Source organism: Panthera pardus, unplaced genomic scaffold (assembly GCF_024362965.1).
Source record: "Panthera pardus isolate Hobbes unplaced genomic scaffold, ASM2436296v1 HiC_scaffold_2, whole genome shotgun sequence".
Taxonomy (NCBI): Eukaryota; Metazoa; Chordata; class Mammalia; order Carnivora; family Felidae; genus Panthera; species Panthera pardus.
The window spans coordinates 101,012,357-101,156,535 of record NW_026526765.1 but is presented as its reverse complement, the minus strand read 5'-3'; the positions used below and the strand labels follow the sequence as shown (position 1 = coordinate 101,156,535).

The 144,179-nt window shown below is 45.4% G+C and overlaps 1 protein-coding gene and 4 long non-coding RNA genes across 7 annotated transcripts; 2 read left to right on the top strand and 3 right to left on the bottom strand.

Annotated features, from left to right (window-relative positions):
* Positions 1–10,805: 10,805 nt before the first annotated feature.
* LOC109275018 (uncharacterized) lies at positions 10,806–12,339 on the bottom strand. Its single transcript, XR_008423965.1, has 2 exons — positions 12,274–12,339; positions 10,806–12,165 (listed from the first exon to the last, which is right to left on the bottom strand). It is a non-coding gene; the product is annotated as an uncharacterized LOC109275018 (long non-coding RNA).
* Positions 12,340–24,346: 12,007 nt separating this feature from the next.
* TMEM174 (transmembrane protein 174) lies at positions 24,347–26,027 on the top strand. Its single transcript, XM_019463034.2, has 2 exons — positions 24,347–25,084; positions 25,275–26,027. The coding sequence occupies exons 1-2, from the start codon at positions 24,450–24,452 to the stop codon at positions 25,378–25,380; spliced, it is 741 nt and encodes a 246-aa protein (XP_019318579.2). The 5' UTR covers positions 24,347–24,449; the 3' UTR covers positions 25,381–26,027.
* A 30,694-nt stretch (positions 26,028–56,721) lies between these two features.
* LOC109275015 (uncharacterized) lies at positions 56,722–112,031 on the bottom strand. 2 transcript variants are annotated; one of them, XR_002083941.2, is made up of 5 exons: positions 111,830–112,031; positions 103,561–103,666; positions 65,712–65,832; positions 59,050–59,176; positions 56,722–57,582 (listed from the first exon to the last, which is right to left on the bottom strand). It is a non-coding gene; the product is annotated as an uncharacterized LOC109275015 (long non-coding RNA). The 2 variants fall into 2 exon arrangements; XR_002083942.2 differs by lacking the exons at positions 103,561–103,666; positions 111,830–112,031 and adding an exon at positions 69,530–69,788.
* On the top strand, positions 100,612–113,516 carry LOC109275014 (uncharacterized). Of its 2 annotated transcripts, none has more exons than XR_002083940.2 (3): positions 100,612–100,752; positions 107,341–107,524; positions 113,328–113,516. It is a non-coding gene; the product is annotated as an uncharacterized LOC109275014 (long non-coding RNA). The 2 variants fall into 2 exon arrangements; XR_008423831.1 differs by having other exon boundaries at positions 100,615–100,752; positions 107,341–107,460.
* Positions 113,517–122,054: 8,538 nt separating this feature from the next.
* Positions 122,055–126,364, bottom strand: LOC109275091 (uncharacterized). Its single transcript, XR_002083973.2, has 3 exons — positions 126,269–126,364; positions 124,251–124,359; positions 122,055–122,164 (listed from the first exon to the last, which is right to left on the bottom strand). It is a non-coding gene; the product is annotated as an uncharacterized LOC109275091 (long non-coding RNA).
* Positions 126,365–144,179: the final 17,815 nt, after the last annotated feature.

Here is a 144,179-nt window from a genome sequence, read left to right as displayed (position 1 = left end):
GTTGCCACATAACAAATTACCCCAGGACAACAAGCTTACCATGACAATAAAAATATATTGTCTCTTGTGTTTCGGTGGGTCAGAAATTCAGGAGCAGTTCAGCTGAGTTGCTTGGGCCTATGGCCTCTCTTGAGGTTGCAGTCAAGATGTCAGCCGGGGTCACAGGCCTCTGGCATGACTTGACAGGGGCTGACGAGCCCAATTCTGAGATGGTCTCTCATAGGGCTGATGCTGGCTGTTGTCGAGAGGCCTCAGTTCCTCTCCACGGGGACAGCCACAGGGCTGCTGGAGTGTCTTTGCAATGTGATGCCTGCCTTCCCTCAGAGCAAGAGATTTCAGAGAAAGCCAGGAGGAAGCTTCAGTGCTTTTCAGGATCTCGTCTTGACTCCAAACGTCATCATGTCTGGCCCATTCTGTCTGTGAGAAGCAAGTCACTGGGGCCGGCCCACACTCAAGGAGAGAGGAATTAACTCCACCTTTTCAAGGGAGGTGTCTCAGAGAATTTGTGGACATATTTTTAAATTGCCACTGTCCCTGAGGCCAAGAGGCTTCTTCTCCCATACCTAAAGGGCTGCCTGACCCCTGGGCTGTAAGGCGTGTCTGCCTTTCTGGTAAGTCCTGGGAAATGCAGCCACCTCCCAGGTGGATGGCTCCCCACCCCTTAGGAAGGGACTTTCATCACATCTACTTTCCTTTGACCTATTTTTAACAATGGAACTGGTTAAAAATGCAGGTTGGACCTCACCAAGAGATTCTTTCTATTTCACTGAGTCTGAGGAGCTGGTGAATTTTTACAGCTACTTCCGATCAAGCAAGCCCTTTGGCCCTGGCCCAGAAAGACAGAGTGAGGCATTGGCTTTTCAGCACTGTGGTTTCTGTCACCCAACAGTCCTGTCCTGTCCTGCCCCACCCCACTGAGGGCAGGCTGGACCACCTCACTGGGCCTTTCAGGGCACTCAGAGATGCACATGGCAAAGGGTGAGCCCACGACGGATCCCCAATGGATGGAGGAGGAATGGGTGAGCGGAGGAATTCATCAGTCATCGAAGCACCGTTGTACTGATTTTGACGATGCTTTTTTAGAAGTGAATCTTCCCAATATTACCTAAGACAAATTCTTGCCAAAACACATTTACCCTTTCATGAAGCTTCTTGACCTAATTATTAACAATTTATTTAAAACACACACACACACACACACACACACACACACACACACACACCACACACAGGGGATGAAGGAACGTGTCACACAATACCTTGAGAAAATAACTACATGCACCCAGAATTGGGGGAATTCAATAAGATGACTGGCTTGGACACTTGAAAGAGTCTATGTCATGCAGGGAAAAACAGGCCAAGGTCCTGTTCTAGATCAAAGGCTGCCAAACTATGACCCACGGGTCAGCGGTCTATTTTTGTAAATAAAATTTTATTGGAACGCTGTCATGCTTATTCGCTTACGTAGTGTGTGTGGCTGCTTTTGTGCTAGTGACACAGTTGAGTGATTGCAACAGAAACAGTGTGGCCTACAAACCTGCAGTGTTTACTCTCCTGCCCTTTCAGAAAAAGTTAGCTGACCCCTGTTCTAAATTAAGAGACCAGTGACTCTTGTACTCCAACCAATGACAGAGTAAGTAGTCCTGGCTGGCCACTCTGTCACACACAATTAGAGCAGCAGATGAGACATATTAAATAATTGTTCTCAGACGTGAAATGATTGGCAGCACAGGGCTGGGCTTTCTGAGAGAAAGGAAACAAACAAAGTGAGTCTACAGTCATCCAGGCTTCCTACCAGAGGCATTTGCATTTCCCAACCCAGGGAGGGGGACACAAACAGAATACAGAGTTCTCACAGAGCTGACGAGACAGATCTTTGGAGAGTGGGAAGGCTGAGGCAGCTGGAATTTCCACCAGTGAATATTTTTTGAGGAAGAAACTAACCAAAGAAGGGGTTTCAGGCCACGGGATCCTCTCTGAGTCTTTGGCTAAATACCAGGTTGTGCATGTGTCTGGGGGAGACAGCACCAGCCTGGCTAAAAAACCACCATCCAGGAAAGAAAGGGTACCGTGGAGCCCATAACAACTCCTGGAGCTCACACACAGTTGGGAGATGATTGAGTTTTGACCAGCCAGAGGGGAAAGGCCTCACGGAACACCAAGGACTTTGAGTAGACTATCAAAAAGGCCACACCTCAGGATTAGGACTAACTAGCTACTCTAGATCTATCTCAACGAAGCTTAAAAGTAAGTCTTCTGGGCGCCTGGGTGGCTCAGTCGGTTGAGCGTCTGACTTGAGCCCAGGTCGTGATCTCACAGTGTTTGAGCCCCGCGTTGGGCTCTGTGCTGACAGCTCAGAGCCTGGAACCTGCTTTGGATTCTGTATCTCCCTCTATCTCTACCCCTCCCCTGCTTGCGGTCTGTCTCTGTCTGTCTCTCAAAAACTAAAGTAAAACATTAAAAAAAAAAAAAAAGTAGGTCTTCAAAGAATCAAGTTAATCCATGTATAAATTAACTATCCGTGAAAACAAAACTTAACCATATTTAAAGAGGACAACAAGGATAGATACCTTTGACTCTTTATTCCAAGTTTACCAAGAACTTTAATCATGAATGGATTTTTTGAGTTTTGTAAAATGATTTTTTCTGAATCCTTTTCTTTTTCTGTAATAAACTTTTTGGTAAATGACCAAATATTTCCCACCTAAGATCAGAAACAAGGAAGGAAGTTTTCTTTCACCATTTCTAGTGAACGTTCTGCTGTGGTCCTAGCCAGTGCAAACAGGCAAGGGAAGAAAGAGCCCACACATTGAAAAGGAAGAAGTAAAACATGGTTGTGAACATAGAAAACCCTCAGAATTTCACAGAAAAGCTACGGAAACCAAAAAGTGAATCTAGTAAGGACGGAAAACACAAGGTCAATATACAGTAAGCAACTGTATGTCTGTATTTCAGCACAAACAAGTGGGAAATGAAGTATTATTTACAATGTCAAAAAATGTTTCAGATAAATTTATATATAAATGTATATATGTGTACACACACATAGTGTACTGAAAACAACAAAACACTGTTGAAATTGAACAAGCTCTAAATGAATGGACAGATTTTCCATGTTCAGAGATTCAAAGAATCAATGTTGGCAAAATGTCAGTTTTCTCCAGTGATTTATAGATTCAAAGTAAACCCACTTACAATCTCAACAGGCATTTAAAAAAATAAAAACCAGGAAGCTTATTATAAAATTTATATGAAAATGTAAAGGACCAGAAGATTTAAAATAATTCTGGAAAAGAACAAATGTGGAAGGCTTACACGTTGATTTCAAGAGCTACTATAACACCTTGGTAATTGTTGTGATATTGGCATGGGATAGACAATGGGTTAGAGTCCAGAAGTAGATCCATATATCTATGATCAACTTATTTTGCATGTTATTTTTCTTCTTTTTGAGAGAGAGAGAGAGAGAGAGAGAGAGAGAGAGAGAGAGAGAGATAACATGAGTGGGGGAGAGGAGCAGAGGGAGGGATGGGGGGAGAGAGAGAGACAGAGAGAGAGAGACAGAGAGAGAGAGAGAGAGAGACAGAGAGAATCCCAAGCAGGCTCCATGCTTAGCATGGATCCTGATGTGGGACTCAATCCCATGACCCTTGGAGTATGACCAGAGCTGAAGCCAAGAGTAGGATGCTCAACAGACTACGCCACCCAGGTGTCGCCATTTTTTTAAGGTAATCCAATGGGAAAAATATATTCTTTTCAACAAATGGTGCTAGAAGATATGGATATATGTATGAAAAAATTCCTAACTCCTGTCTTACACTATATATAAAAATTAAATGGATTATAGGGCTACATGTAAAAGCTAAAACTACAATATTTCTAGAAAAAACAAAGAAGAAAATCGTTCTAATCTTGGGGTAGGCAAGGGTTTCATAGACAGGATATAAACAAAGTACCAATCTTAAAAGAAAATATTGATAAATTGGACTTTATCAAAAATAAAAACTTCTCCTCAAAACACACCATTAAGAAAATGAAAAGCCCAAGTCATTGGAGGAAAATATTAATCACACATAAAACTGGGGCGTTTATGGGGCAATAATGCATAAAACTGAGCCTGGGTGGCTCAGTCTGTTGAGTGTCTGATTCTTGATTATGCCTCAGGTTATGATCCCACAGTTGTGAGATCAAGCCCTGCAGTGGGCTCCATGCTGAGTATGGAGCCAGCTTGAGATTCTGTCTTAGTCTCTGCCCCTCTCCCTAGCTTGCACTCCCACTCTCTCTCTCAAACAAACAAACAAACAAACAAACAAACAATAATGAATAAACCTGGCAAAAATGCATAGGTACACATCAGTAACGAATAACCCAAGTTTTAAAGGGCAAATATTTTAACAGACGGTTGACCTTTGAACAACATGGGGGCTGAGACGCCATCCCCTGTGTGGTCAAAAATCTGTGTATAGCATTTGACTCCCCCAAAACTTAACTACGATAGCTTATTGTTGTTGACCCGAAGCTTTAACCCATAACATCAACAGCCAATTAACACATATTTTGTATGTTATATGTATTATGTACTGTATTCTAATAATACAGTAAGCTAGAGAAAAGAAAATGTTAGGAAAATCATACGGAAGAGAAAATGCATTTACTATATTGTAAGAAATCTGCATAAACGTGGACCTGCCCACTTCAAGCCCAAGTTGTTCAAGGGTCAGCTGTACTATATATATGAGCGATAGACACATGAGAAGATGTCCAGCTTCCCTAGCGATCTGAGATGTACAAATTAAACCGTGCTGATGTTTAAAAAAAAAGATTAAAGAAAAAAAAAAGGGGGCGCCTGGGTGGCTCAGTCGGTTGAGTGTCCGACTTCGGCTCAGGTCATGATCTCGCAGTCCGTGAGTTCGAGCCCTGTGTCAGGCTCTGGGCTGACAGCTCAGAGCCTGGAGCCTGCTTCGGATTCTGTGTCTCCCTCTCTCTCTGCCCCTCCCCTGCTCATGCTCTGTCTCTCTCACTCTCACAAATAAATAAATGTTAAAAAATTTTAAACCACCCTGAGATCACTACACACCCCATAAAATGCCAAAAAGCAAAAGATAGTATTAAGCACTGGTGAGGATGTAGAGAAACTAGAAGTCTCATATGTTCCCAGTAAGAGCGTAAAATGTTGAAACACTTTGGGAAACACTTCAGCAGTTTCTTATAAAGTTAAACGTTCATTAACTACATGATCCAGCAATCCTACCTCTAGATTTTTACCCAAGAGAAATGAAGACATAGGTCGACAAAAAGACTCATACATGGATGTTCATAGTAGCTAATCATAATAGCTTAAAACTGAAAATAATCCAGATGTTCAGCAATGGGTGGATGGATAAACAAACGGGTAATATTCATATAATGGAATATTACTCTGCAACAAAAAGGTACAAACTACTCCTATACCCCACAATATGGTGGATTTCAAAAATATTATGCTGAGCAAAAGAAGTCAGATACACAAGAATATAAGCTGTATTAGTGGACTTCTGAAGTTCTTGATCAGGCAGAGCTATCTACAGTAATAAAATTCAAATCAGTGGTTGCCTGGGCCAGGGTGGGAATGAGTGATTGGTTGCAAAGGTGGCATGAGGGAACATTTTCTTTTTTTTTTATTAAAAAAAATTTTTTAATCTTTATTTATTTTTGAGAGACAGAGAGAGACAGAGCATGAGCAGGGGAGGGGCAGAGAGAGAGGGAGACACAGAGTCTGAAGCAGGCTCCAGGCTCTGAGCTGTCAGCACAGAGCCCAACATAGGCTTGAACTCAGGAAACATGAGATCATGACCCGAGCTGAAGTCGGACGCTCAACTGACTGAGCCACCCAGGTGCCCCAGGGAACATTTTCTATATTTTGTTTGGAGTGGATGTTGTAAAGGTGTGTGTGTGTGTGTGTGTGTGTGTGTGTGTGTGTGTGTATGTATTTCTTTTAAAAAAATGTTTATTTATTTTGAGAGAGGGAGAGAGAGAGAACGCATGTGCATGCTCATGAACAGGGGAGGAGCAGAGAGGGAGGGAGACAAAGAATTTCAAGCGGGCTCTGTGCTAACAGCACAGAGCCCAATGTATGGCTGGATCTCATGAACTGTGAGATCATGACCTGAGCCGAAACCAAGAGTTGGATGCTTAACTGACTGAGCCACCCAGGCGCCCCATATATATTTCAAAAAAATATATATATTTTTTTTTCCAAAACTCATCAAACTGCACACTTAAAATGGATATGTTAAAATTACGTTAATTTTACATCAGTAAAAACTTTTAAAAAGTAGACTAAAAAGAAATAATGACAAACTGTAATGTGTCAATCTCAGCTGAATTCTAATTTAGTGAAAACAAAGCTATAAAAGATTCTTAGGATGATTGGGAAAATTTTAATAGGGCATGGCTCTTAGATAATATTACAGAATGATTGTTAATCTTCTTAGGTATGATCATGTTTTTGTGGTTGGAGAGAAGCATGTCCTTATTCTTAGGTATATTCTTAGCTGAAGTATTTAGGATCAAAATATCATGACGTCTACCACTTACTTTCCAATGGTTCAGTAAGAACAAAAACACGTACCCCTTTCTTACATAATACACAAAAATAAACTCAAAATGGATTAAAGACCCAAATGTAAGACCTGAAACCATAAAACCTCTAAAAGGAAACAGGCAGTAATCTCTCAGGTATCTGCTGAGCAACACCATCTCCTCAGGCAAGGGAAACAAAAGCAAGGTATTGGGACTACATCAAAATAAAAAACTTCTGTACGATGAAGGGAGCCATCACCAAAAAGAAAAGGCAATCTACTAAAGGGGAGAAGATATTTGCAGATGACATATCTGATAAGGTGTTAACATCTAAAATATATACAGAACTTACACAACTCAATACCAAAAACCCCCAAACAATCCAATGAAGAAATGAGCAGAGGATCTGAACAGGCATCTTTTCAAAGAAGATATCCAAACGGCCAACATACATATGAAAAGATGCTCAACATCACTCATCATCAGGGAAATACAAACCAAACCCACAATGAGATACTGGCTTCCATCTGTCAGAATAGCCAGTATAACAAAGTCAAGAAATAACAAGCACTGGTGAAGATGTAGAGAAAAAGGAAACCCGAGCACTGCTGGTGGGAATGTAAATTGATACAGCCACTCTGAAAAACTGTATGGAGTTTCCTCAAAAGATTCAACATAGAAATGCCATAGGATCCAGTAATTCCACCAGTGGCTATGTGCCCAAAGAAAACAGAAACGCTAATTTGAAAAGATATATACACCCAGATGCTTACTGTAGCATTAATTACAATAGCCAAGATATGGAAGCAGCCCAGTGTCCATTGACAGAGGAGTGGATAAACATGTGGTATACACACACAATGGAATATTATTCAGCCATTAGAAAGAATGAAATCTTGCCATTTGCAACAGGGATGGAACTTGAGGCTATAATGCTAAGTGAAAGCAGTCAGACAAAGACAAATATCATATGACTTCTATGTGGGCTCTAAAAAACAAAACAAAACCAGACAAAACATAGGAACAGACTAATAAATACAGAGACCAGAGGGGAGGTGGGGTGAGAGGGTGGGTGAAACAGGTGAAGGAGATTATAACTTCCACTCTAAAATAAATGAGGCACAGAGATGAAAAGTGCCACATAGGGAATATGGGAGTCAACAATCGTGTAATAAGGCTGTATGGTGACAGCTGGTGACTACACTTACCGTGGTGAGTGCTGAGTAATGCACAGAATTGTTTTTAAAAATGCACACAAAAACAGCGAGATGAAACAGACCTGGCAGATATTAATAATTGCTGAAGAAGGTGGGGGGGTGGTATATAGATTTTCACTGCAGTTTCCACGTTTCTGACTTTTCAGCATTACATAACAATAATCATAACAACAATAACAACAACCACTGGGGGTTGGGGGGGTGGGGAAGCTAATGTTGAGGTGTTATGGTTTCCTCTTAAGTCTACAAGTTTTTCTTAGACCCAGATAGATACTTATGAGGACAGGGCGAGACTCGTGATTTTCTCTGAATTCTTCTGCTTGTTTTTGAACAGAATCCCAGCAACAAAGAGCATTATGAATACCTGTTTGCCTTCTGGCTTCTTTGGCTGCTCGCTGGTGCAGGGAGAGTCTCAAAACGTGTGTCAGGAGCACCAGGGCTGGGGCCACCTCTCTGCTGGCCTTGGCAGGAGGGAGGTGAATGGTTAACCCACCCTGCATTGTTGAACCTTCTCTGAGCCTGCACGGGGCTCTCCCTGCAAGTCTTACAGCAAATGCAAATGCAAATGCATGGCGAGGGGAACAAGGCCCAGGTGACCCTGTTTGTTAAACAGCGAAAACCTGCTTTACACCGGCACCTTATATAAGGCTACACACGTCTTACAAAAGGCTACATTTCGGCATAAAAATGCCTCCCTAGGACCTACCCTGACACACTGCCCAGGGCTTTGGCAAGTGAGGTCCTGGAGATGGTGAGGGAAGGGTAAGAAATCTGGAAGCTCTTTCTCAGCAAAGCGTGCCTTTCACAAGTAGGGGGAGGAGCCAGCGAAGAGAGGAGAGCAGAGTCTCAAGGGGAGGAGTCTGTGCCTTCTCAGGTGCTGAGGTGCCATAGATGGTGTGAGATGTTACAGAACCGCCCCCGCCCCTCCCCCGCCCCGCGCCGGAAGTTAAGGGCTGTAGAAAGTTTCCTGGATCAGACTGTCCGGGCCAGAGAAATTTCCCCTGGAATGGTGGGGGTGGGGGTGGGGGAGGGAAGTGTAGGGATTATTCAGGAGGGAGGATATGGAGGCACACTGTGCCAACGATTTTTCGCGAAGTTTGGGGCAATAGTTGGATGGCTGTGGAAGACAGCATGAGGTAGGGAAGAAAGGAGAGGGTTTTAGTGTCTGGAGATCGGTGGGGAGAGGCTAGGTAGGGGGAGACAGGCTAGTTAAGGGAAGAGATAAGATTATAACCCAGGTGGAAAGGGGCTTAGCAAGAAGAGACTTCTCTGAGATAGAGGGAAGGCAACGGTGGGGGGTGGGGGAGCTGCCACAAAGATATGGGATGTTTTGAAATAGTGAGTAAGATACCAGCATCACTCAGCCAGTTGCCCACCACACATTGTACTTGCCCAGCTTTGGAGTTGAGTGACTTCTTTGGTAACATCGTACTGCATATTTGAAAGTTGCTAGGAGTAAATCCATCACAAGAAAAAAAATTGTAACGATGGATGGTGATGGATATTAAGGACACTTATTGTGGTGACCGTTTTGCAATGTACACAAATGTCTATCATTATGTGGCATGCCTGAAACGAATATAATGTAGTGGATCAGTTATACGTCAATAAAACAAGCAAAAAACCTAAACCTCATTTTCGCGTAGATGTGGATCTTGGCCTCCTTCTAGTCAGTTAATTCAGGAAGAAAGTCTGAAGGAAGAGGAGGGAATAAAGAAAAACATATGAGGAGTCTGAGATGGCGAATAAAGTTAAGCCGCGAAATGACTGAAAGGCATAGAAAAAGTAGCAAAGCAGAGAAAGATACCAAGGAAGATCACATGCAATCTCCCGGAGAGATGGACAGTTAGGTCGTCCACGCACACCGACCCTTCTGTGGCAAAGCAGACTGGGAGTGTGCCTCTGGGTGAATCGCCGACTTTCCTAGATAATACCCTCCTTTAGGGTCTTTTCAGTTTCTTGCTGTGGTCTCCTTGCAGGGCTGTGAAAAAGTCACAGGCCTGTAGCCATTGGAGCCAACTCATGTATTTTGGTCCTGAACACCTGCTTGAAAAGTTTCTAACTTGACTGGGATCCATTCTCGTTGGGAAGAGACTGGCAGAGCAGGAAGATAAAATTTTATTTTACAGCTTGACTTCCTTTGCGCAAAGCCCCAACTTGTGCATATGTGAAAATGAATAAGAAAGGCTCTGGGACAAAATGGTACTTGGATGCAGGCTGTAGCAGGGTCTTGCTCCCGTGGGGTATGGCCGACAGGCTCAAAGGCAGATGTCCAAATAGATTCGGTTTGGGGCTCAGAGGTAGTGATTGCCTGGAGGGAGGCGCTTTAGAGTAGACATCAGACTGGGCTTCTCCTGTCTATGGCTGATGCTAACTGAAGGGTAATGAGGCCAGCAGAAGGCTCTTGTCATTCCTGTAGAGCCATTTTTACCATTAGGAGGTCCCTCTGGTGGCTGCCGAAAGTAACACCTCATGGTTCGGTTATCAATATTTGGGGCTGTAATAGGGCTTCCTTCCAGAAACACACAAATAAGAGAAATAATATTGCCCTCTGAGAGTTAAACCTTAAAAAAAAAAAAAAATCGGCTCAACACTTATTGGACAGAACAGAGATAAGCAAATTTACTGTAGCAGACAGACTGCTTCTCCGGTGTGTAGAGAATACAGCATGCATCCCGGGAATATGTGCCTTTTACACACTGTTCCCACCTTTGGAATGTCCTTCCTTGTGTCTTCTGGCTACCAAAATGCTACCGCCTTTGGAGTCTCCGTTGAAATGCCACCTCCCCGTGTATATTTCTTTCCTGATTCTCCAAGTCAAAATCAAGCACCCCTTTCTCTACATTCCAGAATTAGGTTTTTAACTTTGTTGTCGTTCATATTGAATTCTATCTTCGAGTAGAGTTTGTGGTTACTTGTAAGTCCTCCCTACTACAATATAAATTCCTTGACTGTAAAAGCCAGGCCTTATTCCACACTTTCTGTGTATCATGGGTCGCCAATAAATGCTGTTAAATGAAGCTAATAGCCAATCACAAAAAAATCACACATAGATTTCAGTCGAAAGTGCACAATTGTTACTTTCCCCGGAAGCGTGTCCTGGGTTGGGATCTCCAGAAATACCGTTGAGTGGGGGATTCTTAGTTAAGGAAGTACTTACACGGGGAAAGGAGCGAGGAAAGAAAAAAGGGGTGCAAGGTGGGGGGGACGCTCAGCAAGGATGTGGCCTCAGCTGGAGACAAGAGACAGCCTGATCCCACCAAGTAGAGAAGCAAGAATCGTGCCACTGGATTGGTCCTCTGTGACGCAGTGAGGCTGGCCTTTTGTACCCCTGTGTCAGCTTGGCTTGGGCTGGGTGTTCCCTTGGGGGGGGGGGGGTCGGCATATTCCTCTGAGAGACAAGGCTCCCATGGGCCAAGGGCAAGTCTCTGGACTGGGATCAGCTGTGAGCCATCAGCAGCCAACATTCACAGTAGCCACAGGGTGTCAAATAAGACGGTGTTAAGAAGAGGATGAGAGATGGGAAATGTTGTCACGGCTCTCTTTGGGAAAAACAGTCTGCTACCTCAGCTTTGGCTGATTAAGGAGCTTCCTGAGCTCCAAAAATGTGAGGTGGGAGTCAGGAAGAGTCACTCTGGGGTTTCCCAACTTGAAATTGCTAAGTGTGCTGGATTTTGCTCATTTCGTTTCAATTCGGAAGATAAGCAGCATGATTTGGAGAGAACTTGCTTTAATACGGAAGAGTCTGCTGTAGCCCTTTCCTTGGCAATGAAAGCAGAAGCAGCAGCAGCAGCAAACAGAAGCATCTGGAAAGAGTCTCCACAAGGATCTGCAATTGGCCACGGTGGTTTTTAAGGAAGAAGCTACTGAAAGTCAGTTTTCCTAAAATACAGTCAGTGTCCTCTACTTGTTCACAGTTTCTGCTCGTAAGTTTTGTTTCCATGTGATCAACACGGCAGCTCTTCAACTCTCCTTGCCCTTTTTCCATATCATGGCCCTTCTATTTCAGGTGACAGGCCCAGTCTTTTAGTTTGCCCATTTCTGAGAACCTGATTGCCTATTCTGTGGTTTGGAACCCGAGCTCACAGGTCATAAGTCCCTTCCTGCCTGAGGGAACAACCTGTCCTAGTTGGCTCAGGACTTTTCTGGAATTAGCACTGAAAGTCCTGCCTTCTGGGAACCCCCCAGTCCAACACAAACCAGGATGGTTGGCCAGCCTTCCCCCTATCTGTGGAAAGGCTGCCCTTGCTTCAGATGCCCACCTCAAGAGGAGGAGGGCTAGGTCGTCTGGTGGCCAGCAGGGCTACTGTCTTGGCGCAGCGTGGGGTAGCTTCCAGGAGGAGAAGGTATGAGTTGGACCGGCGATGATCAACCTCTCTTGTTAAAACTATAACCGAATTAATTACTCATTAGAAGGGCAAGAATCAAGGTATTGTAAATACTTGTGCAGCAGTGTGACATAGTAGAAAGAGCAGTGAAGGGGGAGTCAAAATACCTGGTTTCTGCCCCTGATGGCCGTGAAACCTCAGAACCAAAGAATTCATGCTTCTGAGCCTTGGTTGTCTCCATCTGTAAAGTGAAATGACAAGTCGAGGGCTTGCTTCTTCTCTTTCCTTTTGTTTTGTAACTTCATTCTAGAGGATAGAGTTACTCATACTCCTTGAGACATAGTTGGCTATCATCATTACAAGTTTTTCCCCTCCCCTCCCCCGCCCCTTCCTCCTCTCTCCCCCCTTTCCCCCTCCCTTTTCCTCTTCCCTCCCTTGCACCCTCCTCCCCCACTCCCCTCCTCCCCGCTCCACCCCCTCTCCTCCCCTCTCCCTGCTTTCTCCATTCCTAGCGCTAATCTCTTTACTCCAAACAGGCAACCACATCAATGTGAAAAATATCATTGTAGTTTTAGGAGTATTGTTTTGTGTATGGATCTTTTATTTTCATATGTTATATTGTGCTACGGACTTCATTTTTTTTTTCTAACACTTTTTTACTCAGCACCAGTTAAAAAATATATCCTCAGGATGCTGGGTGTTGGTTTCCAAATTTTTTTTATAAACATTTTATAAACATTGTTTAGCGTTGCAGAATGTTCTGTTACCCAGGGTTCCAGCTAACTGGAATCAAATTATTGACGGGCTTTCTGGAGCAACAGAGGGGAGAAGGCAGTATCTGTAATCACTCCCCACACTGGTCAACGTTGGTCTGCATGAAGGGGACCAAGTGGATTAATATGCAGACACATTAACGAGGAATACGAGAAGTGTTGGATGGCAAGAACGGTTATGAGTGCACCTTTGGGCCTCTAACTGTGAATGGTGAGGCCTTCCAGGAACCTGGCCGGTCTGCAGTCCTAAGAGCTCTCACTGGGGGAGCTCACCTCCTGCATAAGACTGGTGGACATATGGCAGCCGCTTAAGACCTCAGCCAGAGACCCACCTCGAGTAGCACACATATCGGCAAGCTCTAACTCCTCTTCCTGGGGCTGAAGAGGACCAGGCCAGCATCCGCATCCCACCGGGAGAGTTCCTGTGGTTATTAGCGGTTGTTAGCAGAGCAGTGTCTCCCAGGCTGGGCCACTCTCTTGGTGGCATAGAAGCTTAAAGGAGCCATGTGGTGCCTGGGAACAGGCTGCGGGTGGGGAGCAGCTGTGGGGCTCAGCCCCTCATGTCACTGCCTGCCTACGCGTGGGAGAATGGCTTCCATTTCAGACAGCAGCAATTCACACTGGGTGGCCTCTGCGTTCCCTCCCACATCAGCGCACGGAGGATGACCCAGAGGGTTGAGGAGTGTGGAGCTCCCCTTGGAGGAAGCAGACCCTGCTGAGGGGCCTCTTCTCTCTCCCTGTGTCTGGCTCAACGAGGTCTTCATCTTTATTCAGGCCTCTTAGCGAGCTCTGGGGAGATCCCTCGAAGCCTGACTGGTGAGGCCCGTGAAGTCGGGGTGGGATGAGGGTCCCGTGAAGTCGGGGGGGGGGGGATGAGGGGTGTCCCACCTGACACGCTTCCTCACAGAGGCACATCCTGACCCTCTTCCAGGCCTTAATTATTTCTGCTCCTTTCAAGATGCAAAACAAAGAAAAGCAACAAGAAAGTTAAAAAACAAAAATAAACAAACATATAAACAGACACACACAGATAACAAAGGCCCACTGTTTGCAGCTTCTTTTCTCCACATTTCAGCTGATTCTATGTTGTGATCTCCTCAAGCTTCCCAGGGGAGGACACTGAGGCAGCCACAGGATTACGTACACACTCTACCTAAATGACTCCCTTTGTAGTGGGATGACTTAAACTGACCCTGAGAATCAGAGAAGTTTCATCTTGACCTTCAGCTAATCCTTAGTATCCGGGCAGTGGTTTCAGGGCCTCCTGACTTGGGCCTGGTACTCCAGCCCTACTAGGGACGCAGCTCCTCAAGAACCCAAGGGGGACACTTAAATGTAGCAAGATAAAATAACTACAGCTGACAGTCACTGAGCTACTAGGCTACGGACTCATTCCATGTCCTCTCACTCGATTCTTGTGCCCTTCCGAAGTAGGTACTATTAACAGCCTCTTTTATAAATGAGGAAACTGAGCCTCAGAGAATCTAAGCAGCCGCCCCAGCTACACAGCTAGTAATTAGTGAAGCCAGGATTTGACTGCTCTCAGCCACTGTGCGTATGTAAGCTCTCACACACACACACACACACACACACACACACACACACAGATGATGCACACATGTGCCTTTTGGTTTATACACTGTAATCATTTTAATAATATTCACAGAATCATAGATTGTTGAAAACAGAAGTCACTTTAGAGATGGCCTGATTTATGCACATGCACACATACACATGCAGAGAAATGAGAGGGAAGGAATGAAGGAACAAAGAAAGGATGAAGGAAGGAAGGAGGAAAGAAGGAAGGAAGGAAGGAGGAAAGAAGGAAGGAAGGAAGAAGGAAGAAGGAAGGAAGGAAGAAAGGAAGGAGGAAAGAAGAAGGAAGGAAGAAGGAAGGAAGGAAGGCAGGCAGGAAGGGAGGAAGGAAGGAAGGAAAGAAAGAAACTGGGGACTTACTTTAGAAAAATGGTTCTCAATTGGGGCGCCTGGGTGGCACAGTCGGTTAAGCGTCCGACTTCAGCCAGGTCACGATCTCGCACTCCGTGAGTTCGAGCCCCGCGTCAGGCTCTGGGCTGATGGCTCGGAGCCTGGAGCCTGTTTCCGATTCTGTGTCTCCCTCTCTCTCTGCCCCTCCCCCGTTCATGATCTGTCTCTCTCTGTCCCAAAAATAAATTTAAAAACGTTGAAAAAAAAAAATTAAAAAAAAAAAAAGAAAAATGGTTCTCAATTGAGTAGCATCAGAATCACCTGTTAATGACACACATCTCAGGACCACAAACCCAGAGCGTCTAATTGAGTAGGTTTGGGACGCGACCCCCAATTTGCATTTCTTTTTTTTTTTTTAACGTTTATTTATTTTTGACACAGAGAGAGACAGAGCATGAACCGGGGAGGGTCAGAGAGAGGGAGACACAGAATTGAAACAGGCTCCAGGCTCTGAGCTGTCAGCACAGAGCCCGACGCGGGGCTCGAACTCACAGACCGCGAGATCATGACCTGAGCCGAAGTCGGCCGCTTAACCAACTGAGCCACCCAGGCGCCCCCCCAATTTGCATTTCTGACAAGGTCCCAGATGATGCTGATGAGGCTGGTCCTGCGCCCACACTGTGAGAACCATGGCATGAGGGTAAATTGTACATGTTAAGGACCATAAGACCCACTGCAAATGTTACCTAAACCTACTTAGCAATTAATGCCAACGAAGCCTGGGAAAACATATCCCCAGGAGAGTCATTCTCATCTGATCACTTGTTCTTAAATGCTGTCTTGACTCCCAGCAGCAGAACCAGAATGTGGTAGGCAGGATTCTAAAAATGCCCTACCTGCTCCCACAAGAGATTCCATACCCTTTATCCCCCTGAACCTGTGAATGGGATATCATTCCTGTGACTACATTATGTTATATGACACAGTTGATGCAAAAAGGGATTATCCAGGTGAGTGTAATCTAATTACACGGCTCCCTTAAGAGCCCAGAACTTCTTATGGCTGTTAACACAAGTACCTAAATTTCCAAATTTGGAAGGGAGCTACTGCCTGATGCAGACCTACCCCATTCAGAAGATCCTCAGGCCTCGAGCTCCGCCCCTTATTATTGCCTGCTGGAAATGTCAGTGGCTGTGACTTACATTCTAGCACCACCAAGGTAACATTTAGTTCAGTCGAAAAAAGAAATGTAAAGGTTGTCGGAGAGAACATCCTAAGAACCGCCTGTCCCAGTGACCCTCAGCAGACGCAGCCTGGCTCAGGAACACAGAGGGATCGCTCGTCAGCAGGCGCGTGCCCTTCATGGAAGAGCGGTTTAAAAACAGTTTAGGAAAACAGATTGCCCTCCTGCCCTGCTGGTTGGTCAGATAACACCCTTTCCTGTGGCTGAGATTAATCACCTGTAAAACTGAGGCAGTGCCCCTCACATGGGTATTAGGAAACTCAAGCAAGAGGCTGGGATGAATGCTCAGAGTCCATACGACAGCGATCCTCACCCACCCCCCCCCAAAAATATTTGGTGATTCTTAAAGTAAAATACACAGGGACAATTTTGATTTTCTGCATGACTACTATATAGCTATGATTCATCCACCATGGTTTTTTTTTTTTTATTGTAAAAGAGGAATATAAACTGCGGTCACAGACATAATTCAAGTAAATGAAACAAGCTCGCTAGTAGATAATTCTTAATATTGAGATTTCCTTCAAATATCCACCTCCAACTGATTTATAGATACCTGACATTTATTTAAGTGCAGAGTCCTCTCTCTCGAGTGTGAGGTTCCAGGCATTTGATATCTCACGCGCGCGCACACACACACACACACACACACACACACACACAGGCTTCCACAAAGCAGTTTCCTTCCCACCACAATGTGCTGAAATCAAATGTTTTGGTAACAAATGCATGACCATGCTTAGTTTCACTTCCCACAAGAGTTCTCTGATAACTCTGTTTTTGTGGTTTCAGTGTCACTTTTCATTGATCTCTTTGAACTGTAATCATTTCAAAATTACAATTTTTAACTAAGACTGTGGGTTGGTGGTTAAAAACAGGAAGTTTGATGGGTAAGCCTGACAAGCAGTGAAAATGTGCAAGAAACTCAGGACAATTCAGAACTTGATGTTACTGAGGGCTGTGACAGTGTAACCCCCATGAGTCCCCCAGAGAACGTGTCTGTAAAGAAGGATGAGGTTACTAACCGACCATAAACAACTACAAATGCGGTTGATCTAAAATCTTGAAACACACTTGGATGTCCATGTGGACAGAAGTTCAAGAAGTATCACAGACTAAACGGTAAAAAAGTCAGTATCTCTCTATGGAAGATTGTATTTCCAGAGGATGGCAATATTATCTCCTAGTCCACATGCACTGTGTCCTTGACACTCTTCCCACAGAGAGGAAGAATCTAATTTCATTCCTTTTGTATCTGGCTTGGCTTAGTGGTCTGCTTGAGCAACAGAATGAAACGGAAGTGATAATTCTGAGACTTCCAAGCTAGGTCATGAGATCCTTGCAGCTTCCACCTGGGACCCATGGAATGCTCACTCTTAGGACACTCCCTCTTGAGAGCCAGGCACCGTGCTGGGAAAAAATCACATGGAAAGACCACAGGTAGGAGCTCTGGTGAACAACCTTGCTGAGCTTCTAACAACAGCCAGCAGAACTCCCAGCCGTGTGAGTGAACCATCTTGGATGTTGAGCTCAGTCTGTAAGTCTTGGGCTGACAGATGGCTGCATTCCTAGCAGACTGCCCAGCAAAACTCAGTCAGCCTATGGAATTGTGTTTCAAGCCACAAAGTTTGGGGGTGGCTTGTTATATAGAGCACTGTTTGTTATACATAGATAACTGGAACACCCAGCCACTTCTCTTTCCCAATTTATTGTGTATCCTTTCAGTGATATTTTAAGCACATACATTCAGTGACAAGCATATACCACTTTCCCCTTGCAAATGGTAGCATAGTAAATATACTATACAACAGTATACAACACATCTTAAAGATCATCTCATACCTGTTCTTATAGACCTGCTTGCTCTTTTGTGGGGAGGGGGACAGGCGGGGAGGGGCAGAGAGAGAGGGGAGAGAGAGAATACCAAGCAGGCTGTGCACTGACAGTGCAGACATTCATTGTCTATTCTGCTAAGACACTCTTTCGTGTAAAATATATATGTAGGTTACATTCCTAGAAGCAAATACTTGCATCTTCTTGAATTCAACTGTATGTGCATTTTCAATTGTAATAGATATTGCCAAATCACTCTGTTCCAAAAAAAAGACGTTGTGCCGAGTTAAGTTCTCACAATTTAAAGTTGTCTGTTTTCCCACACTCTTGCCACAACAGTGCCTATACCAAAGTTTAAATGTTTTTTTACCCTGGATTCTTATTCAGGTTATGGATTTTATTACTGTGGCAAAAAATGAGCTTAATCCTTGATCTCAATTTCATATCTTGATATATCTTGTTGGAGAAATGCTCAGCTGTAACTGTATCAAGCAGTCCTTTTCATCAGAATATTAAAAATAAATTGTATGGATTTGGGAAAGACGGTATGAGCTGCTAGGTAAAAAAAAGAGCCAAAGATTAACGTGATTCCATTTCTATAAAATCATAAACCACAACCAAACGAGCAAATAAAACACTACCTGAAATTTCCTGCAAGGTCAGTGTCATGATTGCCTCAGAAGAAGGTGGGTCTGCTCTATAGATGTGGCTGAAAAAAGTTTAGGTCGAAAGAGCCAAACCAAAAAGAGTGCTTTTATCAAAAGATACTTCTTTTTTTTGAAGTAGGCTTCATACCCAGCATGAAGCCCAGTTTGGGGCTGGCACTCACAACCCTGAGATCAAGACCTGAGCTGAGATCAAGAGTTGGAAGCTTAACCAACTGAGCCACTCAGGGGCCGCAAAAGATACATTTTAACGTGCTAAAAAGCCATATTTGAACATTAGTGAAAGACTGAGATCAACTTTTAGTGTTTTGACACAAGTATAGATGTCGATGATGTACCGAGTCTTTATTCTACATAGAGTCATGGATCTGGGTTGATCTCCCAAACAACTAATTTGCTAAATGGCAGATTCACTAACCTGAGTTGTTTCTTGGAAGTATGTAGTTTTAGTTGATTAGCTTTCCTTTGTCATTGTAACTGCATCTTCAAAAAAAATTTTTTTTAATGTTTATTTATTTTTGAGACAGAGAGAGACAAAGCATGTGCGGGGTGGGGGTAGAGAGAGAGAGAGGGAGACATAGAATCCGAAGCAGGCTCCAGGCTCCGAGCTGTCAGCACGGAGCCTGATGTGGGACTCGAACTCACGAACTGCGAGATCATGACCTGAGCGGAAGTTGGACACTCAACCGACTGAGCCACCCAGGTACCCCTTTTTACTTTTTTTTTGTTTTTTTAATTGTAACTGAGTCTTAAGGAAAGTCATTTTGCCTCTGGTTCGTTTAATCCCACAGCTGCTGCAAGTGGAGAGCAAGGGGAAGAGTGAGGGTAACCCATAGGGGGACAGCTTGGGTTTATAATGTTGTCTGTGAGGACATGTACCAGGTACTCGGATAATAACTGACACAGAAATTTTCCATAAGATGGGATCCTGGGTGGGGGGGCACCTGGGTGACTCAATCGGTTAAGCATCCGACTCCTGATTTCGGCTCAGGTCATGATCTCATGCTTGTGGGACAGAGCCCCAAGTCAGGCTCTGCACTAAGCATGGAGCCCGCTCAAGATTCTCTCCCTCTCCCTCTGCTCCTCTCCACTGCCTGTGCATTCTCTCCATCTCTCTTTCTCTCTCTCTGTCAAAAAAAAAAATAACTAAAATAAAAATTTAAAAAAAAGACCTGAGCTGAGATCAAGAGTCAGTTCCTAACCAACTGAGCCACCCAGGCACCCTCAAGAATTCACATTTCTAACAAGCTGCTAGATGCTGGTGATCTGGAGATCATGCTTTGAGAACCACTGCTTTATGAATTATTCTTATTTTTAGTCATTGAATAAGAAATATCCTACAAAGGGTCGAATTTTGTACAAAATGAATGAATGAATTGCTCACCTTAATGACAAAAGGCTCACAAAGTTGGCTTAGTCACCAAGTGTTTGTCAAGTTTCAATGCTAAATATTCTTGAACAGCTGCAAGGTGGAAGTTGGATGTTTTCATTGCACATAATGTCACTGCAATGAAAATCAAATTTTAAAATTGAAGGGAGAGACTTCCTCGATCACAGAGACTGTAAGATCTTTTCTCCTGTGTCAGAACCTTGTACCACTTCCCTAGAGTGTGCTGAAAACCGATCCATTATGTTCAGAGGCAACAAGGGGTGGTTAGCAGGAATTTTGAGGAAACGAGGCATCGTTTGCTACTTCAGTTGAGGTTACCATAGTGTCTCCAAAAAGAGTAAGAGGACATAGTTGCTTCTGCTAACAAGGATGGCTCAGAATGACTTGGGGGCTCAAGATTATCAACTTCATCTGAGTTTCCATGGGTGTCCTCCTTCTAAATCTCAGGAGCCCGATCCTTCACAAGCCCCCGAACTTGCATATGACATACTTGATGAGGCTTCAAATTAAACTTTTGTCGTAATTATGTAACCTGCATATTTGAGTTGTGTGTTTGATTTTTAGGGAGGTCAGCCCTGCAGGTACTAGAAAAAAAAAAAGACATTCTTTTAGGGCCACCGTAGAAGCTCTTTGGTTTCCTGACCATTACTTGAGCTGAGAGTTTAAAGCCTTGAGCTCGTTAATGTTCTTTTTAACTATTCTAGGGCACTCCAATGCAGCCACCCTACTCCCACAGACCTCATAGTCCATTGTTGCTACCACTGTGGTTAAATGTAGCAGCCACTTGGTCCTTACATCACTTCCTTCACCAGGAACTTCCTCACAGCCTACTACAAGTGATGCTTTGATTAGTTTTGATATTACTGCATGCCATAGGTTACTAACATCCCATTCTTCATTGACAAGGAGCTCAGCACTATCTTTGAGGCCAAGAAATGACCAAACCAACCCCATAATCCCATTTTTGTAGGTCTGTTTCCTAACCCCACTGTTAATATTATGTATCAGTCAGGATCCAGTTAGGGGAACAGAAACTTTACGAGCTATTTTAATAGAAAGATTTAATATAGGAAATTAAACAGATACTGGGGGACTGAAAAAGCAAAAAGTGAGCACTGAGGTAACTCAGGTAGTAGCAGGTTGGGGGGCAAAGGGAAGAGGCTGGAATTATATTACAACGTAGAAGCTTGGAGAAGAGACTCCATGGAATCGGGACCCAGCTTTCTGAGTAGAAAATGGCGCTTAGCTAGTGCTGGCATCTGAGGATCTTGGGCCAAGAACCTCTGGAGAGGTTCACATATCCAGGATTGTGAGCACATGGAGATTTGGAGGGAGAGAGCATGGAAGCTCCGCCCTTTCCCCATACCATCTGCCTGTTCCTGTGTTATATCCTTTCATAATAAACCAGTGATCTAGTAAACGAAACCAACAACCAAAAACCTCTGGGGAGGAAGCACCGCCTGGCTGGTGCTGGTCATTCTTTTTTAAATCAACATGCATTGTATTAGTTTCACGTATACCACATAGTTACTATCCATCACCATGGATAGTTACATAATTTTTCCTGTGATGAGAACTTTTAAGATGTACTCTCTTGGCACCTTGCAAATACACAATACATTGCTGGTATCTTTGAAGGGGCACCGTGAGGCTGGTCTGGGTGTGTTGCAGGGGGATGCCTAGAAATTGGAACTGTCACAGCCAGAATGATGAAATCTACTGACAGTAACAGCAAGCAAAACGGGAAATAGTAATTTCTTTCTCTTGCAGTCTCCCTCCAGTGCGCCCTATGGGCAGATCCTAACATGGAGCCACCTGGCAAAGGAAAAATCTCCTTGGTAGAGTCTTCGCTAAAGCAGAGTACCTAAGGATGGTTTGGAGCTTAATTACCAGCATAGGGTTCTTTTCTTTTCTTTTCTCCTCCTAAAATAATCTTATTGTTTTAAATGTCTCTTTCCATGCTGAAATACATTAATGGCTGAAATAACAGGCAATCTACTCAAATGTAAACGTAACACCGTACGTAATTCTAGACGTTATCTACATATGCAAATCATGTATACATAAGAATTAAATTAAGCACATCATTAATTAAGTAGGATCTAAACTAAGAAATGACTAAAGTCAAAATGACTTTAGAGGGAAAAGCAGAGTCAGATGTTATTTTGTGGTCGTGGGTGTCCAGGGCCCCGCTGCCATGAAGCTGCAGTGGTCAAATATACAAGTGACCCCAGGCCCTGGAGCTCAGCATCATTTTCTTGATTGACTATAACCTGGTTGTTAAAAGGATGAAATGATACCATGCATATTAAATATCCAGAATCATGCCTGGTCCGTAATATGTTCAATGAACCCTAACACTTTTTTTCGGATATAAGCACTGGGTTCCCTGCCTCCCCCTTCATTCTGTTCATGTTATTACACTGATTTGCTTTTGAATGTTGAACTATCCTTGCATTCCAAGAATAAATCCCACTTGGTTGTCATAGCACATAATCATTTTAATATGCTGTTGAATTCAGTTTGTTAGGGGTTTGTTTTGTTTTGTTTTTTAATTGTTATTTACCATATACACAGAGTTTGAGCTTTTGGAGGGAGAAGCTAAATCAAGGTGACCTTGAAAGTGTAACAAGAGAATTTCCTGGACTGTCTGCTGTGAAAGTCATTCCAGTTTTGCTGTCATGGGATATTTTCATAAAGGCGATCCCTCCGCCCTGCTCCTTCAGTGTTCCCAGTTACTCTCTTAGCTGCAAGTGGACATAGCTACAGACAAATGAAAAATATAAACTGAGTGGTTTAGAAGAAGAATTTTGAAAGCCTAGCTTTTTCTAAATGCCAAGGACTGTTTCAACTGTTAACTCAGGGATTAAGAGCATGAAAAGAATGTCAGGCTAGCTGATCAGAATTTTTATGATTAGAGAGAAAAGCTGGCTTCTCTGGGTCTTTGATCTAGCTCAGTGGGAAAAGCGGCAGACCGCTTCAAATGCACCACCAGCCCATCTGGCTGCTTAAGGACACATCTGGGACGATATCCGAGGGGGGTCACCTGCTTGCTTTCCCAGCTGGAAATGAAGTTAGAGATTACAGGCCTTGTCCTGTAGCAGAGGGGAGGCATTTTTGGTGGGAAACAAAGTCCACTGGTCTTCCAGCAGCACTTGGGATTAACTTGGAGTAGGTTAACAAAGATTCTGATGATAAAAGCCACTCGGGACATTCACACTTCCTTGGAAGTTTTGATTCTGTTGGTCTGAGTTAGGAACTTAGATTTTGCCTTTAAAGAAAGTGGCCCTGGTGATTTGTATCATTAGGAAAGTTTGGAAGCCTTGTCTAGGGCAAGAGGGCAACTCTTTTCCCAGACCTCTGCTTATTAATGGGAAAGGGAGCTAATATAATATTTAACCACTGAAGAGACACATCTGTTTGGGTAAGGCCTGTCCAGGAAAGGAAGGGGATTACAGTTACTATTCTGTGGAGGAACAAATTTATGGGGCCGCTTTCGAGTTCTGCAATCATGAATGACCGATAATGTCATTAAAGGTCAAGCTTTCTTCTCTGAATTAGCTTGAGTTTGGTTGCAAACACAGCAGGCTTAAAAAGCCACCGAAAATGGAGCCTGCTTGAGATTCTCTCTCTCCTTCTACCCCTCCCCTCAAAAAAATTAATAAAAAAAAAAAATGTTCCCTTTAAAAAAAGAGCCGGTGTTGACGTCACCTTGGAGACCAGGGACCGTGCTGCCACCACAGAGGGAGGGTCTGCAGTAGGTGTCCCCTAGATGCCAGGTCATACCTGACGCTCATTCAACTTTTGCCACTGATGTGGTGCATAGGAAGGTTTCCTACGGGGGTCCTTCCTCACCCCTGGTTGGAACTGTTCCCCAAGGCTGAAAGCAAAAGGCATATGGGCTGACCAGAAGACAGCTGCGCCTAAGAGCTCGGTGAGGGCTGTGGGTGGTTAAGGGTCATCACAGGTCGAGCCCCCTGATGTGGGAAGGATGACACAGTCAAGAAATGTGTGTCTGTTCCCTTCCAGTGAGTTGACCCAGCAGGAAAAGCGGGTTAGGTGTCTGAGCATGCGATGGGTACATCAAGGGCCCCTGCTCTGCCAGAGGCCCTGGAGGTCCCTCTGCCATTTCTAGAATCCTGGTTTTGGCAGGATGCAAACAGGGCCTGGGAGCGGTTCCTTTAGCATCTAGAAAAGCACCTCATGGCACAAAAGGACAGGCTCAAACACTTTTTGAATTCATGAATGAATGAATGAATGAATGTGAATGAGAAAGGGCTTGTCATTGAACTGTAAAACAGAGGCCGCCAATCGTAGACAATGTATAAGAAAACTTCAAGCTTCATTTCTCAGACCTTTACTCTTCTAAACAAAGTTCAGGCCTCTGCCTGTTATACTCTGTTAACCACAGAGGCCCAAAGTTCTTCCATAACTAATCGGAGCCTGTGATTGCTTTGCTGTGCTCTGAGGAGCTCTCATAATCCCTTTCCGCTCTGGGAAGCGGGGTGATTGCATGCGGATGATGGAGCAGGGCGGCAGCCGCTTGGACGACTTCCCTCTCAACGTGTTTTCGGTCACTCCTTACACACCCAGTACCGCTGACATCCAGGTGTCCGATGATGACAAGGCAGGGGCCACCTTGCTCTTCTCAGGCATCTTCCTGGGACTAGTGGGGATCACGTTCACCATCATGGGCTGGATCAAATACCAAGGTGTCTCTCACTTTGAATGGACCCAGCTCCTTGGGCCCATCCTGCTATCGGTTGGAGTGACATTCATCCTGATTGCTGTGTGCAAGTTCAAAATGCTCTCCTGCCAGGTGTGCAAAGAAAGTGAGGAAAGGGCTCTGGATTTGGAGCAGACGGCGGGAGGACAATCATTTGTTTTCACTGGTATCAACCAGCCCATCACCTTCCATGGGGCCACTGTGGTGCAATATATCCCTCCTCCCTATGGCTCTCAAGAACCCCTTGGGATCAATGCCGCCTACCTGCAGCCAGTGGTGAACCCCTGTGGTTTCATACCACCTGGAGGGGTGGTGACGGCCACGCCAAGTCCTCCTCAGTACTACACCATCTACCCTCCAGACAATGCCACATTTATTGGAGAGCAAGACTACTCTTCGATCGTGGCTGGTGGAAACGACAGGTACGTGGTGTGGAGGGGGGACGCTCCCCTTGCGGGTGTCACAGTCACAGCCCGTGGCTTTGTCCGGTCTAGAAGGAAGGTGTTGGGAGAATGTGAAGGTCTGTGTGGCCTCTTCCCAGGGTGGTGGCGTCAGCTCTGAGACACGCATCGTGGGCTGTAACGGGTCTGTGTTTTCTGCTCCCAATGTCAGGTCCGGCCCTGATGCTGACCAGCTGGAAGAGACAGAGCTGGGAGAAGAGGACTCCACCTGCTTCTCTCCTCCTCCCTATGAGGAAATATACTCCCTTCCTCGCTAGACCATGAGGCTGAGGGAACAGCATTTAAGTCATTGTTGCTGACGAATGAGGTGTCGGATGCGGTGACTTTCAGAGTCTAGACAGTAGGACAGCCTAGGCAGCCTGATGGAGACTGTTCAAGGGGGTGTGGTGGGAGGGGAAATGGGAACCAACATGTCTCAGATTGGTAAAAATTAGGCCTGGGGTGGGGGGATATTTCCTTCTGGTACAGCTGGACATCCCCGCATATGGTTGATGGGCAGAAATTTTTTTTCTTTGTCCACAACCCACCCCTTGCCAGGAAGGCACTGGTGTCTCAATTTTAGCTCCAGCAGCCAAGGGAAACATCATGGCTGCTGGGACTCTGGAAGTTTCCATGGAAGTGAGAGTGGGGGGTGGGCAGCAGGTGGGCAAGAGAAAATAGGCTCACCTGGAGATTTCCCAGTGCTGGTTCTGAGCCCCTCAAAGGGGGTTTGCAGATCCCCAAACAACTCAGTTGCCATCCAGTGTCCCCTGAGGGCTCTGGGTATCTTAACGGCTGCAAAACATTTTAACAGCTGAATAAAGTAAAATAACGTCTCCTGTTCAAAAAGTATTAGGTAGCTGGCTTCAAAATAAAATAATAACCATACAAAATAAATAATAATAGGATAATGATGTCAATAAATCCTTAAGTTATCACTGGGTCACAAGGACTACTGGCAAGGCTAAAGCTTGATGTGTCTACCCAGGCTAGGATCTCTGCTGGACACAAGCCACCTGGGCCCAGGGACCAACAGAACATGGGTGCTTCTATAAGCACCTGTTGATGAGTTCTGCTCAGTTAGACAAAATAGAGCCTCGTGTCCATACCCGGAAAATCATGGATCATGGAAACAATCTTTATGGTCAACAGAAGCTCATCTTCTATATAAAAGAAGTTGGTGGCCTTAATCTCCTTGAATCTGAACTGTGTAATAAACCACCACCACGGATCGAAGACTTTAGAAGAGACAGTTACGACCATTGAGTGTTAAAAGAAAATATTTTCCTGTCACTCGAGATAAGGGAGGCTCATCCCAGAGGAAGACAGGATTCAACAATTCCTTAAAGTTTTGGTACCATGTTCATATTCACATTTTGGTACCATGTTCATGATTTTTACTAATTTTTATCAAAAACATCTCATTTTCCAAGGATATGATTAAAATATGCTTAGTTTATTATTATTGTGATTTGTATTATATCTTAGGAACAAAACCTTTTTATATGAGAATTCGTTTTGATGTGTGATGATAGAAAGTAATGGAAAAATGTGATTCTGTTTACAGAAATAGTCATGAAATATTGGATTCCTAACTGAGAGCCACTGGTTCTGGGGAGGAAGTCTGGGGACAGGGACACAGCTGAGCATCACCTGTGGCATGCCTATTGGCAATGACACTTGGAGCCCTGCGTGCCTGCTTCCCTCACCCCTTGCTCTGCTCATCCTCCCCCATCCCACAACTCTATATTCCTGGATTTCAGTTATAATGAGCATCAAGGGAAGGTCAAATCACAAAAAGATGTTTGGAAAGGGTGCCCATGTGTAGAAGCGGGCCAGGCAGGAAAGCCAATTTATCTCAGTGATGCCACGAGTCCCACACGCAGGGAAGTGGCCTTGGGGAGTTTTTAGCTCCAGGCAACAAAATTACTCAGCACCATCCCTGTTCCAAGAAAGAGAAAAAGTGCCAACACAGAGGTCATCGATGCCTCCGAAGACTGTGCATCAGAGTGTCAGGAGCTCGAGGTGGGTGGCAGGCCTGGAATAGTCAGGGGGTGGGAAAATGAGAACTTGTTCATTCAACTTGTACTCCCTGGTAGGACATGGGCCAAGTGGCGATAGAACAGTGAGAAAGCCCACCAACAGAAGAGCAGAGCTTCTAGTCTAGGAGGGGAGACAGATCTGATCAACTACTCTCTGACATCCAGGAGGGGTCTCATAGCTCTGGACCGGTCAGGAGGATCATGAGGGCTTGCTTGAGGAAGTGAAGTCAAGGCCCCTGCCTTGCAGAACCCCAGGGAGCACTGTTCACACAGGAAAGCTTTGTGACTGATGTCTCTTGACCTCTGAGGACTGTCCTGGTAGCTGAGGGAACAGTAGCTGATACCCAGTCAAAGAGAAGGAGGGAGACGCCTGGCAATCTCCCTTAAGCGGGAGGCAGTATTAAGGGGGCACCTTACAGGCTGTGTAAACAGTATTCCTCTACTACTGCAGGGCACCAAATAGAGGGGCCTTCTGCTACCCGAGAATTACATCCACCTGCTCTCTTGCTTCATGACACCATGGTCTCTGTCTTCACTCGGGGGTTGCAGGTGCCAGCATGATAGAAAGCCCACTGAATGGCTTTTGGATTCCAACACTGAGTCTTTGCTCGGTCTCTTTGACTGGAAGAGTTTTTAGTTTGTCATCCAGATATTTGCCTTTTATCATTCTTTCTGTCAGTATCTTATGAGGAATGAATGGAGGACTGTGATGTGGGGCTAGTGAATCAGAGTCTGTCCGGCCCCTGCTATGCTATCCACCCTGAGATTATCAGTGTGCAAAGTGGCCCTGGCTTTGGGAACGTGCTCAAAGTTTCAGTGCCCAGGCCAGAACCTTTAGGGCCTTGTCAGCCTTGTCAGCCATTTTAGTCTGTGTCGGCAGAGCAATTGGAAAGCCATTGAATGCTCTTAATGAGGAGGGAGCTGTGATATGATTCTGAACACTTACTGGTTAAGGTAAACCCAGTGTCACATAGGGTGTAACACTGACTTTGCTGGCAAAGCTCAGATCTAGGTTACCACAACACCAGGAGACACTTCTCCACCCTCAGCCTTTAGCGGGACACCGTGTATGGGTGCATTCTGGCCATCTATATAGAATTCAAAAGAAAGCTAAAAGGTCTTGTTAATCAAAGGAGACAGGTTTCTGAAGAATGTAATGATGTGTGGAAACTTCTCCTGGGAGCCGACTTGGGCTGGGCCTTTTGGCTGGAGAGACTGATAACACCTCAGGATCTTGACAGGGCAGGAGAGGGATTATCTAGGCCTGTGAAGTGAGGCCCAGCCACCAAGGGGAAGAAGCTTTCACAGAGCTCCTGGGACTTCTTCTTGATCCATTTGGGCCAACCAAGGACTGGATCTCTTGTGCAATCTGGGTGTGTGTTTCCTCCCTTCTATAGAACTCCAGAGGGAGGGGTCCTGCAGAGGTGGAGGGCTTCCCAGAGCCTGCGATCAATCAATCCTTTCCCTTTGGCTCCACTGTGCCGGGCACTGATCTGAGTTTCAAGCTCTTTGCTACAAAACCAGCCATTTAAATAATGCTCTCCCCACTTTTTCTTTTTTTTTTTTTTTTTTGACAGAGGGCAGGGTACATCATAAAAATAAAGACTCTTGTTTGTGAAGAGCTGGCTGTGGGTGTCTGTTTTCAGCTTCTGACCTCTGGAGCGCCTCATGGGCCTTGTTTACTGTTGGATCCCTGGAGCAGGGCTGGCTGAAAACCTGCACCCCAGGCGGCTGGTGTTTCTCCCCCAAACAGAAGCTCCTGGTAGTAACCGTTGTCAGGTAGACTCCTTTTATCAACAAAGAAAGCTTCCCACCTAGTTCTCAGTAGTGTCCCTGCCCGTCGAGATAACCAGGGTGCTGTCTGCAGAATGCAACTCACACCACTTGGCATTCACCAAAGGCCTCATGCAGAGCCCTCTGCACAACCAACACCCGGCTCCTGTTGAGTAACAAATATGAAATAAATAAATGAAGAGCTTTCCAAATGGCTAATACATGACCACTTCAACTTAGCTGTTCTGCTGTTTTCTACATTGTGAAAAATGTCAAACAACTACAAGGGTAGAGAGAATAGTACATGAAACCCTGCGGGGTCATCCATTACCCAACCTCAAAACTCATGGCCGAGCTTGTTTCATTGACACCCCCACCCACGATCCCCCACCTGGATTTTTATTATTTTTTTTCAGGGTTTTTCATCTTTTTATTTTATTTTGCAAAGATTTTTTTTTTTAATTGAGGTATAACTGACATCTAACATTATGTTAGTTTCAGGTGTACAATATAATGATTTGGCAGTTGTATAACCCAACTGGATATTTTATTGATTGATTGATTGACTGATTGACAGAGGAAGAGTGTGAGGTGTGGAGGGGTAGAGGGAGAGGGAGAGAGAGAGAGAGAAAATCTTAAATAGGCTCCATGTTCAGTGCAGGGCTCGATCCCATGATCCTGGGACCATGACCTGAGCCAAAATCAAGAGTCCGATGCTTAACTGACTGAGCCACCCAGGCATCCCCAACTGGATTTTTAAAAAGTAAATCACGTCATCTTAAAAACATTTCATTGTGTACCTTTAAAAGGTAAAGACTCAAAAAAAGAGTCATGCCATGATTACACCTAAAAAATGTACACTTCCTTAAGGTCTTCAAATATCTAAATCACTGTTCAACTTACCCCCAATTTTCTCTATTTTTTTTTTTTACCTCTTCATTTTGCTTCATTCAAAAACCAAATGAGATTAGCTTTTTGCTAAATGCATCCTAAGTTTCTAGTTACCTTATACTGTATTTTGGGAGGCAGACAACCAGAAAATTGTTCATAGTAGCAGATTCATATTTATTAAATCTCACTTCCCAACCAAAAATGTTTTTCAAGATTTTTCACTTTATATCTCCTCCTTTGTCACTTCCCTGAAACTCTAAGACTTCCCTGGAAAAAGAAACTTATTTCTTCTAATTTTTGCACATTATTAGAGATTTTTTCTAAACATAGGCCTAGAAAAAATACATACACGAAAACACAAAGCGATCTTTAAGTGAATGTTTAGTTGATAATTATGAGTTGCTGAATATTTTCAAGAGTATCTGAAAATTCTGGCAACCTTTAGCGTTTTGACTTGTTAGGCAAAATTTTTTAGGAAAAAAAAGTTCTTCCCTTCAGAAATCATAAAAACTCCTTGGAACATTTCAGAAGTGGAAACCAGAGTCTCTCTTTAAGAAATAATTGGCAAAACCTCTTGCTGAACATTAAAATATTACCTGGTACAATTTAACTCGCAGAGGTCATTGATTGTGGACCTCTCACCAATGAGTTCCCAATTCTCCTCAAGTTAAAGATGAATATATTTTCTGGACATGCCTACAACTCTTCCTTTGAAGGTGGATAAGTGTGTGTGTGTGTGTGTGTGTGTGTGTGTGTGTGTGTTCACCTATACCCTCTTATAGAATGTGATTTATGGATTTCTTGCCCATTTACTACTAGTAAATCATCAAGAGTTTTATGTCCCAGGCAGTCAGCAGTTGGTTATAAAATCAACAGCGAGCCGTACTAAATAAACCGTTACTGGATTGCTCTTAAGAACTGATGACAAATCAGAAAGTGAAGACAACTCCATGGGAATGATTCTCACCTGCCTTTGGGATACCACAAAGGTCTCAGATAGGGGAATTTTATTTGCCTTGAGCTTTTAAGAAGATTAATAACCAGATGAACTGGGAAGGAAATCAGTTTTCTGGGTTCCAGAAGTTTTCTTCTGGAACAAAGAATTTGTCCTCCAGCACAAAACCTACACGTGTGTAAATCATAGACACAAATATGTCTACACACAATGGGCTGAAAGTGAAGCTTGTGTAAGAAGTCAGAGATTTTCCTCTTTGAATCTTCCAATCTATTAGTTTAAAAAAATAAATTTTTAAAAGATGGAATGTGTGTATGCGTACACTTTTAAAAATAGATTTAATATGTCTTAATGAATACATAAGGACTGGTAATAATCGTTTCTGGAGCAGAGGATGGGAAGGTCATTTTTCACTTTAGTCCATGCTAATCAATGGATTTTTTAAAAATGTTTATTTATTTTGAGAGAGAGAGAGAGAGACAGAGCACGAGCAGGGGAGGGGCAGAGAGAGAGAGGGAGACACAGAATCTGAAGCAGGTTCCAGACTCTGAGCTGTCAGCACAGAACCCACGAGCCGCGAGATCATGACCTGAGCCAAAGTTGGACGCTCAATTGACAAAGCCACCCAGGTGCCCCTGATGGATTTTTTTTTTTTTTACCATGCTCATTTACTATCTGTTCACAAAATTATTTTTAGAAAGAGGAAGAAGAGAAGGAAATGATCTTTCCCCATGTACTTGTACTGTTAACAGCATCTTCTTGAGTCCTAGAGTAAATAATTTTCATTGCCACTGCTGCTTATATATGCAACAGACATACACACAAGGCACATAGATGCAAATGTGGTATGTTTATACTGTGATATGAATAACACTTTTACATGGACATATACACATAAGGTCTCGGGAGAGAGAACAGAGTGTTCCATTGTCCGTCATTCACCCTGTGTGGGAAAGATTTTTCACACATATATGTTGTTGCTAAAGTCCTCTGCTGGCTAATGTTCAATGTTAGGTAAACAGTGACCAATGTCAATGGAACAACAGCACACAGAGAGTCATGAGTCAGATTCCACAGGTTCTTTCTTTGATAATTTTCTCAACCCAGCCTCTGCCTCCACACCTTGAAAAACTGCTCACCACAGCAGCAATTCACGTACCTTGGGACCTTTGGGGATGAAACTGAGAGTAACTCTAGCTACCCGATTTCCTCATCAGAAGGAGCTGTAGGATCAACTGTGCCCCCCTTCCTACTCTTTCCCACTCCGGATGGGTCCGTGCAAGGACATCAGCGCCTGCAGCAGCCACGGGCCCTTTCCCTCCTGGTCCCTCCTGCATTCCAGCTGAGGCTTTTCCTTCTGGGCCTCTGGGGCTGGTCTGATCGCCCCGTCAGCCAGGAAGGACTCCCTGATCCCTCAACAGTCTGAACAGGAGCCACGAAAACATGCTTGGAATTTTTCAGAAGGCAAAGAGACTGCAAAGGGAAAACAAAAATCTCTGTCTATAAAGCTCCAAAGAGAACAGGTTTAGACTAGAGCGTGTCTCTGCCTCATTTGGCCCCTCAGAGGTCACTGGGGACTCACCTTCAGGGGTCACCTTTCTGGTCCCTGTGCTTAAGTGACACCCTGGCTGACCTCCCAGCTTACTCTGTGGTTCTCAAAGGCCCGTGGCAGGAGGCACCATGGCTACTTAGACTTGTGTACCTGGCAGATATTCTTTCAAAACTGAACAAAGTCAGTTTGTCACTTCAAGGGAAATAACTGACAGCATTTAGTGCTAATGATAATATTGAACCTTTCAAGCGAAAATTAGTATTTCTGAAAATTTTATTTGTCATCACGAGTTTGACAACTTCCCTAAAACTGGACTTTATTTTTGAGATCAAAGTGGTATTTAAAAATGTCATTTTAAGGGCACCTGGGTGGCTCAGTCTGTTAAGCGTCCAACTCTTGGTTTCAGCTCAGGTCATGATCTCACAGTTCCTGAGTTCAAGCCCCATGTCGGGCTCTGCACTGACAGGGTGGAGCCTGCTTGGGATTCTCTCTCTCTCCCTCTCTCTCCCTCTGCCCCTCCCTGGCTGTTCTCTCTCTCTCTCTCTCAAAAAATAAACATAAAGAAGATTTAAAAGTGTGATTTTAAACACTATTATATAATGAAATGTTAACATTCGAAAGGTCGGCATAACTCAGTGAATGAATATTTTCCACATGAGCACTACATGATATTACAAAATCATGTGCGTGTAAAAAATACATTCAACATGCTAGATAGACCAATGGCTTTTCATGGAATAGACCACAAAATAATCATGGATATGATTTCAGATTCCATATTGCAATTAGCCTTTAAGAAACTGCCATGTGAGTTTTAGTGTCATGTCAAAGAATAATATCTACAATTATCTGAAAAGCTTTAGAAATATTTCTATATTTCCAACTTACACATCTGTGTGAAACCACATTCTCTTCATATAATTCAACCCAAACAGCACATTGCAACAGATTCAATGCAGAAATAGATACAAGAATCTGGCTGTCCTCTGTTCAGTTGGATACTTTTATAAAAATTTGCAAAATTGAAAAGAAATACCATTCTTCTCACCTTTCTTTTCCACTTTGGAAAAAATATGTTAGTTAACACATAAAGGGTATATAATTATAATTTTTATTTATTTTAATTTTAAAATTAAATTAAAAATTAAACTAATTTTTAATTTATTTTTAATTTTTTAAGAAGTTTATTTATTTATTTATTTATTTATTTAAGTAATCTCTACACCCAACATGGGGCTTGAACTCATGGTCCCAAGATTGAGTCACACACTCTTCTAACTGAGCCAGGCAGGTGCCCCTATAATTTTTATCTTTATGTTTTAAGTTTTTTGAAGATGCTGGAGCGCTTTTAATTTTTTTCTAGCATTATTGAGGTATAATTCACAAGTAAAATGATAAGATTTTAAAGTGTACAATGTGATGATTTGATATACAATATACTAATATATTAATATATTTGATATAAAATATACTAATTTTATAATGAATAAACAATATTTAATTTTATTTTAATTTCTAATATGGTAAATACTAATATATATCACATAATCAAAAATTCTTTGGGTTCCTCTGTATATTTTAAGGGTATAAAAGGTTTTCAAGAGCCTAAGTGTTGAGAACAGCTGGCCTAAACTACAGGGGTAGAAAAGAAGGACTGTTAATGTGTCTTCCTAAAACACTACATTTCCCAGCCTCTTTTGCAGCTAAGTATGAGCATATGATTAAGTTCTGGCTAACTGGATGTAAGCAGAAGTTTTGGGATAGGACTTCCAGAAAGACTATGTGGAAAATACACAGCTAGGGGAATTCCTTTTCTGACTTCCTGCTTTTTACTCATTCTGAAAGACTACAACTTACATGTGATCACAGAAGATGTAGCAGCCAGCTTGGACCATGAGGTGACCCTGAGAAAAGAAGCCACTTATTATAAAGATGGAGGAGAGGGGCGCCTGGGTGGCTCAGATGGTTGAGCATCCGACTTTGGCTCAGGCCAACGATCTCACGGTTTGTGAGTTCGAGCCCTGCGTTGGGCTCTGTGCTGACAGCTCAGAGCCTGGAGCCTGCTTTGGGTTCTGTGTCTCCCCCTCCCACTGCCCCTCTCCTGCTCATGCTGTCTCTCTCTGTCTCTTGATAATAAATAAATGTTAAAAAAAAAAAAAAAAGAGGAGAAAGATAGAAAAAAAAGTTGGGTCTTTAGTGACTATTATGATGCTGCCTGATTGTCTAGTCTAGACTTCTTTAAAATGAAAGAGTAATAAAGTTTTAAACTTGTTTAAGCCACTATTATTTTGACTTTACGGTTACATGTAGGGAAACCTAATTGGTTCCTTTCAGTGTGACAATGTGCTAAGATTAGCCACAAAGGACCCAGCTTTACATGGATTTTATAACTATTTCTCATCTATTTTTAAGATTGGGTTTCATCCGCATGACAACCATTGTATTAAGGTAACATTAGTCACGGTTAGCATTGTAGGCTCTCAGAAATTCATTCAACCCTTTAAGCAACAAACATTTGGAGGCTCATCGTATTGGCATGCAGTGAGCCAGGCACTGGGTGTACATGCCCTCAGAGCTCTTGTGGTCCAGGGAGGGAGCCGCCACCCTCCAGGAACTGGTGCTGCCCTCACAGCTCTGCTGTGGGTCCCATGTTAAGATAAGTTAAGACTATTCTCAGTATGAAGAGAGAAGCAGACAGCTTGTCACTTAATTGGTGTTTCCGGGGCAGGACTTAAAATTCTCATGAGTAAATTTCATTGCCACCCACACTCATTGAACCAGAATGGCCCAAATAAACAAAGAGGCTTCCTTCTCCCCTGTCCTTAATTTTGATGGGTTGACAAATCTCATTTCCAAGATTAGCCATGTCCGTTATTGAGTGCTCCCTCATGCTACACGGTCGATATATAAGTGGCTTGATTTGAAATACCGTTGTAGAAGGTCAACAAAGTTGGTCAAGGAACCACCTGTTACTAAACTCTTCTAAGCAAAGGTAACTTTTTGTGGAACCTCAAAGCAGTCTCTTCCCTCCAGTTGTACAAAGTCTATTACCATTTACTGGGAGCATTATAGAAGGGGACTGGGTAAAAAAGAGATATACAAAAGCCTTACTCATGAAGGCTGGAAGATTCCAGAGGAGACAGCATCTTCATGGTTACCAAAATTCTTCCAGGCTCCTTGGGTTTGGGGTGGATTCAGCCCAGACCTGACCATTGCACAGCCTGCTGAGTATTAAACACGATGATACTATTGATTAAAACAACAAAGTCCGCAGACTTGTAATTAGTAAGTCATGCTACCCTGATGGGGAAAACAGGGAAGAGTAAAAGCCTAGGTTGAACTAGAACGCTAGCTCTGCCACTTACTAGCTACTTTAGGCAAGTTGCTTAACCTCGCTGAGCGTGAGAAATACTTAGGCATGTGTTCTCAGACAATGCTGTTCATTCGAGGAGGTGGACAAACACAGACCAAAATGTGCTAACATAGCTGGAGAAATGACTTTTCTATTAATTTTTCCCTGCCATAATCTATCACTTTAGAATTAGATGTGTTTTCATATAACTAAATCCCCCAAATGACATTACTTTAAACAAGGTAAGTTTATTTCTCTCCTCCATGTGAAAAGCCCAAAGGTAGGTAGTATAGGGCAGATCCCTATCATCAGTGTCCCAGACTCCTATCTTTCTGTCATCTTTAGTCACCACCCAGCTTTCCTCTTCAGTCATCCCATAGTCCAAGATGGCTGCTGAAGCATGGCATTATGTCTACATCCTAGAAGGTAAAAGGAAGTAGAAAAAGACAAGAAAGGAGGGGGGGGCGGCGCCTGGGGGACTGAGTCAGTTGCATGTCTGACTTCAGCTCAGGTCATGATCTCACTGCTAGTGAGTCCGAGCTCCGCGTCGGGCTCTGTGCTGACGGCTCACAGCCTGGAGCCTGCTTCAGATTCTGTCTCTCCCTCTCTCTCTGCCCCTCCCCTGCTTGCGCTCTGTCTCTCTCTCTCTCTCTCTCTCAGATATAAAAAAAACATAAAAAAAAAAAAATTAAAAGAAAAGAAAAAAGGGCATACCTCACACCTGATTCGATTCTCTTAAAGCCTTCACCTCATTGACCGGAATGTGGTCCTGTGGCTTTACCAAGCTGTAAAGGAATTCTGGGAAACACAGCTGTTTGCTGTTACTGTTGTTCTATTACAGGGGGGAAACTGTAGAATGGATACTGGGCAAGCAACTGCAGCCTCTTCCATACTTGGTTCTCTCTCTCTCTCGCTCACTTGCTTCGGTTTAGATTCAACTATCTGCTCAAGAATTTGGAACGTTTCAGAAAATGTTTGTTTTGAATCCCTCTGCTGAACCCAAAATATTAACTTTGAAATGCCAAGTATAAATACACATGCCAGAAGCAAGGTTTCGGCCAAAGAAGCTTGACTTATAATTTCAGAACGACAGATGCACTCATCAGCAGGGAAGCATCAATGAGTTACAGAGCATCTAAGTTGTACAACAGGCAAGCTTTGAACCGCAACACCAAGGACTTGCTGTGTCACATATTTGTCTCATTTCTCTCAGTTTTTGTGGGATTTTCAGTGTAACCCATCCTCACATTTGAAGGACATTAGTTGTTATGGAAACAGGGACATTAAATTCACATGGCAGGATTTAATGGTATTGACATAATCAAAACAAAGTGCGTTCATTCCAGAAGCTAGGATTTAAGGACTTGAGTTCTTCAGAGTTTAACTTGCTCCCTGAGTTTGTGGTGGGGAGGGAGAGGGGAGAGTGTAGGAAGCCAGACACCTTTGGGAGCTGCCATAACTTCTTTGGGGCATTAGAGCTATATTTAGTGCAATTAAGTTGCTAATTCAGTAAAAATGACTACAGTTTCCTTGTGGCCCCAGAGAATAAAATGCAGCTGCTAACGGTGGCTGATTTATAACCTAGGCACCGGGGGAAATAAGCCAGATTCTTCCGAGGGTCTAAATCACTCAGCCAGGCGATCAAAACAGCATGCTTGCCCTGGGCAGAGCACCAGAGTTGTGCAGCCTGCAAAACTGGGCTTGACAAACTCCCTGTTTTCAGCAGGATTAGACCCCTGCCTCTCTCTCATCCCTCAGAAGGATGCAAGAAGTATAAGAGAGCCTTCAAAGACTCAGAGGTCAGTACTTATGCTCTCCTCAGCCTCAATCACAACCCAAGGGAAACTGGGACTCAAAAGGCAGAAAAGTATGTATTTCGTCTGTGATCTCCCCTACTAGCAAGTTAAGGTCATTGAAGATGGCATATGTGTGTGGGCAGGGCCGATTTGAAGGGCTAGCCAATTGTATACCGCACACCCCCCGGTGGACGCCATTCACAGCATAGTCTAAATCAGTGGTTCTCAAACGTGGCTGCATATTAGAGCCACCTGAACAGTTTGAAAAATTCCAAAGCCCAGGCTGCATCTCAGACCAACTAAATCAGACACTAGAGGAGGGACCAAGAGGCCAATAACGTTTAAAGCCTCCCAGGTGGCTCCAATGTGCAACCATGTTTAAGAACCAATGGTCTGACTCACGTAGACTTTGATGCGAATGGTGTCCCCTGCAGCTATACTGGGGACAGTTTGCACAGACTCACATCACAGCCCTGGGCAGGGGTGTGACAGCCTCTACACAGAAGCTTTTCACTTACGTTGTCTGCTGGGAATTTTTTTCCCTTCTTGTTTTCTTCGAGTTTATGATTCCTACAGAAAGATTTAGAAGATAGACTTTGCAAGTGAGATTAGCACTTGTGATGAAGCCTCATCCTCGCCAAACTTCTCCCTCGAGCTGGGGCCTCAAATCAGGTGGCCCCGCTGACCCCTCCCCGCCATCAAAAGGCCCCATGTTTCGCACATGGGAAACAGTCAGTGGTCCTTAGTAGAACATGGGCATAGGTGAATAATGCAGGGGCAAACCATGCTAGGAGAAGAAAGTTCTGGGTGCTGAGAGGGAGACAATGACCAGCAGAAGGGAGTGCTAAATAGCTATACATCTGGCTGAGGGCCTCCCCTCAGCCTTGTCAAAGGCAGTGAGTCGAAGGGGCCTGCTACACTGTCCTGGTGAGCCAGCAGGGAGTCCAGGACCTCAGGGGGCCCTTGCACTCACCTGCAGTCACCAGGTCTCTGGACCACATGCAGTAGAGCACAGCAGCCAAGGGCCGACTCCTGGAGTCACAGGATTTGGCCCCTTACTGGCCGAGTAACTTTGGGAATGTCTGAGAAAATTGCCATACCTCTGCCCCCTTTATCTGTTGAGTGGAATAGTCTGTGCCTCTTAGTGTGGCCGTGAGGCCCAGCTCAGTGCTTATCATGTGCCCAGAGCCCCGGTAGGAGCTTTGTAAATGAAGGCAATGGTATTCCTGCCCAGGCTTCGGGTCTAAGATTTCATTGCCTTCACCACGGAAAGTCAGCAGAGGGAACCAGTCACCCTCCAGCTACCCTACCCTACCCCTGATCTGAAGGTGCTCTGTCACCAGGCCGTGGTGTGTGTTTCATGGATCCACTGATAACAAAACACTTCCAGCAGAAGACAGTAAACTCTAAGGTTGTGGTGTGGTCTTTTTCCTTTTTTTAACATTTATTTATTATTGAAAGACAGAAAGGGTCAGCATGAGCAGGGGAGGGGCAGAGGGAGAGGGAGGCACAGAATGTGAAGCAGGCTCCAGGCTCTGAGCTGTCAGCACAGAGCCCGATGCGGGGCTCGAACTCACAAACTGTGAGATCATGACCCGAGCCAAGGTCGGATGCTCAACTGACTGAGCCACCCAGGCGCCCCTGGTTTGGTCTTTTTCTTTAAGGATCTGGAATGGTGTTTTAAAAAAAGTACGTTCTGGAGTCAGAATGGACTCATCTCATTCCATCCTTCTGTTCTGACCCGTGACAAGTGCTTGCCCTCTCTCTCTCAGTTTCCACATCTATGAGATGGAAGCAACCATATTCATACATATGGTTTATGGAGAGAACCAAAGGATATAATGTCTGGAACATAACTAGCACCTGATAAAAGCAGCTGATATTTTCCAGCAGTCTTATTCGCACCTCTCGTCTCCATGAGCTAGGCTGATGGCTCTCTGGCCCCATGGCTTTCCACAGCAGTTTCTGCCAACCTCGGTCCTGCTTAACTCCAAGTACTCCCAGATAGCCCCGTTTTCCAGGGGTTCCCACTCCAAAGCGTCCCCCCCTGATAGAACTTCCTTATGTCAAAAATAGAGTTCTTGCTTCCTAGGGCAATCATTACTCAAGAAACGCTTCCCACATTGGATCACGTACCTCGATGTGCCCCATTAAGTCACCTCTCTTCTTTCCCATTGCTCCTGTAGGTGGACTGTGTCCTGTTTCAGCAGAGCCGACATATTTACTCCAAGACACTTGTGCCATTTAAAATGGACACTTTCTCCTAAGCGCGCCACCCCACGGCCTGCCAGGCTGCTGCATGCCGACACGGGGCTTGGGAGGGGTGCATGCACAAACTGGCTATTCCTAAACCTAAGAATAACTTGCACCCTGTGCGAGGAACTATTTTGTGTTTATTCACGGCCTGAGCCCCACCCACATTCAACTTGACATCACTGTTTCCATAGTAAGTAATAATCTTCAAATGGAATACAGCAGGAACTGAAAGCCCCACAAAATGCAGCCAAATGAGACAAACATGTTCCTTAAACAATGGATACAATAGTGTGGTGTGGCCGCAAGCCTATGCATTTATGTTCCAGATGACTTCCATATCTCAACCCCTGGTTCTTCCATTCAACAAGGAATGGGGAGGATTTGCAACTATGCAAATAATACACCACAACCTCACATATCCTATGGGAGCACATATTTATATAGAGAGACACGACTCACATTAACTCTTAAGACGTATTCATGCAATCCTGCATCTGGAACATGTGTTAATCCTCAACGTTTCAAAGTAAGTATTTGGACTTTAGTTCTTTACAGAATTTAAAATAGACTTTGGAACCTTGCTCTCATTCGTTGTTTGTAGCCCTCACTTAGCACCCAGGATAGCTTCTTTTCATGGCTGCCTACATTTTGATGTTTAGGTGTTAAATATAAGCTCTTTAAGGGTAGCGGCCCTGTCCTATAACAGATACCATGATTTCTCATAACTGAGCACAGAGTCTTACACACAGAGGTAGTTGTTTATGTTTACTGATGGACAGAAAGCATAACACTGCCCAAGAGAAAAGAGAATCCATATGACAGGTAGTATCTGAACACACGTAAGGGCATTTGGTTCCTGGACATTGTAGAAAGACATTAACACATCCTTACCTTCATGCCTCGAAGTGTGGTCCATGAGTCAGCAATGTGACATCCTAGAGGTTGTTAGAAATGCAGAATCTTAGGCTTACACCTCCGGTCTATACCACCTTCACATGCATGGTTCAAAGTGGTATTCAGGAGAGAGAGAGAAAAGCCAATGATAACATTTACTGAGTTCAAACAGAGCCTAGGACAGGGGGTGCGGGGGAGGGGGGAAGATAGGTGCTGGGCATTGAGGAGGGCACTTGTTGGGATGAGCACCGGGTATTGCCGCGATGAATCACGGGCATCTACACCCAAAACCAAGAGCACTCTGTATACACTGTATGTTAGCCAACTTGACAATACATTATATTAAAAAAAAAAAAAGAAGAAGAAGAGCCTAGGAGGTAGGTACTATCATTATTCCATTTCACTAGCTAGTAAGTTGTGGAGATAGAATCAAACCTACAGAGTACATGCCCGTAAGTGCATTGCAACTTACAGTCAGGTGGAGCTTCCTTCATGAGGCATTTGCATACTGATAGGACTTAAGGCAGCCTATATTCTATATGTTACATGAGTACTACATGCTTATCGTAGAACAATTTGAAAATACAGGTGAACAAAAAGAAGTAAAAACCACCCAATAATGGTAGCATAGTTATTATTTTAATAAATACTCTTCCATATATCATTTGTTGAATATTTACGAGTGTCTATATGCATATATGTATATATTCCCTCACGTTTTTAACAAAAAAAGGAATCACAGTATCCATGGTATTTTGTGACTTTCCCTATTTTAAAATATCTTTTGAAGTTTAGATCTCTCCACTTTTCACCATCTCCTCTTCTCCGCACGTGTTTTTAATTCCCATCCACCCTTGAAGGATTAGCTCAGGGTTCACCTCCTCCAAGAAGCCTCCCTTGATCATCCAGACCATGGGTGGCAGTGATGCTTAGCTGACACTGCCAGCCTGGCCACCTCTGCCTGTATGCCTGTGACCCTCATTCCTGGGCCACACCAGCTCAGAACAGGGTTTGAATGATATTCACAGGACATTGGCCCCCACCTCCAGCTTCTGCTGATGGAAATTCGGCAGCCACATCAAGTTTCTGTCTCCAGGTTCCAGGGTGCTCTTGGATGCCTCACACATGTGTCCCATCTGTCCTCTTCTGTGACCCAGTGTGTCTGTCCTCCCCGTGCTGGCTGCTCCCGGCACTAACTTGTCCACTGTGAGCACCTATCCTCTCCTGGCCATAGCTGACAGTCAGCTGCTGGCTGGGCTGGATTAGAATTAACAAATCAAATTGCCAATATTCTCCGGTTTTTGACCTACTTCCGTGGCATTTTCCTGAGGTTCACCCAAATACTCCCACTCTTGCATTCCATGTGACCGCTCCTCTGCTGAGCTCTGACAGCTGTTCCCAGTGCCTGGAGTAGACCCACCCGCCTGCTTCATGCTCCTTCATTAGGGCACAAAGCAGAGCAAGCTTCCCTCTGGGCGTCCCTCAGGCTTCTGATGGGCGAGGTCTTTCACTGAACCTCGCCTTTCTTCCAGGTGACAGGACCTTCTCCTGTAGAGGCTGCCCAAGTGTCTTTGGGGACACCACACCCGAAGACAATCTGAGTTACCTGTACCGGGTAGTACTCAGAACGGCCCCTCTTCACCAACTGCTCACCTATGTGACTGGCTCGGCTTGGGCACCATGGGGGTGGGGCCCCCCCCCGTATCCAGTCACTGTCTGGTAAGCGAAGGGTGCCCTGTTTCTCCACTGCTTGGTAGCACCATCTCCCCCATGAAGCTGCTGCCTCCTGGCCTCTCTCATGCTCAAACACCCCACATTTCTCAGGGGTGTCAGCTTGCACCTTTGCTCTGGGGCCCTTGTTGTAATTAGTCTCCTCTCTCTACCAGTCTGCTGGGTGAGCATGCATGGGATCCCACTGGCAGGCTCAGCCAGGCTTTGAGTTCCAGCTCTAACACTTGCTAGCTTGCCTTAGTTTCTTTGGCCGCTCAATGTCTCATTTTTCTTGGCTGCTAAAAGGAGATAATAAGAGTTCCTGGTTCACTGAGTAGTTTTGAGAGTTAAATAGAATCACCCATGAGAGAGGCTTAGAGCAATGCCCAGAACACCGCAAGCCCGTAATAAAACCTGGCACGAAGCCCCTGACAACATCTCCTTCCCCTTAGCACTTTGGTCTGTGCCTGATACCCCCGTGGTGGGTGATTAAAGCTACCTGTAAGGAAATGGAGGCAGCTGTCCTGTGCTAATTACAGAGAAAGCGGACTGCAATGAGAGAGAGTGAGTAAGGGCATGGAGGAGTCTATGTCAGAGGGGCGCTGCACCCCAGTCTCCTAGCCCCTGGTCATACCCCTCATCTCTGGGGGACATTTCCGCCCAGCATCCACAAACACCCAGGTACTGGCCAGGTCCTTCTGGAAACCTCAGGCTAGAGCTGTGCAAATTTCAGAACCTTGGAAAAAAGTGTCCTCACTCCATAAAGCAGCCATTTAAGTCCCAAGAACCTGGGGACCAACTGGAAGACATCATAAACGTCAGGATCTGATGGCTTCAAAAGCACATTATTCAGCTCCAAATATATACAAAGAGTCCAGATTGATGTACAGCTTCTGAAGATCTGTGCAAATTTCAGGCCGAAAAACAAGAGGGGGCTGTGCAGGGACAAATACTCCAAACTGTCAGCACTAGGCAAGCGCTCGTTCCTGGGACCAGGCTGGGATTCTTGACACACACATGTGACTTTCGAGCCTGCTCCACTGGAACCCGCTGACAAAACGCACCCCCCCCAACCCCGCACCCCCAGCAGCTTTGCTTTCATCTTGGCTACCCCTTCTATGCACCACCATGGCTTTCATATATAGCGTCATAATAATACATATTAAGTTTATATTTAGCCCTACTTTCACCGGAGAGACGAATGTAACCAACTCCTTTGGTGAATGAGCATTATAGAAACACAACAGCATGAATAGGCACGAGGGGGTCATGATGCATGTGGACGTATGGTGGGTTTGCCTGGTGGTGAGCATTCTCAGTAAGTTCCCCAGCCCTCGGTGAGGAGTGCTCCTAAAGATGCAAGAATTTTGAAGCATCTGCCATGTGGGGATGCAGCAGCCATGCATTTTCACAGGACCAGCTATACAATCGGCACGTGAGTGCAAAATGAAACTGGGGCTCCTCGTCCAAAACGTATTAAGAGTTTCAAGATGGTGACGGCAGGGCATTGAAGTGCGGGGGGTTCTTCTAAGTGTGAGGTCCTGGGTGACTGGACAGGTCACAGAGCCATATCATTAGCCTTGCATTTCAGGCCACCGTATCGAATTCAAGGAATGTCACATTCCCTTATTTCTCCAAAATGAAATTTAGCAGCCAAAAAAATTAGGGTGCTCCCTTCCCCTATCCTGGGAGCCTACAAGAAATGTGGGCTTATATGGCACTACCCAATGGTAGGGGTAGGAAGGGAGGCTGTGTCCTTGGGCCCTGGTGGTATCCCTCTTTACCACTGCTCCTCTGGCTACATGAAGCTACAGCTGATCCCAGTCCCTCACCATCTGTCTTCTGGGCCCTCCCGGCAACTCAGAGAAGACCTCAGAGCTCTCCTCCTCCCTTACCACAGACCTGGCATCCACTAGCCACCCAATCTCTGCCTCCCCATGTTCCTTGACCCTCCCACCCCTTGCAAGCCTGGGAGAAGTTAGAACCCTTTCTCCAGATCTGGCTGCTTCCATCTAGTCAAGGCATGGCTCTTCACCCTCCCTTCTGAGATGTTTCCAGATTAATGCCCCTCCGAAGGCCTGCTGCCCCTCCACCTGAGGTGGGAGAGGGGAAAACAGACGCTTACCGCATTGAGGCAAGTTTCGAATACTCTCACCCCTGTTGGCTTCACCAAGGTTGTGGTGAGATGACGGCCTCCCATCTTCTGGGTCTTCAAGTGCCTTTCACCTTTTGCACCTGTGGAGAACTGCGGAGCCCCGTGGGAGATGGAGAGGGGTAGGTGGGTGGAGTAAATGCAGTTGACTAAGGGGGAGACCTTAGTGAATTCCAACTCCACTGCTTCCGTTGCTATGACCTTAATTTCCCCATCCGTGGAATGGGTGACAGGCCTGTCACTGCCCGGGATGGTAGGGACGGGGAAATCAGACACAGCACGTACCCAGCCCTTGGCCATGTTTAGCTCTCTCTCCTCTCTTCCCTTTCTCTCATCTGCTAACCCTAAAGCAACTCCAAGCCAGAGGAGATCAAGGAGTTTTACAGATTTGGAAAACTGTCTCAAGATGTTCATAACAGACCGTTGAGTGAAAAGGCAGGCAATCAACATCCCGCCTGATTTCATTTCTGTAATGTTGTGCACATATCCATTTGAACCAGAAATATTTGGAAGCATATTCACCAAAATGTTAATAGTGGTCCTCTTTGGGGGCTTGGATTTCAGGTGATCATTACCTTGTCCTTTATACCTTTACAAATCGTCTTAATTTTTTGCAATGAATATGTCTTTTTTATTTTGTTTATTTAGTTTTTTTGAGAGAGGGCGTGCACGTGTGCTCGCCAGGGAAGGTAAGAGGGAGAGAAAGAGAGAATCTTCATCAGGTTCCACACTGTCAGCACAGAGCCCGACGCGGGGCTCAATGTCACAACCATGAGATCACGACCTGAGTGAAAATCAAGAGTCAGAGGCTTAAACCAACTGAGCTACCCAGGCGCTGAAAGAATATGTCTTAAAAAACAACAAAAAAAAATACAAAAAAAACCCTTGAAAATGTTGTAAAACGCAATTATCTAGGATGACAGTGGTTAGTTTAGAAAATTTCTAAAGGTGAATGCATGACACTGTTTGAGGACACAGGGCAAAGATACGAGCATACAACGCGAGCTCTCTGGGCGCCTGGGTGGCTCAGTCAGGTAAACGTTCGACTCTTGATTTCTGCTCAGCTCACGATCTCATGGTTTGTGAGATGGAACCCCGTGTAGGGCCCCTCACTGACAGCACGGAGCCTGCCTGGGCTTCTCTCTCTCCCTCTCTCTCTGGCTCTTCCCCATTCATGTGTGCTCCCTCTCTCTCTCTCTCTCTCAAAATAAAGAAATAAACTTCATGTTTTTTTAAATTAAAAAAATAGAATTTAAAAAAATGTAAGCTCTAAAAATAGCTGCTCTCATCACAAACCGGTCCACCCTCTTTCAGATTCATTTGGCAAATATCAAGCAACACTGAAAATGGATATTCACTATGACTCACTAACTCCACTTCTTGCTATATTCTTGGAAGAAACTCGGAGGCATGAGCACAAAGACATTATGTGTAAAGGGATGTCAACCACAGCATTGTAAACAACAGGGAAGAAGTAGAAACAATGCAAACATCCATTGTCTTACTCCCTTTTGGCTGCTATACCGAAATTACCTTAGACTTGGTGGCTTATAAACAACAAACATTTGTTTCCCCCAGTCTGGAGGCCAGGAAGTCCGAGATCATGGCACCAGCAGATTCAGTATCTGGTGAGAGAAGACATTTCACATTTTGTTGGCTATAACTGGTCACATGTGCCTGCAAGGGGTGCTTTTAAATTAGAATACAGCTAAATGTATCTTTATGTTGCAATTGTTCTTTAAAAGTAGTCATGTGTGGCTTTGTCTAAACATGGGAAATCAGATTCCCAACATGTTTTCAATCATTTTTTTTTTTTAATAAGTTAAAGAATCTTGTAACGATTTCTGGGTGTGTTTAGTAAGCTCGTTGTTATGCAAAGACATTGCATTCAGAAGCAGGAAGCTACTTTATTTGTCTAAGAAATCATTTCACTATCCCAGACAGTGGCAACGTGCATTTCTGAAACCCATGGTTCTTTGTACAGAACTGAACCACTGTGGGAAATAGCTATCTGATTCCACACTTCCTTCTACTTTCTTGTAAGCTTTAGTTCACTGTTAATTCCTGATACTACCCAAGAGTAAATGTCCATCTCAACCTGCACGTTCCCCTATTTCTGCCTCCACCTAACCTTACAGATTCACTCTTGACTTTGTTTTTTATTATTAATTTTCCTATGTTCACTTGTCATTAAAACGTTCTGCAGATGCCTGCAAGGCATCTTGCCCTGGAGTTGCTGAAATCCCTTGTCTATTTAAAGAACCCGAATCTCACGTTATGGTGTCAGGTTCTGGGCAGAGCAAACAGAAGGACCTCCCAAGCCGGAAAGCAGTGCTCCCCAGAATCTGCACACCCCTCAGGGAGCACAGTGTCAGGCCAGCAGGGAACCCCGCTTCCAGAATTTGTCTTTTAAGGAACTATCAGGACATTCCTACTGGGAGGAAGCACACGTGAGATCATCTATGGGGTGAGCCTCCCTGCCTCCTGCCAGAACTTCACACTGCAGACCCTGTGAATCCTGGTTCTGTCTGTGGAGCCACCACTGCCCAGTCACTCGCAGGCAAAACCAGAGCTCCTCTCTGCCTCCTCTTTGTCCTCCAGGCCGCTGGGGAAGATGATCCTGCCTTCTTGGAATCTGCCCTTCCCTGGCCCTTGTCCAGGCTCTTCTCCTTGCAGCTGCCTCTCTGCACCTGTTTCTTGGCTAGTCTCCCAGCCTCCAGTTTCTCCCACACCCAGAGTCCTCTGCCCTCTGCCCTACTGGGACTCCACCTTACTTCCCTTAAAACTGCGGCGGCGCCCCCTACAGGACAAAGGAGGAAACTCAGCGGGGCTGCTCCAATGGGATCCAGACATACTTATTTGCCTCACTTTTCCCTGCAGATTTTCAAGCACACTGTGAAAGGGTCTGTCACTGGGCAGGAATGCCTTTGGCTCAAACTTCACCTTTACAAAGAGCCTCAAATTTAGACTTCTGACGTAATCTGCAAATGGTGCTATGCACAGAGTCTCAGAGATAAATGGACAGAGGTTCCCATGCAAGTTTATCTGAGGTCCTGTTCCTGGGCCACATTATCTGTGGGGAACTGTAAGTTAACATAGTTTAAGTAAAGTATGTAATTATTCTGTAATTATATTTTTTCTGTAACTGTAAAGCATAATAATCTAGCATTACGTTTTGTGTTAAAAGGGTTTAATTGTTCAGTGTAACATATTTTAAAATGATTACAAGGGCTATCGCTCTGTTAAGCACTTCTTTCTCTTATCCTTTTCTTTCTTCCTTCCTGTTTAGGGGTGGGGAGGGAAATTCATCTTTTAGAAAGCAGAATCTTTTTTTTTTTTTTTTAACCTTTTTAATTTATTTTTGAGACAGAGAGAGACAGAGCATGAACGGGGGAGGGGCAGAGAGAGAGGGAGACACAGAATTGGAAGCAGGCTCCAGGCTCTGAGCCATCAGCCCAGAGCCCGACGCGGGCTCGAACTCACAGACTGTGAGATCGTGACCTGAGCTGAAGTCGGACGCTTAACAGACTGAGCCACCCAGGCGCCCCTCTTTTTTTTTTTTTTTAAAGGCCTGGTTTTCCTGGTCTCTGCCTTGGGTGTGTCTTTCTCCCCTCCTCCCCCACCCAAAGCATCACTAAGCTCCCCCTGCCTAGAATTCTCTCCTCCCTGCTGAGCTCAGGCCAGGCTCCTCCAAGGCTCAGCCCTCGCCTCCCCACCCTTGGCGCTCCCACAGTCCACAGCCTCACCTCACTGAACTGCAGCACGGCCTGGACCCTTCTTTGGGCCTGCCATAAACTACCTTGAACTCATATCTTTCTTCCTATGCAGTCATGTCTTTCCAACTAAACTGGAAGTGGGACCTGTTTCCATCCTCACTTCTTGTATCCCCAGCTTCCTTGTGCCCTGAAGTCCTATAAATCCCACAGTGGCCTGTAAGCCTTTACTCAGGCTTTTGAGGACCCAGCTCATCATGCCTGTTTGTGGACTCCCCTTAGGGAATGTCCTTTAGGGTGGATATTCTCTTTTTTAAAAAAATGTTTACTTATTTATTGTGAGAGAGAGAGCAGGCAGAGGAGGGTCAAAAAGAGAGAGAGAGAGAGAGAGAGAGAGAGAGAGAGAGAATCCCAAGCAGGCTCTGAGCTGTCAGCACAGAGCCCAACCAGGGCTTGATCTCATGACCATGAGGTCATGACCTGAGCCGACATCAAGAATTGGACGCTTACCTGACTGAGCCACCCAGGTGCCCCCAGGATGGACATTCTTAACCACAGGTCCTTGGATAGGCTTCAGGGGGCTCCATGAACGCTCCAAAATTGGGCAAAATCTTCTGTGCATGTGCAGTTTTGTTTTATGGTGTGAGGTTTATACTTTCATCAAAGTCACAAAGGGCCTATGACCTAAAACTCGTGATGAACTCCTGCCCGGAGGTGCTCTGGCATACAGCACAGAAAGGAAGGAAAGGACTCAGTCACCTCATCTGCAAAATGGGAATAATGATGGGTGCCTGCATGTGAGGGGTGGTCAGGAAATGGCAATTATTAGCATTTCTGACCTACTCCCAGAAAGTACTCATAGGAAGGAATCCCCCACCCCAATGACTTAGGTCAGAGGTTCCCAAACTTGGGTAATCATCAGAATCACCTGGGGAGCTTTAAAAATACATGTTCCTGCCCTCTGTTCCAAACCCAAAGAGAAGAATCTCCAGAGATCTACATCTTTATCAAGTTTCCTCCCTAACGGTTCTGATGATCAACAAGGTCTGGGAGTCATTGCTCTCCCTTGCCCCCCAGGCTTGTACCCTACACTCCACGAGGCTTTGTCACCCCTGCCTTTACTCATTCTGAGAAGTACATGTGTTTAAGGAAATGGCCAGAGCCTCTGAGGGAACAGCGGGCTGCAAAAAATCCCTCAGAACAAAGAATTAAGTATCTTTATAATTATATCCAGGCCTATATTTAGGCCATGGCTCATATGGCCTCTTGAACTTCAAATAAATACCTATTTTGTTCCTTGTTTAAACAGGTGTAACAATATTGGGGGATACTAGACTTATCCAGGCAGGAAGGCAGCTCCCACAGCTGTCAGAAAGCACTGCCCTTTCATTCCTCACAAGAGGAAAAGCTAATTATACTGTCATAGAGCAAAATAAATGTACAATTTCTACCCCTGAGCTCACTGAACCACTCAGGGCAAACTTTTTTTTCTGGGCTGCTCTCTGGCAGGACCCAGGGCCAGCTGGCTTGGCCCAGGCTCAGATGTTTCAGAAGCGACTGCCGTGGGTGATTCCGGATTGGTGAGGCCTCCCGTCCCCAGAATGCCTAACACTGTCACTTGAACACTGCCCCCCCCCCACACACACTCAGTCACACACTCCTATCCACACACACACATCCTCTCATACACTTGCACGCGTTCCTGTACACAAACGCGCAATGTTCTTACACACACTCAAGTGACATTCACACAAGCTTTCACATACACTCACGCTCATGCACACGCTCTGTCACACGCAGAGACACACACACCCCTCTTCTGATGCCAGAATGTACCACCCAACCATGACAGTCTGATCCTGTGGGCTTCAGACCTCGAGTTCCCTGTCAAAATGGCCGAAATGTTCCTATTTTTAGCCATTAAAGTCTCATGTCTGGGAACACCCTGTCCCCCAAGGTCCTGGGCAAACTGAGATGGCTAGTCACCATAGAAAGCATCTGCCCGGGAAGAGACCCAATGCACTTTCCCAGCCATGCAGTGTCCTGTGAATAAGGTTCTGCCCGCTCTCCTGACAGGCACACTTGCTCTGACAGCCCCACAGTTATTGACTTGGCAGAGCTGACTCGTCTAGACAAGTCCTCACAGCAACAGCAGGTGTCTCCATAGATCAGGTAAAGGATATAATTTTGGGGAAACCTGGGTAGCTCAGTTGGTTAAGCATAGACTCTTGATTTCAGCGCAGGTCATAATCTCATGGTTCATGGGATCGAGCCCTGTGTCCTACTCTGCACTGACAGCGAGGAGCCTGCTTGGGATTCTCTCTCTCTTTCTCTCTCTCTCTTTTTCGCTCTCCCTCTCTCTGCCTCTCCCCTGCTTACACACATGCATGTTCTCTCTCTCTCTCAAAATAAATACAACTTAAAAAAAAAAGTATATAATCTTGGGAATGCAAGCTGGTGCAGCCACTCTGGAAAATAGTATGGAGGTTCCTCAAAACACTAAAAATAGAACTACCCTAAAACCCAGCAATTGCACTACTAGGTATTTATCCACGGGATATAGGTATGCTGTTTCGAAGGGATACATGCACCCCCATGTTTATAGCATCACTACCCACAATAGCCAAAGTATGGAAAGAGCCCAAATGTCTATCGATGGATGAATGGATAAAGAAGATGTGGTATATATATACAATGGAGTATTACTCAGCCATCAAAAAGAATGAAATCTTGCCATTTGCAACTACGTGGATGGAACTGGAGGGTATTATGCTAAGTGGAATTAGTCAGTCAGAGAAAGACAAAAACCATATGACTTCACTCATACGCGGACTTTAAGAGGCAAAACAGATGAACATAAGGGAAGGGAAACAAAAATAATGTAAAAACAGGGAGGGGGACAAAACAGAAGAGACTCATAACTATGGAGAACAAACTGAGGGTTACTGGAGGGGTTGTGGGAGGGGGGATGGGCTAAATGGGTCAGGGGCACTAAGGAGTCCACTCCTGAAATCATTGTTGCACTATATGCTAACTAATTTGGATGTAAATTTAAAAAAAATAAAAAAATAAAACAAGTTAAATTTTAAAAAAAGTATATAATCTGATGGGATAGGGATCCTACAGTGGTTCTACTCTGCATTAGAATTATCTGGGAGACTTTGAACTGTACCTTGATGCCCAGGTCCCACCAGACACCATGTGGTTTAACTCCCTGGGATGGGGCCTGGCCCTGACAGATTTCTCTAGCTTCTGACGGGATTTGACTGCAGCCAGGATTGAGAGTCACTGAATCCAGGCAAAGTGTACATCAGCCAGGTCATTCCCTGGTGGCTTCCTGACCCTTTGCAAGTGTGTGTGGGGCTTACATAGCTGGCAACATGGCGGAGGTCACGTCAAGAGAGAGGAGCACTGAATCTCCCCACTCTTGGACTTTGAAATGGACACGTTATCTTGTAAACCGATAGACCCAAATTGAGTTTGCACACAAGGAGTGTCCCACTATGCCCCTAGCTGGAGGCTCAACCTGAACCTTATTTGCAAATGAAAGGAGCTTTCCAAACAGCAGTGCCATCTACAATGGCAGAAAAAGGCAGTTGTCCTACTGTATGAGAGTGAGTATTCCCATAGATGGAACAGGATGGGGATGAAGAACACCCTGGCTTGTAAGTTCCTCCTTGAGAAGCGGCAAAAAAGGGGTTGGAGGAAATAGCAAGGGTTTTGGAATTAGCTGACGTAGAACATGTATTCTTTCTCTCCTCCTGTCAGCACTGACGTGTGGCCTTGGGGAAGTTATTTTTTGACTATGCTGAGCCTCAGTTTTACAAAGTACGTAACAATACCCGGCACAAAATGTTCTTGCGAGTACATCAGTGACCAAGCACTGGACCTGGTTTAGCGTTGGTGGTAAGTTAATGACAAATGACAGCTATTGAAAAAAAAAGGAACGCGGATGCTGTTTTATTCTTTGTGTTGTACCAGTGTTCCCATCAAATCCCCCCAAAAAAGTATTCTATGCACAAGTCACGTAAACAATTAAGTTACTGGATGGAGAGTACTGAGTTCCTCTTGTCATTGTAACAAATTACCACAAACTTAGTGACTTAGAATGACGCAAATTTATTATCTTCTAGTTCTGGAAGTCAGAAGTCTGAAATGGGGTTCACTGCACTAACATCAACATGTAGGCAGGTTGCATTTCTTCTGGAGGCTCTGGAGGAGGATCTATTCCCTTTCCTTTTCCATCTTCTAGAGGCTTCCAGCATTCTCTGGCTCTTGGCCTCTTTCTCCTTCTTTAAAGCCAGCAGTTCTTGGGGCTCCTGGGTGGCTCAGTCAGTTGAGTGTCCGATCCTTGATTTTGGCTCAGGTCATGATCCCAGGGTGTGGGATCAAGCCCGGCGTTGAGCCCCACATTGAGCTCTGCTTGAGATCCTCCCTCTTCCTCTCCCTCTGCTCCTCTTCCCTGCTCTGTCTCTCTCTCTCCCTCTCTCTCAAAACAAAAAACAAAAACCCAGCAATTCAGCATCTTTCTCTGACTGACTCTCCTGCCTCCCCCTTTCACTTATAAAGACACTTGTGATCTCCCTGGGCCCAGCCAGATAATCCAGGATAATCTCCCCATCAAGGATCACATCTGCCAAGTCTCTTCTGCTACGCAAGGCAACACATTCACAGGGTGTGTGGATGAGGAAGTGGACATTTTTGGATGGCCACTGTTCTGCCTACTCCATGGGGACAGCTTTGTCACCTTTAAGCTTTTTATCTTCTAAAAGTCTTCCTCCAGTCTTTGACACCTGCTCCCACTCACCTGGTAGCAACTGCTAGCGGAAGGCTAAAAACTTGTTTGAACCCATTAGCATGTCCAGAACATTCAGAAATTGCCAGTCAGGAAATTCAACAGTTTTCCTTTGTGCCTGCATGTGAATCTTCTTGATGGTTGTGATTTCCTAGTACATGCCACAGCAGAGGCATAGTCTTCACTTGTAAAGTTGTTACTAGCACATTTGAGGGGACCGATCGGTGACACAGTGCCCTGCAGAGATGACCCTGACAAGTCTAAGGACTGCCCGTAGGGGCTGCCAGGTTTAAAACTTTACAAGACCGCCCTTCCCCTGGGAGGGGGACCATTGGCAACTCCTCCCATGGGTTTTTTATTCCTGCTCCAGGAAGGAAAGGCCTGAGTGTGCAACAAGCTCTTATGTTCTTCAAATGAGTCGAGAACTTAAGTCTGGAGTTTAGACAGGAAACTGGAACTCAGTGGGAGGTCTGTGAGGGTGGAGGACGGGAGGGGAGGGGGGTGCTTCCAGGCTTTCAAAACACAAAACAGGTGGTTTTCGGCAGTGCAGGCCCGGCTGGGGAGTGGTGGGGAGGGGAGGGGTGAATACCAAGTAGGCAGGCTTCTGGATGGGTGGGGCTGGGCCTGCAGCCTGGGCTGGCTGCCTGAGAGTGGAGAGTGACAGGTGAGGGCTCTGAGCTTCCCTGCTTGCCGCTCAGGAAAATCCTGGGACTGCCAACAGGCGTGGGGAGGCGCGTCGACTCTGGACCGAGACATGCTCAACAGTGGGAGTCCAGCCAAGCTGATGGCCCCCTGAAGGAGAAGACCGGGGAGCAGAGTGGCAGGAGCTCCTTCCTCTGATGAATCAGCAGTGATGTGGGCGACAGGGAATCTGAAGCCATGAGTCCAGCCAGAGGCACCATCAGCCAAGTCTGACAGGCTTTAATTATTTTAGGGTAAGAAATCTGTGCTTTGTAAACACGCCAGATGTCCATGCTTTTGTATATTTTGATTTCTTGTTTGTTTTACTTTTGGTTGTTGTCGATGATGTTGTTTTAGTAAAACTCGAAATAAGAAGAGGGTAACAGAGTCCTTGTCCTTTCCTGGAAAGGCCCAGCTGGAGAATCAAGGAGTCCTTGTGTAGCTGAGGCCCCTGGTGAGGTGACTCATAGGAATGTGACCAATCTCAACTCCAGAAGTGGCTGCTTGTGAATCTCCTGGGAAGTCTTTAATTACCTCTTGAACACATTGTGTGAGTGAGCGAAATGGTGATTTTAGTGGCATGTTAGTCATGGGGACAATAAGAGCAGGCACTGAAACGGACAACTTAGCCACGTCCCATCCAGATCACCCAGAAGGCTGGATGACAGTGCTTCTTTAAGTAGCTTGGCAGATAATGCAAAATGCCTCCTGACTCCCCAAAGGGCCTTAGCTGCCCGTTTTCTCTTTACCCTCTCTAGCCCTTAAACAAACAAAAAAATAAATAGAAGTCTACAGTCTTTGCAACAGACCTGCCTGACATCAATTAACACTAACCTCTGGCAAGTGGCAATCCTCACAAAGCTCCAAGATGTTTTCAGCGCGAGGATTTTCCTGTGTTCTCTAAAGTATGAGTAAAGTATGAGTATACTAATGGCCACTTTCCTGACAAGGCAACCAGGCTCAAGATACTAAATGGTGACGCTAGTTAAGTGATCCTGCGAGAAAGGGATAAATCCGTGCACAGAATAAGGTCCGAGGGCCCCCATTCCCTGCATGTTCCATTAGACATTTGAAATCTCTCAGTCCAGCATGGAGCAAATGGGTGTCCAGGACTGGAGGCTGACTGATAAACCCCTGAGGTCTGATTCCAAGCTGTTGTCCAGAGAAAACTTCCACTGTTCACACTTGAGGGGGGTGGCCGGAGTGGCAGCAAAGTGAAGGGGGGTGGGGAGAATTAATTCAGGAGCTGGGAGCTGAGAAACAGATTTGGTAAGCACATACTTCAAAGCTCACTAGAGAACTCCAATAAAACATAGACTCTCTGCAGCAACCAGGGAGTGATTTAAATCCACTTGGAATTTCTAGGAGGAAGGAGTGAGACTTACCAGCTCTGCTCAGAGCCTCATGAATAATTTCACCTGACACAGGACACTGAACCAGCAGAAATCTGGGATGTACAAAGGAAAACGGGTTTCCAACTCATCTTTGTTACTCCAGTCTTATTCGTAAGCGGGGAACCAGGTTGGGCAAGGGAAGCCTAGACAGGAAATTCACCATTTTTAGACGCATTATTTTTTGTCCTTGTGCGAGAGATGTTGGATAGGAAACACATTTTCTGGCAGCCAAAAGCTCGCTGGCTGGGTTGGCTAAGAGAAAGGCCACGCACCCACGTACTACGAGGATGTGGACAACATTGAGAACTCCCTCTGGGCGAGCTGACAGTGAAAGGGAAACTTCCAGCGAAGTAAACACCTAAGCCCCCTAAGCACAGGTGGTGCTACGGAAGTTACTCTTGTTGCCTTGAACCCCCGGCTGCGATCCCCTCCCTCACACCCCATCTCCTTCCTCCACACTGCACATCCACTGCCCGCCAACAGATCATCAAGTTTTTGTCAATGAGACGGCCAGTCCTGGCTCTGGGAAAGGGTGTCCCCCCGCGGGTCCTCACTGCGCTTAGATGGGCGGGTAGGGACGGCCTGAACCCTCTCGAAGATCCCAGGGGGTCTCGGTCCGCAGGAATCACCCCTGTCCCCCCTCTCGGGGCGCAGCCTTTCCCGCCCGCCCAAGCGCAGCGCACCCGCGCGCGACCCAGGTGCCCACCGTGGAGGTGGCAGCGCCGGCGGCCCTGGCAGCCAGGGCCCAGAGGTCGTTCTGCTTTCCCCCTGATGGCCGCAGGGGGGCAGGAAAGAAGGACTAAAGATAGAGGCCAGCGGAGGAGCCGGCCGTGCGGAGGGTGCGAGGTTGGGGGGCAGGGGTTGGGGGAGCACGGAGAGCGGGGCGTGGGGCGCGGAGCCCGGGCGGCGCGGGTGGCTGGGACACCGACGGGCGGAGGGCGTAGGGACCGCCCCGACTGAAGGAGCTCGGCCCGAGACACCCGCCGCCAGCCGCCTCGACACCCGGCTCTGACGTCCGCAGCGACTCGGGGACGGGAGCCCTGGAAGCGCCGCACCCTCCCGCCGCTGCGGGTGCCTGTCCGAGGGACGCAAGGGAGCCGGAGGTCCGAGGGGCCCCGCCGTCCCTAAGAGCCAGGGACAATCACTGCAGCCTCCGGGAGGAAAGCCGCGCTGGGAAGAAAAGACGCGAGCTGCTCCCTGCGTCCCCTCTTTCCCAAGATCCAAACCCGCCCTCCAGCCTCTGGCGACTGAGCATGACTCTCGTTTTGCAGATACCGAGGCCTGGACGTGTTGTGAGCCTCAGGGACACAGACATAAATCAGTTATGCTAATCCTGATCTCTGTGGTTCAGATACTTTAAATCCGGGAGCCACCTTTTTACATCTAATTGGCTGGACACCGTTCTTTTTTCTGTTTTCTCCAACCGAGGCCATTCCAACTATTTTATCTCCTAGTACAGACTTCCGTATACTTCGATCATTCCACCCCAAGACGTTACAGTAAACAGGTTCTCTTCCCCTCATCAAATCGGCTCCATTTCTCTACTTTCTGCTTCCACATTTAACTCCTGACCCATCTGGACCAAAACTCCCCAAAAGTTCTAGACTAGAGAGCCCAACATAAACAGAAAGGGCCCAGGAAAAAAGGCGGCGGTGGGGTCAGGGAACGGGGCTATCAAAAAACCAAACTGCATTTTTGTGGTGTTTTTTTCTTTTTAACCTGATGGACATTAAATTGCTGCGTAAAATATTTCATCTGTTCGGAAACTTTATTCTAAAATGACTTGCGCATTTGTTTCACCGATGCTATTTATTTTGGAATTTCAAATAACCCTTAGAGACCATGGACAGTTTTTATGTTCATTAAAACTACACCGGGGTTCAAAAGGATTGTGAGACCTTGCTGTTATGATGTTAATAAACCAACAAAATAGATAAAGATCAAATAGAAAGCAGCATGAGGAGGAAACCAATAAAATGTAGGCCAGTGGGATTTACAAAGTTGTCCTAAAAAACAAAGTCTTTGTCTTTCTCTCCCTTTCCTCATCCTGTTAGCAAATCGTGCTCAAGTAAGGAGAGAGTGCTTGGACGAGTCCATTGCCTGCACCTTGGTACTGTGAGCCAGAAAGCCAGGCTCCTGGTTCCAGCTCACTCTTGCTCAGCTCAGGTGAACACCCAGCTGGTCACACTGGAGACAGAACGTGATCTGGGTGGGGCAGCACTGCCAAATAAGACGGCCCTCCACCTTCTGGAAACTGTAGTGCTCCCAAGGCGTGGGCCTGTGGGTTGCTCCTTTACGTTAGTCCTCCAGTACCTTCCATTTCCTCAGCGTCTGCGTTTCTAGCTTGGCAGTGGCCCAGGCTCCTGAGTTTTCACTTTCCTTCCTGCTGTCGTCTTTTCTGGCAGTTTGGTTGATTCATTAACATCTCCATCAGAGGGATGGGCAGGGAGCTTGAAAGTCCACTCAGCTCTTCTTAATGGTCCTTCTGGTACTGGGTTTGGTGGGAAAAGAGCCACGCTGTTGGCTAAAATGAGATTTTGGGATTATCCATGGATTTAATCTGGTCTTCTCACATCTACCATTTCCACAAGTAATTAGAGATTACTAGATACATTGAGAAGTTGCATTAGCCTTAAAGAATTTGGAGAAAATCTAAATAGGCTTAAATACCATCTTGGAGTCCAGAATGTTAAGCTCTATGCTCCAGATAATTAACATTTTTAAGGCCTTTCCCTGCTCCTGCTCCCTGCACCCTGTGGTTAACGTCACTACTGGGTAACAAGTCACTGAAAACATTTTAAATATAATATATTTTGCAGGGAGGGTGAGCAGAGTAGAAACGCAGTAAATACACTACCGTTGTATTCAGAGAGAAGAGGCCAGGCAGCATTGGCGATTTGAAACTTCTCTATCATCCGAAAGTACATTCCGATCCGGGCAGTTTGCGAAGTTGAGAAGATTTTGATTATTAACATATATGAGAGACCGGCAGGTGGAGGACGATTTGTAGAGCCATGCCCTCTCTGTAAGCATGAGCGTGCCACCCCTCCTCCTGGAGAACACCTTGGACACACAGTGTCTGTCCAGAGCAGTGGGTGATGCTTACAGAGGGTGCATGGCCCTTCCTCCAAGCTCAGAGGGCTCCTTCCAGAGACTGTGAGTGGAGGCAATAGCATTCTTTTGATTTTTCTTTTCCCAGTGGGAGTCCTACATTAGCACTGACATGAAAATGACATCCTATTATTGCAGATGGCTGAGAACATGGTAATCATAGTATCTCGTGCTTCTGTAGCGTTTGACAGTTTTCAAGGCAATTTTGTATTTGTTCTCTTATTTGATCTTCATAATAACTGCGAGGTAGGATGGATATTATCACCTCCATTTCTTTCTGATGAGGAATTTAGCCATGGTCAGAAAGGTAGGAAGAGCAGAGTAGAATTAGAATCCAGCCTTCTGACACACCCTTCCATTAAGGTTCTATACCATTAAAGTTCTATAATAAAACATCACAGTTTCTTATGTGACTGCATTATCATGCCTGCTATATGTTCATTAACTACATTGCACTCAAGCATGATAATTTTATATTGATTTAATTGTGCAAATTATACTCATGAAAAAATGGTCTCTTTTTTAATAGTCTGTCTCCTTTGGAATACTATTACTGCAATAACTCTGTCCTTTTGTTGTATTTCTCCCCCTTAATAATCAGCAAGGTGTTAATCTAGCCACATTGGACAATTTCCCAAAGTCACTTAAACTGACTTATAAAATATCACCCACTATTCACTTTATCCCATGGCTCCTCTTTTCCATTACTAGAATCTGAGTGCATACTGAGCTACTCCCCAAAGGAACGGGTCAAGATCACAGGTTACCGAAAACAAACAACTCCAGCACAAACCAAAGGTTTTTAATGTATGCGTAATAACTACACATTTTATATCCATAGGTATTTTTAGAAAGATTGATAAAAAACTCTCTGACATACCCACATGGTGGTAGTCCGATTCACGCTCAAAAAAAGCTTTTCAGCTTTTTCCATCAACACCATTCATATTTTAGAAGACGGACTTTGCAGGGGCCTCCCCAAAGAATTTCCTTAAATCTCTGCCAACCTGCGGGGAGAAGGAGTAGAGATATTACATAAATATCTGCATTGAGTTCTTGGATAGAGTTGCACAATGGCCATATATGGTGAAAGGTAGATTTTCCCTTGTGACTATATTCTTGGAATATGTTAAATGCATATGTCTCCATTTCTGCTCCCAAGAAGCTGGTGTACAGATGTTTAGTATTGGGGTCGTAGAAACGCCGCTGTCTACAGTTTACATGATGTCTAATAGGTTTCTAGAATGTGCTTAAAAGGCAGTGTTCAGAATTAGGCCTCTAACCTTCTTTGACGTAATTGTCTTTCTTTGGAGTCACATCTTGAAGGAAAGGATGAAGATTTGGAAAGAGAATTAATTTTCTCAAAACCAGACTTACTATTTTCCTTCTGTACTTTATAGTAATCCTTTAAACTCAAAAAAACTTCAGCTAATTATGGATTTCTACCTGACTAATGTTGCCATTTGAGTGGCTACGTGTCACTGTTTCTGGTTTCTGACCCCCTGTCAGGCCAATTCTGCCTGATTTCACTCATGTGCTGCTGCTTTTTATAATCTGAACATTATTTCCACTCAAATGTTTCCAGCTTTGCAAAAAACCTAGGAATCTGAAAGGCGGAGGGAAACCTCTCATAACTACTATTTGGATAATTATCACTTTCAGTTATTCTGATTTTTTTTTTCTGCAAAACGGATACTATGAGAAGAACATTTGAAAAAAGTTAAAGGTTTTACTTTGAAAGCTAAATTTTCTAACTCACATTTTAAAAATAGAGCTTAGGCAGTCTCCCTGGTAATTAAAATATAATTTCCCCTCTATTTTCTATGCTCAATAAACTTAACTGTTACAATATATTTTGAAATGTACAACATGGAGTCTAGGGCATTAAACAAAAAAGTTAAAAGGCTTTGAGGGGATTTTTAAAGATCCAGTTTCCTAATAAGCAAAATGGACCCTGGAAAGACTTCATGGTGTTTAATATGTTTTTTCCCTATCTTCTAAATGCAATAATCTCTAACCACCACTTGATCATCAGAGATTTATATTCACTATAATTTATGTCAACTTATATCTGGGATTCTTTTTTTTTTTTCTACAACGTTTGGCAGCAAACTGCTGGTGGAAACTAGAATGTTTCACATTAGCAGCCCTCTTAAATTATTTCTATGAAATAATTTACTGTGGATTACAAATTCTTATATGGCATTTAAAGTTAATGATTAGGCAGAGAGATATATCAAAAATATGATTAGTCACATATGTACCTGACTTGCATGGTTTTAACTCTATGTGTGTTTTACAAGAATTGCCTTTCAAAAAGATATTTCTGGGCTTATGCATTTTTCCTATTAAAGCCAACGTATTTTTAAAGGAAAAGAGAAATAGACATACATGCTCCTATAAACTGTCTCCTCTAATTAAATGTCTATAAGATTATTTTCTATTTCTTGATGGCCATTTACAGCATAGGTACTGCTGCATGGTCTGAAACTTAAAAGAGCTCACAATGGTGAAGATCTCTTGCAGCATAACTTGAAGTCAAGATGTAAAAATCCTAAGAGAGTATGAGAGTTTTAATGAAAATTGTAATGTCTCTCTTTTACTGCCAGGAATCAGTAACGAAGTGATGTACCCCCAACAGAACAAGAAATGAAACGAAACCCAGGGCTCCTTATACAAAGCTCAGAATGAGCTCCTTCCTGACTCGTTTTCATTTTCTCTACATAGTTAAGGCTTAAAGCTGTTAGATATTTCTGTGCTTAATTTCACTTATCACCCAGGGAAGTAAGACTTAGAAGGGTGGCCATGAAAGTTGGGTTAATAGAAAATAAAAAAATAATTAAAAAAAAAAAAGAAAGAAAGTTGGGTTAAAATTTTATTTGCATGGAAGCAGCTCCTCCCAGAACATCTCTTCTGTATCTCAGACAGATATTTCTTTTTCTCCTCCCTTCTTCTCTTTTCCTATTTCAGAGTGGTTTTCTTAACTCAACTATTTATGATTCATTTCATAAAAGGCTAGGTTTTCTCCAAGGGTACTATAATGTCTCAAAGTGGTTTTAGAGACTAGCAGTAACAAGAAACTATTTTCTTTTGTGATGTAAAATAAAGTCATTGTTAATAGCCTACAACCTGCAATTAACTATTAGAAAGGGAATTTATGAGGGCTGGTTATTATCCTCCTGAAATAACGTTGTTACAAGTCTGCCCTTGTCAGTCATCTGCAGGAATCACGTGCTGGATCCCAAACAAAGGGAGGGTCTGGATCCACACAGAGGCTCGTGGCAAATTACCCAGTGACAGCCTGGCCTGATAGCCCCTTATGCCCTTTGTCACCTTTTCAAAGCGAGAGAATAATAGCCGCATGTGTATTTTATCCTGATTGGACTAAAAGGCACCTGTTTGTGAAGCTGAGTTTGAATTGGGAATTAGAAAAATATTTGCATGGCTGGTAACAGCAAATTACGTGGGAGTGCCTTGGGGACATTGGGGCAGTAGCAGGCAGGGCTTAGGAAATACAACTGGAAGCATCCCGCACACATTGAAAACTGCGTGTCAACTCTTTTCCTTCTTTCTAACATTAATATAAGTCCTAAGAAGAGCTTCCTCTTCCTCTCCTTGCGCTGTAAGCGCTTTCCCTGGCCGAAGCTGGGTCTCTCTGGCAAGCCCCTTGTGAGTCCTCTTTGGCATCAGCAAAGAAGAGAGGAAGAGAGAGCATCCTATCAAGCAGCTGAGCATGGCATGGGTGGGAGAAGGAGGAGGAGGCAAGGAGAAAGGCACAGGATTATTCACCAGAGGCTGGATTAATCTAAAGCTCAGCAACTGGAACAGGTCTGCTGATGTTGCAGAAGCACCAAAGGTAGAGGGTCTGCCTTGGAGGGAGAGCTACAGAGCATGAAGAATAATGAGATCGTGTGTGGCTGGGGAAGGATGGGAGATGGTCTAGGAGGTGGATGAGGAGAAGGAAGGGGGGGAGAAGGAGGAGGATTAAAGAGGAGGCAAAGGCCTGAGAATGGTTTGATTGGTTTCCAAGAGCCAAAGATATAAAATTCCAGGTTCTAAACCTTTATAATATAAATCATCATTCCCTGAAGAAAGTAATAGAATCTCACTGGTAAAGTAATGGCCTTCTTTACTTAAAAAAAAAAAAAAAATTTTTTTTTTTTTTTTTTTGCAGGGGGGAATGCAAGCTGGTGCAGCCACTCTGGAAAGCAGTATGGAGGGTCCTCAAAACACTAAAAATAAAACTACCCTAAAACCCAGCAATTGCACTACTAGGTATTTATCCATGGGATATAGGTATGCTGTTTCTTTTCTTTTTTTTTTTTTTATTATAGGTATGCTGTTTCGAAGGGACACATGCACCCCCATGTTTATAGCAGCACTAGCAACAATAGTCTAAGTATGGAAAGAGCCCAAATGTCCATCGATGGATGCATGGATAAAGAAGATGTGGTATATATATACAATGGACTATTACTCAGCAATCAAAAAGAATGAAATCTTGGCATTTGCAACTACATGTTTGGAACTGGAGGGTATGATGCTAAGTGAAATTAGTCAGAAAGACAAAAATCATATGACTTCACTCATATGAGGACTTTAAGAGACAAAACAGATGAACATAAGGGAAGGAACACAAAAATAATAAAAAAACAGGGAAGCGGACAAAACAGAAGAGACCCATAAATATGGAGAACAAACTGGGGGTTACGGGAGGGGTTGTGGGAGGGGAGATGGGCTAAATGGGTAAGGGGCACTAAGGAATCTACTCCTGAAGTCATTGTTGCACTATATGCTAACTAATTTGGGTGTAAATTAAAAAAAAATTAAAAAATACAATTAAAAAATAATAAAATAAAATAAATAAAACAATGGCAAATTTGATGTTAAAAAAATTTTTTTTTTTACACTGTGCCTGCAAATGTGGGGGCGGGGGGAAGCCCTCCAAGATTTGGGTGAATGTTGCTTAATATGAAATGCCAAAGCACAGAAGATTGGTTTTAAAATGAGAATAAATGAGAATAAAAACACAAAACTAAGAACCATCACTTCTAAGACCTTCACTTAAATAAGCATAGTCTAACACGCTGTGATGTTCATTACTGATTTCAGAAAGTTATCAAAAGCATCTGTTCAGTATGTTTGGAAAGCCAACTTGCTTAGTTCTGTGACACAATGTCTGAGTTAGCGTCTATGGAAAACAGAATAGCACACACACGATTTTAATCCCATTATTTTGAAAACTTGGTAAAGCTTTGGTGTCATCTGAAATGGCTGATTTTCTTATTTTGTATACTTAGACAAACACTAATAATAATTTTCGGAAAAAGTTATGTAGATTTAGAAAATGGAAAATCATAATCTAGAATTGAAATTGTCACTTAAGATAGAGCTCTGATTTGTAATTGTCTGAATACAATTTGTCCTTCATAGGATCAAAACTCACCTCTAAAGGAAAGTCTAAAATCCACTACAATCGTTACAAAAATTTGGAAATTAAAGACCTGCTAGAAATAAATATAACAAAACAATAAATGCCATCTGCCAAAGTATTGCTAATTAATATACTAGCAGCCTGTTTGACTTTATTATACAAAACTTCAGAGCAGCCACTATCACGGATATTTATGGAATGATGGCCTGTGTAGTAGTCCCTGACCGTCACTTAATCACCCAATAAATCCAAACCTGGAATATTTTCAGCAACATTTATCAAGGGTCGCTTTTTTTTTTTTTTTTAAGTTTATGTATTTTGAGAGATAGAGCACAAACAGTAGAGAGACAGAATCCCAAGCAGGCCCCATGCCACCAGAACAAGACTGATGTGGGGCTCAAACTCACAAACTATGAGATCATGCCCTGAGTCAAGATCAAGAGTTGGTCGTTTAACCAGCTATGCCACCAAAGTGCCCCCATCAAAGGTCACTTTTAAGTGATATAAACTATCAATGATAGCCTTTTAAAAGACCATCTACTTTCGGTCAAAATGTTGCTATAGAAAATCATCTCTCTTTGAAGTGCTATGTATTAATTACATCTGCAATCACGGTGTCAGAATAAAATGCAAAGAAGACCTATGAAAAGCCTTTCTTAGTTGAATGTAGAAGAGAAGCACAGAAGATGATGTTCATTTTGTAACATGCTCTTATTCCGTGATTATCTATAAATAGCAAGAGCAAAAAGAGACTCAAATGAGTGGCCTTCTGGTCAAAAGATGGAAACTGATATGTTTAGCCATTGAAAACTTAGGAGAACTTGTCACTGTACTGGGAAAATAAAATCCAGTAGAAAATAGGGTTTTCTAAAATGTTTTTCTAATTATCACCTTGCTTCTCTGTGGTTCTGCAAATACAAATAAATAGAAAGCTAAGTTCATTTCTTCCCAACTCTCAGTTTAGCTACAAAACTCCTAAATGAAAACACAATTTTTCTGGTGTTATAGAAGTTAGGAGTGGTGAAGAACAGAGGTTCAAGTACTCCAGGAAAGGCTGTGGAGGGGTGCAGAGGCCTGTGGGAGCAACCAGAGGGGTGCTGGCGAGCGCCCCTTTGTCTCAGACTGTCTACTCCTCACCTTGATCCACTGGCCACATTCTTTCCTATTTTGGAAAAGTGGAGCTGTTAATGTTGGTTCAATACCATAAGAAACACTGAACCTCCTATCACCAGCATCACCATTGCTCCTTGTAACAAGAGAATGCTGAAATGAGCAGTTGTTGAATCCTAAAATGTTAGAGCTGGAAGGGACATTAAAGCAGTCTCTCTGGGTACAGTTTCTAACTATGTAGAGGCTAAATCAAGCATAGATTAACTCTTAACTCTCAATCCATAGTTGTTTAATAAGGAAAGATCACAAATTGGTGTAGCCAACGGATTATAGATTTTAACATATTTTGTAAGATTTATACCTAAATCGGTTAAGTGTCTGACTCTTGATTTTGGCTCAGGTCATGATCTCAGGGTCGTGAGACCAAGCTCCACACTCAGGGAGGAGCCTGCTTAAGATTCTCTCTCTCTCTCTCTCTCTCTCTCTCTCTCTCTCTCTCTCTCTCTCTCTCTCTCTCTCCCTTTGCCCCATCCCAACCCCCACCACCAACTCTCTCTCTCTCTCAAAAAGCAAAACAAAAAAAAGGATTTACACCTAATTATTTCATGGTTTTCTATATCGTAAATTAGAGCCCAGCTCCCTAGAATCCTAAATTAAATCTGGAGCACCTGTGTCCCATGTGAGTCACAGAGACCAGTGTTGTCCAACAGAAATGCAATGTGAGCCACACGTGCCATTTAGAATTCTCTAGTAGCCACATTGTAAAAATTAAAAAGGGAAATTAATTTTCATAATTGTGCATTGGTTATTTATTGCTGTGTAACAAATTACCCCCCAAACCTAGCTTGAAACAAACATTTATTATTTTACAGTTGCTCTGCACGAGTGGTTTAGCTGGAGAGTTCTGGCTCAGGGTTCCTCCTCAGTTTGTAGTCAGGCTATCAGCTGGGCTACATTGACTGGGGCAGGAGGGTCTGCTTCCAAGAAATATCACTCACATGGCTGGTTGTTGGCTGACGTGCCTCACCTCTCCTCCACGCGACTTCTCATCCTCCAGGGACTCTTGTCTTCATTTGGCATCTTCTGCATGAGAGTCTGTTCTTTACTGGTGACTGTGCTCTGAGATAGAAGTAGAGAGGGCACAAGCTAACGTAGGGAGGAAGGAGCACCCAAGATAAAAGCTGCATTTTGTAGATTTGTAACCTCATCTTGGAAGTTACATTCTATCACTCTTGCCTTTTTTTCTGTTAGAATTGACCCATTAAGTCCAGCCTACATTCTAGGGGAAGGAATCACACTTATGGGTTATTGGGGGTCATCTTTTTTTTTTTTAACATTTATTTATTTTTGAGACAGAGAGAGACAAAGCATGAACGGGGGAGGATCAGAGAGAGAGGGACACACAGAATCTGAAACAGGCTCCAGGCTCTGAGCTGTCAGCACAGAGCCTGACGCGGGGCTCGAACTCACGGACCGCGAGATCATGACCTGAGCCGAAGTTGGACACTCAACCGACTGAGCCACCCAGGTGCCCCTTGGGGGTCATCTTAAAAGTAGCCTACCGCAAGTCTGTTTTAATTATCCCAATATATTGGGGTATTATTTATGGTATTATTATATAATGAACATAAAAATTGTTAATGAGATATCTTACATTCTTTTCTTCACACTAAGTCTTCAGGATCCGGTATGTATTTCATACTTACAGTTCCAACCAATTGGTCTAGCCACATTCCGAACACCACTGGGCACATATGGCTAGTGGCTACTTTAGCACGGCACATCTCTAGATGCTCTGCAGTCACCTAAAGACCCAAAGACCCTAACTTAGGGGATCTTCTTCATTTACAATGTAAGTGATTGATCAGATCTGTATCAAGTGATTACCGTGTTCCAGGCATGGTGCTAAATGTGGGGAACCCCAAATCAGTAAATTGCCATGCCTGCCCTAAAGGAACTCAGCCAGACAAATAAGAAGTTAAATTCTAAATCTAGATCAACCATCTTGGGCCTACCTCAGAGAGCTCTAACCTGTGATGGGTTCTAGAATGAAGCAGAACGCAGTCTCTCCACACTCCTTGGGAAGGTGGTGACCCAGAGTCTTTTCAGAGCAGCCAGAACCTCCGACAATGACCATAGACATCACTCACCCCCAGACCCAACCTGAGGCTATGTCTCCAGCTCTAAGCTGGAGCCCATATGTTGGCCTGAAACCTGATTTGCTTTGGATGTGGAGCAAATTAAATATTTGTTTAACTCAGTACATTGTACTTTCCACTATTCTCCATAAGCAAGACCTGTAGGGGAAGGGAGATATAGGGCTTACCGTAACTATTTCAGGCTTCTTGGGTGCTTTGGAGGTACGTGCCATTGTTGCACCAAGTTTTATACATAAATGTGACTCCGTTTACATAGAACGGAAGGTCCTTAATTATCTTACCAGCTATGAATGGATTTAGCAACAGGGAGCATTATTTTTAGTGTATTCTCTGCCTTAACTGTGATAATGTACATACGTATCTGACTTGAGTCTTTTCTCACACTTTATGTCCTGAAGCATATTTGTGCTGCTTAAAGAATAACTCTGTGCAGCCAGGACCTACCCGAGGAGTTTCCCATATCCCCAAAAGGCACTTACAGGCTATGTATTAATGGTGATATACCTGGCAATACAGTTAAAGAATTCTGGGTTTCATTGGGGATGAGGGGGGGCGGTGGGGAATGCAACATACTTTTCACTAGCAGTAGAGGAAAGCAGTTTTCTGAGTGGTTTTTCTACCACAGTAAATAGCAGTCATGTATTTTCAAGTTAGAGGAAAATCCATGCCTATCTCAACGGGAAGAAATAAGTTTCATTCAGATGCTGTCTGGAAAAATGGTCTTGAATACCTTCTTTATTTCTTGTCTTCATAAAAATATTGTTTAGGGAAAAGAAAACCCCATAAAGACAATTTCAAGTCAAGGACCAGACATAAAACAACCCACCTTTCTTACATGCAAAATTCATTTCTGAGTTTCCATCATGTATCTATGCACTGTTTCATCAAAGTGATAGTAGCTGTATCTTTCAAAATAAAATACCTTTGTGCCACAATGTGGATACTATAAAAACCAAACCAAAACAAAACACCAACAACCTGATGACACATCTCGTTTATGTGTCTAACGTCACGATTTTTGGTTGAACCATCATAGTCTAAGGCTCAACCACTCAACCTGGAAAAACATTCATGGGGTCTGCAACATAGAAAAATCCCTAAAGCTGTTCAGCTGGAATTTTAAGGGTGAGATTACAGCTTCTGTTTTGTGTAAATCTGTCCAGATTTAGCATTTTACAGTATCAGGTACTACTCTAAGAGCCAAGAACGACTCTGCCTAAAGGCCCCTGCACAAAGAGAGACCTCCAAGCCCCAAAGTCAGGTCACATTAGAGAAAGAAGTGAATTGTAAACACTCCATTGTAAATACAATTTACACACGTCATTTTTTTTTTTTTTTACATGTAGAGTAGATTCATTCTAAAAGCACACTTTGCTCCTGTTTTGGAGGTTCTAAATAAAAGAAAATAGCATTTTAATGGGCCTTTGGGAAGGCCAGCATGCTCAAACAGGGCATATATGATGGGATCTATGACTATTTTCTCTGAGTTTTAGAATGCAAACTTAAGTCCACAGCATACACTCCAGCAAATATATCTGTATCTATATCTATGTCTATATCTATATCTATCTATATCTATATCTATATCTATATCTATATCTATCTATGTATCTGTTCACAGACTGATACAACCCGCAAGCACATAATGTGTATATGGACAGTGACAAAAATATCTCGATTTTTTTTTCAATTACAGCTTTTGTTGTGATTTATTCTAACATATTCCACAAAATAAACGTTTCATTGATAGTGCAGGCAGTGTGAAGTCTGGGGGGTGTACAGCCCCCTCTTTGGAGAAAGAGGGAGACTCCTTTAGCCTTTTCCACCCGAATTTTGATTTGCTTCGTAAAAGTGGAAGCTGAGTCCATCAGCTAAACAGCCAAGCTTGAGATCTGGTTTAAACCTGGAACTCACTCCATTTGGCCGGCGTAGGCGGCTGCCAGCAAAGTCCCTGGGCTGCCTGTTCCCTAGAGCGTTTGCGTGCCCTGTTTACCCGGCCTGGTTCGGCGCGCAGGGGGGGCTTCCCGTCTGGGGAAAGATCTTGTTTACTACCCTCTCTCCCAACCCCCAGGCTAACCGTGCGGCGCGAATCCGGAGAAGCGCGCCCTCGGCGGGGGCCCTGAGTCCGCAGCGCCCGGCGCCTCCCCAGCGGGAGGCGGGAGCAGGCCCCGGCTCGAGGGCTGGGCTGTAAGTGCGATCTTGACATTGCGCCCTTGTTGCCAAGACTCGTGGGGCACAAGAGCAACTGCAGCGGGTCCCGACCCGCGCCGGGAGACTGGGACTGCGGGGCGCGGCCTGCCGCGCAGTCCTCACAGCCCTCCGGGCCCTGGTCCGAGCAGCGCTCCCGGGCCGCGGGGCGAGAAGCGGGGGGAGCCGGTCGAAGCCCCTGGCTCCGGGTTGGAGGCGCTCACGCCCGGGTCTCGCCACGCAGACCTTCGAGGAAATCTTCCTAAAAACAAAGTCCTAAACTGCAGGCTATTCGTGATTACGCGGAGTGTCGTCCCTGCCCAAGGGGCGCGTCCACGCGGACCCCGCGCCTCGTAGAGCTAACTGGCTTCCACGCAGGCCGGAGCGGTTTCGTGGCCGCCCTAGCAGGGACCTGTGCAGCAAAACAGACAACGCCGAAAACCGCAAAGTGAATTTACCGGAAAACTCACGAAGGTTAAGCTCCGGGGTCCTTCACGGCCCGACCCTCCTAAAGCCCAGAGAGGGGCGCTAGCAATTCCGGATTCCGAACTGTGCCTGTTAAAGTTCCCCTCCCCCGCCTTCCAAGCCCAGGCCGCACTCCCTGCGCGGCCCACCCGCCTCGCCGCCGCCGGCGGGGCCGGAACCTCCCGCCCCGGGCACCGCGCTCGCGGGTTACAGGGGAGCGCCCGGAAGGCGTAGCCAAGGAGTAAGTCCGAAACGCCAAGCTGACTCACGCGGGGCAGAAATTCAGACTTATGACGTCATTTTCACACCTCCTTTCTCGGATTGTCTCGCGTCTGTTGAGCCCACCTAGGGAACAGGCCCACACAGCAGCTTAAGCCAAAGTGTTACGATTCCGAGGGATGTGTAGATTCGATGGAACTTCTCATTCTCCTAAGCATCATTTTTATTTTCTTCGTATAATAATCTCATCTTTAGGTCAAGGGAATGAATTTGATTATTAAATATATCTTTTATATGTTATTGAAACCAGTGTGGTGAGATGAAATATAGGCAGTATTAAATGTCAAAAACAAAACAGTACCCTAAACCAAAGCCTCCTCTTTAGGGCTGCCTCAATAAGCAGCTGGAGAGAGAAGAGGGAGGATTTCGGAATCACCACGAAGGAGCAGGAAGGTCTCCCTTGCTTGTCATCAGAATATTATACACACCCACTTCTAGAATAAATAAATAAAGCATTGATTGCCTCTAAACCTGAGGCCTAGCCTGAACAAAAAAATGTCGCAGCAGTCTGCAAATTCAGATGACTTTGCCCATTTCTATGCAAGGAAAACAGCTCCGTACTTTGAAATCTAGGCTTTTAAATTTCCTGACTCACTGTGAGGGGAGGTGGGATGGGTTGTTCTTATACGGCAAAGAAACACAAATCATTCCTGGTTAGAATCTTCCCAACTATATTCTGGCCAAGGAAATTATCAGAAGCCTACAATTACAAGAATTTTAAAAACTACCTACAATTATAAACTGCATTTTGTACTTAATCCTAAACAGGCTGAGGGTATTTTAATAAAAAATGATATCAAGCAAGTAGCATTCTTTCTTTATTTGTTGGCAATGTTGCTCTCATAGGATTTTTCCAAAACCATAGGGGTGGAAGGAAAGAGAAAAATGTGGGCAAGTGTGCGTTTTGCTTGGATCTGAAACTTCCTGATCTTAAATCTTTGTCTCTATCACAATCATGTCTAGACTCAAAGCTGGCTGTGCTTGGCTTACTAACCTGGGTTTCTGCTATATAAACTGAGAACCACAAGTGAGCTTAGCTGATCCCTGCTGGGCAGGTGCTATACCTAACGCCCCTGTGGAGGACCGCAGCCAGGGGAAAGCCTAGAGATCACCCCAGCCACTTCCCCCAGTCCCAGGCCTAACCCGAAAACATTTAACCTTGAGCTTTTTTTTTTTTTTTTTTTTTTTTAAGCACACAGTTTTCACAAGCCAGGTCCTCTCCTCTAGACCAGCGGCCCCAGTGCGTGTCCTCTGCTGCGTGGGGAGAGCCTGGCAGCTGGTGGATCCGTCTGGCCCACAGCTGCAGGATCGGGAGCTCCTCTCAGACTCGGCTCCTTTCAGAAAACTCTTTTCTTGTCGGATGTGGTTTCCCTTTAATTAATCACTCATGCCCGCGTGTCCGCCGCGCAGCTTCCCCACTCTTCCTCCAGCCCCGCATATGATCCGTTTTTTGGAAGCGAGAGCACAGACCGAGCAAGTGGGGGCGGCGTGGGTGTGGACTCCGCCGGCCACAGGGCTGCCGGCTGTCCTGAGAGACCCCAGTTCGTGGTACTTTCTAAGATAGGCTTTCTGGAAGATCCACTCCCTCCTCCCGGACTTTCTAGCCAGTTGGCCACGCAGTTCCAAGCCTCGGCCTGGGTGGTCCAGGTGTTCCGGGTGGTCTAGAAGACCATGTTTCTGTCAGGTTCTCTCCCTTCTCCACCTCCTTCCCTCGCCGCCTTAGGAGCTGGCATCCTGCTGGCAAGAGCCACCTTTTGCCCCCCATTCCCACCCACTCCCTCAAGGATGGTCCCTCCAGGCCTGACGTGGCCTTCCCGAATACTGTGGTTTACTGGACTTCGCAGGGCAAACTGGCCAAGCTTCCAGAAAGTTCAGCACCTGGATGATGTTGGCCGAGGTCTCTGCAGTCTCCTCTCCGGAAAGCCTTGGCCCTAAACCCTAACACCAGGGTAGTCTCAGGACTGTGGGCCCTGATGATGCAGCCGGTGTCCATTTCATCCCTTTTCCCTCGTTGCGTTTCGTTCTGTTACTTCCAAGCCACAAAGGCAGGCCTCCTAAGCGGGCATCAGCTTTAAGGGCGCAGCCGGTTGGAGCAGGGACCACCCTGGGACTCGTGGGTCTCCAAATGTTGCTCCTGGCGCCACACGCCGAGCGGGGAGGGATCAGATATTCCCGTTTGTGAGCGGTGGTGGCTCCCAAGAGACCACGTGGGGCTCGGTGTGCAAACTTTAGTAGAGAAACGATCGGGGTGCTGCTGCATCGATGCCTCAGGCGGCTGGGGCGCCAAGTTCGTGTCCAGCCCGCCGCGGGGCGCTGGGCGCGGGCCTCGGCTACCCCAACCCCGCCGCAGGCCCCCGGGGTGCAGCAGGCTTCCGAGGCCGCGGGGGCTCGGAGGCTGGAGGCGGGGGGGTTGGGGGGGGGGGAGAAGGGAGGGGGGAGGGGGGACAACCCACTTCCCCCTCCCCCCCAGCACGGGGAGGTCTGAGCGCGATAGCGGGGCCCCGCGCGTGGACTCCGCCCGGCCGGCCGCCTGCCCACCCGCGGCCCGGCTCGGCCGCGTTCCCAGCAGCCGGGAGCGCTTCCTCGCTCGGTCACGGATCCAGGCCGCCGGTCCAGCTGTCAAAACAGGGGGTGTCTCTTTCATTCTGGCTCACAAAGTCCCAAAGGGGAACAGGGGGCCTTAATGCTTGTGTTTGGACACAAGCAATTATCCCTAATTATTCTTTTTCTTTTGAGCCTGCCCGTCCCGCCGGCGAGCTCGCCGCGGAACGGGCCCCGTAATCCTCCCCGGTCGGCGGATCGCAGTGGGTTCTGTGCGGCCCGAAGCTCGGGCGCTTTCATGTCACTGCGGGTTTAGAGCTGATTCAAACTCATTGCGATGGGGGAATTAACCCCGGGGCCCGGGCTTTCAGGGGCCTCTGATAAGAGATTATACGTGTTGATGGCAAGCTTTTCTTGGCAAAATGTTTTCAAAGGGCTTGGAGTTGTTAAATCAAAGCGCCATTGAATTGCTCGGGACCGCCCCCGCCCCCTCCCCCTGCCCTTCCCCCTCTCCATCTCTTTTCCCTTCATCCCTCCGCCCTCCTTCGCCGCCCGGGACTGCCCACGGTGAGCGGCCCAGCCATCGCGGAGTTTGCAAGATACTTTCCTTAGTAAGATTTTCCCTCCGTGCCTCACCATGTGAGGATTGTTTTTGTAGGTGCTCTGGCTGCTGGGCACATTGGTACCCCCTTCTCCCCTCCCCCATACACTTGTTCTGGTAAAGAAAACACATCCCAGATGAAAGACTTTTTTTTCCCCCCTCCTAAACATACATGTGTTTTGTAGAAAACGGAGGTGACAGGGTGGGATAACGAGGAGTAAAGGAAGGGTGGTTTTCTAGCCTCCCCCCATCCCAAAGGTCAGCGCAGTCAGAAGGGTAGCCGTGGGGTTAAACAGTGTTGTGGGCAGAGTTCAGATGTCCCGTGAATCTCACGATCCTGCCCTGGGGGCGATCTGGGGCTGCCCAAAGGAAGAAAGCGAGTGTTGGGAGGGCTGTGTGGATGTAAATTCTGCACTGTGGAAAGTCTCTTTATTCAGGACTCAATTATAAATTACAAAGGCTTATTGGGTATTCTGAGGGGCCCTGCTAGGAAGCAGTGGGGAATGCAAAACTTAGATGGGGACTGTAAAAGTCCTATCGGAACTAGATAGACTTTTCCCCTTAAGCGGCGCGGGGGTGGGGGGGGGGTGGGGAACTAAGATACTAAAAAACAAAACAAGTGCCAGATATGTAAAGCTGTGGCCCCTGTCATCTCCTTCCCACCTCCAATATATTCCATATACCACACTATATTGGTCAATTTCCACAACTATACTTCTTGGCCATCCTGACCTTTACCCGCCCCCTCCCCCCTCCCCCCCTCATCTACACCCCCCTCCCCCAACCCCTGGACTGGAACCCTGCTTTCCATCCATTTGGTTGCTCTGGACCCCTGCCTGGTTCCTGCCAGGAACCCTAGGAACAGGATCATGTTCTTTGTATTCTCTCCAGTGGCTGGGGCCCTGGAATGAACTGGTTACTGGGAGAGCTGACTGCCTGACTCAATCTCCACGCTCCACAATGGATTGGACCCCATGGCATACGTAAGCTGCTACCTAAAGTTCACAAGAATTCTGCATTGCACTGAGCCTCTAGGCAAATAGTTCCCCACCCTTGCCTCTCCTTCCTGTTTACTTTTCCTTCCCACTCTAGCTTTGCTAAGACCCAGTGCGCCTGTGCAGAAGCCTGCACACGAGTCTGCCCAAGTTATAACAAAACTTGGTGCCAAGTTGGCACCTATTTGGTCTGCTGGCTTCCTGAAGGATAAAATGACCCTTGATTTGTTTTTCTGCTTCTTTCATAGTTAATGAGCTATGGGCCCTGTAGGATGCAAAATTCAGTTAGGACTTTTTGATTACACTGCCATGAAATCTTTGGCCCTATGTGTCCAGTGGCTGCTTAATCTGTAGCTAGCTTTGTCTTTTTTTTTTTTTTTTTTTTAGTTTATATTGTCTAAGGTAGGCATGGTTTTTTTTTTTTAATTTTTTTTTAACGTTTATTTTTGAGACAGAGAGAGACAGAGCATGAACAGGGGAGGGTCAGAGAGAGGGAGACACAGAATCCGAAACAGGCTCCAGGCTCCGAACTGTCAGCACAGAGCCCGACGCGGGCTCGAACTCACCGACTGTGAGATCGTGACCTGAGCCGAAGTCAGCCGCTCAACTGACTGAGCCACCCAGGCGCCCCTGCATGGTTTTTTTAAAAGTTTTTTTTATGTTTACCTATTTTTGACAGAGAGAAAGAGAGACAGACAGAGCATGAGTGGGGGAGGGGCAGAGAGAGAAGGAGACACAGAATCTGAAATAGGCTCCAGGCTCTGAACTGTCAGTACAGAGCCCGATGCCGAGCTCGAACTCACAGACCGCGAGATCATGACCTGAGCCGAAGTCGCACGCTCAACCGACTGAGCCACCCAGGCGCCCCATGCATGGTTTTTATAATATCAATCTACTTCATTGTTAAAATTTTGTTTAAATTTTTGATTCTGCCGAGACTCACTTATACTTCCCCCTTTCACTCTGTTATACTAAATGCATTCCATTCCAATCCACAAATATTTATTGAGTAGTAGGAGTGCCTGGCTGGCTCAATTGGTAGAGCATTTGGGGTTATGAGTTTGAGTCCCATGTTGAGTGTAGAGGTTACTTACAAAAAATAAACTCTTACAGATTTATTGAGTGCTTCCTACATAGGCACTCAGGCACTCTCAACGGTAAACAAAACAGATGAAAAATGGCAAAAATCCCTGCCTTCATGGAGGTCACATTGTAATGGAGAGACAGTTTAAAAACTGTAAGAAAGGAATAAATGAGATAGTATGTTGGAAAGTGTAAGTGCTGTTGTCAAAATAAAGCCAGTACCAAAAAGACAAAAACAAGTGTTGGAGGAGATACGGAAGAATTGGAGCTTTCATACATTGTAGGTGGGAACATAAAGTGGTATAGCCACTTTGGAAAATAGTCTGGCAGTTACTCAAAAGGTTAAACATGGACCTACCACATGACCCAGCAACTCAACTCTTAGGTATATACCCCTTCCAAATGAAAACATGTTCACACAAAAACTTATACACAAATGTTCATAGCAACATTATTCATAATAGCCCCAAATCAGAAACAACCCAAACTTCCATCAGCTTAAGAGTGGATAAACGAAATGTAGTGTATCCACACAATGGTATATTATTCAGCCATAAAAAGAAATGCAGTACTAATACATGCTACAGCATGGATGAATCTTGAAAATTTAATGTTAAGTGAAAAAAAAGCCAGTCACAAAGGACCACATATTATATGACTCCATTTCTATGAAATGTCCAGAATAGGCAAATCCCTAGACACAAAAAATAGCCAAGGGCTGGAGGAGGAGGGAAATTGGGGGATATAGGCTATGCAGGTAATGGGTACAGTGTTTCTTCTGGGGGTGATGAAAATGTTCTAAAACTGATTCTGATGATGGTTGTACAAGTCTGAGGAAAACCACTGAATGATGTACTTTAAATGAGTGAATCGTATGGCATGTGAATTTTAGCTCAAAAAGCTCATTAAAAAAGCAGATTTGGGGTGTAGTGGTGGGGGGGGGGGTTGCTCGCAATTTTTAATAGAGAAGACATGTTTAAGAAGTGACATTTGGGCACAACTGTGAAATGAGGACATTACCCATGCAGATATCTGGAGAAGAGCATTATAGGTAGAGGAAACAGAGACAGCAAAGGCTCCAAGGTGGGAGGCTGGCTATTTGAAGACCAGTGGGTGGGCCGCCGTGGCTGGAGTAGAGTGATGGAGGAGGAAGGGGCTCAAAGATGAGGTCAGAGACGAAGTGGAGGCGAGGTGTGGGGGAGAGTGTGTGAATGGTGTAAGCCTTCTGCTTGTGGGCCTGGGGAAGTTTCAGTGGTGGAAATACATGGCCTGACTTACTTTTTAAAGAATGTCTGGGCTGCAAAAGGATAAGGATAATGCAGGGAGAACAGGCAGGAGGCTATTATAGGCATCCAAGTGGGAGACAGAAACTCAGAGCAGGGTAGTGGCAGCGCAGGTAGTGATAAATGGTCAGATTTTAGATACATTTTGAGATACAGTCACAGGAACTTCCTGATGGATCAGATGTGGAACATGGGAGAAAAGAGTTTCAGACTGTAAAATTTTAGGGTTGAGCTACCAAAAGATGATATTGCCTACAATTGAGATGAAGAAGACCAGGACAGAATAGGTCAGTGGGAGAAGGTCAGAATTTCAGTTTGGGTCATGTTAAATTTGAGGTTTCTATTGAATAGCCAAGTGGAGATGTCTATTAGGCAGTTCGATTTGGGAGTCTGGGACACACGGGATACATATAGTCTGATAATAGAAATTTGTCAATTGTTGAATATTGACAGCATGTAAAGCCATGTGACTAAGTGAGAACAATGAAGGAATAAGTATAGACAGAGAAAGAGAAGGGGATGCAAAGCTGAGCAATGGTGGCGCTCCAATATGGAGAAGTTAGGGAAAATAGGAAGAACCAGCTAAGGAATGAATAGTGATGTAGGAGGTAACCAAGAGAGTGAGGCATCCCGGAAGCCAAGTTAAGAAAGGGTATCAAACAGGAGGGAGTGACGGACTGTGTTTAAATACTGTGGAGAGATCGAGGACAAGTATGCTGAAATTAGTAACTGAGAGGATTTGAAGAGGACAGTTTCAGTGGAGTGGTGTGGATGAAAACCTGATGAAAATCTGCATTTCAGAGAGAATGGACAGAGGAAAGAGTATCCAATGGAAAAAAGACAGTCTCTTTAGCAAATGGTGTTGGGAGAACTGGACAGCAACATGCAGAAGAATGAAACTAGACCATGTTCTTACACCTTACACAAAAATAAACTCAAAATGGATGAAAGACCTAAATGTGAGACAGGAAACCATCAAAGCCCTATAGAAGAAAGCAGGCAACGATCTCTTTGACCTCAGCTGCAGCAATTTCTTGCTCGACACATCTCCAAAGGCAAGGGAGTTAAAAGCAAAAATGAACTATTGAGACCTCATCAAAATAAAAAGCTTCTGCACTGCAAAGGAAACTATCAACAAAACTAAAAGGCAACCGATGGAGTGGGAAAAGATATTTGCAAATGACATACCAGATAAAGGGTTAGTATACAAAATCGATAGAGAACTTACCAAACTCAACACCCAAAAAACAAATAATCCAGTGAAGAAATGAGCAGAAGACATGAATAGACACATTTCCAAAGAAGACATCCAGATGGCCAACAGACACATGAAAAGATGCTCAATGTCACTCATCATCAGAGAAATAGAAATTAAAACCACACTAAGATACCACCTCACACTGGTCAGAGTGCTAAAATGAACAAATCAGGAGACTACAGATGCTGGCGAGGATGTGGAGAAAAGGGAATCCTCTTGCACTGTTGGTGGGAACGCAAACTGGTGCAGCCGCTCTGGAAAACAGTGTGGAGGTTCCTCAAAAAATTAAAAATAGAACTACCCTACAAACCAGCAATAGCACTACTAGGAATTTATCCAAGGGATACAGGAGTGCTGATTCATAGAGGCATGTGTACCCCAATGTTCATAGCAGTGCTTTCAACAATAGCCAAATTATGGAAAGAGCCTAAATGTCCATCAACTGATGAATGGATAAAGAAGATGTGGTTTATATATACAATGCAATACTACCTGGCAGTGAGAAAGAATGAAATCATGCCATTTGCAGCAATGTGGATGGACCTGGAAGGTATTATGCTGAGTGAAATAAGTCAGTCAGAGAAAGACAGATATCACATGTTTTCACTCATATGTGGATCTTGAGAAACTTAACAGAAGGCCATGGGGGAAGGGAAAGGGAAAAAAATAGTTACAAAAAGAAAGGGAAAAAAATAGTTACAAACCATAAGTGACTCTTAAATACAGAGAACAGACTGAGGGTGGCTGGGGGAGGTAGGGGGGAGGAGAAAATGGGTGGTGGGCATTGAGGAGGGCATTTGTTGGGATGAGCACTGGGTGTTGCGATGAACCATGGGAATCTACCCCACAAAACCAAGAGCACATTTTACACACTGTATGTTAGCCAATTTGACAATAAATTATATTTAAAAAGAGAGAAAGAGAGAGAGAGAGTTGAATGGAAATAATCATGGGGGGTGGGCAACGAAGAGAATGGATGGAAAGGAACTGAAGTGAATGTAGACAACGCTTTCAAAGAATTTTGCCATAAAGACAAGCAGAGTAACTAACGGGAGCTGGTGGGGGAAGTGAGGTGAAAAGAAAGTTTCTTTCAGGATGGAAGAAATAACCACATGTTTATGTGATAATGGAAATGATCCAGTAGTGAGAGAGAGGGAGAGAGAGAGAGAGAGTTGCTGGAGAGATGTCTTTTACTAGCCTTAGGTAAGCAAGAAGAAATGATACCTAGTTCTGAAGTTGAGATATTGACTATGGATGGAAGCAGGGCTGGGTCATGAATAGTAACAGATAAGAAGAAAGAATACGTGGACTCATAGGTTGTGAGAAGGCCAAAAGTAGTGTTGGGAGTTTGGAAATTCTCCTCTGATTGCTTCAATTTTCTCAGTGAAGTGGAAAGCAAAGTTTTCAGTGAGTGAGGGTGTGGGAAGAGGTGTTGGGAATTTGAGAACAAAGGGAAAGATATACAATAGTCAAAATGATAATATGAGATACATGAATTAAGAAATATAGTATCTTCCAGGGAGCATCAAGGGTTCATTTGGGGTTGGTGGTCCTGAATTTAAAACAGGCCAGTCAGATTGGTTGTGTCTCCCTTCTGTAGGCTCAGAGTAGGTGAAAAGTTGGATTTAACTAGGATCATGGTTTTGCCACCTGAGTAGGACTAAGGAGAAAGAGATGATGACATGGAGGAATTTCAGGTGGGTAAGGTGGAAAGAGAGGAGAATATGAGAGTATGAGAGGTAGGGGAAAAGGTGCCAGAATGAATACAACAGAGGTCCTGCTAGGTCAAAGGGTTTACTGAATTCAGAGTGCTGCAGTGAATGAGAAAGATAAGAGGGGATAAGAAGTTGTTTGTTCACCTTGACTTTTGACCCAACAGTTTAGCTGGGTATAGAATTCTAGTTGTCGGCGCTTTGCAGGTATTATTCTACTGTCTTCTGGCTTGTGTTGAGAAGTACATTAATTGCCATACTTTTTTTTTTTTTTTTTTTTTAGATTATCCATTGTTCTTTTTCTGGTAGCTTTTAAGATCTTTTCTATGTCTTAACCGTTTTTCTCTTTCATTATGATTTGCCTGGGGATGTCTTCATGTTGATTTATACTGTAATTTCTGAAATAATTAGTGACTTCTATTACTTGTGAAACATTATCAGCCATTATATTTTTAAAAACCATTTTTAAAAACCATCTGCATTGAGATATAATTTGCATACTGTAAAATTCACACATTTAAAATATATATTTCAATGGTTTTAGTATATTCACAGAAGTGTGCAACCATCACTATCCATTATCTTTTGATATTATTTTTCCTCCAACCATTTTATTCTCATTTTAGAATTTCTTTTAGGGGTGCCTGGGTGGCTCAGTTGGGTAAGTTTCCAACTCTTAACTTTGGCTCAGGTCATGATCTCATGGTCATGAGATCAATCCTTTCTTCGAGTTCTACACTGGGTGTAGGGCCTGCCTGAGACTCCCTCTCTCTCTTTGCCCCTCCCCTGCCTGCATGCACACTTGTGCTCGCTCTCTCTCTCTCTCTCTCTCTCTAAATAAAAAAAGAGAAGAACTTCTTTTAAATGTATGATAGGCTATTGGGGTTTGAACAGGCCCAGTCTATAATACTCCTTTCACACCAAAAGTCAGAACTGAGAGATAGGCAAGGAAATTAAACACATGGAAATAAAAATGACAGCACTATTGCTAATAAATGCTGTATTGAAGGAGATGGCTTAGATCTTTCAGAACTAAACCTTGGAGTTAGAATGATCCACATCCTTTGCCACAGGCAGCACTGGATTACCAAATGCTCCCCACATGGAACTTGCCCCATAAAATGTGTGCTCAAGACTTATAGATCAGAAAGCATGTTCTCTGTGGGCAGGCTGGCTCCCAAGAGGAGGACAGGAGGCAGGGTCCTGCTCTACCCCAAAATCACCAATAAGATAGGTCACTCTGGCAGAAGCCACACTATCACACTGACTGATGTCCCACCACATGCATGCAAAGCTACCCAGATTATTTGGTGAAGCAAACACAATTCTGATACCACCAAACCCAATACATATACACAAACCAAAAACTACAGATATTTTGAAAATGCAAAAATCTGGGGAAAAGAATTGAGCATTATATGTTGAATACAAAAATAATGCATAAAATGTATTTATTCAAAAATTCAAGGACGTTACAATTTAGAGAAATATATTGAATATAGTTATATAAATGTATGTTAATAAGAGTCACTAAGAGAAAACATGATGATTTTTAAGACAGGTTCACATAAAAGTATTGAAGGACAACAGAAGAGAAGGATACATTCTTAGGCCAGTATTCCAATTTATGCAAAGATGCATCTGACATGTTCACATGAAAATTCAGAACAAAGTTGTCCTCAATAACATTAATATCATTTTGGAAATTTTGGATAATACAAGATGATTAAAAATAGGACGAATAAATATTTCATCAGTCGAAGTGTCAGTTTTGGTAGACTGTCTAAAAAGAAAAGACAAACGAATTAACTGGAAACTGCCTTGGAGTAAAGAGTAAAACAGAGGAAATGTCAATCCCCCAAAATTAATGGTTAGTTTTAACCCAATCATTGAGAGAAAAAAAATCCAACACAATTTTTCTGGAAACTCTATGAAATTTTAATAAAATTGATAATAAATATAACTGGGTAGGAATATCAAAAATATCTTGAGGAAAAGAAGCAATGGGGGCTGTCAGCTCTGAAAATATATTTTAAAACAATAATTAAGATCCAGATACTGAAGTAACACTAAACACAGGTATCAGTTAAACCGAATAGAATGCCTCCAAATAAATCTTATCATATATAAAAATGTAATATGTGATATAAAAAAGTTATAACCAAAGATCTGTAACATTTAATAAGCCTTGTGGGGACAATAGATTACTATATTAGAGGGGAATTTATGTACATGTATTTTATGTACCAAACCTCTCCCCCTAGTTTGAAGTGTAACCAAAAAATTAACTGAAAAAAGAAAAAAAAATCACAGAAAAAGTACAAGAAAATATGAATACTTCTTAGGTCTTTGAAAGAGTGAACACATTGTATGCTTTGTTTTTTTTTTTTTTAATATATGAAATTTATTGTCAAATTGGTTTCCATACAACACCCAGTGCTCATCCCAAAAGGTGCCCTCCTCAATACCCATCACCCACCCTCCCCTCCCTCCCACCCCCCATCAACCCTCTGTTTGATCTCAGTTTTTAACAGTCTCTTATGCTTTGGCTCTCTCCCCCTCTAACCTCTTTTTTTTTTTTTCCTTCCCCTCCCCCATGGGTTTCTGTTAAGTTTCTCAGGATCCACATAAGAGTGAAACCATATGGTATCTGTCTTTCTCTGTATGGCTTATTTCACTTAGCATAACATTCTCCAGTTCCGTCCATGTTGCTACAAAGGGCCATATTTCATTCTTTCTCATTGCCACATAGTATTCCATTGTGTATATAAACCACAATTTCTTTATCCATTCATCAGTTGATGGACATTTAGGCTCTTTCCATAATTTGGCTATTGTTGAGAGTGCTGCTATAAACATTGGGGTACAAGTGCCCCTAGGCATCAGTACTCCTGTATCCCTTGGGTAAATTCCTAGCAGGGCTATTGCTGGGTCATAGGGTAGGTCTATTTTTAATTTTCTGAGGAACCTCCACACTGCTTTCCAGAGCGGCTGCACCAATTTGCATTCCCACCAACAGTGCAAGAGGGTTCCCATTTCTCCACATCCTCTCCGGTATCTATAGTCTCCTGATTTGTTCATTTTGGCCACTCTGACTGGCGTGAGGTGATATCTGAGTGTGGTTTTGATTTGTATTTCCCTGATGAGGAGCGACGTTGAACATCTTTTCATGTGCCTGTTGGCCATCCGGATGTCTTCTTTAGAGAAGTGTCTATTCATGTTTTCTGCCCATTTCTTCACTGGGTTATTTGTTTTTCGGGTGTGGAGTTTGGTGAGCTCTTTATAGATTTTGGATACTAGCCCTTTGTCCGATATGTCATTTGCAAATATCTTTTCCCATTCCGTTGGTTGCCTTTTAGTTTTGTTGGTTGTTTCCTTTGCTGTGCAGAAGCTTTTTATCTTCATAAGGTCCCAGTAATTCACTTTTGCTTTTAATTCCCTTGCCTTTGGGGATGTGTCGAGTAAGAGATTGCTACGGCTGAGGTCAGAGAGGTCTTTTCCTGCTTTCTCCTCTAAGGTTTTGATGGTTTCCTGTCTCACATTCAGGTCCTTTATCCATTTTGAGTTTATTTTTGTGAATGGTGTGAGAAAGTGGTCTAGTTTCAACCTTCTGCATGTTGTTGTCCAGTTCTCCCAGCACCATTTGTTAAAGAGACTGTCTTTTTTCCATTGGATGTTCTTTCCTGCTTTGTCAAAGATGAGTTGGCCATACGTTTGTGGGTCTAGTTCTGGGGTTTCTATTCTATTCCATTGGTCTATGTGTCTGTTTTTGTGCCAATACCATGCTGTCTTGATGATTACAGCTTTGTAGTAGAGGCTAAAGTCTGGGATTGTGATGCCTCCTGCTTTGGTCTTCTTCTTCAAAATTACTTTGGCTATTCGGGGCCTTTTGTGGTTCCATATGACTTTTAGGATTGCTTGTTCTAGTTTCGAGAAGAATGCTGGTGCAATTTTGATTGGGATTGCATAGAATGTGTAGATAGCTTTGGGTAGTATTGACATTTTGACAATATTTATTCTTCCAATCCATGAGCAGGGAATGACTTTCCATTTCTTTATATCTTCTTCAATTACCTTCATAAGCTTTCTATAGTTTTCAGCATACAGATCTTTTACATCTTTGGTTAGATTTATTCCTAGGTATTTTATGAGTTTTGAAGCAACAGAAGAAATTAGAGACAAAACAAATCAACAGATTTAACTCCATAAACACTTTATACCTCTGTGTAAATAAAAATATTTAAATAAGCAAACATGGAGAAACACATTTGTGGGGGGCACACACACCTACCCACCCCAACCAGCAATAGGGTTAATATATATAATCATATAAAGAGTTCCTCAGATGGAAAACACAGTTTGCTATAGTCATACCAAAATTTGGAATTAAATTTGGCCATTTAAATGAACGAACTGGATCTCATAGTTAATCAAAATGGATAAACCTAGCAATACAACATTGAGCTTAAAAGGAGCCATTTTCAGAATGCTAAGTTTAGTATATTATCACTCAGATAAAATATAAAAACTTACAATATCAACACTTTGTGTGTGTGTGTGTGTGTGTGTGTGTGTGTGTGTGTCTGTGTGTGTGTGATAACCAAACACCAAAAATATTAAAATGTGGAAAGGAAAGACATATAGCAAGTATAAGTGATTATCTCTGGCAGAGGGGGTGGGAAGTAGGATCTGGGAAGTTTATAAAGGAGCTCTAAATATATGTAATTTTCCTTATGTCTGAAATATTCCATAATAAAAAAGGAGGAGTTGCTAAGAAAAAACTCCATAAAACTCCAAAATACATATATGAAAAACAACAGGAACAAACAATTTGTAGGACAGGAAACACACACACACAAAGATGTATAGCCCCTTTGTAAGCAAAGAAGTTAAGACTAAAATGAGATACCAATCACATTTATTTTTTTTTAATTTTTTTTTTTTAACGTTTATTTATTTTTGAGACAGAGAGACACAGAGCATGAACAGGGGAGGGGCAGAGAGAGAGGGAGACACAGAATCTGAAACAGGCTCCAGGCTCCGAGCTGTCAGCACAGAGCCTGACTCGGGGCTTGAACTCACGGACCGTGAGATCATGACCTGAGCCGAAGTCAGACGCTTAACCGACCGAGCCACCCAGGTGCCCCACCAATCACATTTATTAAATTAAAACAATTTTGAAAAGAAACACTGTCCCACATAGTCCAAAAGTTAGTATGATGTTTTAAAATATGTATACAACATACAAAATCTTCAAATTTCAGAGTGGAAGATAGTGGTCATCTAGAGCAAGAATTTCAAGCAGCATTTGAGATTTTTCATTTGTCTTTTTCTTTTCTTTACAGTTAAGACCGTACTCCTCACCACTCCTGAATCTCAGGAGCAAATTTCTCCTTTAAAGAACTTCAAACTTTCCTAGAAACAAAGAAGACTCACGAAAGTAGGTAGGGACAGAGTCTGCCCTAAATGTTTCACAAAAAAACAACTCTTAATACTTAAATGTCTCTCAAATAAAACTTTTAATTCTCAAATATCCACCAAATCCTCAAATTTTTCTTAAAACATTTAAGATAATTTATAGTCCTGCAAATCAAATCCAGACTCTTGGGGAGCCCTCCTCCCACCTATCTGTGTGTACACACACATACACACACACACACACACCAGAGTTGACTTGTGGTTTTTGTTTTCAAGGACTTGTCAGTCAAGACGGAGCTCATCTTTTGTGAAAGAGCATTCCTCTCCTTTACTGGGACATATTCGAACCCCCCAGCGACTGTCATCAACACTTGGCTTTTTCCATTTGTTTTTAAAGAGAATGGTGGGGGGCATCGGAGGAATAGAGATGTTGAAGCAGTGGGAGGCATTTTTATTTTTGTTTTTGTGTTTTCACAAGGGAGCCCTAAATATATTGAATTTCTGGTTCATCGCAGTTCTTAAAGTTGTTTCTTTGGGATTACTGTCTTCTGTGAGGTTCTTCATTCTGCCAGTCCTCCAAGGTGGTTAAAAAGAGAGACAGCAAGAAAAAGTCACACTTCCTTTAGAATCTAAATACTAGAGTTTGTGAGTAAACGGAGACAGGTTTGTGTGACAGTTCTCATCAATTAATCCCTCATAGTGATTTCAAACTAAAATAGAAGAGAAGTTGGGGTGCCTGGGTGGCTCAGTCGATTGAGCTTCCGACTTCAGCTCAGGTCATGGTCTTGCAGTTTGTGAGTTCGAGCCCCGTGTCGGGCTCTGTGCTAACAAACAGCTCAGAGCCTGGAGCTTGTTTCGGATTCTGTCTCTCTCTCTCTCTCCCCCTCCTGCTCATGTTCTGCCTCTCTCTGTCTCTCAAAAATAAATAAATGTTAAAAAAATTTAAAAAATTAAAATAGAAGGGAAGTTGGCAGTCTGCAGGTTCAAAGATGCCTAAAAGAGAATGCCCAGAACCTATATATTGATTGAACGGGGGGGCAAATCAGGATACCAGTGTTAGCAACACAAGAGTTAGCTTGAGCAAAGTCGAACGAAGCTGAGGCAAGAGCGCAAAGCAGGTTATTCACTTGGGGCAAAACCTTTTCAGCTCAGGTAAGGGAGTGGAGAGCGGCAATGGAATAAGAGCAGCCAATACTATTCTAAGCACTTTACATGGATTCATTCGGTCATCGTAAAAACCTACGATGAAGATATTACCGCTTCGGTTGTAGGCACAAAGAGACTGAGGCTCACAGATTACATAACTGGCTCAAGACCACACAGCTAGGAAGCCAGAGAGCTGGGCTTTCACAGGACATGGTAGTTAGAAACCATGTTATTAGCTCCTATGTTACTACACACCAAATACTTGGTCAAAAGAAACCAGATGGAAGAGGAAAAAGGAGACTGAAGTTGAACGTTCTTGGTTAGATACTCCCAGGTGCCTTTCAGTTTAGAGAAAGGACTCAACAGTTAGGACACTTACTCTGTGCCCTCGACTGTAAGGAGCCCTAGGGCCACACAGCTGGGTAACGTTTGTGCTCTGCTCTCCAGGGTCTCACGGCCTGGCTAGATGCAAGGCTCAGTTGAAGTCAGGGGATGTAGTGGAGTTCTAAGCTCTGAGACCCAACTGTTAAGATATTTAGGAATATTTTTAAAATCAACTTTTTATTTTAGAAAACTTTTAGATTTTTAAAAAAAGGCAAAGATAACGCAGAGTTCCCATCTACTTTGCACCCGGTTGTCCCCGTCCCTGAGGCCTCACATAACAGGATACGTTTGTTAAAATGAATGAGCCAATATTGATACGTTATTAACAACTAAAGTCTATATTCAGATTTCCTTAGTCTTTACTTAATGTCCTTTTTCTATTCCAGGTGCCCATCCAGGATACCACATTACCTTTTGTCATTTCTCTTTAGGCATCTCTCGATTGTGACAGTTTACTTGGTTTTGATGACCTTGACAATTTTGAAGAGTTCTGATCAGCTATTTTGCAGAATGTCCCTCAGCTGAGATTCATATGATATTCTTCTCATGATTAATGTGGGGTTTTACATTTTTTTGGAAGAAGGCCACGGAGTTAAAGTGCCATTTTCACCACATCACATCAAAGGTATATACAATCAAAATGGGTTACCATTGTTGGTGTTCACCTTGACCACCTCGCTGAGACAGCGTTTGTCAGATTTCCCCACTGTAGAGTTACTCTTTCTCCTCTCTTTCCATCCTTTCTTCTTTGAAAGGAGGTCATTATGCACAGTTCACAGTTAAAGAGAATATTCAAGAATTGTATTAGCCGGTTGTTAAATCTTCAGTAGCTTGAAATCAGCCCAGATGAGAGTACACCATGGAAATCAGCAGAACTCTTTAATTGGGGTTCTTTTTGGAGACCTGGGTACCAGCAGACCATTGGTTATGTGGCTTGGGCTGAGTCTAACAAGATGGTGGATGGGTGGGTGGGAAAGTATTTGGATAAAGGGGATCACGGGGTGGCAGTGAAGACAACTCAGAGGCGGCGGGGGCGGGGGTGGTGGTTCTGTGCTTGTAAGACATGGGTTGGGATGAAAGAAGTTTGGCACAGGCATTCAGCCACCTGACAACCTGACAGAAACCATTATCCAAAGGGTTTTTTTTTAATTTTTATTTATTTAAAAAAAAATTTTTTTAACGTTTATTTATTTTTGAGACAGGGAGAGACAGAGCATGAACAGGGGAGGGTCAGAGAGAGGGAGACACAGAATATGAAGCAGGCTCCAGGCTCTGAGCTGTCAGCACAGAGCCCGACGTGGGGCTAGAACTCACGGACCGCAAGATCATGACCTGAGCTGAAGTCGGCTGCCCAACCGACTGAGCCACCCAGGCGCCCCCAAAGGGTTTTAATATAAACAACACTGGGACCCTGGTGGAACTACCTCTGTGTTTGCCTTTTCATAGTAGTAATGACTACCACTTGGTGAGTACCTCCTATGTACAAGGTGTTTTCCAGAAACACAACCAGCAAGCGGCAAAACTGAGATTTACACTTCCTGTGTAACTCCAAAGTGTGTTTCCACCAGCCGCGCTATCCTGTTTTGGTTACTGCCTCCTTTCCTGAGTATTGGTTTACTCATCAGACCCACGTCAAGGCTGTGGAATGGTGATTGATGGTGAGTTTCCCAGGAGTTGATTAGTGGCGAGAGTGTGCTGCCATTTGCCGTTCAGGGCATTCTGTCACAGTTCACGCCCCAGGAAGTGTGCGAGAGCTGAGACAGGCACCCCACTATAGACTCTGGAGGTTTCATTTTGAGTCAGGTAAAGTACGCTGACATTTTCCCATGTCGTCTTCCAGACCAAAGTCCTCCTCCTTAATACCTTTCTTTATTTTTCCTGTGGATGTATCAGTAAGGAGGCAGAAACTAGGACACCCTTCAGCTTTGTATCTCCGCTGGATTCTGTGACTGTGGAATCTTTCTGGTTTAACTCAATGTATAACTTCATTCTTTTTGAAGGTGGTTTTTAAGAAACAGATTCATACAAACTCATCGCCAGACTCAATCGTTAGGGTTTTAGTTAACTCTACAAAACCGCATGATCTATCTATATGCATACTGAACAAATACATGTAAAAATGCAATATATTTCATTTTAAAATTCAAACATAAAAATCACTTAGAGTTAATGTAATATTTAAGGCAAATGAAATGTTACTTGGCCTGTTTCCATTTGAGTGATTCAGGGAGTTTAAAGATATTTTAGGATAAATAGTCTTAAAGACGTTTTAGAAGGTTAAAATGGGACTTGCTTGCATTAGAGGCAGTTGAATCATAAATTTCAGTTACTATTTTAAGCTAAGACCTCATTGGATTTATTAAATCTGGGTGATATTTGGGAACTGTTCTCAAATGATGGTAATGCTATTTTTACTTTCTTCTCACATCATTGAGGCTGTTTTTAACTGTACAACTGGAGGTGAGGCGGTACAAGAGTTACATTCAAGAAAACTTTGTTTTATTTGGTCCATTGCCTCTCCCCCACCCCCGCACCCCTTGCCTGCACTCCTAGCCCCAGCTGCCTCTTTTTCTCAGAGGTCTGGCCTCAGATGATTGGACCCAGGACAGACACCTGATCCAATGGGGAGTCAATTTATAAACCAGCTGAGCCAATCTCCTCCCAAGAGCATTTGCATTGGGAGGCAGAGACTGAGTCAGCCTATTGATGGATGGTGATGGACCAAAGGTCATATGGAGTCAGAGTTGGAGTCAGTCCATATGCCAGTTGAAGTCATGAGGTGGTCAACCACAGGAAACAGAAGTTGTCCTGTGCAGAGAAGTGGGACAGCAGACAAGGCATGAGAGGAGGGAGGACCCCCAGTATTTTATTTCCTGGGTCAGACCCCAATGCCGGATGACATTGGTTTTGCTAGTTTTGAATGCCTGTGAGATTGCTTGTTCATTTTATTAAGCTCTTTAGGTAGGTTCCTCTCACAGCCCAACTGATTCAGGTGAAGGTAACTCCATATTCCAAACGTCAAGTCCAGGCTACAAAACAGTTCCCACCCCTTCAGCATCACACCAAATCACCCAGGCTTCAAAAATCCAGGGGACAACACAGGAATCATGATGGGAGGTAGGCAGGACATGGATATATGAGGAGCTTTGCCATGTGTTATGGCTTATAAGTGCCCAACTTCCAGTTTGACATTTCCGATAGCGTTTCCCATTAGTCTTTTTCACTTCCAACCTCTGTGGGCCAATGATCAGGGCTCAGCACCCTCAGCATGGTCACTGCTAAACCATGAGTGACATCATTCCAACACGGCAGTCTCCTCCTCTGCTCCTGACAGGTGATGGCAGAACCTTATAGGGATGCTTGAGACAGAGGATCATTTATTCAAGAAATATTTATTGACTGCCTGCTCTGGCGAGGCCCTGTGCCAGGTTCTGGGGATACAGCCAGGAACTGAATGGCAAATCTCTTACCTGTGTGGAATTATTTCCTGGGTGGGGGAGTGGGTGGGAAGGAGCAGGTGTGAAAAAAACTAAGAGGGGCATACACAGGGCAGTCTTAGAGAATGACTTGAGATCATAGGATTGTATGAGGAGACTACCTAGATGGGCTGGTCAAGAAAAGAAGGCATGCACAAAGGCCCCATTGTGGGACAAAGCTTGGAGAGATCAAGGAACTAAAAGAAGGTATGTTGGTTGGGCCACAGTGAGAGACAGGTAGCACAAGTTGTGGGGAGATAGGCAGGGGCTGGTAAGCCATGGTGGGGAATTATATTTCCAAGGACCTCACGTTTTGATGTTTTTGTCCATCTGAATCAGTCAGACATTACTGCTGATACTGTCTTATGCTTATATAACTTAGGGTATCTAGCTTCAATTAAAATTTAGGACAGTATATTCCCAGCTTTTGTAACTTTTGTAAGTTTACTTTTAAGAGAGAGAAAAAGAGAGAAAGAGAGAGAGAGAGCATGAGCAGAGGAGGGGCAGAGAGAGAGAGGCAGACACAGAATCCCAAACAGGCTCCAGGCTCCACGCTGTCAGCACAGAGTCTGATGCGGAGCTCGAACCCACGAACCACGAGATCATGACCTGAGCCGAAGTCAGACAGACGCTTAACAGACGGAACCACCCAGGCGCCCCAATCCCAGCTTTTAAAGGCAAAGAGACAACCAGTTTTAACCGATGGGTTGGATTAAAAATGGCTGCACATTCTTTGATAATCTTCTCACTTCCCCTCCTTTTGTGTCTGGACCGTCCTATGACACTTGGACCAACAGAATGTAGCACAGTGATGCAATGCAAGTTCTCAGCTGAACCTTGAAGAGAACCAGCCGTTTCCTCCTGGAGGCCTTTTGGAACTATCAGCTGCCACAGAAGAAGTCTAATTAGGGGCCCAGCAGGGCCCACCCTCTACTGTCCTCATCAAGGTGCCAGGCATGTGAATGAAGCCATCTTGGAGCCTCTAGACCAGACTGACGCCCAGCTCAACACCGCCTCATGACCTCAGTTAATGCCACCTGGGGTGGAAGAATTGCCCTGCCAAGCCCAGCTTAAATTCCACATGATGTGAGATACAATAACATGGTTGTTTGTTTAGGTCGGCAGTTATCGCTCAAGTCTGTTACACAGCCACATGTAGCCAGCATAGTTAGCTTCTGCATTCTTAATACGAATCACCTAGTGAGTATTTATATTCAGCTTTTCAAACAACTGAAAATAGTTCACAGACCTTCCTTATCATTGGGAGCCTGAGAATGGGAACCACTGATCTGTGGTCTCCCATGCATGTCCCCTTGGTGCCATGTGATGCTCAACAGTCTCCCTCTTCTTCTGATGTGTTAGTCTCATCTGGATTACTTTTCCCCCAAGGAAAAAATATTGTCCCCAGCAGACCTCCCCATCACACATCTGGACCATTGTAACCACCCGCTAATGGTAAGGGCAGTGACCCTAGCCTATTCACTGCTGTAGATCAGCATCTAGTATCTGGCAGAAGTAGGCACTCCAATGAATTGTTGAATGAATGAACGACGTTTCCACTTCAGACTTCACCTGCCTCCCATATCCCCTATTCTGCATTCCCATCTTGCATGCTTCTGTGAGGATTACGGTTCTAAAAGAGAGATCCAGTTATATCACTGATCAAACCAAAATCCTCTGGTGATTGGTCCTGTTGACAAAAGAACAAAGCTCTCAACACAGCCTTTATGGGACATCGTAACTGGATTCTAATCTGCCTCTTAGGCTCATCTCCTGAACACTAAGCCCAGCCACTCTGAAGCCCCATCTCCAGAGACACCATGCACCCTCTCTGCTCTCATATTTTGCTCTCTCACTGGGATTGCCTGCCTGTCACCTTCTCAGTCAAGCTAGATAGTCCTCGTTCTTCAAATGTCACCTCCCGTGCACGTTCCTGATGCTGCTTTCTTCAGCTAGTGAAACTGACCAGCCCCTCTGAGCTCAACATACTTTGTTCATATTGCTCCTATGGCATATGCCTGCCTCTCCCCAGAGATGGCAAACTCCCTGAGGGCAGAGGGATCACCTCTTATCCATCTCTGGGTCGCCAGTTCTTAACACAGAGGCACGTGTAAAATTCATCAAGCTAAAATCTACTGAGTGCTTGCAATGTGCCAGGTATTGTACACAATTATCTCTTTAATCTTCAAAATAAACCACAGGAAATAAGTCATATTGTGGCTCCTACGTTAGGGTTGACTCCACAGCTTGTAAGTTGGAGCTAAGGCAAACACTGTGCCTCAGAGTAATCCTTGACTGCTTATCAGAATCACCCAAGGAAAACACACCGATTGCTGGGCCCTGTCCCACATATGAACCGCTGGACCATTGAAGCACAGAATCTGGGCACAGGCATTATTCAAAACCCCTCAGGGTTGAGCACCCTGATGCTAAGTGTCACCGGGAGCATTTGTAAAATATGTAGATGATCATGTCTCTTTTCCAGAAAATTCTATCTCACTAGATTAGGGTTGGAGCCCAGCAATTTGTGGTTTAAGGAGCAGTCCAGGTAAATGTCATCTTTTTCTTTTTAAGAGAGAGAGCGAGCGAGCAGGGGAGAGAGGCAGTGGGAAAGAGAGAGAGAGAGATAAAGAGAGAGAGAGGGAGAGAGTCGCCATGCTCAGCATGCAGCTGGAGGAAGGGCTCCATTCCACCACCCTGAAGTCAGGACCTGGGCCAAAATCAAGAGTCAGATGCTCAACCAACTGAGCCACCCACGTGCCCCCAGGTAATTTTCATTTTAAGGCAAGTTTGGGAAATACTGGCAGACATCAGGATTTCAAAGACATTTCAATAGGTCTTTAAATGTCAATTCATCAGAGTGTCTGAGTACTTCCCGGTTAAGATCAGACTCTTGATCTCGGCTCAGGTCAGGACCTCATGGTTTGTGAGATCAAGCCCCACATGGGACTCTCCACACTGTCAGCAGGGAGACTGCTTGGGATTCTCTCTCTCTCTTTCTGTCCCTCTCCCCGCTCACTCGCATGCTCTCTCTCTCTGTCTCTCAAGAAAAAAAAAATATCCGAGTGCCTGGGTGGCTCAGTCAGTTAAGCCTCTACCTCTTGATTTTGGCTCAGGTCATGAACTCGCGGTTGGTGGGTTCGAGACCCACCTTAGGCTCTGGGATTCTCTCTCTCTCTCTCTCTCTCTCTCTCTCCCTCTCTCTCTCTACCCCCTCCCCCACCAGCTCTCTCTAAATAAATAAATAAACAAACTTAAAAATAGAAAAAGAATTAAAAACAAATTTAAAATGTTACTCCATCAGTGATGGTATGAAGACTGAAAGATTTCTGGCTCTGTCTCACGTGGATGAGGCTTAAAACTTTATTGGCACTGCTTCTGAGGGGAACAGGGCTGGAGTAGTTGGTTGCACTTACTAGCACATATCTCTAAAACCGTCCACTGATAGTGCCTGATACCAAAACCCAATATTTTGGCAGTACTCATTTATCTTGAACGTTCTATATACTTTGGCCCAAACTGGAAGAGGCCTCATGCCTTCTTAGTAAGGGTGGAAGGGGATCATGCAGGCCCCAGGGCAGCAGTGCTGGAGGCCAAGTACCTCCCCACTTCCACCTCCTCTCCCGGGGCCTCCTGACCGCCATCTGCCAGGGCACAGTATGCGCGCGCTGCGCGCGCACAGCGCGCACACACACACACACACACACACACACACACACACACACAGGGAGTGGCAGGGCAGGTAATACGGTGAAGCTCTGGTCATCGCCTCGATTTCCCTGGACATAGACTTATAAAGTGCCTAAGGTAAGGCAGACGTCTTGCCTGTCCCTGCCTCCAAAGAGGTCACTTGTGTTCTTCATCAGTTACCTCCTATCCTATCAAGGACTCTCTAAAGTCTTGGTCAGCGTGTTTCCGAGCTATTTCATAAGCACCATTTTGACCAACTCCATTTAATGTTTTCTGACCGTTGGATTTACTGACCTTACTCTAAATTTAGAAGGAAGTGCCTGATCTTTCACACACAAGGCATACAGTTTCACTCGTGCAACCAAGAAACATCTCTCTTTTGCAGCTTTCTTCTCTTTCCCCCTTCCTCACCCCAAGAAAAGTCCTGAATCTGTTTGTGGACAGTGTTCCAGTTCTAGAATTTACCCTGCCAGAATAATCTTCCTAATGGGAAATCTAATGGGGCCTCCCACTGCCAGAGGAGACCACCCCATCTGCAGCTGGGGACAAGAGGCACTCCCAGCCCAGATGTCAAGAGACGCAGCAGATCAGGGCTTGATGTATATTCATTGCTTATTTAATATTCGAGCATCTTTTTCTAAAGATATTTCTATTGAACTCACTTGTGGTGTCACCATCTGGAAAACATCAAGCCTCACCCCACTGAGGTAAACCCCTATTGCGTATTTTTTCCCTTTTATGTGAGCCCAGTGGGCATGGAGCGTGTATCTCTGTGTTTAGCAGAGTTCCTTGCCAAGGCAGCTCTCAAACATATGATATTCTCTAAATAAATCAGTGTTGTAGAGACGCATTAACAACCCCTCCTAATTGATGCTAACAGAAAGTTTAAATTGGGCTCTAAGGAGCTCCCATGACTTCTTGATGTGAGGTCCTTTCACATTTTAAAGTGGTGGATTAGGATTTTAAGAGAGAAGAAGCTGTCCAAAAACTCATTTATTTCATGACAATCAGTTTTTAAATTGGGCCAAATCTCCTCGCAAGGTCTAGAATAAGATATGTGTCTAAACCTACCAATAAAGGGTTTAGTTAACTCTCAAAGATACACAAAGATACACCAAGGGGCAAGCAGTGTGCTACAGACAACCAATGGGAATGGAAAAACCATCCCTGTCAGACAATAAGGATTGAGTAAGATGAAAATTTATATTTGGGTGGGGAGAAGAGTCTTATTTTGCTCAGCAGGTTTGCAGTCTTTGTGTTTTGAAATAAACTTAATTTTCATTGCTGGGTGTTCATAAACTTCTGGGGTGGGGAAGTATCTCCAATATAATCCAGTCGGCCAATGAAAAGTGAGTCTTTATTTTTTTTAAGTAAGCTCTAGGTCCAACATGGGGCTCAAATTCATGACGCTGTGATCAAGAGTCACATGCTCCACTGACTGAGCCAGCCAGGCACTCCAAAAACGAGTCTTAATTTTTAAGTTTGTTGCAGGTAAAGTAAAAGTGAATACAATTTATTCATCCAAAAATTCATGAAACACTCGCTTATGTGCCATTGGTAATGCGGTTCCCAGAGAGAATAAGACCACCCTCCCTCCCCCGCCGCAGCACACACTACCCAGCACTCAAGAGTTCACCTCAGGTAGACACGATGTGGGGCAATGTGTTATGTCATATAATACTGTGTTTCAGGTTATTGCTCTAAAAAAGTATCCATTCATTTGGTGAGAAGCTCATTTTCCTCTATGCTTAATAAGTACTGCAAAGAGGTAGTTTAAGAAAAAAAAAAGTGATTCTAAGTAAAAAGGACAAAAGTGAGTGATTTAGGAGGAAGGAGGAGACAGACTTGTCTTACTTTTGGCCTGAAATACCACGGAGAGGAAATTGGGAGATAGCCAAAAAGTAGCTTCCCCCCTCACAAGGGTAATCCCCACACAGGCCTTCTCTTCCCCCTCTACCACCTTGAATTGCAAAGGTAAATCCCCTGGTGGTGAGCAGAGCAGATATGCTTGCCGCTTGCCCACTCAGAGCCCCAGCCAGGAGGGGGCCAGTGAATGAATTTGCACACAGCACACTTCCACTTTCACTCTCCTCGTACCACCTGCTCCCACGGGCCCTATGGCTGCCCCTCTCCAGCTCCCCTCATGATGCTCCTTCCACATCAACACAGACTCATTACTGCTGGCACATTCCTCTTCTTGAGGCCATTTGGCAGTTCGTCTGTTATGGCACTTGGCAACAATTTTCCATACAGCATGAAATCATATCAAAAGCCACTTTGTTGACATTAGGACTGAGGCTGTTTGAATCCAGATGTGATGTGATGTCATCTATTTGTCATATAGACATTGGGGGCTGAATTCTAATCGTTTGCCGGCCGTCTCTAAGATGATTCGACATAGCAAATGGAAACGTACTGTCCTAGCACAGTTGGTTCTAGCACAGATTTTGACGTTTCTGAAGAATGAAGTAAAAGAACGTTTCTCAAGAGAGAAGGGCCCCCACTGAGACTATCATATGCATTGCCCCTTTCCTTTAGCAAAAAGAGCTTTTGTTGGAAAATGGTAGGTGAGGGGCACCTGGGTGGGTCAGTCGCTTGGGTGTCTGACTTCAGCTCAGGTCATGATCTCACAGTACATGGGTTCGAGCCTTGCATGAGGCTCTGTGCTGACAGCTCGGAGCCTGGAGCCTGGAGCCTGCTTTGGATTCTGTGTCTTCTTCTCTCTCTGCTCCTCCCCTGCTTGTGCCTCTGTCTTTCACTGTCTCTCTCAAAAAGAAAATACACATTAAAAAAGAAGGAGAAGAAGAAGAAGAAGAAGAAGAAGAAGACGACGACGACGATGACGACAATAGTAGGTGAAATGAGATTTTTACCAAGTGGCTTTTGGAAGCCCTCTCTTTCTTCAGGAGCCCAACACTCAACCAAGAATTCAGAGTTTGTAGGCACTGGGAAAGGCGTGGAGGATCGGAACAAAGAAGGGTCTGAGCCACATCTCTTCAGACAAGGACCTGGCAGACCAGGCGGGGTGCTAAGAAATCAGCAAGTCATGACCTCACAGTGTGGAAAGTGCTGGAACACAGGTCTGTACAAGTATGTTAAAGGGCCAGAGGAGGAGTTACTAGGACTGCCTGATAGTGAACAAGGAAGCCTCAGACATAAACTTTAAAAAAAAAATTTTTTTTAACGTTTATTTATTTTTGAAACAATGTGAGAGACAGAGCATGAGCGGCAGAGGGACAGACAGAGGGAGACACAGAATCTGAGGTGGGCTCCAGGCTCCACGCTGTCAGCACAGAGCCTGACGCGGGGCTTGAACTCACGAACCATGAGATCACGACCTGAGTTGAAGTTGGATGCTCAACTGACTGAGCCACCGAGGCGCCCCAGGGATAAACCTTTTATACAGTCACATTATGCTCTGCCCCTCAGCTATGGCTGCTTATTAGTTTCAAGGGGTTTTGTTTGTTTGGTTTTCGTTTTTGTTTTTATTGATTCTTTGAGATTTCCTACATAGACAGTTATGTCATCAGCAAACAAAGACAATTTTATTTTGTAGTGGGAGGTCTGAGAGGTGCATTTGCAAGGTCACCTCTCCAAGATTTGAAGCAAAGAGAGAAGGCAGAGCATCCCCCGCCCCCACCGTGGCATGAAGGAACTCAGCATGTCTGAATGAAGTCATCCAGTGTGGCTAGAGATTGGGCTAAGTGGTAGGAGGGACAAGAGATTAGATTAGTGTGAGGTGGGCCTCAGAGGACAGCCAGGGTCAGGATCTAGTGACAGGCCTTGTGGCCATGGAGAAATTTTTGGATCGTATCCTGAAGGCAAAGAAGCCCTACTGAGGAGTTTGAGAAGAAGGTCAGATGAGATCAGTTATGAGGAGATTCTGGCAGCAGTGTGGAAGACTGAGTGAGGGCAGGGCAGGGCGTGGGAGACAAGTAAGGAGAGCATGGCCTTGGTCTGATGACAGGTGATGGGGGCCCAATCCAGGCCGAAGGAGACCCAGGGGGACCAGATCCAGGAGTTCTATAGGAGGTAAGAGTCATGTGACTAAGGCACAGGACAGGAAAACAACAAAAAGCCCCAGACATTTCACTTGGGGGCCCAGTGGCAGGGGAAACAATTCACAGAGAAAGGGAATTGCAAGAGGGGAAAAAGTATAGAGGGGGAAATCAAGAGCGTGGTCAGTTTGGGACAGGTGGCTTCTGAGGTTCCTCTAACTGACTGGCATTTGGACACATGGGTCTGGGACTCAGAATCATTGCCCGGACTAAACAGAGAGGTTCTGCTGCATTTTTGAGGCTATAAGTTCACCCAGCCATAGAGTACAGCTTTAGAAGACAAGAAGGCCAAATACTGAACTCCAGAGAACTCAATGGCAGAGACAGGTGGAAGAGGAGGAGCCAGAAGAGATGACTGAGGAGTGGCCATGTCAGTGGGATGGAGAGCGCGGTGCCCTGAAAGCCAAGGACTGGGGCGGGGGGAGGGGGAAGCTTCTGAGTGGAGTGTGGTTGGCGGTGTCAGATGCGGCTACAGGGGAGCCAGTTAGACGAGAGCTAGGAATGGTCTGTGGTCCCCTTTGTACAGTGTTATAGGTTGAACTGTGCTCCCAAGAAGAGATGTTGGAGTCTTACCTCCTGGACACTCAGAATGTGACCTTCTTTGGGAGCACGGCTGTTGCAGATATAAATAAGGCACAAATTAAGATGAAGTCATACTGGGGTAAGGTGAGCCCTTCGTCCAGTGCAACTGGTATCCCTGGAAGAAGAGAGGAGGCAGGTGTAGAGAGAAGGCGGCCACGTGCAGATGGCCCAGCTGCAGGCCAAGGATTTCTGGCCAACTCTCCGGCCAAGAAGAAGGCCAGGGACGCATCCTTCCCTGGATGCTTCAGAGAGAGGATGACCCTACTAACACCTTGATTCCAGACTTCTGGCCTCCAGAACTATAGAGAATAAGTTTCTATTGTTGCAAGCCACCCCAGTTTGTGGTACTTTGTGATGGCAGCCCCGGGAAGTTAATAAACAGAGTAGAGTGGAAAAGCCTTTATTTTGCTGCAAGGGCAGACAGGTGAGTCTTCTTTAAGACTAGAGGGAAGGGAAATGTAGTGCAGAGCTAATATGTTTAGAGGTGAGAGTAATGAAGGGGGGTTGCGGAGAAAGTTACAGCCTGTTGGCATCATTGGTTCTATGAATCCAGGGATGGGGATCATCTGCTGAGAGTGAAAGGGGATGAAGGAGATCACAACTTAGTTACCACTTGTATCAGTTTTCTATTGCTGCATGACAAATTCCCCCCACATTTAGCAATTCAAACAGCAAACGTTCATTGTCTCACATAATTGCTTGCTCAGAGTCAGGAATCTGGGACTGGCCCAACTGGGTGGTTCTGGCTCAAGATCTCTCATGGAGGTTGCAGTCAAGGTGTCAGCCAGGGCTGCGGTTTTCTGAAGTTTCAACTGGGGCTGGAGGATCTGCTTCCATAGTCGCTCATTCACAGGGACCTCTCTATGTGGCAGCCTGTTTCCCCTCTGGCAAGTGATCGGGAAAGAGACCAGGGCATAAACCACAGTGTCTTTTATGACCTAAGCTTGGCAGTCACACCCCATCACTTCTGCTGTGTTCTACTGCTTATACAGACCAGTTCTGATACAATGAAGGACAAACGACACAAGAGAACAAATACTAGGAGGCAGAGATCATTAGGAGACATCTTGGAGGCTGGCTACCACACCAGTCTTATGCTGGGGCCTCCCAAGTCTCGGACAGTTCTGGCATCTCTCCCTGAGTTTCAGACATGCACCGGTAAGGTGTCTTCTGGCCATCAGCACCTCAAAGCACCCAAAGGTCGGCAAACTGTATAAAACTGAACTCTTCATTCCATTCCCAAAGCCAGATTCCTTCTCTAACACTCTCGTAGTCAGAAGCTCCAGCAGTGACTCAAACATTCAAGCTAGAAGTTGGAATCATCCATGACCTCTCTCCTTCGCCAACTCTTCCAATCCCAAACTATCACAAGTCCCATCAATTTTACTTTCTAAGTATTTCTGGGATCTATTGCCTCCTCTCCATACTTACTTTCATAGTCCTAGCTAAGGAATTTCTCTCTCACCTGGGTCACTGCAACAGCCTCCATACTATTGGACCAACATACAGTTGTTGAGAGCCATGAAGGTTCTAGGATTTACCCTACTTGTGAGCTAACAAGTTAGCTTGGATTCTAGCAGTTTCATGGATGCTGACAGAATACACAAGATTCCTGGGTCAGATGCACAGGACTTAATAACTCCCAGCATAGCAAGCAGCTTGAACTCCACATTCATCTCAGTTCCCCTTGCCTCCCCAAGAACCAGAGGGGCAACATGGAGTGACCCAGGCAGATGCTACATATGCCTGGGGCAACATGGAGTGACCCAGGCAGATGCTACATATGCAGTGGGATTCTGTCCCAGTTGAGAAACCCTAAGCTTAGGGAAGCTGAAAAATTTTTTATTTTTTTGAGAGAGAGAGAGAGAGAGACCATGCGAGCAGGGGAGGGGCAGAGGGAGAGGAAGAGAGAGAATCCCAAGTAGGCTCTACACCCAGCGCAGAGCCTCACATGGGGCTTGATTTCATGACTGTGAGATCCTGACTTGAGCCAAAATTAAGGGTTGGATGCTTAAAAGACTGAGCCACATAGTCTCCCCAAGGGAAGGTGAATCTTTTATAGCAGGCTGTAAGCAAAGCTGCCTGCTCTTTGCTCCAGAGAATCACTATGTCTACCTTCCAAGTTTGCTTTGGAAGCTAGGATTCTTGGAGCAAACATCATTCAAAGAACAAAAGGACAGTTAGTACTTCATTTGCAATACATGCAACAAAAGAGAGAAACTCACACTGTCTCCCAACAACAGCCAAAATCCAAATCGGGCCATTCGAGGGTTTCCTATACCTACAGAATAAAATCAAATCTCTACAAAACAAACACTGTCCACCTCTACCAGCCTCGTTCCTCGGATTCCCTACCTTACAACGTGAGCCGGAAATAACGCACAGCCCCTCCAACTGTGTTTGTGTGTGTTACTTCTTGTCTCTAGGTCTTTGCCTGGGTGATCTTCTTTGCCGGAATCTCCTCCTCCCTTCCCCAGAAATCATTCATGTGATGTTCTGTGAAGGAACCTCTGAGACTCACATGCACTTTGGGTGTTGCTGGGTTAATGTTGGTCTATGGGGACAGGGGTCAGCAATCCTCACTTTTTACTGGACTAATTTGCCACTTGCAACCATTTTCTTCTTTCTCTAAATGGAACTACCCATTAGGGGATGAAGTCACCGCATGTTCCAGTGAAACGAGTCTCCAGGATTTTCCCGGCAACTTTGGTGGCAGTGTCAGGTAAATCCCTCATTTCCAGTCTCACTCCTGCTTCTACTTGGCCTCTTGGCTGCACTGTCTCCACAGTCCGGCTGAAACAGCTCCTTTCAGGTTCTGGGTCTGGTTGTTTTCACTCAAAGCCAAATACACATTTTCAGTTACAAAATAACTCTTCATGCCATAGCTTTGTACACCTCCAACTGGAGGCCTGCTGCACGGCCACAAGGAGCAGAAGAAGTAAGGTTGAGAACCGTGGCCCACGGCACCATCTATTTCACAAAGATGCAAACAAAGCTGCATAGAATGTGTTAGAAAAATAGCGTAGCTTTGGGACAGCTTTGAGAGACACTGCAAGAAAACCATTCATTCCAGAAGTGAACTCTGGTGGTCACCGGACCATGTTTCAGGAATCCGTCGGCTTCCAGAGAATTCTTAGGAGTGGTGCCCAACCGACACGGACTTCATCTAACTCCTTTCTTGTATTGCCCCCGTTTGTTTTGTTTGTTTTTGCTTTTCTCCAAAATGAAGTTAATAGCATGAATCACCAACCCGGCTTTGAGTAAAGAGAACCAACAAGGAGTGATAGCATAAGGCTCATAACGCACTGCAAGAGCGCGAACGAAAAACGTTGTGTGAGATCATGTCCTCGTGGGTGAACTAAAAAGGTACAATCTTCCCATTTGGCGTTGTCTTTTTGGTTGTGCCAGTGTCACCTTCTGGGGTGTCTGCCCAGCTGACAATGACCTCTTCTTACTGAGATCTATGGAGCTGGGCCTTTGACAACCGTATTTATGGAACATGATTCTGGCTCCCATCTCCCACCCGACAGGGATCTTCTTCATTCCCTCACATATCCCAAGCACCTACAACAGTGACTAGAACATAGTTAGTGTTCAATAAATATTTGTCTCATTGATGAGCATGAGAATTGAGGCTAAATGGAACAGTCCCTCCTGTGCTTGAGGCTGGAACTGTATGTAACCTGTGGATTCTGGAGCTGTAGGCATCGTAGGGGCTGAAGGGCAGGGGAAGGTGGCGATGACGGACACTTGGAGAGCCGTCTGGAGAGTGAGGCTTTGGGCTGGCTCCCAACAATTGCCTAATTCCTGCTACGAGGCCATTCTAAGGCCAAGATACAAGCCACTAGCTTTGAATAAATTCCTTTGTCTATGCTTAAACTAGCCCCAGGGCGTGAGCCCAACACAATGTAGGAAATCTGGAAGCTGACCTGGCAAAATATAGGTGTGATTAGGGGAAAAAGTTGGTCCCTCAGTACCAGAAGCCCTAGAGTTAAGATGGGTTGTGGCCTCTGGAAAATTCTCAGTGAGCTAGCACAGCGCACTCCTTTCTCTCCCAGCCTTCGAAACTCACAGGCGTGTTCTGGCAATAACACAAGGACACTGGCTTAACATGGTGAGAAGTGAAATGGTTAAGCAATAAAACACCAGTTTTCACAGAGACATTTGATAACGTTATACAGAACATACTGTGAAGCCCATACCGGAGCTCTCAAAGCATGGTCTCAAGTGGAATTATTTTTTCCCTCTCACCACAAAGCGGAGGCAAGTAAACACCATTTCTCATGGCCACAGCTCCATGGAGACACTAAGACAGACACAGCACCTTCGGCGCAGAAAGTGAGACAGGAAGCTGCAAAACCCCACATATAGCAAGTGGCCCTGATCATTGGTATTTGGTGCCAGGCCCCTCCGCAAAGTATATCGGAAGTGGAGGAAACTTCCTAGGTTCTTGGCAATTAGGGATTAACTTACAGAGATATAGCTGATGAAGTTCTGGTATTTCAACCCTGAACTTTGAGCGTTACAAGATGACTCCTAATTTTCTGCAGTTAATACGAAATATGCCATTAAAAGGAAACACACACACTGGTGTGGAACACAAAGAATTCGGATGACAAAAGAAAATCCCAGACCCACTGAGGACCAAGACCTTTCCCTTAGCCACACCCGGTTTAGTATTTCACCAGCGCTAATGAGCAGCCATATGACATATTAGTGGCCGGTTTCACCCAGTTACACTGTGGTACCAAATACCTCCTCAGGCTCCAGGAGGTAAAGCAGGTTGGGTTTATTTCTTACTCCTGGAACCTGCGGGTTCCACCAGTCTGTCTTTCCCCGAGGGTGCAGACTAAAGGAGCACTTCCTGGGTGGGACTGGCGGAGGGAAGACAGAGGGCAGAACCACACGGTGGCTTGTAAAGCTTCTGCTCACAATAGCACCCACCACTTCCACCCACACAGGGGCAAAGCCTCCTGCAATGGGGCAGGAAGTTCAATCTCCCAGGGAGGAACACTAGGGTGGGGCTGAGTCAGGAGGGGCCTTGAAGATGTTGACAGTAATTACAATATAGCTCAGCAGGGATTAGGTGTATTTCCAGAACCACGCACTCTATTAATGGCAGTCTGATCTAGATAATTATGCCTAAGTTAATTGTAAACAGTTTACAGACTCAACGCATAATGTGGGCTTGGTCATCTCTAATGACCTTGAGGCTCCCCAAAGCATGTGTATTAAAGACTCCCTCAGCTGTTAACAGAAACCACTGGAAAGGCCGGGTGAACCCCAAACTGCGGGCACAATTCTGATAGTGGGCAAATGGCTTCCCTGGGAGCGTTTCTCAAAGTGTGGTTCATGTTCCTCCTGCAGCAGAAGGCCTTGGAGTGCAAGTTCAACATGCAGACTTTTGGGCTCTAAAGGGATTCTGAGTTTCTAGGGGTGAGGCCTGGGAATCTGCATTTAAGCCGCATTCCAGGTGATTCTGATGTAGACCACCTAGTGAGAATTGCCAGCTCAGAAAATCTGCCCTTACCTGTGCTCCCTCCTGTCAGAGAGCATTAGGCTGGACGCGGGTGTCATCATCAATTGCTGTCCCAGTGTCCATCATGTGCGGGGGTCCAGCCAGGACTAGGAATTTCCTGGGAAGTCAGAGAGCAGGAGGCACTTTTTATGGAGGGGCTTTTAATGAGGGCCCCTACCCTTCCTTCATATACATTACAGTTTATACAGTTCACTATTTTTCTCATAAATCAACATCTGTGAGTCATTTTGTTATTTGTCTATTTTTAGAAATGAAATGTGACTATATTAAACAATGTTCTCATAAAAAACCCTCTTGTAGTAGTCACAATTGTTTGAAAACGTATATTTTAACTGCTTTTCCTCAACAGTGCACATTTGGAACAAAATCTGTGATGAAAGCTTAACCGTTAAGTTTCCAACCTGATTTTTGTGAGGTGGGCATGTTGTTAAATATTTCAGTTATCGATCCCTAAGATGAAAAGTAAAATTTCTAAGTTTATATTCTGGCTCTGCCTGTGACTTTCCTGGGCTTTTTCAAAGAGAAAGAGACAGCAGTGTTCCATGTGGGATGATTTTGTTTCAGAGTTCTGTTGCAGTGACCTCTGCTCCTGCCTGGGTCATTAAATTCAATACACTTCTTCCAACTAAGTTTCCTGGCCTCCTTGTGCCTTAACTGGGCCTGGTCGAGCACTCTAGTAACATAGGCTGCCCCAAAGCTGCCAGTTCATTTTAGGACAGTCCAGCTTGCAAGGAGTTTTGCTAGGCTGGTCTACTTCCCTGTGGACTTTGGGGTCATCACTGTGCTCTGGAAGAGGGGACGTTTGGGCACAAATCCCTTCAAGGTCTATTCTGTTGTTCAAGCCACACCGGATATATGAATTACTTTACAAACTTGGTTGAGCAAGAAAGTTCATGACATGGAGATCTCAAACGTTATTTTCAAGTTATTTCTGCCTTTTTGAAGCCACGTCTATTGTCAAAGTGAGGAAGTCGATTTGTTACAAAATTCAGTTGAAAGAAGTGAGAGAGAGAGAAAAAGAAGGAAGGGAAGGAAAGATATTTTTTGTACTAAACTTTATTGAAAAAAAAAACCAATACCAAACAAATGCACTCAAATGCTTTCTAAAGTATCAATTTTAAAGGCCTTTATTTGCAGGCTAACGACAAACACAATACAGGCAGACATACTAGTTTAGCATAATTGGCTGATTTTATACAGCACTTAGATCTTTGAATTCACAAGCATATTATTAAATCATAGATAATATCTAATGCAACTGTTTCTACAGAACTAGGAAGTAAATTTCTAAGAAACAAAGATTTTATAGACCCCATGTTTTATACCCAATTCCATCAAGGGAAGGGGAAGGGAGGAACGGAAAGAAGAAGAAAGAAAAGAACAAAGGAAGGAGGAAAAGGAAGGAAGGAAGGATAAAAGGAAGGAGGGAAGGAAGGAAGGAAGGAAGGAAGGAGGAAGGGGGGAAGGAAGGAACGAAGGAACGAAGGAAGGAATCCTGCTTTGTCCACTTTGCCTCCATGTTGTTTCTGCTCTGCTGACCTGGCCTCATAGCACCTATCAACTGAACCCAAATATTCACAGTTCTGTGTCTCTCCAATGATGGGTTCTCTTTCCTATGGCTCCTAAATTCTGCAACTTGAACACAGCCAGATACATCTCATAAGATGAAAACCATCATGCCCAACAAACTTCTGGATCTCTAGGAAGTTGGCACCAAAAAGGACAGAGGATGGCGTGAAGTCTAAACTCAACCAACATTGTCATGAAATTGTCATGAGCCTCACGCGCCAGAAAGGATGTGCTCCCTTTTATACTGATCGAAAAACAACAGCTCGTTAACATGGCATCACAACGAACCATGTGTGTGTGGTGGTGGGGTGGGGGCGGGGGGGGGGGGCAGATACTTTGCCAATGGTTTCATTTTCAGCAAATGTAGATTTAATTTAGTTTCTTGAAATGAGAATGCTTCAATATTGCCTTATGAAAGTACTCCATTCTGGTTCTCGGGCAGAGTATCAGTTCAGAAAAGCTGCCAGTGTCTCTTGCATTCCTGGTTTTGTCTGTAATTTCTAAAGACTAGTAAGTAGACATGGCACTTTACAAATACACAAAGACAAGGGCCTGGCCTTCGGTCAGAAAAACACAACCCAAATGAAAATAATCCAAGCAGAAGCAGTAACAGACAGTTTGGGGGGAGGGCACTGGCTCTGGAAAGCTAAGTTTAAAGTATTTCTGTTTTTGTTTTTGTTTTGAAATGGGAGTGATTTGAAGGGAAAGGGGGCGGTCACGTCCGAGGTTTGCTCTGTGTTTAATCTACATGGGCTCGTGGTCTAGGATGGTCACTCAATTCAAAAGCACAGTTGTTCATACCGACCCCCCCCCCCCCCCCCGCAAAGAAACTGCTTTCTATGGCAGACAACTTCTTTTTTCCAATGGCTTTGTGGCTGACCTCAGCTCCCCAGACAAGTGTAGGCTTTAATAAGATAATTGCTTTCCGAGGCATTATGCCTCCTTTGTAGAAAAGCTTTTTGAACACAGAGCACACCTCGATTGGGAAGAGACCACACCTGAAGTCACAGCCCTAATTGATTGTTTTATTTTCCTTCATCAGAAAGCTCTAGCGACTGCATCAAGCAAAAGTCAGGCATATTTAACTTCCTAGAAACAAGCCAGTTCCCCGGCACTGTGGCACAGTCACTTAATCCAAGACATATTTTTATGCAAACCTCAAGTTATAACCCACATATGGTGGCAGATCATTATCCTAAGACTCTAAATTGAACCAGTTATATAGTTGGAGGGGGATCTATCATAATCTGGAAAACTTTTCTTTTTACTGGTCTATTTTAACAAGTGTAAGGAGGAAATAAAACTCAAAAAGCATAAACTGTTTTACATTTTGAATTGAACTTTGAAAAAAATGGAAATACTCCAAAATAAAGACATACTGGCAAAGGGAGAGGGAAAGATATAGACAGAAATAAAGGAGAAAATGTGGAAATATAAAGGTCTGTTACTGCTTTTACATTTCCTGATTTAGTTAAGTTAAAATGGCAGGATACACAATTATATAGAGATACTATCCCTAATGAAAGGGAGAGAGAGAGAGAGAGAGAGAGCGCACCAGACAGAGCCAGAGACCCAGAAAGAGAAATGCAAAAGACTTAAATGAAATGGATCAAAATAGACTCCAGTGACTAGCCCTGGGAACTGGAATCAGAGATAACTTTCATTTTGTTTGGGGGCCTTTTTGTGATTTCCAAGCTCCTTCCAATGAGCATGTTTCTCTTTAATGTAAAAAAAAAAAATAATAATAATCAATAAAATGTGTTTAAAAAATTGCTTCTGATTCAAGATACAAAGATCTTGAACTCCATATCTGAAGACATAAGCTGACAGACTTCAGGGTTATTAAAAGTGGAGTTTCTCTTTGTGCTAGTATATCCCTGGGGCCCAAAGGATCAGGGAGCACACACACACTCCCACACATTTTGTATACAGCTCACAAGGAGGAATAAAGACTTCTCCATCCTAAACATATTTTCACAGTTCCAATGCCCCAGGCTGCAGTAACGGATGACAAAATAAAGGGCTCTTTAGTGCTGACTTATGGCAAATTATTACTTTGTCATCAGTGGACACTGTCTACAAGGTCAATTCCAACTGTCACGGTACATTGCTTTATACCTTATGTGTGCTGCCCAATGTGAGCCTAACCCAGTGGAAGCTGATGTGTTAGGTTGCTGGCTTTCATTGTATCGGTTGTTTCAGGAGCCATGATCTCCAGATTCTGGGCCGTTCTCACGCCTGGAAGAGGGAGAGCTGGGAGAGCATCCAGAAATTTGCTCCAGGCATCTTGTTCCATCCACATCAGGAAGCTGGCTGCACAAGGTCTTCTCTGCAGACGTTTCTGTTTCCTTGGCATGCGTCCTTTGGATCGCTTTGTGGGTAAAAGGTACCCTTGGAGGCAGCCTCCAGATAGTTATCCTGGCCCGCTGCCTAAAACTGTGTGCTGCATTTGTTCCTCTATTTGAAGACCCTTGAAGCAGAGGTTTAGTTAGGTGACCAAGATCCTTTCCACAGAAATGCAAATGCCTCAAATAGGGTTACGAGCCATCTGTCATTCTGACCTGAGCACAAATTTGTTCAATCAGGTGTCTAATACCTAAACAGCTAGATTGAGGAGTGAGAATTGTGATGATCTGTAAAGGGAGCAAAGTGGCAGGGAGGGCTAGAAGGACACAGCTTGAAGATTAAGGAAGCAGGTGGGCATTCTGGGGGTGAAGAAAGAGGCAGGCTTAGGGAACTAAGGAGCAACTCCCCCCTCGCCTCAAACCTCGAGACCACCTTCCTCCTTCCACTTAGCTTTCTTTCAGCTGTTCACTACTATTCCCGCACTACACGCTGCCCCTGCCCCTGCCCCTGCGGCCGCCTGAACCCTGCCCACCCAGTCTACCCACGTCTCCCACTGCCCTTCCATCTGGTGCCAAGTCTTCTGCCTGCTGGATCCCACCTCCACTGCCTTCCGAGCGACCTCAGTCTAGCTCGAGCGACATTGTGACAAAATGCAATGGAAACATTGGTTCTTGGCTTATTTGACCTTTCTAAAGCCCTTGACCCTAGTGAGCTCTTTCTGCTTTCTTGGATCTTTTTTCTTGGCTTCTTTGGTCCTACTCTCCTTGGGTGACTGGCTCCCTTCTCACTAGGCTCATGCAGATGCCTCCCATGTCTGTACTCTAAGCCCAGACCGCCCTCCTGAGCTGCATATCCCTACCCAACTCTCTACACAACAACCTACATCTCACAGACCTGTCAGTCAACATTTCCAAAATGGAAGCCATCACATTCTCCCCCTACCCCCATCAGCCTGCTGTCTCACATACTGTGGACTCTGTCCACACAGATGCCTCTGATTGGAGAGGGCTTCTTTCCCCCTTGACCCTCTGATCCCCCTCACTTAGCTAACCATTATTCACCCTTTAGGTCTCATGTTAGATGTCACCTCTTCTGGGAAGCTTTCCTTCCTACCTCAAGTCTGAGTCAGGGGCTCCTATGATTTCAGAAGCTCCCACTTATAATTCTTTATTAAATCATCCATCTTCCCCATTAAAATATTTGCTCCCCAAGGGCAGGGATCTTTCAGTCTTGTCCATGACAACCCTTCACCCCAGCATGATGTCTGGCACACAGGATACTCAATAAAAAAATGCATTTATTTGAGGGGCGCCTGGGTGGCTCAGTCAGTTAAGCATCAAACTTTAGCTCAGGTCATGATCTCACACTTCGTGGGTTTGAGCCCTACGTCGGGCTCTGCACTGACAGCTCAGAACCTGGAGTCTGCTTCAGATTCTGTGTCTCCCTCTCTCTCTCTGCCCCTTCCCTGCTTGTACTCTCTCAAAAATAAATAAATAAACATTTTTTAAAAACGCATCTTCTTGAGGAAATGAAACATCCATTTCCAACACTCAGGCACCCAGCAAAGGTGGAAGTGTCACTTTTCTCTGCCTAGTCTCCTGTCCCCATAATTCCTGTTCAGAAGGTTGGGGCTCCATTACCCAGGTGAGCATCCTTTGACCTGCTCTTTAGCTTAATCATGGGCTGTGTAGCCTTATGTGTGCCCATCCCACATTTTTTCCACCATGTATAACAATTTTTTTTTCTATGAGAAAACGTATTCTTAGTTCCTAACGCTGACTTGAAATGAGCTTTTGTACTAAGCTGAGTACTATCTCCACCACATGTAAATATGGATCACTCAGTGCAAACACATTCTATGTTGGTTTTTCCAAGTAAAATAAATAACCTTGCCACAGGATAATTCTTAAAAGCAATTTGGTTTATGTCTTAGTCTTTGTTTTCCTTTTTGGAGTCCAACTCTGCTGAAGCAAAAATGTTCAATTCCAATAGGGTCATTTCAAAAATTCATTTTTAAAGTTCTAAATGCCCCATAGTTTTTCCTTTTGCTTTGGCTGGTTAGGAGGATTTTATAGGTCCAAATACATATACTTCTACGCTGTAATTAATGCTTATGGCTACATTATGAGAGAAAAAAATAGTTTATTAAGTTTATACAAATGAGTCATATGATTTCCCCAACTGTAGCCACAACACACAGCATCCTGAACTACAGGCCATCTGTTTGTCTCTTTCAAAAGGTTGGGTATGGCATTTTAGCAGCAAATTTGAAAATAACAGAGCCACACTCACCACCATGTTGGCAAAAGGTCTGTCCTGAGCCCTTTCTTTCTCAGCTGCTATATCAAAGAACAGCAGCTGCATATGAGATCCTGTTAAGCATACCTTCTAAACCAGTGAGGGGGACAGGGAGATATCATGGCAACTCTTTGGCCAAAGAAAGGTATTCCTTGTGGGAATAATAAGAGAAGTGTAAAGAAAATGGAGGGAGTCAGTGGTCTGCGAAGAGACAGATTCTGGCTCTCTTTGCAGCCATTGGGTAAGATTTGCTCTTGGCATCACATGAACGCCCCTCCTCCCAACAGAGCTTTCAAGAAAGTGCCTCACCACGCTGCTCAGATAACCATGGCCTGTTAGCCCCAACTTGGAGAATGCTCTCGAAGCACTTTTGCTTTCTCTCTCACTTTTCGTGTTCATTTTGCAAGAGTGTGCCCTTGACCTGAATTTGCTTTTCATCTTCATTTTGTTCTCTGGGGTAGACAACTATATGGACTATAGGTCAAAGGCCGGGACCCTGTCTTATTTCTCCATGTCCCTGCGATTTCTCCCCTCTATCCTCTGTGGATCCCAACTGAAGATTTCTCTTTAAATCTCCGATTGATCACGATGATGAAAGAGGGCTTCCAGTTCCCTTTATTCAACTGAGGATTTCCTGTTTTGTCTTCTGTGGCCCCCTGCATCATGCTGAATGTAGTGAGTGTCCCATCACTATCGAAATCAGTGCTACTTGGTGCGGTTCAGGGATCAGCTGCATTAGGCTTACTTGAGAGCTTGCAAGAAATGAACATTCTCAGGTCTCTTACTAAACCTACTAAATCAGAATCCCTGAGTGGGGGAGGGGCCAGAAATCTGGAGGTTGACCAGCTCTCCAGGGGATTCCTACACTGTGAGAACCACTGTCTCAACTGCTAGCTGAATGAAAGAAGGGGCAGTGGTGGGGGATTATTTGTGCTCTTTGTAGTTCCCAACAGAGAGGGAATCAAATACCCAGGTAACAAGGTTCTCCTGGCCGAAGAGACAGCAAGTCTGCCTGAAGTCCTACACAGATAATTATTCAAAATCAGCAGTGAGGACTAAGGACCAAGCTTTACCCACTGGGAGCTTTCTCTTAAAAGTCCCCAAGTTTCTGTTCTTTCCCCCCCACCATGCCCCCAGCCCCATAACCACTTTGCAGCAACCAGTCTGATGCGCTCACTGCCTGTCTAGGCCACAGCTTCACCTTTGCCTGTACCCATTTGTAGGTTCTTGAATCTCCAGCAATCTAGAAATGACCAGCACCCTCTTCCAAGGCTGGGCTCTGCCAGTGAACACTGGATACGTGCAAAGTTTCATTAACCACCAGCCCCCCAACCTCTTCTGCCCACTGCTGCCCATGGCCTGAGGAATCCTGTCTTGGTGACTGCCTGACCCACAGCTGGGCACGCAGCCACCAAAACTCAGGAAGCAATAGCCCCCTTCTGCAGTCTCTGCTCTAACAATTTTCAAACTGTTTAGAACACCTCCACAGAAAATAAGAGCAGTGTTTTATTCCTGTGAATGCATTTTGAAGTTAAAAAGAACTTAAATTATAGGCTATCCCGTGAGTATAATAAGGCTATTTTAACCCCCCCAAACTGAACTTAGGTGGATAGGATCAGTCAGGTCTGCCTCTGCATCTAGTCTCTCTCTGGACTAGTTGGTTGCACAATATTGACAAGAAAAAATGTGCACTCAGATAAGTAGTTGCACATGGTAACAATTGGGTGTTTTGTTTTTTTTAAAGATAACTTTCTTTGCAACCTCGGGGTACTGTTCGATTAGACAGATGGCAAGACAGCTTTATTACAAGGTTTCCCCACAAAGAGGTGTTTATATGGCTTCATAATGAACACGTCGGCAGTCTTTAGCGGGTTAAAATTTGGCACATGTCATATTTGATTGTGTCTGTTTTTTTATATACAGTTGGAAAAACACTTTAATGAAATTTAAATCAAATGTCTGGAAACTCTAAAAGCCTTTGCAGCCCTCAGGGCTCTACACAGCTCGAATCACTTCACAGATGACAGACCAAGATGAAGTCACTTACTCAGGTCCGATGGCTTTTTGGTGTCAGGGCCGGCTGCATCTCAGGTCGCCTGACTCCTGTGTGCCCGTGGACATCCGAGACCCCATGCAGACGCCGAGCGCCTTGTGCTCTGGGCCGAATCTTCCAGAGCGGGAGCTCTGTTTATCCTGCTTAAATGAATTACAGAATGGAATTTCCCCAGAGCCATCTCTCATCTGCAGCCGGAGGGTGCCGGGCCAGGAGGGCTGCACAGGAATGAAGATCCTGCTACGCGACTCTGCCTCTTCCTGGTGTCTGACCATGAGCCGGCACACGCAGTCCTCTTAAAATAACACGGTTTTCCTTTCCGGCAGCCCGGGTTTGGCACGCTCACGGAGCTCTGCTCGGCTATGCTTTCATCAGGCCGCGTCCCAGAAAGCACTTGCTCATTTAGATGAAGGGCATCTGGCACGTGCTCAATTTAGCTAACAAAGATATCATTCCAGCAATGAGGGGGGAAGGGCAGGGAGACAGGGCAGAAAGATGGCGGGGCGGAGGGACTGGGAGGAAAAGCAGATCCATCCTGGCATCCACGGCTAGTCTCAGAGACCACAGGCTGCCTCGCACAGACCCTTTCCCCCAGGAGCTCGCTGGTCTGAGAATAGCAACCCCGGGGGAGCAAGCCTTAACAGGGTGAGGGCAGAGGGTTCTTGAAGATGGGACTGCTCTAGCAGGGTCGCTGCCTGATGGAAGGACGGTGGCAAACCCTTTTCTGTACTTCGGCAGCCTGTGGCTTCTCTTCCGGAGAAATTGCCACAGCCTGTGATGGGGGGATCGCCCTTTGCTCAGAGCTGAAACTCTGCCCACCTCCACACAGCTTTGGAGATTAAACACGTTTCAGGCATGTCTGTCATCAGGAGAGAGAAATTCAGCCACGCAGGCCCCAGACCGCTCACTCAATAAAGCCCCTCGGGTCTCCTAGCAACTTGCGGAGCTTGGATTTTTCCAACTACTTTTGCAAGGTGGAATTTAATTTTAAAAAATAGGAGGCCCTGTCGGTAAGACCAAAAGGGCTGGAACACAGAGGTTTAGAGGACGTGGATCCCTCTCAGTGCCCCCCATTTTATGAGGAAAACTAGCCCGGGGCTGACTGTGATTTATTCTTTACTTCCTGTTAGAATTAGAATCAAATGGATTGCTTTAATATTTTTGTCTCTCACAAAGAAAAGTAATAAGTCTAAGAAGGCTGCATGCTGCTATGTTCAAGCCTAACCTTTCTCACATAATCACCCCACAGAAGATACTGCTGGTTGCTCCCCCAGTATAGGTTTTCTGCTCGCTTGCCAGAAGAAATGACTGGCAATGTGCTCAGGTGAAAATACTCACATCCCCAGACTCCTCTACACATTGGAGCAGCTGTGTCACCCAATTTGGCCTAATGACCTGTAAGCAAAGTCTACAGGATGGGGGCTTCTGATGAAAATAGACAGACTCGGATAATATGGGAAATTTTCATGTCTTTTTCTCTTCTTCTTGGTAGGAATGATGGCTGGAGGCTGGGCAGCCACACTGCAACCATGAGGATGAAACCCACACACGACAAATGGTGGAATAAACAGCCAAAGGTCCGGAGGTCCTTGATGCTTACCTTCAACATTTATAACAGCTCTTCATGGCTTGTCTCAAAACTTCTCCTTAACTAAGCAAAATAAAATCCACTTGGTTAAGATTTTGTGTTTTGATTTCTCTTACATGCAGCAAAATGAACTTCTAACCAATACTCTTTCAAAGCACAATCTTCGCACCATCACAAGCAATCCGGCTCGTAGAACAAGATTCTCTTTCCTCATTTCACAACATGTGGGAATTGAGGCAGGTGGGAAATCATAAAGTGAGCAACTTCCCTTTTACCGAATCAAATTCTGCCTCTCAGCCCTTAGCTTCTGAAACCTCTCAGCAGTGTTTGAGCCACTGGCTACTTCCTCTCCCTTGAAATTTTCTCCGTCTTTACTTCTGTGATACTGTGTCTCCATGCTTTGTTGGCCCACTTTCTAGGGTATCTGAAAGGCTATATAAGATTTTAACAGGGCACAGGTGGTGGAGGTAAGGGTTTAAAATCCTTAGGTCGAATGTAAAACTAACCCTTTAATCCCTAAGGGTTGAATCAATGGAGTTTCAGTCATTTCCAAATTATTTTCCCATGTTTACTCTATGGGTACTTAACTGTCCTTTGGATAGTAGGTCATTTATTCGTTCAGTGAGTTTTTATTATGTGACTGCTGTGTGCCAGGTCTGTGAAAAGTAGTGTAAAAACAAACCCTAAGGGTAAGGAGTTCTCATCTGAAACAAACTGGGTAAACATGATTTCATTTTCAAACTGATAGAGGAAGGACATCATTTGCATACTCACACTGAAAGGATTATTTCCGGGTCGAACACAGTATGTGTTAGGCAGCAGCTCCCCCTGGCATCCTTCCTCCTGAGAGGGAGGGCACTACACCCAGGCCCAGACTGATAGCTCCTCACAACCCCTAGAGGGGTTCTGGGGGTTCTGCTCCCGAATCTGCTGAATCTGTCTTCTCTGGGCAGTCTGTGAGATGACATCCCCAGAACGTCTCCCGGCTTCTCTGATTAAACCCAAGCACTCCAAAGTGAAATGTTTAGGGAAAACAAAAACAAAACCAAAAACAACCCAACCTACAAATGTAAGGAATTGCTCATATAACCTTGCTCCTTTCAGAGCCTGGACCTCTCACCCTTGTTCTCTCCGCCTTGGACAGGCACAGTACAGTGTTGCACTTGCAAAAATACTGGGGTGATCTGGGAGAACTCTTCCCTATACACAGAAAGGGGTGTGATGGTGTCCAGTCTCAGAATTCTTTACTCCTTACAAAACTACAAACCCACCGGTAGCTTCCCTCCTGGGACAGTAAAAGAGGCTGCCTTCCTCCTCTTTATGACCAGTCCTGGTGCCTGTTCTTGATTCTATGCCCTGCCTCTTCCTGGGTCTTCCTCCCATTGGTCTTCCTCTTTCCTGTATCTTCGACCTCTCTTCTTTGTGACTAGCTCTTTTTCATCAGCATTTAAACACACTCAAAATCTCTTCCAGTTGCAGGAACATATGGAATGGATTGATTGTGTTATAAATTTTGGATGAGGATGGACCTCTGAGCTGTTCAGTTGCTTCTTGTACATCTGAAAACGTGCTGGGTCTTCTGGGGGTTGTAGGCCCATTAGCAGATCACTTTTGTACTGAACATTCTGCAACATTTTTTCAGTTACTGCCACCAGATCACTCCCTCGGTGGATCAGCACTCTAGCTTCTCTGGAAAGGCCTCTGATTCCCCATGTGTGGAATGTTGCTCCTCTCCCATTACTGAGCGTGATGGGCAGAATGGATGGTGATAGAAGCTGCTGGAAGGCTGTGTACCACACACCATTTCCTCCACTCTGACATCTCCTTGAACACGAGTCTTCAAGACATATTGGTTCCATACACCAACAATCCCTCAGCAGGGGCTGAGGGGATGTCTGTGTATCTAGTCCACTGTAAACGAGGGCACTTAAATGTGTGCTTTGTGTCTAAAGACCAGATGAATAAAAGGGCAGTGTTAGGAAAAGTGGCTGAAAAATTCATAAAAGTTACTTCTATTTTCCTTATAGAGATGTCCGTTAGTATTTTTTGAAATCATCCTTCAGAATTAAAAGACTAATTTCTTCACTTGAATCCATATGAAGGAAATCTGATACATTAAAACAAAAAACAGAAAACAAAAACCAACCTTCTTCCTTTACCTGGAAAGCCAGCTTCCAGGGTCAAGATAATGTGTGCAAGCACACTGATGCAAGCTGCATCTTGCTGGGACTCCTTAGCTGTGGAACATGCAAAATGACAGCGCCTGAGGTGGGCTTCATTCAGGTGAAAGCTTCTGGGGGCTTTCAGGCGGACAGGAATAAAAATTTGGGTTAGAAGTTGGCCAAGCTACAGGGTTTTTGAAGAACCTAGACGACCTCCATTTCCCAGGGGCGTGGTCTCAAGTCTCATCTGAAACGGGAAACTGTCTGTAGGACCTCCCCATCCAACATCATCACCAAGTGTTCCACCACGCCCCTTCTCCCACCAAAGGATGCCAATCCACAGCCTGGCAAACCCCACCTAAGCGGGTCTGCTAATGTGTTCAATTGTGTTGAAAGTCAAAACGGAGGTCTGAGCAAACAATTCACTTTGAAAGACACCGGGAGAAGCCTGAGAGAAGATCCCTGCAGTGTGTTACAGATAGAGGGGACAGCTTTGGACAGCATGCTTGTTTATTCATGTCTCGGGTGGGGGTGGGCGAGCGCATCTGTGGGCAATCTTTTGGACTTTGTCCAGATATGAGTGCAGGCTTTGTTGATAACGAGTGACTTTGACGTTGAGGTCACAGTGTGTGCACAACCTCTGGTGTATGTTTGTCTAGGCTGAAAGGACACACTGATGTCTGTTCGCACACATTATCTTGACCCTTTCCTGCAGCCACTCAGTACGCTTGGAAGGGAGAACAGCTCCTTGAATGTTTTTCATGCCTTTTCCTGTGTGCTCCTCCCATGCCTACTCAGGCCTCTCCCGGTACATCTTGATCTCCATCTACCCGTCTCACTGGATTCTGGACCATGCCACCCCCTTTGCAAGTTCTCCTTTCTGGATCAAGCCACTCAAATCCACTTTTATTTTGATGCCAGTGGTGGGACTGACTTGCTTTAGGTTTCGACAGTAAGAAACCCTGTTGGTTCTAGCACTCCCTAGTGCCTATTTCCCAGATGGAACTTTCCTGGGGCAGAGGGAAAAAAGAATCCGATTCCTTTTGCTACATAAATAGATGCGACACTCAAACTCAGAGAATTTCTTGAACATTTGTGGGCTTGTGTAATCACCTCTGAAGTCCAAAGTCACTAAAGCTTTCTGATTAACTACTTGTATGCAGTAACTTTAATGCCTTAAAAAAAAAAAAAACCAAAAAAAAAAAAAAAACGAAAAGAAACAAAGAAATGAAATACTTTGCAGTCCCGGCAACCTACTGAGATTTACTAAGATTCTGGGGAGGATTACTTCCCTCTGATGACATTGAGGCCTTTGCTTTGTCAAGAACTGCTGGCAGCTGAGGGTTTCGCAAACGGAATTCAGAAGGAAGGAAAATATTTCGTGATGGCATCACTCTGAGCCAAGCACAGCATTCGCTAAATGGCTGCCCTGTAGGGTCAGCATGGACACAACCACGGGCGGCATTTACCAAATCTGTCAACAGAGGGCAAGGGGGTGCCAGCACAGAGGACGCTGACCCCATCACCGGTGTTTGTAAGTGACAACCACCCTGCAAATATCAGCCCGTGGGATGACTGCAGCGCTGAAGCAGTGCGAATGTGAGGGAACGTGAGGGTAGGGAGATCGTGGGACATTCCTACAGAGGGTTGGGGAGGGAGGGGTTTTTGGCAGAACCGAGGGTCTCAACCCAGTCCTGCTGGTTTGGAAGAGAAGTGGGTTTTCTATGTAAACTGACCCCCGGGGCTGGGAGAAGAGAGAACAGAAACCTTAGCCAGGGAGGGTTTCTGAACAAGGTGCAGTTCAGCCCAGGGGGAGCTGCAGAGCTGGGGTGGGGCTCCCTGACTCGTCAAACTGCCCAGTGGGCACCAGCCTGGGTGGAAATGAACAAGTCAGTTGGCCCGTGAAACAGTTCTCCTTCCTGCCGGCCATGCTGAGGGGATTCTGCCCCTAGGTAGCGTAGTCAGTCCCCCAGGCAATCCCCAGACACAGGTAACGGCTTGGCTCCGGTGAGAAATGGCTGGCTTCATGTTTCCCCCCAGTATGACTTCCTGTACATCCGCGAGGGGCCCTGCCCACTCCCCTGCAGAGCTCGGGAGCCGAGCTGAGAAGGAAAAAACAAGGCTGATTCATGTTTGTGATTAACTTCTCACTGAATGCTGTAATCCCAGACGCAGAACCGGCCCAGCTGTCAGGGCTTGGCTGGGGACTCCGCTCTCCGAGGAAGGGCTGGTGGCCTCGGGTCCTGCAGCAAGCCCGCTCCAGCCAACCTGCCATCGCCACCCTCTGAGGGCTGTGTCTCAGATGTCACCCCCCTTCTGGGCCCCTTCTTCTGCCTCCACGGTCGGATCTCTCCCTTCACATAACCTTTCGGCATCCTCTGTACCTCCTTCACGGTACTTGCCTTTCCCACACCTTGACTCGAGGGGGACAACCAGGTTCCCCTTCTCGGAGGTGCCCAGCCGGATACCAGGCACAGGTGAGGACTCAGTAAACCACAAAAGAACTGAACAGCATGGGATGACCTCCCTGAAAGACTGCACTGGACAGAAGAGAAGCCCAAAGCAAATTCCAGCCTCTCGTCTGCAGCTCAGCTGGCCTGGGCTGGGGCGGGGCGGGGGGGGGGGGGGGGGGACAGTGTGCAGTGTAGACGTGACCTCCCTCTGCTTTTCTCAACAATAATCCCAGCCCCTTGTTATGATAAACTACTTGCTCCTTGCTCGGCAGTACATTCAGGAACTGGACTTCTGCCAAGGAAAACTCAGGAGCAATGGTAGGGACTATTGAAATAAATTAATGGCCTATGATAAATACAGGAAAAACAGTGCTAGGTAATACGCTTATACACCAACAAGAATCACATGGTTATTTGAGAGGAAGAGTTTTTACATAAATATGTATGATTTTAAGTAATAAGGCTGATTTTTTTTTTTAAATAAAAAAGTAATTCACAACCTATTTAGCCAAGTAAATACTGGCCCTTCAAAGTTGACATCAATAACGCAGAATGCTATGACTGCCTAAAAACAGCCCTGTTCTTTTTGGAGGTCTTCAGGGCTAGTCCAGGAGGGACATCAGATACATGACTTCATAGTTACGCTTTTTGGCTTCAAGTAGCAAATGAGATCACTCACCCTGATTATTGGCCTGATTCGCCAGACGTGGCTTTGAACTACTTTTGACGTTTTCCAAAATTTAAACCCACCTTCAGAAAAACAAGCCTTTGCTGCTTCGCAGGCATGCAAAAAAAAAAGAAGGTACTGTAAGTTCTGGAGTTGCAGAGAAAGATTCCAAAGCTGTTGTGAGCAAGAAAAATGTCAGCGTCAACCTCACAGGTAACCACTGCAAACATGCAAGTTCTAATTTCTTTGTTTGGAGATCTGTCATGTCACTTTAGAATCAGACTTCATACTTGCTCCTCTGTGGAGACTGTCATCAGGTTCCGTTTGCACAAGATAGTTGACCCGCATCAAGGAATTTCAACTTTGAATACCAGACCGGCTATGACATTTGGATCAGTGGGAGCCTTTGCAAATCAGTACAAAAACCTGAGCAGCCCACACAGGTGTTTCCCCAGCTGGCCACCCTGTAGGAGACACATGGCGTGAAATAACTAACAGCAGCCTTTTTACTTCTAACCTGGCGTAAATCACCCTGACTCGATTTTGAGGGGGTTAGAATGTGCAGGAGTGACTGGGCTGGCCCCAGCATCAAGCAGCTAAGTGATAACCTTGCTGCTCTCCGTGTAGAGTTTAGGGCTGGTTTTTGCCCTCGTGACAGTAGAATGCCACGACTCACTTCCAGATGAGAGTCAAAACACTCCCAGCACTAACTCTGTGCTTAACGCAAATCAAACCCCAAATGCCCGGTGTGTGAGGAAAGGCTCTGGGTAGTGCACTTCGGGAGACTGAGCTGGGCAGAACTTCTTGTCACCCCACGCTTAATTCATGCTGCCCCAGGAGGAGGTCGAGCTCTTGTTTTTCCCCCTCTCCCTTCCTCTCCTTCCTAAGAAACCAGCAGTGAAAGGGCAGTAATTTACCGTGTAAATCTCCATCTGTTTGCGAAGCTAAATTCTTGCTTTCCTGCTCCCCCCTAAGGCGGTGGGAACAGCATCTCCCAGTTCCCCAGCACCCCCGGGACACCCCGGCCCTGGGAAAACCTGCGTGCCCTGCCACCCTCTGTTTGGGGTCCATGTCTAGACTGCAGGTGACATGGGCTTGCACAGCTCCGGCCACATCTTTCCTGGAGAGCGAGCAGATACACTAACACTCCTTGGCAGAAAGAGCTGCTTTTCTTCCCTCACCGCAGGACGATAAGTTGCACAGAAAGGCCATGCACAGAAAGACCACAAAAGTGGCCTTGGCCATGAAACCCGTAAGGGGACATAACACGTTTATGAAGCCCAAGTGCCCCTAACCTGAACTGTAACATAGCCAGGGACAGGGCAGTTCTGATCAGCAGTCCTACTGCCCACTGTTCTGTAGGGATGACACTAAGATTCTGAGATTTTCCATGGGTTAGTTGGGGGGGGGGGGTGCGGACAGTAGATGGAAACGGGGCCTCTAAGGGGCTTCCATTCCACTTAGGATGGTTACAAGCATAGATTCTGACACCAAAGTGCCTGGGTTTGAATCTGGGCCCTACCACAGTGTGAACTTTGGGCAACTTGTTTAATCATTTTGTGTCTCAACTCCTCTTGGTAGAAAGGGTAGAGAAATAGCACCTTCCATATAGGGTCGCTGTGAGGATTAAATAATTGAATATATACCCGGGCTTAGAACAGGGTTGGACACATAGGCTGTGCTCTATGAGGGTGGGCTATTATTACTTGCAAGACAAGACCCAAGTCAAAAGTCATCTCCCATAAGGGCAAGGTCATCTGTGAGGACGTTCGGGGAGAATATGTTGGTTGGAGAAAAACCAAGGGTCTATGGGATTGAGGTAGGCAGGATGGACTTCTAGGGAAAGGTGGGGCCCAACTCATGACCTTGAGGCATGGTCTACACTGACCCTTTTCCTCTAACCTACTCCGATCACCCATGAATATGGGGCCACCACCCACCAGGAAGACCTCAGGCCTCTCTTCCCAAGCCCTCTATGACACATGTATTACCGTCCCCCCCATCCTGCACCTCACCTCCAAACCTGGTCTTTTTGGCTTCATCTTTGATTCCTGTGTCTGTCTACATGCTATTGGATCATGTGAGAGATTTCAGTTCAGGTCTGTTCTGAGTGACGAGCTGGGGCGACAAAGGTGAGCGTCAAACAATATCAAATATTACCCTGGAGATGCTCCCAGTCTGTTGACAGGCAAGGGAACAGCTCCCCAAGTCAACATGTGGAGAGTGACTGCCATGAGAACACAGGAGGAGGGCTTGGTCCAGGGGTGGAGAGAGGTCAGAACTCTTCACAGCTGACGAGGAGGAGCCAGGGCCAGGGGGGTACAGTGGGGGGTGGAGGGGGGATGGTGTTCCAGACAGAAGGAAGTCCTCGAAGTGTAGTCTGGACCCCCAACACTCTCTGTGAACACTTTGTGGGACTGTCCTTGTGTCCGTCTCTTCCTTCAGCTGCCTCAGAGGCTCCCAAGGCCAAAGATGCACCTGGGCCTGAAGAAGACACCACCCGATGGGCTGCACAGCAGGTGGGGTGGGGGATGGGGACCCTCCAGGCAGGAGACACAGCATTAGCAAAGACCACAGCAAGAAGGCATGGCACCAACTTTTAAACCAGACCCCTCCTATCAATCAGCTCTATCATCTGGAACAAGTTGCTTTGCCTCTCTTGAGTTCTGATAACAGAACGGGCAGAAGAATATGCCACAGAGTGGTTATGAGGACTGAGTGAGACACCTGAGGAATATCTAATCATAAGCCCTTCCTATGTGCACGGCCAGAAGGGAGAGTCAAGGTCCCAACCCCCCTCTCTCATTCAGCTGTCTGTGTTTATGACAATACCAGGTGAGTCTGCTGTTGTATGCACGTGTGTGTGTGTGTGTGTGTATTCTTTATATGTATGTCAGTATCTTCAACAAATGTTGTCAAGTCAAAAAAGTAAGTTGCCGAACAGCGGGTTTAGCATGCTACCACGTATAAACAATGCTGAAGGCCTTGAAGAAAGGATTTGCATTGGTGCCTTTTGAGGAGAGGAGTTAGGTGGCTGGGAGACAAAAGCAGAAGGGAAACTCTTTCTATTTACTTTTTTGTACAGTTAGAATTTTGAACCATGTGAATGTGTAACCTACACAAAACATTAAAAAAAAAATAGTTGCCTTAAAAAGGTAACGAATGCTGGTTGCCCCTTGATGGATGCATGGATAAACAAAATGTGGCACATACATACAAAGGAATATTATTCAGCCCTAAAAAATAAGGACATCTGGCACATGCTACACTATGGATGAGACTTGAGGACATTACGCAAACTGCAGCCGGCCACAAAAAGATTAATACTGCATGAGGACACTTACCCGAGATACCAAGAGTAATCAAATTCCCAGGAACAAAAAGTAGAATGCTGGTTGCCAGGGGCTGCAGGGAGGGGGCAATCGGGAGCTGTGGTCTAGCGGGTACAGAGTTTTCATTCTGCCAGATCAAGAGAATTTTGCAGATTGCTTATACAGTCTTATACAAATGTGCAACTAAATGTGGTTAAGATGGTAAATTTTATGTTGTCTATATCCTACCACTACTGGATTAGATTGATTTCGTCACCCCACCTCTGCCGGCTCTGAATGCAGCTGGTAGTATAATGTGTGGGAGGATTTCAGGTGTCTGCTTCTCTGCCCGGCCTCTCCCCTGCCCCGATTTCCCAAATACCTGATTGCAAATCCAGATTATCTGATTGCTCTCTGCTTTCGTTTTTTTAGTCTGAAAAGCAGGAACTCGATTTCCCAGCCCTGATACCTTAATTGGATTATTATATATCGGTGCTTTTCCACTCAGGTTCCCAACCATTATGATAAAACCAATCCTCTCGGATTGTCTAACTTCATTTTACGACCTCCCCTCTCCCCAGGCTTAGAAGAAGGCTACCAAGTTAGCGTGTTTAAAATGCTTTGAGCCCTTGATTTAAATAAGGCTAAGTACACAGGATCCTTTTGACTAGTGGGCATGCTTGATTGTATATCTTGTGAACACTGTGATGGTTACTCCTACCCAAAGGAGGGACGAAAGCAGAGAGCAAAGAATCCTCTGGCCGAACCGTGAGGTCGGCCCTCAAGTGCAGAAGCAGTGTCAGTACCCTGAGCCTCACGAGCATCATCAGCTCCCTGAGAAAGGTGGCAGAGAGGCGGGACAGATGCACAAAAGGCTGTGTTTGTTCTCTGGATGTTCCTGCCAAATACTGTTATAACACCCTGCCTCTAACTGGCAAACCAAATAGTGCACGCCATCCTCCTAGGCTAAAACTTGTAGGTTACATTATACCCTGAAATTAACATTAAAAACCAAACTACTTATTTTGAAGGGCTTTTCACAACTTAATCCCTGACTGGTGTGGTGGGGAGTTGTCAAGAGGGTCTTACCTCCCATCACCACGCCCCCCCCACCGCCACCAGCCTTCCCTCCTCAGGGGGAGAACTCGGATGGAGAGGAGCAGTCATTCTCCTCTCCTCCCTTGACCTAGCTAGATTGACCTGAGTGGGATTTCTAAGGCTGTTTCTCATTCTTTCTTGACATACCAAGTCTAAATTCCATTGCCTGCCTTTCCACACCCATTATGACTGGACTCTACCTTTCCATCCAGCCAACTTCTCAGTCTCTCTTGCCTCATCCTTGGGCCTGGGGGCTTGGGACCCTGTGAATCCTCCCTTATGCCTCTCTTGCAAAACCAGGCACCAATCCAAGCCTCCACCAGCCCAAATCTATCTTTTCCTCCTCCGAATTCCTATGGCATTTATAGTTAACACCCTACAATTTACTGAATCACTTAATTATATCCTCTTGGGTACTGGTAGTGATTACATCTTGCATTTTACTCTGGCCTCCTGAGTAGATATTGAACCCCAGTGGGGCAGAAACCATACTTTATATATATCTATTAGGTCCAGAGAGCACGTAATAATAATGGTGGCCATTTATAAAGCACTCAGTGTATACCAGACAGTACTATATGTATGCAATTTATTTAATACTCGTAATACCTCTAATGAGGCATAGTAATTTTATGTCGATTTTTCAGGTGAGAAAACCAACACACAAACAGAGTAGCAAGGACATGTGGCTGATAAGGGCTGAGTCTGGGGTCAGATCAGTGGTCTCCAAAGGCCTTAATCCAGACTTTGACAGATATAAGAAAACTGAAGTCAAGAAAATACTTTCCTGGGATCATCCCCTTAGGAAGGCAGTGAGCTGGAACCACACCCAATGATTCTAAAACATGTAAGCTCCACTATAAAGGGAGCTCCTGGGAACAGGGACTTTTGCCAGTTTTGTTGACTGGTGTATCAGCAACTCTTGGAGCGGTGCCTGGCTCACACACAGTAGGGTGCTCAATAAAATATTTACTGAATGAACAAGTGAAATCTCACCTGCAAACCTCCACCAAGTGCCCATCAAGCGTAAAGAATTGCTAACAGCATGAGAAAAACAATGTAAAAAAAAACACTCTAATTTGCTTGACTTAAATCCACTTGCTGCAGAATACTAGAAAGAGAAATGTGTTGCAAACCTAGGTTCCCAGCGTGATGCCAAATTTGTCCTTTTCAGCTTGGGAGGGCTGGGGGGCTTCCCACTCCCTGTCTGTTCCTTTCCTTCAATCCTTCCTCTGTGAAAACAGTCTGCCACCAAACAAAACACACAAAGTCCCAAAATGATTATTTGAAATTATTTGGATTTTTTTTTTTTTTTTTTTGCCCTATGCCATAACCATGTAAAAGCAATGAAAACAAAACCAAGACTTTTAGGCCCAATTACTGTCAAAAAGTCATTCTCTCCAGTTACTTTGATGGTTTATTTCTTTTTAAAATTCAGCATAGCCTTACAGGAGTATGAGGGAGTAACAGCTGGCATATGGTGGTGACAGTGGAAATTAGAAAGGACTGGTGTCGAGGCTTTGTGATTAGCTGGATGAGGGCCTATAAGGGCTCCTGACAGGACTTCCAGGACACCCATAGCATCACTGAAAGGTCAGAGAAATGGAGGGGTCAAGTTCAGCTGGAAGGAAAGATGGTGAATTTTACTCTCCTACAAGCTCGTTATGCTCCGGCCTTACTAACCACTTTCAGTTTTTTTTTCAAACCACATCACCTTCATCTATTTGAATGAATGAGAGAATATTATTTCTGGAATGTTCTTCTCCCAAATGCCCCCGTGGCTTGCTTAGTTTAGACATCACCTCTTCAGAAAGGCCCTCTTGACCTGACCTCACACCTGAAGTGGCCATCTAGTCTTGTCCCTTCTCTGTGTTTTCTTTTCATCAAGGCTCTCAGCACTAGCTGAAGTCTTCTTGTTTGCATATTTGTTTGTGGTCTATGTCTCCTCAACTCTAGTGTGAATTCCAGGAGAGCAGAAACATCTTCCTCTACTCAACCACACTGCATTCGCAGAGCCTGGATGAGTGTCAGGCACAGACAAAGCGTTCAGGTGGAAACGTCAGGTGGCAACATTCAGCTCACAGTGGAAAATGTGGGTCTTGAGCTCAGGGAAGTGGGGCAGTTTGAAGATGTGAGTCCGGACTGTAATCCAAAGAGCCAAAAGCAGGCACAAACTCTTTAAGTCCAATTTGGGGTAATTAGCTCAAGCCAGTGTAAGAAAATGCTCCCCAAAAAGTATTTTTCTAGACCAAAGTAAGAAGAAACGGCTAAAGTGATCCTTTGTCCTTTCTTTGAGGAAGGTTGGCACAGCTTCTGTTGCTTCCAGTAAGATTGTGTACAGGTGTAAAACTGGAAAACATTAATGAAGGGAAGAACTAAAAAGTAGTGAGCATGTGCTCCAGTATCTTCAAGTTCTCTGCCATGTGGCAGCTGTCCCGTGTGTTCACTAACACAACAGTCAATCCCTGTTACAACTTGAGTACTACTATGGACAGGGCTCCAGAATATAGAGTTAAATCAAAAACGCAGGTGCAGGGGCACCTGGGTGGCTTGGTTGGTTAAATGCCCAACTTGGGCTTAGGCCATCATCTCCCAGCTCGTGATTTTGAGCCCTGCGTCAGGCTCTGTGCTGATGGCTCAGAGCCTGGAGCCTGCTGCGGATTCTGTGTCTCCCTTGCTCTCTGCCCTCCCCTGCTCTCTCTCCCTCTCTGTCTCAAAAATAAATAAACCTTAAGAAAATTTTTTTAAAGGCAGGTGCAGAGCAATGTAAATCATATGCTACCTTTTGCATAAAAAGGATGAAATAAAGAAGAATTTACTTAGATTTGCGTGAACGCTGGAGAGATACAGACCAAGGTAATAAATGTGGTTACATATTGAGGCAAGTGAGGTGGGGAACAGGATAGCTAGGCACAGGATGGGAGCAAGTCTTCTCACGGCATACTTATCCATACTGTTTTAATTCTTGAACTATGTGAATGAACTAACTCTTAGAAAAAATAAAATCGCGTGAGTTGCATTTCATTGATGGTCATTTGGGTCATAAAGCTCAATGATCACCTCACCAAAGTTTGGCACAGGTGATAGTAAAGATTCAAGCTGGGGGAGGCATCTTAGAGTAAAGAGTACAAATGGGAGAGGACATTATACTCACGTATTCACAGATGAACAGAACTGGGGACTGAAGTGATGTTTCCAATTCTGGAGGCAGACTCCTGACTTGGTTTTGTTCTTCATAATCATTAAAATGACTGCACTGAGAATGACAAAGTTTAATTATTCTTTCTCGCATGAACAATGTCATGACAGGTGAAAAATCATCTAAGCTACACAAACCTGGGTAGGTCTGAGCCATCGGTTAAGCAGGGGGAGAGCAGTTTATTTCTCAGCCTTCTGCTGCTTTGGTCCCTTTATTGTTTGTGATAGAAAAACTTCTGGTGGGAGTGAGGGGTGGGTGGGTGATGGGTATTGAGGAGGGCACATTTTGGGATGAGCACTGGGTGTTGTATGGAAACCAATTTGACAATAAATTTCATATATTGAAAAAAAAATTTAAAAAAAAAAAAGAAAAAGAAAAACTTGTAAACGGAGTAAATGCCCACCAGTAGGAGTCTGGTTACATAAATAAGTAAATGTGATGCATGAATACAATGGAATCCCATGTGGCCTCCCCATTAAAAATGATAATACATCTGGGAATATCTACGAAAGTTGAACATACATTTACCCTACAACCCAGCAGTCCCACTTCTGTGTACATACCCAACAGGAACGTGTGTATATATTCACCACAAACGTGCAGAAGAATGTTCACAGCAGCGCTATTCATAACGGTCCCAGACAGGAACCTACCCAAATGTCTGTCAAAAGGAGGCTGGGTGAGTAAAATGTGGTTACAGGCATTCAGTAGAATGCCATATAGACATGAGGGTGGGTGAACAATAAACACAATGATATGGATGCATCTAACAAACATAATGTTGAGTGAAAGCTGAAAGAAAGAATCACACTGTATGATACTATTTACGTGATGTTCAAAGGAGGCATAGCTAATCCCGGGCAGTCGGGACAGTGGTTATCTTGGGAAGGAGTGGTGACTAGGAGAGGGGCAAGAGAGGTTTCTGGAATGCCGGTGATGTTCTGTTTCTTGCTTTGGCTATTGGCTACATAGGCATGTTCACTTTGTGAGAATTTGTGGCACTGTAGACATAGGATTTGTGCACTTTTCTGTGCTCACGTTAAACACCAAGAAGAAAAAAGAAGGAAAAAGAAGAGTGAGACTGACCTACATTTATTGACATGGAATGTGGAAAGATGTGCAGACCCTGTTATAGGGAGGAAAAGCTCATGTGGTATATTTGACTTGTGTGGATATCAAGCTGTAAGGACCTATATGCATAGAGAGTTACTTCCTCATAAATGTTAACAACGCTTACCTTTAGGTCAGATTTTAAGGTTGCTTTTATTTTTTTCCACTTCTTTATACTTTTCTGAATTTATTTGGATTTTTACACAGCATCTGTAGGATTTGATATAAGAAAATGATTTTCACTTTTTAAAAACCCCTCCTTCATTAAAAGTAAAATTATAACCTACTTTTAATTTTCCCTAGAAGCAAACGACCAGGTGCCAAAGGCTATCAACCAGGGACATAACGTACGCCACGTGCCTCTAATACACTTTGCAATTGCCTCAGTTTGTGAGCTTTTCCAAGGCTGGTTCTGAACACAGGAGCCACCGTCCTTCATGCAACACACAACACAAGCCCACGGTAAAATCAGAGTGGACAAAAGGGGGAGGTCAGAGTCTCTGAGAGTTCTGGCTAAATGCTGTAGAAATTTTAGGCGATCTGTTCCTCTTCCCTTTGAAGCAGAGAGCAGGCGGGTCCGTTTATTAAAGGAAAGCAATCTTTCTACCATTTGTCTTTCTTCTGCCCCTAATCTAGCATGCCTCCCACAGTGCTATCGCTCTTTTACTCAGGGCGAGGGGTTTCCACTACGTTCTCCCCCAATGCTGGACAAGCCAGCTTAGTAGAGTTTCTTATTTCTTCCTCAACTTCCTTTCCCACCAAGAGCCTCCTCCACACATTCACATACGTGAAATTCTTTTAATGGGCAGAAATGACTTTTTTCTACAATGAAAGCCCAAGCTTCCAATGGGAATGACCCTCGGTGGCTTAACACGTTACCTCAATATTCACACTGAGGTGTAAGTGTCTAATGTAATTTCTGAAGAGACGGATTTCTTTGGGAGATGGGGATCGGGAACGAGAGGCCCAGATCTCGCACCGAGCTGGCCAAGTTGCTGACGGTACCTGTGTTCCCTCCCCTGCAGCCCCAGCCTCCTCCCGGGCCTACGCAGAAGATCCCAAGCCACCCAGAAGCAGAAGGCAGCTGCCGTCACCCAGACCAGATCTATATCCATTCCAGACCCAGGATTACAATAATTTGGGAGAGGGTCAACCAAGTCAGAGCCCCAGATGGCAAAAGAGCTGCTTCAGCTTAAGACTCAGCTCTTTTTCCTCAGGGCAGGAAAGGTTTGAGACAATGAAGGATGAGGCTTTCCAGGCCCAGGACACAACCTTGATCCAAAGCCTAGTCATGGCTTTAATTTTTGTAAATCAAAGCCTCAAGTTTTTCTTCACTCTTTTAGCTGAAGACATGTTTTCCAGGATGCATGAAAACAAAATAAAAGGTACCAAATTGGAGAGTTTGTGACATCCTCTTTGTAGGCAGGCAGAAATCACTTCTTTACTAAATTCTCTTTCCTAAGTTTTCTGCCCTCCCACCCCCACAACCATTGTCTTCACAAGATCATCCCATACTTGGAAAACGTTTGTCTAATTATCATCACACACGATGGGCCTATTGCCAGCTGCTTTTTATTTTAACTTCAGACTCTTTCCAGGGTGTTTGTTTTTTTTTTTTTTTCCTTAGGGGTGGGGAGTGGGAGAGGAGTGTATGTCTGTTTTTGCTATTACACAAAACCGATCAGATTTCCTTTTATAATCACAATTAAACTTCCAGATCCGATCATATGAATACTTTGTGTCTAGAGGATTTGAATGTCTATTGATTTGGTCAATTTAACAAAGCCTTCCAAGTCTAGAAGTGAGAAACTGATCCATGAGCTAATCATTCTAGGGACATAAACAGCACTGATGGAACCCAAGGCTGACTCCCAGCTCTGTGTTCTTTCCATCAACTAAGGCTGGGTTCCATGGGGTTAAGCCCCAAATCCCTTTGCTGTAGTCTCTCCAATAGAAAGGTAAGACAAAGAGCAGGGCCTGTTCCTATCTTGCTCGCCAAGGTAGCCCCAGCACCTGCTTGGCAGGCATAATAGCGGGTGGGCAGCAAATACGTCCTGAGTAATGAATTCCCCTTTGCCATGCCTCCTACTGTGGTGGGGGTGGGGGTAGAGGAAGGGCACACTTCATAGAATCTCTGTGCAAAGGAGAGCCGTCAAGCATTAAAACCAGTCGCACAAGAGGCAGCTCAGCTCTCAAAGGAGCTTAAGGACAGCAATCTGGCTGAAGGGCAAGGTGCTGGGGCTTAGGGATAGAGGGCATAGCCAACACAGTTGTATTTCTATCGCATTCTCTTTCAGGGTTCCTGATGGAGTCTATGGGGAAGGGAGGAGGGGAGGCTCGAACTTCCCTTCTTCTCGGTCTGCCTGGCACCCTACTGGCTCAGAAACAAACTAGGGTTGTGCTGATGGGAGTCTGAGGTCAAGTGACCAAAAAGATGCGGGGAACTTGGGAAAGATTTCCCTCCCGCTTCCAGGAGTCAGCTTTCCTATCCCTGAAGAGCAGAGAGCATGAGGAGAAACATCTGTGAAATTTAATCTAGCTAAACACCTTGATGCAGAAGTTATAATGTTTACACATTCTTCCGTGAGAGCACCTTCACCAAGTATTATTCTATGGCCCTTCAGAAGTGGACCCCTAAATTATCATTCACTGTTCTTCTGTGACAAACAGTGGCCCAATGTGGCCACTCGGCCTCCCTGACTAATGTGGAGATTCATGGGAATAACCGGTTCTCTTAAAATGCATACGTATTCAGGGCGCCTGGGTGGCTCAGTCGGTTAAGCGGCTGACTTCAGCTCAGGTCATGATCTCGCGGTCTGTGAGTTCGAGCCCCGAGTCAGGCTCTGTGCTGACAGCTCAGAGCCTGGAGCCTGTTTCAGATTCTGTGTCTCCCTCTCTCTGACCCTCCCCTGTTCATGCTCTGTCTCTCTCTGTCTCAAAAATAAATAAACATTAAAAAAAATTTTTTTTAAATGCATACGTATTCTAGAAGGGTTAATTTTGTAAATTAGTCATACCTCAGTGAGATTTACTTCAACAAGATAATCTAACAGCTAACAATAACGGGTATGTAAGAAAGAGAAAGGTATTTTAATGTTTACTTGCAGTGTCCTTTCTTCTTTTTTAGCAGGGGAGAGAAGGGAGGAATAGTGAAGGAGCTGTTATTAACTTAAAGAAAATCATTGCTTTGTATGTACTAGGAATTAACAGTGTATAATCTAGAAGAGGAACTAGGACAAACATCCAAGTGGCTTTTTTGAAAAATTTGTTCATTGTTTATTTATTTTTGAGAGCGAGAGAGATAGACAGACAGACTGCAAGTAGGGGAGGGGCAAAGGGAGAGGGAGACACAGAATCCGAAGCAGGCTCCAGGCTCTGAGCTGTCGGCACAGAGCCTGACGAAGGCTCAAACTCACGAACTGTGAGATCACGACCTGAGCCGAAGTCAGCCGCTTAACCGACCGATCCACCCAGGCGCCCCCCCCCCACCCCAGGTGACTTTTTAAAAGAATTTTTTAAGTTTATTTACTTTTGAGAGGGAGAGAGAGAGAATGTGCACAGGGGAGGGGCAGAGAGAGAGGGAGAGAGAGAGAGAATCCTAAGTAGGCTCTGCACCACCAGCCAGCCCTGATGCTGGGCTCATACTCACATACTGTGAGATCGTGACCTGAGCTGAAGCTGGAGGCTTAAGACTGAGCCACTCGGGTGCCCCATCCAAGTGACTATTAAGCACATCTCTATAAGTGGTACCAAAACAAATTACCTTGAGGGTCAGGGGAGGGAATGCTTGTGAATGGCTGGAGAGTGAGCAGGTTTTGAGCAAGACTGAAGGATTTTGATCAGTGGAGATGGGACAAGGGTCTGCCAAGTATTAGAAGATTTGAGAAAAGGTCCAGGGACAGGAGAGCTGGAGGGATCTGTCTGGGAAAGGGTAGGACAAAAGCTGTCAGGGGAGGGGTGGCAGGAGGGCAGTGGGGAGAGCTGGGGTCTGAGTCAGACAAGCCAAGGATGTGACTCTCTGGAATGGATCTGACGGGTTCCTGTTCTAGCAGCAGTCTGCAGCCTGGCAGTGGAAAGCCATGGAGACTTTTCATCAGATAAGGGACATCGAGTTTGGCCTTAGACGACTGATGTGGTGATGAGTGTACAATAGGTTGGAGGGAAGGTGTGAAAGAACAGGAAGCTGGCTGGCAGGCAGTCCCAATGGTCCAAACTGGGAGAAATAAGGGCCTGTTCTGGAACAGAACAGAAGAAATGGAAAGAAAAGGCCAAAATCATGCTGCAGAAGCAGAAAAGCCAGGACTTGGAGAGGAGCGAGATGACTGGGCTTCTCCTTTGTGCTCAGGAGACAGAAGTCAATTCCAAGTATGACAGACTAGAACTGGAGGCAGATGAGTTGAGCCATGCCAGGGAAAGGGCGGGTGACAGGTAACACCTGCTGAGGCGGGGCTGGCCTTCTCAGAGCCTTTGAGCATCAGAAGTGCACAGGGAGTGCCAGGGTGGGGAAACAGAGCAAGGAAAGAAGTGAGTGGGGCTTTTCAAAAGCTTGGGAGTTTCTCCAGGACAGTTCACAAGCATCTACTAACAAGTGGTTGCCTCTCAGGAGGCGAACTGGGAGGCCCAGAGAGATGGGAGCCTTTGCCTGTTACACCCTTTGGTATCTTTCGAATTTTGAACTTCTGGTACGTCCTACCCATCATAATTCAATTTGAAAATGTGGGGATCCAGGGCCTGGCGGCTGTTTGCTACAGTAAAGAAACCCTGCCTTTCATCGTGTTTTGTTTTGTTTTGTTTTGTTTTGTTTTGTTTTGTTTTGTTTTCCACCAGCCCGGTGTACCAATTAGGGAATCTCAGTGTTTCATCCCTCCCTACCCTTCATCCTATCTCCCCTAAGCTAGTGGAAGGTTTTTTGTTTTTTTGTTTTTTGTTTTTTCCCTTCTTCCTGTGTTTGGGCTTCCACTTCATTATCTTCACCGAAGATATGAAAAGATCTCAGTTTCGTCTCAGAAGCCTAGGGGGTCAAGGGCGCTTTAGCTAGATCATCACTGTACCAAAATCTGGCAGAAGATGAGTGTGTGAGAAGTGGGGGAGGTGGGTGGTTAGGAAAAAAGCTGGCGGGGAGAGGTCCCTGCCCGTGCCCCAGTTTGGGCGACCCGGAAAGCAGCGTCAGTACCTCCCTCTTCAGCATGCCTGCTCACTTAGGCCAAGCGGGAGGTGGATGGAGAAAGGTTCTGTCCCCAGACTGCCGCCTTGCAGAGGATAGGTCGCACCTCCCCGTGTGTCCAGCTCCCGTGGCCCCCCCAGGCTTTCCTGAGCTTGGAACCAAACCCTCAAAGTCTCCAAGTGGCCTGTGGGGTGCACCCGACCCGAGGATGGAGCTGCCATTCTGCTCCGCGCCCGCTCTGCACGGTCGCCCACTCACCTCTAGTATTTCTGGCAGATTCCACTACAGCCTTTTCCCCCTTGACCTTCACCAGGGGGGCCACAGAGCTCACCCTCCGCTGCCAACAAATAAAACTCATCTGGCGGGCAAGAACCTGAAGAAAGCGCCCGAGAGGCCCCTCTGGGGACGCGCAGCCCAGTATCAGGGCCCCGCCCCCTCCCTTGTCCCCAGTTCTTGTGCGGGTGGTTCTGGCGCGGCCCGGAGCCAGACAGAATAGGAAGCTGTGCGGCCAGCTGGGACCCTCTCCTCTGGAGCCTGGCCCGCGGGCGGAGAAGATCCCGGGGCCCAGGACGCACGCTGTGCTGTAGCGGGAAGCGCGCCCCGACCGTCCCCGCGCACCGTTCGCGCTATTGAAGCCCCAACCCCGAGGGTTCGCGAGCTGCTTCCGCCCAGTGGGTACGAACCCGGGCTGTCCTAAATTCATTTTTTTTCCCCCTCCCTTATAGTCTGTTAAATTGACTAATAAACTCAACACAGCGTTCTCTGTGCGGCTTCAAAAAACTCGGTAATTTCGTTAGAAAACGTTGAAATTCAACCCCGAAGTATTCAGTCCAAATGTTTAGTTAAAGTAACCCCGTGGGTTAATAAACTAAACAAAGGCAACCCATGCAAAACTGGAGCAATGAAAACCAGGCTAAATAAACGAAGGGAAGTTTATAAGAACCCTCTCGGAGAAAAAAAAGAGAAAAGGCACCGGGCACGAAGGTTTAATATGAAGCATGTGAGCGGGGCTCAGCTTACAGGTACGCGGGCCGACGCCGAGGAGCGCTGTCAAGCGGCCTCGTGGATTTCGGGTTGCTTTGCGCCTCCCGGGAAACCCTACCCGGGCGCCGCGAGCAGCCTGGCGGCGCGGGCGGCTGCGAGCTTCCCACTCGGCCACTAGGCGCCCAGCCGGGCCCAGGGCGCTCGGCCAGCAAAGCCCGGCAGCAGAGCCGTGCGCCTAGGGCGCGGTGCGCGCCGAGCCACCCTGCGGTGGCGCTCTTCCCTCCCGGGAAGGGCGGCGTTAGCTCGCTTTAAAATAACCTTGAGTGAGGAGCACTTTGCAGTTTGGAGATGCAGACATAAAACAGTGGGTTCCGCGCGCACAGACGGTCTCTCTGTCTCCCCTCTCGCCCCCGGTGGGTAGCAGGGGAGTAACAAAGACGCTGCCGCGCCGCTGACGCCGAAGAATCTCTGATGCAAGAGGAGGGTAGGCGTAGGGTAGACGTGTCTACTTTTTTTTTTTTTTTTTTTTTTAAACGTTGCCTTTACGTTCCCGAAAAGAAGCCTAGGAGGTAGGAGGGAGAGAGAACTAGAAAAAGCCAGGCCCAGAAATCAGGAGCCACTGTTTCTCGTTTGGGAGAAAAACTGTCTAACAGCTCGGTCACTTGTCCACCTCGCCCTCAAAGCAGGTTCGACCATGAAAAGAAAAAGGCGGGCGAAGGAGGAGGTTTATTTTTTCAGACCACTATAACTTCCCTCTCCCGGGCTCCTTCACCCCAACCCCCCTCCGGTTTCTAGGAGGGGCGTCCCCCAGTCCCTGGAGCCGATTCTGGGAGCGCCGCTCAGAGATCAGAGGCAATACAGGTTCGATGCTAAATGAACCTTCAGGCGGCGGCACAATGGCCTGGACCTCACACGGGGGCACCGCGCCTTCCCCCAGCCGCGCTCAGCTCCCGCGGCTTCTTTATTCCACGTGGTGAATCCCGCGCGTCTCCTACCGCCGAGGAACCAATGGGCCGACCCGGGGAAAGCAGGGCGCGCAGGAGAGGGCCTGAAAGGAGGTGTGGGTTTTAATTTTTAAAGAGCATAATTGGGCTGAGGAGGGTTATTTTTTTCGCTGACCAAGGGGGGAAAAAAGAGGAAGAAGGGGGGAAAAAAGGCGAAATAAAACACATTTATCTATCAACCGCTAGACAAGACAAAGAGGTTTTAACAACAGTTTGAAAAGAGCGGCCTGTGAATGGTTACTATTCAATTTGTATTTTATTCCCCGCTGGTCATGGAATTGAGATCAGAAGAAAAAGTGAAAACACATGGCTGAGGTCAGGGGATCAGAGAACCACCACATACAGCAAAGGGAAGGGAAAGCAATGGGAACTCGTGTGAAGAAATGGATTATATAAACAGAGCTTACCATCGCCTGCGCCCCATTATCCTATAATTTACCCTGCATGGGAGCATAGAAATATATTAAACTAGTGATAGGTTTTACCATTTCTTTACAACCCAGCCTCGTGCCAATCAAGCCTACTATATACTTTGAGACATGTTTAGAATTCTTGAACTAATGTGTTTATTTTAAATATCACAGGGAAATTATTACATCACCAGAAAATAATGCCAGAGCGGGGGTCTGCCGCCCTTTTGAAGTCCTGCTGCAACGAAACATGATTTTAATTACATAATCACTTTGAAACTATAATTATACAATAAACGATGAGGATTAAGCGGGAAGTATAGAGTACATTAAAAATTGCTTAGGTCTTGAGAAAACAAACTGAACATGCAGGGGGAAAAGAAAGAGATGAAATCTGAGGTCCTGGGGAGGGGGTTGATAAATCTTGCAATCGCCTTCCTCTGGGCTTCGGTTGTGACCGGGGCCTGGTGCTCGCGCTGCCCTGTCTGAGGGAGGGTGGGTGGGCAGGCGGGTGGCCCGGACCGTGTCGCCGAGGAGAAACCCGTAAATCTGAGACAGAATCAAAGAGAAGCCAGAAAGACGGCTCTGGTGCTTTTGCTAACCTTCCTACACCAAAACAAATAAACAGAGTCGTTGCTGTGGCATTTAAGAAATTCGTGTACGTTGAAAACCGTCAGGTATCGGAATGCCAGGGGGAGGTTGAGCGTTGCGAAAGATTGTTTTTTTTTGTTTTGTTTTTGTTGTTGTTGTTGGTTTTTCCCCCCTTCCATTCCACGAGGAAAGGCATCCAGCACCGACCGCGTCCTCGCAGGCGCAACGAGTTTATAAACAACTGCGTGTCGGTGGCGCGGGCAACCCAGCGCGCCCGCGAACAGCTCCGGGTGCGCCTGGTTCCCGGGACGCACACGCTGCCTAGAATCCGCTTTTTCGTCCGAGGCCCCCCCTTCCCGAAAGCTGCCCGGATGAAGCTTAATTTGGGGTTTGTCTTTCCGGTGAGGCCGAGGTGGAGGCAGGTCTTCCTTTAGAAGGCAGCAACTTGGTTCCACCTAGAGCTCACCCTGGGCATCTCTCGCTCTCTCTCTCCTCAGCTTGCCTCTGTCCCCAGAACTTCGACACAGCCCAAGATGCTGGAACCCGGCCCTGGACGCTAGTCCTTCTCCTGTTCAGATCCTGATGGGGTGCCCTTCACTGAAGACCCGTGGAGGAAGGTTTGGGCCTGGACACGAAGTCCCTAATGAATTTGGAACCATGCTAGGGACAGAAATCTCCGACTGAATTGCACAGGTAGAGGCTGGTGACTATCTTTTTTTTCAGTGGCACCTACTTTTGCCGTCGGTGTTTTGTCAGGCCAGCAGCGCCCCAGGGAGTAAGGAAGAGGGCAGCCCCTGATGTGGACCTCATCACCCGCCCTGGCTAGATTTTACGAGACTTCCTTCACCAACGTTCCAGCCAAGGACTGCCGGTGCTCGCCTTTCATACTTCACAGCAGGTGCCCTGAGTGGGGGAATGGAATGGTGGTTTGGAATGCGGGTGCTGGCCCAGGCAACCTTCCCGGATAAAAAAGGGTTAAATACTCCCAACCAGGCGGAGAGAGGCACCCCAGCACGCGAGGGCACGCCCGCTTTTCGGTCAGGCAGAAAATGATGATCACAGAATCAGAAATGTTTAAATTCACTCGCAATCCAGAAGAGGCTTCCCCAGGAACTTAGACATGAAATGTTGGGCAAGAGGGAGAAAGTGGCAAAAAGAACCTTGCCTTGCCCGAGGTTGGGCCTCCTGGTGGCTCCCAGCCCTGCCGGGGGCCGCCCGAAGGCGTGAGGAGAATGGCTGTCTTCAGCTCCAAACCATTAATATTAAGACACATCGGCCTCGCATTAGTCTGCAGCAGACCATCAACGACCAAGAACAAACACAAAAGAGAAATAAAATAGTTCATCCGAAGAGTCCTACTGTGAATGTGTTTATTTCTTGCTTTACTCAGCCCAGGATATAATTTACTCACTGCCCTCTTGCAAACAAAAGCGCGGCACTGGCCTGGCAAGGTTGATGAGCCCTTTTCAAAACACCCAAGGAAATTAAAACTGGGCACGAATTCAGGGTCCATTTTATATAGAGCCTGTAGCGCCAATGCGTGCAGTTCTTAACCCCAGATGAACACGTGACGACGCCAAGATATTTCTCTTTGAAAAGGAAGAAGAGGAAGAAGAAGAAGAAGAAGAAGAGGAGGAGGAGGAAGAGGAAGAAGGAGAAGAAGAAGGAGGAGGAGGAGAAATCTGATTCCCAGGGAGTAACAGTAACAGTAATATGCATTATTTATCCGCCTCTTGCTTAATACTAGCAATTTATGTACATTATCTCATTTAATAAAGCAACACTCCATATTATATATAACAACGTTGGTTATAATTCCTACTTTATTAATACTATCTAATACTTATACAGTGGTTATGTGCCTAGAACTGTGGTGTTTTACATTCATTTATTTATTCCTCCCAACAACCCCATTTGGATAGGAATGTTATCGCCATTTTACAGTTGAGGAATTGGGGCAAACAGAGATCATGTACACCGTCCCAGCTCACAGGCCATAAATGGCAAGATAAGGATGGAACCCAGACTTTGAAATCGACACCACGTAAAGAGGGACCGGGCGGGGAGAAACTGAGGCTTTATCTGAAGTTCCAGCGAAGACTCCTGAGGAGCCGAGATTGGAAGCCAAGTCGCGGCGAACAGGGATTTCGGTTCGTCCCCCACCCCCAAAGGGGGCACGGAACCCCAAGCAGTGCGCCGAGGACAGTGAATCGCACTTGAACCCACAGCGCCTACCCGTGGCCCGAGGGCTCCGCCCGGGAGCCAGGGCCAAGGGTGATGTGGCCCGCCGGGCACTGAGCTATTTCCTGCGCCGCTCGATCCTCCGCGGCCTGGGCAGCAGTTTGTTTTCTCAGAGACACAGCTGGGGAACCTCAAGGAAGGGCCGTCCGCCTGGACCCCGGCGCGACCGCCCCCGAGCGCGAGGAGCGGGGGGCACGGGGCTCTGGCCTGTTAGATTGAGAGAAGAGCGGAGGGGCCTGCCCACAGCTGGCCGGGGGCGCCCTGCCCGCCGCCCAGGGGTGGGCGCGCAGCTGCCTTTGCGCGCGCGAGGGGCTCAGCTGGCACTTCCCTGGGGCACCCGACCGCGCTCCAGCCACACGACGTGGCCCGGGGGCTGCGGCGTTCGCCTCTCCCTGACGCGCGGCGCGCACCCCGGGGAGGCGCACCACGTCCCACAGGGTCAGGGCCGGGGAACTTCGCAGCGGCCTTCGCTTCCAGCGCCCGGGACTCGAACTCAAGTCCGAGCGCGGCCCACAGGGGCTGGGGTGGAAAGAGGTGCCGGAAATGGGCCAGGAGGGGGCGGATTGGAGATGGTGTTTGTGCCTTGGTAAAGCCAGCGGGCGGGGGAGAGTCGCCTCCGCCTTCCGAAGCCTTCCCCATCTCTGCCAGGTGCTCCAGGCAGTGACTACAGACTCTGCGCCACGGAGATTACCGTCTGAGACCACTAGTCCCATTCTACCGGCGCAGCCTGAGGGTCAGGTGTGTCTGGAGGCTTTTTGTGTATGGGCTTTGTCTCATTTCCTCCCGACAGCTAATAATTTTCAACAAAGAAGTTAGACAAGATACTGTCCTAACTGCTTAGCAGAGTGCCCAGCCCCTCTGGGGACTTAATACATGACAGTTTCCCCCTATTTTATAGGAGGAAGGCACTGAGAGGTTAAACAATCTTTCCCGGTAGATACAGCCAGGAGGCGCCAGGAATGGGAATGTATCTGTGAACCGTCACCTGACATCATCAGAACGCCTTTCACTTCCCCAGCGGCAGTGTTTCAGGAAAACTCAGGATGGGATTTCTGGGCAGAACTGGGGAGTGGGGCGGGGGGGGGGGAGAGAAAGAGCCTTTCCAGAAAATCCAAAAGGAAGAATGTCTTCCTTCCAGAGGGCTGTGAGGGTCTAGTAGGGAAGGGAGATTTGAATGATCATCAGTGTTGTACTCATATGAGAAGCGAATTACTTGAGCGCTAATCACTTGCTCAGTGCTACGCTGAGCCCTTTACAGCCAGCCATGTTTTCCATCTTGGCTGCACAGTTGGAATCGCTTGGGGGAATTTTAAAAATCCAGATGCCTGGAGCAATTAATTCACAATTACTAGGGGTGGGAGCCGGCCATCAGCACATATGTGTGTTTTAAGCTCCCCAGGTAGTTCCGAAGCGCAGTCATAACTGAGTACTGCTGCTTTAGGGAAATTCTCTCCTTTGATTCTCACAACAACCCCCACAAGGTAGAGACCATGATGATGCCCATTTCATTGGTGAGAAAGCTGAGGCTTAAAGAGAATCTATATATGGTCCAAGGTCAGCCCAGAGTCAAACATAGATTTCTCTGCTGCCAGACAGCAGGTATCCAGCCTCTTAGAGTCCCTTCTAACTTTAACACCTCCCTGGCCCCCAAATTTTACCTCACTGGGGAGATATCCTCAAGTCACAGCAGGCAGAGGTTGGAAGGCCATGGATATTGCAAAGCCTTAGGCAGAGAACCTCAGACCGCCTATATTCAGAATCTTGAGTAGAGAGGGAAGCCCAATGGGCAGAACGGGGTAAAAATGGCATTGGTGTTCTTTGGAAAAGGTAGGTCACCAAATGCGCCACAGAGCGCTCTGTTCAGAAAGATGATGCGTGAAGGTTCAAACCCAACCACAAGGGCGCAGTATAGACTCCCGGGGAAGTCTGGGGGAAGTGAGCACTCAACTAGGAAACCTGACACCTGGCTGGCAGTGTTACCTCGGGCGGAATCCCTTAACCACTGGATCTGTTTGCTCTCCTGTAAAACACAGTGGTTGGACAGAATTATCTCTAAAGTTGCTTACTGCACATACACTTTATGGTTATTTAAGACCCCCTCCCCCATGAATAAACTCAATTCTGGATTACATTAGAATACAAATGACAGGATTTTAGCATCTTCACCGTCTCTCATTTGCTTTCTCACACCTTCTCTGACAGTAAAAACTGCTACCCCCATTTTGTCATGGAAACTGAATGAGGCTCAGGGTTATACTGCTTTCTCTAGTGGTTTCTGATACTATGCCTAGAAACACATCTCCTGTTAAGCCCTCTCCTCATGTCTTCTTGGTCATTCTGTAGTCAGAGAGCCTCGGGGCATTGTCAGAATGGCAAATTGAGCTTGAGGCCTTCAAAACACCAACATTGCCCCTGAATTCAAGCAGGGTCACAGAAGGTTTTATGTTGGGAAGGGGGTGGAGGGGTGGAGAAACTGGTCTTCTGAATCAGTCCTTTCTCTCAGCCTCAATTTTTTTCATCTATAGCCCAAGGATCACTTGTAACTCTCACTGGAGCCACAGATTCATCCATTAATGGCTATGAAGATGTTTGAAAAGTCTAAGAGCCAGAGATGTGACTTATTTTCCTTGAGGAAGGCCTAGTGTGGAGAGGCAAAAGTCCATAGCACTCCAGCTCTCTACATATGTGCCTTGTACCTCAGGGTCCTAAAGTCTTTATTTTTATTTTATTTTATTTTATTTTTTAACTTAATTTAATTTAATTTTATTTAATTTTATTTTATTTTATTTTATTTCATTTCATCTTAGAGAGAGAGTATGTGAGAGAGACAGAGAGAGAAAGAGAGAGAATCCCAAGTAGGCTCCACACTCAGCATGAAGCCCAGTGCTGGGCTTGATCCCACGACCCTGGGATCATGGCCTGAACAGAAATCAAGGGTCGGATGCTCAACCAACTGAGCTACTCAGGTGCCCCTTAGTCTCCTAATTTCTGATGGCTCAACAGACTCACCTGGGAGGACTTAAAAATAATCATGTCCAGGTCTCAATCAGATCAACTAAATCAATAGCTAAGGTGGTCAAGTTCACACACGGTTTTTTTTCTTTAAAGCAACTATGACTCGAATATGCAGCCAGAGTTGAAAGCAATTGTGATAGACGTTTATAGAGCATCCATGAAGAGACCAATGGTCACCACAGAACTTTAAGGAAACAAGTCTGTTTGGAGATCTACATCTAAGGCTGAAGCCAGGTGGGTGTATGCGATTGCTCAGGAAAAGAGTGCAGAGTCTGAAAGAGCTGAAGACAACACCTTAGGAAAGCTCAGCACCAACAATGGAAGAGGATATTATCCAAGAGATTGCTTGGAGGAACGTGAGATGCAGGAGAAACACCTGGAGGCATGAAGGGAGAAGAGAATGTCATGGTGGACAGGGAGGTCAACAGTACACCAGGCTAATTTAAGATTAGGACTGGAAAGGCTTCATTGGACTTGACCCCTGAGAAGTCCCAGGTGGCCTGAGCAAGAAGAGAAATGAAGTGAGGCCAGGCAAGCCGAACTGCGGTTCACTGAGAAGTATCTGGAGATGCGCCAAGAGAGACAAGGAAACTCCTTTCCCCAAGCCAAGGATTCAGTGAGGATTGCCACAGATCTCCTCCTTGAGAGTGTAAGGGTATCTTCACCACTCCACTGAAAATATAAGAAGAATCTAGCTGTTATTTTTGATGCCCGAATTGAAATGGGTTTCTCTCCCACAGGTATAAACTCCTCCTCAAGCACCAAGAGTACTTACCACACGCCAGATGAAAGCTGAGCCAAAACTCAGAGCCAGAACATAGAACCTGTTTAAAACATGCTTGGTTCTCTTCAGAGCCAGTGTCTAACCATAGTCCACTGCAGCCAGGGGGCAAAACAAGCAAAACCAGCCACAGCTCCGGGCCACAAGAATCAGTGTGGAAGCTGCCCACCATGGAGGCCTGACTCTGCTGCCTGACAGGAAGCCAGGAGAGCAAAACAGCCGATATCCTCCCCAGCATAGCTGACCCCGATAAGGCAACCCAGAGGGCCTACAATGAGAGAAAACCCCCCAAAACACCAAAAAAGACAGAGAAGCCTTGTATGAATGGCCCAACGCTGTCAAGTAAGACCAAGAACCTGGACGCCACGAGGAGACTGGAGAATTATCCTTATCGGTCTCAGGCAGGGCAGAGCCCAGGTCTGAAGCCAGGCGGCAAGGGGTGCGGGCAGCCTGCCTTCTGGTCCCCTCCTTTGCTGCAACTTGTGTCTTCAGGCCTCCTCCTCTCGAGGCCCTGCCCGCTCTTCCTCTCCCAGCCTGACCCTGTCAAGATCCAGAGAGGCTTCTGAGCTAGCTAGGACCCAGCAGGCTGCCGGGCTGGGCTGGGCCTGCAGCATTGGAGTTGTGGGAAGAGTCTGGACCAACTCCACCACACTGTCTCCTCCTCAGTAGCCACTTGGCTTACATTTAAAAGACGAGGCCCAATCGGAACAGCAGCTCCCCTTTGGGAGGGGGGTGGCGACGGGAAAGGGATAGAAGGGGCTGTTCTCTTTCTTGACCCCGGTGTAGGTTACCTGTTAGGGTTTCAAAAGTTCACCGCGTTTCATGATTTGTGCACTTTTCTGTTTGCATATTGCACTTCAATGAAACGTTGTTGTTGTTGTAGGTGTGTGTTTGAAGGCAGCGAGGAGCATGCCCAGTGGCCCACTGTTGCCAGGCCCCAAAATACCACCCTGCTATTTCTCTCTCCCTCCAGGTGATGGCCTACAATTTTCCTCTTGCCCTGCAGCCACCACCATGCAATTTGCACCTCGCTAATTTCCTGGCTAAAGCTTAATGCTGTCTGGTCACTGCTCCACCCTCCCCAAAAGCAGCGACCTGATGTCTGTCCTGCCCCCACACTTTGCTCTCTGGGGCTTCGGGACAGCATCTGATTGGCCCCTCGGGACTGGGATGATCCTTTTTAGAAATTCAGCTTTGAGGACTCCCATCAAGGGGTGGATGCTCCCTGGTGACATAAAATATTGCAGCTTCCTCCAAACTCGTGGTATGAATGGAGCTGAGGTGGTTTTGGAGTTGTTCTGAGCAAGCAAAATATCACATTTCGCTTAGGTTTGAGGGGGTGTCGCTTGGCAGGACCGAGTGATTGACGCTCTTACTCTTCAATTTTCTGCTCGTTGAAGCGTTAAAGCGGCAACCGTGAAGTCAAGAGGAAGCCAACAGTCTGGGCACAGAGTACTTAATTCCAATCTACAAATAAAAAGCTTTTATTAGACCTTCCTTCCTTCTCATTTTGCCTTAGATCTCAAATTATCTTCCACAGGGGCTGGCCAAAAAGCAACGGCAGCGGGCTGTGAAGTTTTTTTGCAGGCAGCAATGAAAACAGTTGAGCCCTTTATCCTCCATAATGAAGGGTTACAAAGACTATATATAAGTGGTGAGTAAACACCTAAGACTATTTATGCTTCCTGATTCTTAAGGCGGAGTGAGTTAGTGGGAAAATTCACTCGGTTAGATGTCAGAAGAGCTAGGTTCCGGTACAGATTAGCTGTATGACCTCAGATAACTTATTGAGACTGGTTGAGCCTCAGTTTCCAATCTCTAAAATGAGAGAGTCGGACTAGATAAGAGTCACGGGTCTTGTGTTGTTAAATGTTCTACTGATCCGTGATATTTTTACCCAGCTAAATATACATTCCTCCACCCTCATCAAATGTGTGGTGGGTAGTAAGAAAACAATCCCATCCACGTGGAGGTGAGGGTTCGTTGGAGAGGCGAGTGTGGACTTAACAGATTCTGTGCGGCCACACTGCTGGGCTCTGTGAATGACACAAAGATGAATCCAATGAAGGTCTCATTCTCAAGGGTCTGTGCGTAGCCAAACAGTGTACGTGGCATCTCCCTCCTTATTAGTGACCACGTAAACGCCCTCTGATCTGAGCATGAACAGGACATAAACTTCTGGCCAAGTGACAGTCCGGAACCAGATTTATGCCCTGATTCCTCCATCATATTGTGTTTAAAAGTCACTCCTGTAAAGTCTCCAACTCTAGATGTTTTACAAGCGTTTTTGAATGAGCTGATTTAGAAAAATTTGCTTGTTGCAAAACCACATGCAAGTTGACATTTGATTTGCTCTTGACCTTAAATTGCTCAAGATCTCCCCGGCCATTTTAAGGATTTCTGTGTATACACTTGTGTAGGTGTGTATGTACCTATATATATACACACACATGTGTATATCTACCCACATTGGACACACGCATTTGTTTGTGCTTCCGGTGGAAAAAAAAAATCCTTCTAGCTGAGAGTTACAAGTGTGTTTTCACTGTTCTGTGCTTGCACACCT

What these genes read in the sequence shown, in the direction of transcription:
- TMEM174 (XM_019463034.2), top strand. Translation starts at nt 24,450, where the DNA reads ATGCGGATGATGGAGCAGGGCGGCAGCCGCTTGGACGACTTCCCTCTC. An exon ending in GTGGCTGGTGGAAACGACAG is followed by an intron (nt 25,085 to 25,274) that starts GTACGTGGTGTG and finishes TCCCAATGTCAG; the next exon opens with GTCCGGCCCTGATGCTGACC.